Source organism: Myotis daubentonii, chromosome 11, assembly GCF_963259705.1.
Source record: "Myotis daubentonii chromosome 11, mMyoDau2.1, whole genome shotgun sequence".
NCBI classification, from domain to species: Eukaryota; Metazoa; Chordata; class Mammalia; order Chiroptera; family Vespertilionidae; genus Myotis; species Myotis daubentonii.
In genome coordinates, this window is record NC_081850.1 from 53,267,805 (window position 1) to 53,411,983 (window position 144,179).

Genomic DNA, 144,179 nt, shown 5'->3' on the forward strand with positions numbered 1-144,179 from the left:
CGCCTTTCTCGAGCCCACGGGGCTGATAGCTTTCACGCCCCACTCCCCTCCCCGGAGCAACTCAAGTCACGAGTTTTCCTCGGGGGCCCGCCCCTCCTTCTGCTGATTGGGTAGCTCTTGAGCGATTGCCGTCCTTTGATTGGTTGTTACCTTTTCGGCTCGCCAACCTCGTCTAGACCAACCGGATATGGGGGCAGGATTTCCGCTTCCGCCTTCTCACTCCTCCAGCTTGTCCTCCGAGCGCAGTCGCCGCCACAGAGGCTGCTGCCGGGCGCGGTGTCGGTGGGTTTGTCGGTGTGTTTCTCAGCGTCGGTGTCTGTGCCGTTGAACTGCCCGCCATGGCTGAACTTGATCCGTTCGGCGCCCCTGCCGGCACTCCCGGCGGCCCCGCTCTGGGGAACGGGGTGGCCGGCGAAGAAGACCCGGCCGCGGCCTTCTTGGCGCAGCAGGAGAGCGAGATTGCGGGCATCGAGAACGACGAGGCCTTCGCCATCCTCGACGGCGGCGCCCCTGGGCCCCAGCCGCACGGCGAGCCGCCGGGGAGTCCGGGTGAGAGTGCGGGCGCGTCTGGGGCGGGAGGACTTGTCTGGAAGCTCGGCCCTCTGGATCTGAGAGCTCCGTGTAACTTGTTCTTTGCGGAACCGGGAGGCTGAGGAGTGGCAGAGAGGAAACGAGACCCCGGCCCAGTCATGCAAGAAACCTAGGCTCGGGACGCTTACGCCGACCTGTGGGTGTGTGGGAGCGCTCCTGGGCGCGGGCTGAGGAAGAAAGCAAAGCAGAGCAAATAGGGTGACAGTCACGCCGAGGAGCCCGAAGGAGCTCGTTCCGTTCCGGGACAGTTCATTGAGCTCTTGGCTCTGCTGGGAGCCCGGCCTCGGAAGCACAGCCGCATTGGCGCAGTTTGGCCGACTTGCAGGCCAGTCCGAGCCCAGCACGGGACCAGTTATTAGGAAAGGAGGGCAGGAAAAAAAACAGTATTTGTTTCAGACACACACAGACAAAAATGGCAGTGATGCGCTTAAGCACGGACGGTGTACAGAATGTTGGGTTATGAGGAGGAAAAAGGAGTGAACAGGAAACTCAGGAAAGATGGTCTAGCCTTGGAGAAAGAAGCCAGCCAAAGAGGGGTGAGAGTTTTGCCATTTTTCGAACGTATTACGGTAGGACTGCAGGAACTCTGCTTGCGCTGGACATGGCTTTGATAGGCAGTGTTGCCTAAGCAGAACGAAAGATGAGAAGGAGGCGAATAGAGAGTGATGTGTGGCCTTTCCCCAGCCAAGCTCAAGGAAAAAAAAAAAATCAAGCAAAAATTGGTATGCCAATTTGACCTTTTAATTAATGCCTTATCTGTGTGTGGTGTTTCGGATTGTCGTGGTGGGAGGAAAGGATGAGGGGCAGAAATCTTTTCAATTATATAGGGAAGGAGGAAATTAGCTGGAAGTGAGACGTGGCTTTTCATTTACTTTTTTATTGATTGGTTTTAGAGAGAGAAACATGGATTGTTGTTCCATTTGTGCGTTCATTGGTTGATTCTTGTATGTGTCCTGAGCAGGGATCGAACCTGCAACCTTGGTATATCAGGAGGACGCTCTAACCAACTGAGCTACGTGGTCAGGGCTTGCATTTACTTTTTAAAAATTCTTATTAAAGGAGAATAAGGCACTCGTGGGGCAAATGGGTGTTACTTTAAGGGTCCAAGCAATTAACGTAAATGAGAGAAACATGCTGGTGTGAGATAATGAGTGTTGGAGACTCATTATCTGTTGGAGTCTTTGGTGCATTAGAATGGTGCTCTTCAGAAAAGCATTCAGACTCAGAAATCTCAAATTACTGTGCCAGCCAAGCAGAATCTTTTTTCGGGGGGAGAGCGCGGGGGGGGGGACGTGGGGAGACTGCTCGTTTGCAGTCTCTGGGTTTTTATACTATACCATGCTGCCTCCTACCAATCTGTCCCCCATATGTGACCATGTGTAATATACCTGAAAATGCAGTTTATAGCTAGCAGGTTAGACTGAGCTGGATTGTGGCTGGGAGATGAAGTTGGCTTTAAAGTGATACAGGTGTCTTTTGTTCTTGTGTGGTCTTTAACATTTGCCTAAGAATCATAAAACGTACTTTTTTTTAGGTCCTTAGTTTACCTCCCTCATTTAATAGAAGAGAAAATGAGTCCTACAGAGAACTTACTTGCTTAAGGGCAAGTTAATAGCTGAGCTGTTTCCCCGCTCTTCCACTGTATCATATTCCGTCGCAGTTTCATCACGGATGTACTGGGATAAGAGATTGTCATTTCTGAAAAGCAGTTGTGGCTGCCCTGGGTAGGACAGTGTTGGGAGAAGTAGGACCCATAGTCAGAAGACTGTCCTGATTCAAGGACAGTGTTACCTCTTGCTCACTGTTGTGTCCACAGTGCCTAGCAGTGGGTCTGGACATAGATACTCACAGAAAAATGGGCGAAAATGTCCATTCTTGGTGATTGGCAGTTTGAAAAGATAAAAGGGAGAAAATAGAGTTAGACTCATGGGTCTTTGGTGTATTAAGCTTTCAGCAAAGGGAAGGAAGGGATGATTGCTGACTTAGTTCCTAGGAAGGACTTTCTTAGTGAACTAAGCATTTAGTGATTTAAAGCCTGATCTCTGCCAGTGTAGTTGGAGTTGGTAATAGTGCAGCGGTCAGCACTTCCTTGGGGGATTAGAGAACTACTTAGACCTTTTTTTCCCCTTTTCTCTCACTCTTCCTCACCCTCTTTTTCCCTTTCTTTTCCTCTCTCCCCCTCCCTCTTTTCTCTCGCACTGTCTCTCAAGATAATGTGCTGTCCTAGACTGCTTGTGTCAGTATAGCTTTTCAGGCAGCTTATATAGCCGCCAGCGCCTTGCCTCAGTTTTTTCTTTTGTAAAAGGTGCAAAACATACACTACATAGGGTTGCTAGGATTACAGTAGAAAGCACCTGTAAGGTGCTTACACACAGTGTACTAACTACACACAGTCCCTTGCTACTATTATTTTTTGGAAGTAGGGAGAGAAGGGTGTTACAAGGCCTATGGGCTTTCAGGGAGAGTATTGAGGAAACAGATTTTAGGAGGGAGCTCTGTATCCTCCTAAAGGCAGGAGGCTCTAACACAGCAGTTCTCAACCTGTGGGTCGCCAACCTGTGGGTCGCGGCCCCTTTATGGGTCGAACAACCCTTTCACAAGGGTCGCCTAAGGCCATCGGAAAACACATATATAATTACATATTGTTTTTGTGATTAATCACTATGCTTTAATTATGTTCAATTTGTAACAATGAAAATACATCCTGCATATCAGATATTTACATTACGATTCATAACAGTAGCAACATTACAGTTATGAAGTAGCAACAAAAATAATTTTATGGTTGGGGGTCACCACAACATGAACTGTATTAAAGGGTCACGGCATTAGGAAGGTCGAGAACCACTGCTCTAACAGATTGAGGAGCACACATGAACTCCTCCGGCCTTGGGGGAAAGGCCCATGGAGGATGGGCAGGCAGAAACCAGAGGGATTAGGCTGAAACCCAGGGTGATTCTCTCAGTTATTAGGAGAGGTGGACAAGATGCATACATAGGTTTAAAGATGGGAGGTAACAAGCCTGGTGAAGTGGTTCCAGAGATACTGAGGAAGAACAAGTGGTCAGGAAAGAGGCAGCCTAATTCCAGAGCTGTTGAAAACCTGCATTCAGGAGGGAGGAAAATAAGAGGTGATTAAGGAGCTACTAAAGGAGTGTGGCAATGAGGCACTATTTGGTATGTTTCTGTCAGGTTCTTTCTTGGAGGAGAAGGAAATGGAGGTATATGAATTTTAAAGGAAAGCTGGAGATGGAGAATAATTTTCTTGGTAGTGGTGAAGCTGATAAGTTCAAGGAAATCTCATGCATGGTATTTAGTAGTACTACTCATTTACTTTGTGCCAGGTTCTAAGTGGTAGTGTCATTCTATTTCAGATGAGAACTTACCATCATGGAATTTAAACAATGAAACTAACATAGCATTTACGCTAATACATGGCTCTACTGTAATCAAACCCTGGTCTGCTTGACTTCAAAGGTTTGAGAGGTGGAAGGTGGGTTTGGGACAAAGAGTCTCTGGAATCATATTCTGACCCTTGTTTCTGTCTGGATGCCCTAGACCAGTGGCCGTCAACTGGTGTCGGCGGACCACTGGTGGTCCGTGAGGTCTGAAAGATTGGCGACTGCTGCCCTAGACAGTTTCCTTTTGAGCATCAGGTTGCTTAGCTTAGTTGTCCTAATAAATTAAGGTGCCCTAATGTCCTTTCTGCATGTTTCTGTAGCAACAGACGGTCCTTTGACTTGGGCCAGTTGAATGTAAGTACAGTGGTAAGGTGTCAGAGTTCAAAGCATTTGCCAATGGGTTTGGAAGAGTCTTCAGATCCAAAGGACAGATAGCATGTGACCTAGGAGGTATGGGATGAGAACTTCTCTTAGTTTTGTGATGGAATGGTGATCAAAGACTTTCCTATTGGGAATAGCCCTGGGCTGGAATATATTAACTGAGTAGTTGGTGTGTTAGCTGTAATTTATTAACCAGAATGTCCATCTGGCTTGTAGGCTCTAGGATTAAAAATCATCTCTTTTCTGTCTTACACAAAAATAAATTCTGGGTGGATTAAAGAGAGGATTTTTTTCCCCCTCAAGTACCAGTAGAAAAGTGAATATTTATCTTGGAATAGGAAAGGCCTTTAGCATAAAAACAGTTACAGAAATCATAAAGGGAAAATTGATATTGTCTACATACAAGTTAAGTTTTAGGTGTTAAATATAAACCATAAAAAGTAAATGGGGTAAACACTTGTAGTATGAGAGGACTAATTCATACAGAGAGAATACTTAGAGATAAAAAAAATGGGCAGAACAGGCAGATCAGTAAAGAAGAAAATCAAGTGTCAGATTTTTAATTACCTCATAGGAAATAAGATCAGCACAACAAAGCCACCTTAAGGTGGTTTTTTTTGCTATCAAATTAGCAAAAATTTTAAAACATTATAAAACTGTCTCAGTGAAGGTCTGAGAAACGGGGCACATGATTGGTGTTTAGAAACCTTTAAAATTTAAAATGTATATCCTGTGGCCCAGCAATTCTACGTCAATAAATTTATTACTGAGGTTCAGTTTAATATCCCCCCCCCCCAAATACTTTGATTAGTTTTTTGGTGAACTTTATATTTCCAAAAGTTTATAAAGTACTTTTATTATTTATCATTATTATTATTATTTATTGATTTCAGAGAGGAAGGGGGAGGGAGAGAGAGAGAGAGAAACATCAATGATGAGAGAGAATCAGCTGCCTCCTGCACATCCCACTCTGGAGATCGGCCTACAACCCAGGCATGTGCCCTAAATGGGAATTGAACCATGACCTCCTGGTTCAGAGGTCGATGCTCAACCACTGAGCAAGCCGTGCTGCCTGGGCTATAGAGTATTTTTAATAATTATATGGGTAGGTGGACGCACAAACAGCTTGGAGTATAAAAAGCCATGACAAAAACTATGAGAAACTGATTTTTGTACTATCATAAATAAAGCAGAGGAGTAAAAGAATTAGGTTACTGGTTTGATTCCCGGTTAGGGCGTGTACAGAGGATGGATGTTTCTCTCTCACATCAATGTCTCCCTCCTACAGATTCATAGCCAGCAGTTGAAACAGAGTAAAGCTGAAGTGTGCTGGTAAATGCTTAGATCCTGCAGTTTGTGTTCATTTATCAGATGATCTATCCTCTGACTTCCTGGCTTGCTCAGGTATTACACCACTTTTTAAAGGCTGGTTATTTCATAATACATGCATTTAATATTTTTCTTACATCTTTAAACAAAAAAATAAATTTAAGAGAAAATAGTGTCATCAATTATCTGCCCCTTCAAGAATACCTTATTTACTTCAAGGAACCCTATGCATATTCTAAGGTCATTTGTAAAGTGCTGATACATGTAAGTTTGTGTGAGGATTAAAATTTAATGTATATCAAGTGTTTAGTACTGAGTCTGGCACATTAGAAGCGATAAGTAGTAGGTGTCTTCATCCTACTAAAGTTGAGAATTTAATGATATAGAAGAATGGATTACTGAAAAAAAAGTTATGTTTTAGGAGTCCAGTTTTGCTGAAAAATTTCATCTATACACATTAGATAAACCAACAGGATAGAAACCAAGGGATTAAGTTAATGAAATTACATGGTATTTTCTTCTGTCTCCATTTTCCTTTTTTAAAAAACAGAATGTTTTGGTATCAGGAAGACATGCTGGGGAAATGATCGAGAAAAGTTTTCATTACTCTCAAAGCCAAGGGGATGGTAATTGGGAGAAGCAAGAGACTAAAAGAATGGATAAAATGTTAGTGTTGATTTGGAAAATGGGCAGTTAAAGTTGGGTTTATGGGAATTCCCTGAAGATATTGCCAGTTTGATTCCAGACCACTGCAATAAAGCAAGTATTACAGTAAAGGCAGTCGTAATCTTTTTTATTATGGTTGAGGGTCTTGCCTTCAATTTGTAAAAAACACTATATTTGTGAAGTTCAATAAAAAAGAGGTATGCTGTAATTAGTTAGGAATCAAGACCAGAGGAGTGGTTTGATGAAATCTTTGCTTGTTAAAAGAAAAGAATGAGCCCTAACTGGTTTGGCTCAGTGGATAGAGCGCTGGCCTGCGGACTGAAGGATCCCAGGTTCGATTCTAGTCAAGGGCATGTACCTTGGTTGCGGGCACATCCCCAGTAGCGGGTGTGCAGGAGGCAGCTGATCGATGTTTCCCTCTCATCGATATTTCTAACTCTATCCCTCTCTCTTCCTCTCTGTAAAAAATCAATTAAAAAAAAATATGTGTATATATATATATATATATATATATATATATATATATATATATATATTTTTTTTTTAAAAAGGAAAGAATGAGGCTGAGAGCACCTACCCCTAGAGGAAAACTGTGTGAAATATTTTCATATATTGCCCTCAGAGGGCCTTCTGATGGTGGCCCATACTAAGTGCTTGGCATTCCTTTTATTACTTGAGTTCTTAAATCATTTAGGTTCATCTCTTCTTTCATCTTTCCTCTCCTACTCCATTCAATAAAATGTCATTGCAGTTTGAAAAAAAATTGGTCAAAATAATGCAAGTTCTACATAACCTATCCTATATAATAAAGATGTAATATGTAAATGGTCGTTATGCCATGAAGCATAACAACCAACCGCGTAACGACTGGATCACGGATCAGCAGGAGGGTGGGGCAGCGAGCTACAAGCGGGTGGTGGAGAGCTACAGGAGGGGGCAGGGCAGCAAGCTATGAGGGGCGGAAGGGTGTTGGGGGGAACTATAGGATGGCAGGGCAGCAGGCGGAGAGCTACTGGAGGGTGGCAGTGAGCTACTGGTGCGCTACTAGTATATATATATGAAAGCCAAGCAACTGGAACCACCGATCGCTATGATGCGCAGTGCAGCCAGCTAACCTCCCTCGGCCCCTCCCCCTGGCCTGATCAGACCCCACCCATGCACAAATTTGAGCACCAGGCCTCCAGTTAGTTAGTAAATGTGGGTCAACCAGCAGATACAGAATACAGATTATGTAGGTGGAAGCTAAATTTTTTTGAGGCTTTTGAAGTAAATTAGAGCAGCCACTCCAGAGGAATGGTGTGCAACACTGTAGAGACTGCCTCATGGTTAGGTTAGGTTAGGTTAGGTTAGGAACACATGCTTATCAGACTAGTCAGGTAATTAAATTAGTGAAACACAGAATGGGTATGTGGGGCTTACCCTAGCCAGTGTGGCTCAGTTGGTTGGGCATCTCCCCATGCACCTGAAAGTTGCCTGTTTGATCCTGGGCTCCATCCCCGGTAGGAGGCATGCAGAAGGCAGCTGACCGATGTTTCACTATCACATCAATGTTTCTCCCTCTCCCTTCCTTTTGCTCTAAAATCAGTTTGAATATCTTTTTTTAAAAAAAACTGGGTCTAGGGAGTACTGGCAAATTGTCCAGAGCATGCTCCATATGAAGGCTACCCTCATGTCCAACAGTGTTACCAATTCAGGAATGCAGCCCCATTATTGCCATATCTTCTGTTTATCTGCCCCTTCCCCAAACATGGAAATCCTGATCTTGTGGAATTTTCTAACTTAGTACTTTACTAGGGGCCCGGTGCACGAAATTCGTGCACTGGGTGTGTGTGGGGGGGGGGCGGGGGGAGTGTCCCTCAGCCCAGCCTGCCCCCTCTCACATACTGGGAGCCCTCAGGCGTTGACCCCCATCACCCTCCAATCCCAGGATCGGCCCCTTGCCCAGGCCTGACGCCTCTGGCCTAGGCGTCTGGCCCGGGCAGCGGGGACCCGCAGTGGCAGCGGGTGGCGCCGCGATCGTGCGGGCTCCGCCCCTGCCCCTGCAGGACGCCTCTAACTGAGGCGTCCGGCCCGGGCAGCGGGGATCCACAGCTGCAGCGGCCCCGCGATCGTGGGCTTCGCTTTAGGCCCAGGCAAGGGACCCCTAGCTCCTGGGACTGCCAGCTTTGACCGTGCCCAGCTCCCATCGCTGTTCCACCCCTACTTCCTGCTACCACTGGCCAGGGCGGAAAAGGCACCTGATTCTCCGATCATGGCTGGGGGGCAGGGCAAAGGCGGCCCCAGGGCCGCCTTTGCCCTGCCCCCCAGCTCTTAGCTCCCCCCTGGGTTTCCGATCACTGTCAGTGGCAGGGGTCTTCTTCCTGCTTTCCCTTTCGCCTCCCTGCATTGTGCCTATGTATGCAAATTAACCGCCATCTTAGTTGGCAGTTAACTGTCAATCTTAGTTGGCAGTTAACTGCCAATCTTAGTTGGCAGTTAATTTGCATATAGCCCTGATTAGCCAATGAAAAGGGTAGCTCGTACGCCAATTACCATTTTTCTCTTTTATTAGTGTTGATATTTTAAAGTATGTTCAGCATGTGGGCCACCATTTTGTACTATGTGGATTGATAGTCTCTAGGTCAGGGGTGAGCAACCCCTGGCATGCGTGCCAAACACGGCACACCAGTAACTTGTGCTGGCACGCAAAACCCTCTCTTATAATCTTCCATTTACAATTTTTTTCTTAATATCGACTTTTTTATTTTTCAGGTAAATTCAGTGTAGGTGCATCTTAGATAAATAAATAATGTTACATAACAAGTTATCTTAAAGACCATAGACATGGATTGACGAGAGAGGGGAAGAGCAATTTCTATGCCTCTGCCTTAACTCTCCCTGCCTTCCTAGATCCGACCAGTGTTTTGGTTTTATCCACATATGCTTGTGAATCTCTGTTCTCAGTGAGGAATTTTGTTAAGTCTCGTAATAGGAGTAGCCTAATGGCTCAAAATAGTAGCTCGTGCATATCTCTGAAGGTCATGAAATATAAACCTGATGTAAAATCTCTGTCATCAGTGATCCAACAAATGTCCCACTGATAATATCAAACGGAGTCATAAAGTTTTCTGTCCGACTATCAGTGTACACGTATACATTAAAAAAAATGTATTTTTCATCATCATATACCGTGTTGTTGTCGCTAGAATGAATTTTATTTCTTCAAGGTTCTTCACATACATACACCTTAAGAGTTATCAAGTAGGTGTAACATGTTCTCAAAAAATTAGCGTTGGCACGCAGAAGAATTTTGAGTCAGAGATTTTGCTGGTTTTGGCATGCACTCACAAAAAGGTTGCCCACCCCGGCTCTAGGTCTTAGGCATTTTTTATATTTCTGAGGTAGACTTTCTCATTTGGTTATAAATAATTGTGTCAGGCCCTAACCAGTTTGGCTCAGTGGATAGAGCGTTGGCCTGCGGACTGAAGGGTCCCAGGTTCGATTCCGGTCAAGGGCATGTAGCTTGGTTGCGGGCACATCCCCAGTAGGGAGTGTGCAGGAGGCAGCTGATTGAGGTTTCTAACTCTCTATCCCTCTCCCTTCTTCTCTGTAAAAAATCAATAAAATATAATAAAAATAATAGTTGTGTCAGTAAGACTGGATTGTAGCCTGGCCATTGTGGCTCAGTGGTTGAGCATCATCCTATGAATCAGGAGGGCACGGTTTGATTCCCGGTCAGGGCACATGCCTTCGTTGCAGACTTGAGCCCCAGTGTGGGGAGTGCAGGAGGCAGCTGATCAGTGATTCTCATCATTGCTGTTTCTCTCTCTCTCTCTCCCTCTGAAATCAGTTACACACACACACACACACACACACACACACACACACACACGGCCCGGCGCACAAAATTCGTGCACTCGGCGTGGGGGGGAGGAGGGGTCCCTCAGCCCGGATTGGAAGTGTGCAGGCCAGAGAGAGGGACTAAGGGAGGGCTCTAGGACAGCGGTTCTCAACCTATGGGTCGCGACCCCTTTGGGGGTTGAACGACCCTTTCACAGGGGTTGCCTAAGACCATCGGAAAACACATATATAATTACATTGTTTTTGTGATTAATCACTATGCTTTAATTATGTTCAATTTGTAACAATGAAATTGGGGGTCACCACAAGATGAGGAACTGTATTAAAGGGTCGAGGCATTAGGAAGGTTGAGAACCACTGCTCTAGGGTGTGTGCAGCCCGATTTGCTCAGTCTGGATCAGCCAGACCCCAGCAGCAAGCTAACCTACCAGTAGGAGCGTCTGCCCCTTGGTGATCAGTGAGCAGTTGAGCGGCCTTAGCATATCATTAGCATATTATGCTTTGATTGGTTGGCTGATTGGACAACCGGACACTTAGCATATTAGGCTTTTATTATATACTAGCGGTCCGGTGCACAAAAATTTGTGTACTCGGGGGGTCCCTCAGCCTGGCCTGTGCCCTCTCGCAGTCTGGGACCCCTCGGGGGATGACCACCTGCTGGCTTAGGCCCGCTCCCCGGGGGGGGATTGGGTCTAAGCTGGCAGTCAGACATCCCTCTAGCAGCCTGGCAGCACTGGGGGATGTCCATTTGCCAGCAGGGAGCAGACCTAAGCTGCAGTCGGATATCCTTAGCGCTGCTGAGGAGGCAGGAGAGGCTCCCACCACCACCGCTGTACTGGGAGCCATCAGCCTGGCTTGTGGCTGAGCAGAGCTCCTCCATGTGGGAGCCCACTGACCACCAGAGGGCAGCTCCTGCATTGAGCGTCTGCCCCCTGGTGGTCAGTGTGAGTCATAGTGATCAGTCATTCCCAGTCTTTCTGCTGTTAGGGTCAGTTTGCATATTACCCTTTTACTATATAGGATAGAGGCCTGGTACATGGGTGGGGGCTGGCTGGTTTGCCCTGAAGGGTGTCCTGGATCAGGGTGGGGGTCCTGCTTGGGTGCCTGGCCAGCTTGGGTGAGGGGCTAATGGCTGTTTGCAGCTGGTCACACCCCCTTCAGGGTGGGGGTCCCCACTGGGGTGCTTGGCCAGCCTGGATGAGGGGCTGATGGCTATTTTCAGGTTGCCCGCACCCCCTTTAGGGTGGGTTTCCCCACTGGGGTGCCTGGCCAGTCTGGATGAGGGGCTGAGGGCTGTTTTCAGGCTGGCCAAGCTGGCGACTGAAGCTCCCAACCTCTCCTTTTTTTCTTTTTTATTCTGGGATTTATTTACCTTCTATAATTGAAACTTTGTTGCCACTCCAGCTCTGAGGCCACGGCCTGCTGAAAGCAGGTATCTGGGGTTTGCTTAGCATCTATAATTGCAACTTTGTTGCTTAGAGTGGAACTCAGAGCCCGGCCGCAGCAGGGAGGAAGCTTGGCTTCCTCCATCACTGGAGCAAGCAAGTCTCCTGCTCGCTTCAGCTGTGTGGCTGCCGGCCGCCATCTTGGTTGGGTTAATTTGCATATCCTGCTGATTAGCCAGTGGGAAGCGTAGTGGAGGTATGGTCAATTACTATGTTTTTCTATTATTAGATAGGAGATATATATATAGAGAGAGAGAGAGGGGGGGGGGGGAGATAGGAGTAACTTAGAATACTTACCACATACAATACTATATTTTACTCTGTAAACCTTTGGCTCAGCATTTGACCATCCCTGATTGACAAATTGCAATCTTATGTCTTGCAGATGCTGTTGATGGAGTGATGAATGGCGAATACTACCAGGTACAGAGCACTCTTGTGTTGAATTATAGTGGTCAAGAATCTTCCTTTCCTGTAATTTGAATGGACTGATTCAGGAAGGACCCCACTCCCTTGATTTTCCTGGATATATTAATAGCTGGTATGTTACCTGCCAAAGTAGAAGGATTCGAAGAGAAGTGATACTTATATAGAGCTTTTTTTAAAAAATGTTATTTACCAGGCCCTAGTGTTAACCAGCTTTATTCTCAAGAAATGAACCTTGATGATGATGATGGAGGCTGCGGTGAATTTAAACACTCTCTGTGATGGGCTATGAAGCACTGTTTATACTTATTTAATTCTCCCAACAACCCGAAGGACCTGCACTGTTGTTATTCCTGTGTTACAGATGAATAAATTGAGGCACACAGTTAAATCAGTAGTCTAAAACAGCGGTCGCCAACTGGTGGTCCGCAGACCGTTGGTGGTCCGTGAGGTCCAAAAGGTTATCGACCACTGGTCTAAAGTAACAAAGGCAATAAGTATGTGGTGGGGCCAGCATTTGAACCTTTTAAACCAAGGGTGAACTAATTTTTACTTTTTCTATAAAGGGCCACATAGTAAAGATATTAAGCTTTGTGAGTTATAAGGTCTGTCAAACTACTCTTTTGCTACAGTTTAAAGCATCCATAGACAGTACATAAACAAATGGGCTTAGCTGTGTTTTAGTAAAATTTAATTACAAAACAGGTGGCAGGCCTCCTGATTTGTAGTTTCCGATTCCAGGTTTAGAGATTGGCCTTTAAAATGAAATAGAATGGGGTTTAGATCCTGGCTTTATCCTTACTATAGGGATGGGGAAAGTCCAGCCAGCAGGCCATATAAGGCCTGAACTGGCCCTGCCAAAGCATTAGGGGTGAGTTAATTAAATGTTTGACCAAATATAGCTGGCTGATTTTTTTAAATATGTTTTTATTTTAGAGAGGAAGGGAGGGGGAGAGAGAAACGCTGATGGGCTGCCTCGTGTACTCCCCCTATTGGGGATCAGGCTCGCAATCTGGGCATGTGCCCCAACTAGGAATGGAACCTGTGATCTCTTGGTGCATGGGGCAACACTCAACCAGCTGAAACACACTGGCTAGGCAGCAGGCTAATTTTTAAGTTGATAATTCTCTGTGGCCCGTGAATGATGTTACAAATATCCAAATGGCTTTTGGCAGTAAAAATGTTCCTCACCCCTGCTTTACTAGCTATGAATTTGGACCTGTCATTTCTTTGTGCCTCAGTTTAATTCCCTAGCTGTGAAATGGGAATAAAAACTTGCTTTGCAAGGTGTTTGGGGAAGAGAGCTTTTATGTGCCTGATACATGAAAAATGCTAATAAGTTAGTTACTACTAATACTTTAAATAAATTTTTCCACCTTTGTAGATAGTCTAGTTAGAATAATTCTCTAGAGATTAAGTTCTTCTGTTTGAGTCTTTGTCAGTTTGTTTATTAGCTCCCAAATCTAACCCACTATAAAGAGCAGTCTGCGCTCGTGCATGCACGCCTCGCGATTGCCTGCCTTTTTATTTTTTTCCTTGATGTGTAACTATACATTTTCTTTTGGACTCTTCTCAAATTCACTATATTTTGATGAAGGTGGTATTAAGTGACCTATTTCCTGCATTGTGTAATAGCATGTAGGTCTTAAGGTCGAAGCCGTGCTCTACTATGTACTTACCTTTGTTACTTTGAAAATACCACCTAATCTCTGTGTCAAGTCAGGAAACCAAAACTGATAACACTGTTTCCAGTAACTCCATTACTCACCTCCCTGACTTTCCTATCTCCCACTCATGTCCCATTTATTAACAGATAGGATAACAACTACTCTGCCTCTTCCTGGGCTGTAAGGATTCAGTGTGGTAATGTTGAAAGCTCCCTATCAGGTTGTGTTATTGGTATTAAGGTCATCCTTCAACATTTTAACAATCTTTAGTGCTGTACAGAACCAGGGGTTCTAACTTGGATGAAGTGCATTTCAGGAAGGGGTTTTTGGTACTGACAGAGTACAATTATGTTTTGTGTTAAGGAGAGTAATGGTCCGACAGACAGTTACGCAGCTATTTCACAAGTGGATCGATTGCAATCAGAGCCTGAGAGTATCCGTAAATGGAGAGAAGAGCAAATGGAACGCCTGGAAGCCCTTGGTAAGGAATCCCTTTCTGTCTTTGGGATCTGTTTTCCGTGGGATAGTTGACCTCGACTCTCCTTTTATTCCTTTTTCACTTGAATTAGCCATTATGTCCTTGTCTAGTGTTTGGGATGATAATCTTTCTAAACCTGAAGGTCACAAGGCTACTCATGTGGAGATCCTTAATGACAGGCGATTGTGTAAGGATTAGGGCAGCCCCAAAGCAGCCAGTAGATCCTCTCCTCTCAAGAAGAGCAGAGTGGTGCTAGGGAAGGGAGCCGTGGACGTGGAGTGAGAAGACTGGGTTCAAGGCTCGGCCTTAGCCCTTACCAGCTGTGCACACTTTCTTGCACAAACCTTGCAGAATCTGTTTCTTCATCTGAGAGGAGGAAGATCAGTGTTACCAATCCCCTGGGAATTCTGCAATGGTATTTATGAGAGCGCTTTGTAAACTTGAAGTAGCGCTTAAGAGGAAAATGTGAGCTATGTTAGAAAACATACAATTTGTTTTTCTTACCCTCATATCCCTGAAAGGTAAGTTTTTACGCTTTTCTGGGTGAGGAAAGTGAAAGGCATAGGTAGAATAAATTTTTTAATCACACAGATAAGAAGTAGAGTCCGCATTTCAGCTTAAGTCTGCCCTGTTTCAGAGTCCATATCCATCCCTTGAGCCACATTGCATTTAGCATACACATCTCGTTAGGCAGGCCAAGCCTAAGATCAGCGCCAGCCAGCCTGGCCTAATGTGAAGGGCTCTCTGTGTACATGAAGTGTCAGCTGTTGTGCAAGATCAGGAGAGACTTGGTATCTGTATATGCGGGTTAGAGAGTTATGGCAGAGTGTGGGTATTTTTTCCCCCTCCGCTTTTTACTAAAATCTCAAACAGAATAGTTGAAAGAAGATACGTGTATTGTAAATATACAATCACATACTTTTTCTGGTCCATTTTAAGAGACAGACATCATATACTTCATGCCTAAATATTTTATTGTAAATCGAGAAATATAACATTCTTCTCTATAACCACAGTGTCAGCATTATTCCTTCCTAGACACCACTGAACTCGTAAAAACATGACTCATTTTTCAGATGGGGTAACTGACACCTAGAAATAGGAAGGGTTGTGACCCTGATAACACAGCCAATTAATGTAAAATCTGTTGCCTCTCCAGCCCAATTTATGTGACTCAAATACTGGGCACACTTATGTTTGAACCTTTACAGCACTATCCACTAGTTATTTCTGCGGTGATGGAAATACTCTGTATCTGTGCTGTTCGGTGTGGCAGCCACTAGCCACATGTAGCTATAGAGCACTTTAAATGTGGCTTGTATGACTGAGAAACTATTTAATTTTAATAAACTTAAATAGCCACATGTGGCTAATAGCTACTCTATTGGAGGGTACGGCTTTAGGTAGATGAAAATAGGTCTTCATGGTGCCAGCAGCCTCGGCCCTTGCTTATTCTTTGTGTATCTCTTCTTAGTAGGCTTAGAGGCAGGACTTAACTGGTATTGCTACTACTAGATATTTTTCATGTTACAGAACCCAACTTAATCTTTTCCCAAAGTTTAGCAAAGTTGTCTTGTTTGTGGAGAGTGTTCACTTTAGTGTCTGTGAAAATTGCATTTTCTTCTTCAATTATCAAATTGAACATTTGGGAAATATTCCAGGAAGTGTATTGTCTTCTTAACTGAAGATATCTTCCTGAGGGAAGTCAAACATTTGACCTTACATTCTAACTGAACTGAATTAAATTGATCCATGAACTAGGTGTTTCTTCATTTTCACCTTTTTTCTTTGCAAGAACTGTGAGAAGGCACAAAACGCTAAGAATAGAGAACCAAGTGTCACTGGTTTGCAGCTTAGCTACTGGCTGTTGTGAAATAATTTGCTTTTCTGTGAATAGTAATGAGGATGGCCAAAGGAGACAGCTGTCAGTGTGCCCTGCTTTCTAAGGGGACTCTTTATCCCTCCCTCTTCTCTCTTCCATACTCAGAGATTGTATTATGGCTTGGATAGTTGTCTCATCAAGCTAAACATTTAAGAATTCTAAATTCTTATTGCCAGTGTCACTTCATAAATCTGTAAAAGAAGACAATTTAAAGGAGTTTTATGCAGAACCTAGTTTGTACAGATGGTAACAGTTTTTATTTAGACAAAAATTTGAGTAAATTTCCATGATATTTTATTCCTACTATGTAATAACATTTAAAAAGTTATCAGACTACACAGAAAGAAAATACTCCTCAATCAAAGGGCAATTTTTTGGAAGTAATTTCACCAGTCTTGAAAAGGAGACCTTACATTTTGAAAATAGTATTTTCCAGTTTCTTGCCCACATGGCACTGGCAACCCTCAGCATCTCCCATTGCATCATAGCGCCCTCCATTCCGCATACACTTAGTGACGTGGACAGACATGCACCAGAAGTTTATATACTGAGTCATCAGTGGAAAATCTGAGTAAAATAATTATCCTCTGAGCAATAGGTCACCATCTGATAAGTTAGATAACAGGGTGAAAGTTCTTTTATAATGTGAAACTTGGGGTTTTTAGATGCTCTTAGGCTGTTTCTAGCAGTTACTGCTTTCTGCAGGTTGTTTCTACAAGACATTTTTTGCAAAGTCCCTAAAATGCCCTCAAATGCTTCATTTCTTCCCTTGAATGGTTGTCACCACCACTGCTTTATACTCTCCCTCTTGAGGATACTAATTACAGGGTGGGCTCTGGCTCTACACTGTCCAAACATTAGTCTGGACCAGTGGCTACCACCTTCAGTCTCATCTTAAGATTATTTCTTGGCTTGCTTCCCTTTCTGTCCCGCCCCTGGAGGCAGCATAATGAAGTAAGAATATGTGAGCTTTACAGCCAGACCTGGGTTTGAGTCTTGGTTCTGTCGCTCACTGTAACCTTTATAATGATTTCTCACTTTCTGAGCTGTAGTTTTTCTCATTGCTGACTATGAGACTACAGTTTACCTTCATGGGATTGTTGTAAAGATTAAGTGAGAAAGGATGTCCTTAAGAGCATGTTTTCAAGTGAAGTATCTGGGTAACTTTAGGTGTCAACTGCGGCAGTGGCTGTGACATAATGCCTTTTCTCCTACTATCTACTGACATGTGTCTCTTTATTTTAGTTAAATGTTAGGAAAACCCATATTTAAACCTGAAAAACTTCCTGCTGGGTGTGCATTTTCTCTAATTTCTGGAACCTTTGTGAATAATTGCTAATAATGATCCCCAACGCCCTGCAGTTCACTCCACTGGAGTTTCTCATTAGCTCTGTCACAAACTCACTGTGCAGTCTAAGCAGGGATAAATATTTTGCAGTCCTCCTAACTTGAACATCTATACTCTACTGTTCCCTGGTTCCTAAATCTTCTCTACCTCTGGTAATTTTCCTAATAGCATTCTGCTTCATAGAGGTGCTTCTACCATATTTAGTTAAGAGAGTGCCATCTTGTGTTTTATAGAACAATTTTCAACCTCAGGTGTGGAATATAAATTGTGAGATTTTGTTAAAAGATTATCTAATATGGCCTGGCTGGCATGGCTCAGTGGTTGAGCGTCAACCTGTGAACCGGGAGGGCACGGCTCAATTCCTCGTCAGGGCACATGCCTGGGTTGCAGGCTCGTTCCCCAGTGTGGGGCGTGCAGGCGGCAGCCGATCAATGGTTCTCTGTCATCATTGATGTTTCTCTCTCTCCCTCCCTCCCCTTTCTTCTCTGAAAGCAAAGATTGTATTTTTAAAAAAGGATTATCTAATATGAATAGCCAACCCTGAACTGATATTGGCAGCATTGTTAAAGAATCACCTGTAGCCCTGACCAGTGTGCCTCAGTGGTTACAGTGTCAGCCTGCACACCAGAGGATCATGGATTGGATTCCTGGCCAGGGGTTTCGATCCCCTTAGGGCATGTGTGGGAGGCAACCAATTGATGTGTCTTTCTCACAGCAATGTTTCTCTCTTTCAGTTCCCTTTCCTCCCTCTCAAAAATCATTGGAAAAAATATCATCCATGAGGATTAACCAAAAAAGAAAAAAAAACCTGTAATTGCTTTTACCCTAGTTGGTGCCCCCAAAGGCTTGTTTCTATTAAAAGTCAGTATTTCCACTCTTGTGCCCCCCTACCCCCACCCCCACCCCCACCCCCTGGCCGCCCCTCCTAAAGCCCTAAAGAAAAAAACAAAAACAAACTACCAACTAGTGATAGTGTCAGTGGACTGGGATAAAATGTGGTGAAACACCTTGGATAGAATCACTGAGGTCAAGAGCTGGATGTACAAACAGGGAAAAATAGAATTTTTTCTTCCCTCCTGACTATTCTCCCAATATACATTTGCACAGGTTTTGTTTCATTTGTGTCATTTTTCCTTTCTTTCAAAGATGCCAACTCTCGGAAGCAAGAAGCAGAGTGGAAAGAAAAAGCAATAAAGGAGCTGGAAGAGTGGTATGCGAGGCAGGATGAGCAGTTACAAAAAACAAAAGCAAACAACAGGTTAGTCCATGGTGCTTCTTGGCACAGCTTGTATTCCAAGATTGAGTCAAATCCATTTCCAAAGCCAGGATAGGTTCTCAGCTGCTAATATCTCTTTTAGTGTGAAATGTGTTTGCAGGTTTTCAAAAAATGCTTGAAATAAAGGTTGCAAGTCTCTTGGTTCATGTGAGCATAATTTAGCTGTTAGCCTTCCCAGTTATAGTGAGTTTAGCTCTTCAACCAAGAGTTTGATTCATATGTACCACCTGTAATGGTATGATACAGCAAAGGAAAAATTATTTCATGGATCAGGTCCATGTGTAAAGATGTAACTCTGAAATGAAAGGCTGTTTCATGACTATAATACCAGGATCTTAGTCCACTGGAAATGATGATAAATTTCGTCATGTTGTATCCCCTACCTATAACCCTGCCCTCTGAAAGCTGCTTCACAGAGGAGTCTGTTAGTGGGAAAATGTGATTGGTAATTAGGTAGCCAAAGAAGGTCATCCAACACTGCGACTTCAGAATTAGGGGTTCTCTGGGTATTTATTTGTGTCTAAAAAAATCTTGAGTTGACTTTTAAAAAAATGCTCTTGAGTCGTCGGAGGAAACATTCTCGTATCCCCACTGACCAGTAGCTGTGTCCTTAATGCTGCATGCCTAGCGTCCATGAGGAATTGGCTCAGAGAGGCAGAGGCAGTGCTGCTCGCCACGGTGTCCGTGGGCTTGCTTTCCCTGCTGGATTGACTTCACTCACTTCAGTATAAAGACAGGTCTTGGGGATAGTTTTAATTTTCAAGGTAAAGAGTCTTAGGCTTCTGTCCTCAGAGGCAGAAGTGGGTTTAAGTGCCCATCTCTCTGTCAGCTCTATTATATGGACATTTGCCAAAAAAGAGGGAGCTGATGGCTTTGCCAGCCAGGGCCATTGTGGAGCAACCCTGGTAGAACAGATGGGCTGTTTATGTAGCAGTCTTCAGTGATCTCCTGTTGGCCATCCTTGGTTCTGTCATTTGCCCCTCAGATGCCAGGTTTGAGCCTCTGTCCTGGCCACCTTCCTGTGGCGGATGCATTCTCTGTGCTTACTGGTTCCATTTGAAGTTCTGTGATAAGTATGGTGGGACTGCTCTCAGGTTGGGGGCTTCTGCTGAGCTTGTGATCGCTTTGAAGTGCTGACAGGCCAGGCCTCTTTATCTTTTGCTTATTCAAGATAGTTTCCCCCAGCTGTGAGTTCACAGCTCTAAAGAGAGATGAGTGGGTGCTTTGTATAAGATGCTGTTTACCCTAGTGTGTTGCCTTAGCCTATCAGTCTGCTCTGAAGTACTTGGCAAAACTGGGTCCCTGAGGCTTAAGCAAGTTGACATTCAGATTCTCAGACTTAAAATATTATGTTGGGGATAGGTTTCCCATTGCAGAAATTTTTTCAAGCCAGTTTTGCTAAACTGAATCCCTTCTGTCTGTATACAGAATCGATTGTCCTTGAAGAGACTGATTACACCTATTTTTAGGAGCTTAGTCTTAAAGGTTTAGTCCATCTGGGCATTGATTTAGGGCTTGGTGTACTTTTCTTTACGTAGAATTTGAGGATGTTGGGTTGGATAGTCTCAGAGATGAATTTCAGGTACCAGAGAGAGGAAGAGAGTTAAACTTAACCACTCATTGGAAATGTAGAACTGTTTAGAAACCAGATCACTTGCCTTGTAGAAACCTTGCAGCACAGACAGGGCTGACCCTCAGTGTGTAAAGCTAGTGCCGCACTAGCCACTGTCACCAAGGATCCAGGGATGGTTTTTACACTTCACGCCAGTTCTTCAGTGGCTGAGGTGGAAGCCATTATAGAATCACTTTGGGGACTTCTTCCAATGGCATACACCCTCCCCTGGAGATTTCGACATTGCTTATGGCTCTCCCTTCCCCATTTAAGCTTGACTCAAACATTAGAGTCCCATGGGACTAAAGAAGTCTCAATTATCTGTTTAAAGTGACTTATCTTTCTCATTGTCTGTCTACAGGTAAATAGTGACTATTTTGAGGAAAGAAAACGAGGGTGCTCAATTCAAGCATTCTCGTTCTTACTGGGTGATTCTTGCAGCAACTGGATGTTTTAAGGGGGACCACAAAGATAAGGCAGGGAAGTTTGAAAGAGGAGACTCCGGGTAGCAAGGGCCTATTTTAATGCAAGTATCTCAGGCTTTCTGCTTCCAGATGCCTCCGTTGAAGCCTTCAGAGCACATCTGTGCCAGGCACCGTGCAGGGGGCAGAACAGTCAACAGACCCTGTCACAGCATCTCTAGTCTGTCAGTCCTCAGCCTGCATCTCCCTCCTTTTATCCTGAGTTGGGGCCTAAATGTCACTGCACAGGAGCCATGAATTAAGGGACAGCACATGGAAAAGAATTCTCTTTTCATAGTAGCCAGTCAGAGGAGTTTTTTCCTGTAGAACAACCCCAGACCATGTCCCTTCCTAAACCATAACAAACATTCCCCCTTTTATAGGTAGCTTTAGTACTGACTTAGCTTCACTTTTCTCAAGGCTTATAAAAGTTTGGGGAATCCGTGATGCTCAGTGAGGCAAACATTTTTTCCATGCCCTCGTGAGTATCAGCCTCCTAAGATGCCCGAAAGCATTCCCCCCTCTTCTCCCAGGCTTCCCTGAGCCCCTTCCTGCCTTGCCTGCCTGAGGATTGCTGCTCTGAGGCCCCTCTATCTGGGGGGTGAAGAACAAGCAGGTGGAGGGCCGTCTGTGTTTGTTGTATGAGCTTTCCCATTTGTCCTGGGTCTGTAATCATGACAGCAGTGCCGTCACAGACCAGCACTTTTGGGGCTAGCTGCAAAGGAGCCAAAGCCTGATATTCAGGCTTTTGTTGTCTTAGTGATGCCCTGACAGGAGTCATTAAACCTTTATTTTCTTCCAGCAGAAGCAAAACACAGTTGAAATTGATTAGGTTTAGTCCTTGTGTAAACTAAAAGGATTATGGGTTTACAAGCTGGCCTACGTTTCCTTTCCCTCACACTTATTTTGCCCATAAACAACTCTGTTTTCCTACTGACTCACTGCGAGTTACAATCTTGCTGTTATTTTTGCTTTCTTTAAATTTCCACACAACACTTCCATATAAAAACCAAAATGGTAAAGAAGAAAGGGTATGTGAGTTTAAAAATAAAAAATCACTAGCATTTCCCTTCGAATAAATATGTGAGTTTGTTAATAACCAGGCATGATTGTCCTTTAAAAAAAATGTCCCTTCCACGCCTGTGTCCCAAACTGACCTGGCAAAGGACAGGGTAAGGCTCCTTGAGGGAGGTTCCCTGCCCACCCACAGTGGACGAGGTGGGCAGCCTGGGACAACAGAATCTAAGGCCAGCCTGTCCTCTGTGGTGTAAACTCCTCCACTCAGCATTCTGCCCTTTTTGTTTCAGAGCCCTGCCATTCTGATACATTCCTGATGTGAGTGAGAGTTAAGAAAGAATTAAGTGCTGGCTTCTGGGCCTCACCTTGTTAAAGCAGTCAAGTCTGGCATGGACTGAACAGGCAGACAGTCTGTTCAGGGACACAGTAACCCAGAGCCAGACCCTAATCTGCAGTTCTTTCCACTAAACCACTTGCCTCCAGCTGCTTTTTTCTCTAAGGTGGGAATTTTGAAGTGGCCATATGGGTTCCTAAGATACTGGAAATTGATCCCACCCAGCCAGTGTGGGGAAGCAGTAATTGGATAATCCAAGAAAAAACTGACTTTGGGACCTAGCTTGTCTGGTACACCCAGTGATAGTTACTGAGCCTGGCAGGAGGGTGACATGGCTTACACCAGCTGGGAAGTACTAATATGCAGTGAAAAGAGCCAGGCAGCTTTGGTTGGGAGTTCTGCCCGTTGCCTTACTGCTGAATAAGTTGCTTCATCTGTAGGCTTCCATTACCTCATCTGTAAAGTGAGGTGAGAACACTTAATATGTCCTAGGTTGCGGGGGTTGAGAATTGAACCAACATAGTGACTCTAAACGGGCTTAGCCCATAAGTAGGTTCTTAAGAAATGCTTGTTGTGGCTGAGGTAAGGCAAAGGGAGACTCCCCGTGGAGCAGGCCAGCAGGAAACAGTGCCTGCTGGAGTCTCCAGCGCTGGAACCCTTGCTGGGTTAGGAGAGAGCCATGGGAACAGCTTTCCCAGAGAAGTTGTGCCTCTATTGTGGATTTGAGATGTTTCTGCTTCTCAATGTTCTCTCTTTTTTCCTGCCTGCTTGCCTGCCTTTTGGATCTCTTGCTGTCTAGGGTGGCAGATGAAGCTTTCTACAAACAACCCTTCGCTGACGTGATTGGTTATGTGTATGTTGCAAAACTAATTCCTTTTCCTTTTTTTATTCTACTTTTCATTTAGAGTTAATGCACCTTTTATGCCACAAGTTGCTTTGCTTTTCAAATTATTTCAAACTGGCACTTCGGGGGCTGACTAATAGGTGATAAGCTGGGGTATGATCCAATGATTTTCTTGCAGAATCATGACTTCCTACAACTCTGATTGCCATTTTTCATATTTGGGGTTTTGGACAGAAGGAAGCTGACTCCCTTTCAAAATGTGGGTCATTTGTGATCTTGTCTGGGAAGGCTTTGGGACTGGAGGGCTCTGACCTCTTGCTGCCACCACTACGCCCCTGCCAGAGGTAGATGAGGAGAGGTAGATGTCCTGGTTAGGAACCAGTCGGGGCACATTTTCTACACGTGGTTTCTTCGAAGAATGTGGAGTTGGTTGCCTCTCCCTTGGGCAGAGGGGGTTGTCTCTGATGGGGGCCTGTAATGGTTTCTCTATGGTCTTATATGTCAGAAATGGTTTAGTTGCCAACTTGTGATGCCCTGTTCCCTCACCCTTGCGCAGAAAGGCCCCAGCTTCAAGGTCAAGGTAGCCAAAGCTGGCTGATATGAGCCACTTTGGCTTTTCTCCCCAAAGAAAATTGCATCTTTGGAAGTTGTGTTTTTTTTTTTTTTAAGGGGTTCATGTTATCTAAGCAGTCTTGTTGAAGACTTGGAAACTGTTCTTGCTGTTTCCTCTTTAAATGTTAGGACTAGATTTTGAAGAAACATGAAAGTGAAATGGAGGAAGAGAGGAATTTGTGGGGAGGGTGGACAACAGGCTGAGAGGCCTAGAGCCTTGAGATGTTCATCCTGGTAGAAGACAAAACTGGGTTCCTGGGCCCCCAGATGTATTTGCAACGAGACTTGTGAAATGCTGGACTTACAGGTGGTGTTGGATTTGATTTTTGCACATTCTCTCTGGAGTAGAAATGGAGACTAGAAAGGTTGAATCTGGGTTTGCTGGGCAGCAGGGTGGCCCAGCAAAGCCAGCTGCACGTTCCCAATCATAGAGTGGCAAGGGCATGTCTAGCTTACTGACCATCTGCATTGAGCTCATTCTCATTTTCTATATCTGACCTAAAGTTTCTCTCCTTGTTTCTTTTCTTCTCTTCACCTTTAAGCACAAACATAAGCCATCCTTGCTACAGCCTAGAACAGTTAAGTAAATCTTTCTCACTGCCCCTAACTGTGTGTGCTCTGCAGCTGCAGTCTTGTAGTGGCTCTGGCTTCAGCAGTGTTTGCCACGGCCATCCCTGTGAGTGCAACCCTTTGTCCCCACAGACCAGTCATCTCCATTGCTTTTGCTTTGCCCGTGATGCTTGTTGAAGTAGATGAATATAGTGTGTCTTCCCTCTTCTTAACCACTGTCCTTTTGAGCTATAGCTCCCACCAGCAGGTTCCCAAGTGGGGGTGGGCTGACCTTGACTGAAAGAATGTTAGAGCAGCATCCTACCAAAAAGCACCTAACATTGATGGGCTCTCCAGCCCCTGGGTGCCCACCCCTGCCACGTGTGCCCTCGGTGTGGCCCAAGGTACCTGGCTGGAGGGGAAATGGCTGAACTGGAGAATGTCCTAAAAACCCCTTCCAGAATGGCTCTAGTCTCTAATGCCTGCTAGCATGGGAGCTTGTTTTGAATTCCCTCTGATCTACCCTGTTTCTCTCCAGCCTTAGGAATAAATCCAGAAGCTGTAGCGCAATGAGTTCTGGGCTTTTTTGAAGTCTAAATTTAATTGAAACTTAGCACAGCCCAACATAAAGTACTGTTCAAGTTCTTGACAAGCCTGCTGCTTTGCTTTTGTTAAAGAAGGCATTGTGTAGCTGGCTAAGGACTTGCTTTTTTTCTGTATCAGCAGAGACAGACACAGAGAGAGGAGCCCTGAAACCAAACACCTGTATTCCAACATTTTACATAGCAGTCCAGGCACCCTGTGCCTAAGAGAGCTGGCCACATGTCTGCTCTTGACTCTGACCTGGGCCAAGGGCTGTGATTCCTTAGAAAACCAGAATGCCATTAAGTCAGGCATGAAGATGCAGTCGCTTCTAGACCAAGGCAGCCACCAGGTAGCTCACAAGGTTCTACATTAAACCAACATATTTTGTTGTTGATTCCAGGGCAGCAGAAGAAGCCTTTGTAAATGACATTGACGAGTCATCCCCAGGCACTGAGTGGGAACGGGTGGCCCGGCTGTGTGACTTTAACCCTAAGTCCAGCAAGCAGGCCAAAGACGTCTCCCGCATGCGCTCTGTCCTCATCTCCCTCAAGCAGGCCCCCCTGGTGCACTGAAGAGCCATGCTGTGAAACACTACATCTGCAATATCTTAATCCTACTCAGTGAAGCTCTTCACCTAATTGGATTAATCATGTTGAGTTCTTTTGGACCAAACCTTTTGTCTTTAGAGTTACTCATTGTTTGTGATTGCATGTTTCTTCCTTCAACTGTGTTCTCCCGGGCAGAGAGGAGGGGGAGGTGGCAGCAGGGGGAGGGAAGCCTCCCACGGTAGCCTCAACCTGTGCTTTTTGTGCATTCTGAGAATAAATTTGTTTTGAACAATAAACATGTAGCTTCATTATTGATCTCAAGATGTGCTGCAGTTTGGAGTGAGGTTCAAAGGAATGAGGAATTTACTTTTGTCATTTCTAAGTCCGAGGCAGCACAGTCATTGGGCCTCCACCCCTGCTTTCAACTAAAATAGCTCCAAGTTTCTATTGTCTTTGAAGTTTCCATTTGGAAAGGGAGTTCCCGGGCTAAAAGTTAACCCCTCACCAACCTATATATTTTCTCCCAGATGGCTCTTGTCTGTCCCTTACTTTAGGGTCTTGGATGGTATATTTCAGTGGCGGCGTCTCTGGGGGTACTACTCCTTTGGATCCAGCCAGTAAACCTGAGTCAGGGTGGCATTAGTGTGTGACTAGCCCCATTACTCTGGATCCCCATAGCACTTTGCTCATATTCATATCTCTGGTGTCAAATATTTATCTAATTGCTGGCTAATACAGTAGACACACGTGACTATTTAAATTAGAGTTAATTAAAATTAAAAGCACACTCTAGTCCTACTATATTTCATATGCTCAGGGGCACATGTGGTTAGGTATTATCCGTATGGCACAGCACAGTATTTCCAGCACAGAAAGTTCTAGACCACACTGCTCAACACAACAGATGCCTCTAGGAGGCTGTGTTCTATTCAAGCATCAACACATTTGTTATGTGCCCTCAGAATCCGTCACATTTTAGGTCAGGGGTGGGGAACGTCCAGCCTGCATGCTGTATAAGGCCCGAGAAGTCATTTGGTCTGGCCCTGCCAAGGCATTAGGGGTGAGTTAATTAAATGTTTGATCAAATATAACAAGATTTTTTTTTCAATGTATATTTTATTTTAGAGCGAGAGAAAGGGCAAGGGGAGAGATAGAAACGCTGATGGGCTGCCTCGTGCACTCCCCCTACTGGGGATCAGGCTTGCAGTCTGGGCATGTGCCCTGACTGGGAATGGAATGGAACCTGTGACCTCTTGGTGCATGGGGCAATGCTCAACTGACTGAGCCACAGCAGCCAATTCTGTATGGCCCGTGAATGTTGTTATAAATATCTAAATGACTCTTGGCAGAAAAAAGGTTCCCCACCCCTGTTTTAGGTGATGGTTCACGTAACAAAGCCACATTACCGAAATCTGCTTATTTACCTGATATTATTTTCAAGTTGGAAATTGACATAAACTCCTGTTAATACCACACTCTGGAGGGGGTAGTCTTGCCATTGCCAAGAAGGAAAGTTCACCAACACTCCTACTGTAGTTATGTCTGAAGGGGAGAGGAACCGCCATTATTTTTCTGCCTACCTGCCCCTTTCCAAGCTTCTTAGTTGGGCATTCTTGATCTTGCCCACCTGGCCTCTTTACTCATTTCTTCCCATTAGCTACCCTGGATTGCAATCGAGCAATCACTCACTGTTGTTCACCAACCATTTGTTACTTCTGGGCCTTGTTAATGCCACCCAACATGTCAAAATCCAGTTTAAGAATTAGCTTAAAGGACACCTCTACAATGCCTTCCCTTACTCCTTCCCCTGAGCTCCCATGGCCCTCTATGCTCACAGCTTACCTTTTGGTGTCATTCTGGTGGTGCCATCTGGACTGGTCTTGCCTTCCATACCAAATGGGCTTCTTAAGGTGAATGTGACAGTTGTAAAATGTCAGTAAAGTCTCTGACATCCTTCAGATCAAGAGGTGACTGGATAATATGACAAAAGTAATGCCATGTGACTTCCAAGGTTTGGTCATAACAGGCAGTGCAGCTTGCCTGCTGATCTGTTGGAACACACAAGCTCTGGTAGTCCTTGAGCATCACCCTGAGGCTGACATGCTGTGAGGAAGCCCAATCCAACCTACATGGAGAGGCCCTGAAACTACAAGCAGAGAGAGGTGCTTGGCCAGTCGCTAGTATTCCAGCCTCCTGCTATTCCAGCTCCAGGTACTAACTGGAAGTGCATCAGATACCCTGCATTAGAATTGCCAAGGAGAGCCTTATCCCAGATTCCTGACCCATAGAAAACATGTCAGAGCGATTATTGTTTAAGCTTCTTAAGTTTTGAGGTGGCTTGTGACACAGCAATCAGTAGTAAGTTGGGATTGCTTCTAAAACCTACATTACCCACATAGGGCTACATAAAAAGGAGAAAGTTGTTCCCATGGTCTCATCAAGTGCTCAACATTTAGTTTCAAACTGCTTTCTTGGGGCCACTTTGCTTTTTATGTCAAATTTTAAATGTTATTCAACATAGTACTGAAAAGTCATAGCCAGAACAATTAGGTAAGAAAAAGAAAAGGCATCATCCAAATTGGAAAGGAAAAACTAAAACTGTCACTATTTGTAAATGACATGATATATATAGAAAACCCTAAAGCAGCGGTTCTCAACCTGTGGCTCGCAACCCCTTTGGGGGTCAAATGACCCTTTCACAGGGGTTGCTTAAATACATCCTGCATATCAGATATTTACATTACAATTCATAACAGTAGCAAAATTAGTTATGAAATAGCAACAAAAATAATTTTATGGTTGGGGGTCACCACAACATGAGGAACTGTATTAAAGGGTCACGGCATTAGGAAGGTTGAGAACCACTGCCCTAAAGAGTCCACCAAAAAATTGTTAGAATAAATGAATTCAGTAAAATTGTAGAATACAAAATCAATACATAGAAAGTTGTTTCTATATACTAATAAGTTATCAGAGAAGTTAAGAAAACAATCCCATTTACAACAATATTAAAAAGAAAATACCTAGGCATTTAATCAAGGAAGTAAAAGATCTGTATGTTGAAAATTATCAGACACTGGTGAAAGAAATTAAAGAAGACACAAATAAATGGAAACTTTTTTTTGTTAGTCCTCACCAGAGGATATTTTTTCCATTGATTTCTATAGAGAGTGGAAAGGGGGAGAGAAACATTGATGGGATAGAAACACATCGGTTGATTGCCTACCACACCCGCCTGACTGGTGCCAGGAATCAAACCTGAGATCCTTCAGTCTGTAGGCTAACGTTCTAAACATTGAGCAAAACCAGCTAGGGAGGAAAGATATTCTGTGCTCATGGGTTGGAAGACTTAACATTAACATACCCATACTACCCAATGCATTCTACAGATTGAGTGCAATCCCTATCAAAATTCCACTGGCATTTTTCACAGAAATAGAACAACCCTAAAATTTACATGGAACTACAAAAGATCCTGAATAGCCAAAGCGATCTTGAGAAAGAACAAAGCTGGAGACATCAAGCTCCCTGATTTCCAACTATATTACAAAGCTATTATAATTAAAACAGTATGGTACTGGCATAAAAACAGACACATATATCAATGGAACAGAACAGAAAGCCCAGAAATAAACCCACACATGTATGGTCAATTAACTTACATTGAAGGAGCCAACAATCATATCTAATAAAGGAAATATACAAATTGACCATCACACATCACAAACATGGCAGCGCCCAGTCCCCTCAGACCCGCTGGAGTCCCCCAGTCTTTTCAGCACTGCTGGGGGGGTGGCGGCAGGCATGCGGTGTGGCCAGACCCGCCCTCAGCTGCCCAGGGTGGGCCCGAGGCACAGACAAGCCTCAGATGGCAGCTGCCCAGCCGCCCAGGGCCACCCGAGGCTCAGGTCACCACGGCCTGCCAAGGCTTGCACTGCCAGCAGAGGTGTGATGGGGGCGTTGCCTTCCCCTGATGGAAGGGTTGCCTCCCACCCTGAGGACTCCCGGACTGTGAGAGGGGGCAGGCCGGGCTGAGGGACGCACCCTCTCCAGTGCATGAGTTTTCATGCACTGGGTCTCTAGTATACAACAAAGGACAGTCTCTTTCATAAATTGTATTGACAAGGAAACTGGACCACTATCTTATACCATACACCACAATAATTAACTCTCAATGGATTAATGACTTGAATGTAAGAACTGAATCCACAGAACTCCACAGGAAACATACGCAGTTAAGCTCCTTGACATCTGTCTTGGTGAGTGGTGATTTTTTTTTTTTGTATCTGACACCAAAAGCAGAGGTCACAAAAGCAAAACTAAATATGTGGGACTACATCAAATTGAAAAGCTTCCACACAGCAAAGGAAACCATTAACAAAATAAAAAGGCATCCTACTGAGAGAAAAATATTTACAAATCATATATCATACAGTGTTAATATCCAAAACTGAGTTTAAAGAACTCATAGAACTCAATAGCAAAGAAAGGCAATCTGATTAAAAAACGAGAAAAGGGCCCTAACTGGTTTGGCTCAGTGGATAGAACATCAGCCTGTGGACTCAAGAATCCCAGGTTCGATTCCGGTCAAGGGCATGTACTTTGGTTGAGGGCACATCCCCAGTAGGGAGTGTGCAGAAGGCAGCTGATCGATGTTTCTCTCTCATCGATGTTTCTAACTCTCTATCCCTCTCCCTTCCTCTCTGTAAAAAATCAATAAAATATATTCAAAAAGAAAAAATGAGAAGAGGATCTGAATAAATATTTTTCCAAATAAGACATACAGATGGCCAACAGGTACATGAAAAGATGCTCAACATCACTAACCATCAGGGAAATACAAATCAAAACCACAATGAGATACCACCTTACACCTATTAGAATGGCAATTATCAAAAAGACAAATACTGAGTGTTGGAGAGGATGTAAAGCAAAGAACCCTTGTGCACTGTTAGTGCAGCCACTTGGAAAACAGTACAGAGATTCCTCAAAACATTAAAAATAGATCATAAAACACAGAAATTCCACTTTTGAGTGTCTAAAGAAAACTAACTCAAAAAGTTATATGTGCCCTGTGTCCATTGCATCATTATTTACAGCTAGAGGCCTGATGCACGAAAATTTGTGCAAGAGTAGGCCTTCCTTCCCCCGGCTGCCGGCACTGGCTTCCCTCCTCCGGCCGCCCTCCAGCACCCAGGCTGCTTCCCTCCTCCTGCCACCTGCGGGCACCCTGGACCCTGGCTGGCTTCACTCCCGCCCTGGCTTTGTCAGGAAGGACATCCAGAATGACGCCTCAAAGAAGTCTGGTCTAATTAGCATATTACCCTTTTATTATTATAGAAAATAACCAAAATATGGAAACAACTTAAGTTTCCATTGACAGATGAATGGATAAATTGTGCTGAATACACACACACACACACACACACACACACACACACACACTCTCTCTCTCTCTCTCTCTCTCTCTCTCTCTCTAGAGGCCTGGTGCACGAATTCGTGCACAGTTGGGGTCCCTCAGGGTGGCCTGTGGAGATCGGGCCCCAGCTCGCAGCCCTAGCTCATGCCCCTAACCTTGCAGCCCCACCTTGGCCTGGTGTCACCCCCTCACCTGCTCCACCATCCCGCCTGCAGGGCAGCTCCCTTAGCGCCGGGGAGCCAGCCCCACCCCTGCCGCTGCCACTGGTCGCTGTCTATGGGGTGATCGGTGGGGCGACTGAGCCGCCACTCGCACCCACCTTGGCCTGGCGCCGCCACTCACCTGTTCCACCATCCCACCACGGTTCCGCTCTCGTCAGGGCCCATCGGGACTGGCAGCACCTCTACTGCTGCCTGCTGCCAGCACTGCAATGCCTGCCATGTTCTGAGCCACCCCCTGGTGGTCAGCATATGTCATAGTGAGTGGTCGAACTCCCGGTCTTCTGATTGAACTCCTGGTCAAACGACCGCTCAAGGGGACAATTTGCATACTAGGCTTTTATTATATAGGATAATGGATTATTATTCAGCCATCAACACTAATAAAAGAGAAAAATGGTAATTGGCGTATGAGCTACCCTTTTCATTGGCTAATCAGGGCTATATGCAAATTAACTGCCAACTAAGATTGGCAGTTAACTGCCAACAAGATGGCGGTTAATTTGCATACATAGGCACAATGCAGGGAGGCGAAAGGGAAAGCAGGAAGAAGCCCCCTGCCACTGACAGTGATCGGAAACCCAGGGGGAAGCGCTAAGAGCTGCCCCCCCAGCCATGATCAGAGAATCAGGTGCCTTTTCCGCCCTGGCCAGTGATAGCAGGAAGTAGGGGTGGAGCCAGCGATGGGAGCTGGGCACGGTCGAAGCTGGCAGTTCCAGGAGCTAGGGGTCCCTTGCCTGGGCCTAAAGCGAAGCCTATGATCGTGGGGCCGCTGCCACTGCGGGTCCCCGCTGCCCGGGCCGGACGCCTAGGCCAGAGGCGTCAGGCCTGGGCAAGGGGCCGATCCTGCGATTGGAGGGTGATGGGGGTCAACGCCTGAGGGCTCCCAGTATGTGAGAGGGGGCAGGCTGGGCTGAGGGACACTCCCCCCCCCCCCCCCACACACACACCCAGTGCACGAATTTCGTGCACCGGGCCCCTAGTGAAAAATAAAATCTTGCCATTTGTGACAACATGGATGAACCTTGAAGATATTATGTTAAGTGAAATAAATCAGACTGAGAAAGAAAAATACTGTCTGATCTCACATGTGGAATCTAAAAAATAACAACAAACCAAGTTCATAGGTATAGAGAACAGACTGGTGGTTGCCAGGGGTGGGAGGGTAGATAGATGGTGGGTGAAATGGGTGAAGAGTCAAAAGTTACCAATTTCCAGTTACAAAATAAGTACTTAATTGGGGATGTAATATACAGCATGGCGACTGTAGTTAATAACTGTGTCGCATATTTGTTGCTGAGAGTAGATCTTAAAAGCTCTCTTCCCAAGGGTAAAAAAATGTTATAACTATATATGGTGACAGACTGATCATTTCACAATATATTTTTTAAATGTTACCTAATAATGCTTTCCATTATCAAAGTTATTTTTCTTTTGGTTAAGAAATCCATATTGGAACTGGAGAGCATTATGCTAAGTGAAATAAGCCAGTCAATAAAGGAAAAATACCACATGATCTCACTCATTCATGGACAATAGAGACCATTCTAAACTTTTGAACAATAATAGATACAGAGGCAGAGCTGCCTCAAACAGATTGTCAAACTGCAGTGGGAAGGCCGGGGAGGGTTGGGGGGCAGGAGGTAGGGGGGTAAGAGATCAACTAAAGGACTTGTATGCATGCATATAAGCATAACCAATGGACATAAGACACTGGGTGATAGGGGAGGCTAGGGGACTGTCTAGGGCGGGGGGATAAAATGGATACATATGTAATACCCTTTGTAATACTTTAAGCAATAAAAAAAAAAAAAAAAAAAGAAATCCATATTAGATGACTTCAAGAAATTACATGACCTTCAGAAAGCAATGCAAAAATGTAAATCTCTTTTGGGAAGGGAAGTGCTTTTAGCTAGTTGAGTTAATTTAAGAACAATATAATAAAAGTGCTAGGATTTCCACAAGGACGTATATTTATTTTTTCTTTAGAATTTGGCTCAGTAACAAAAACATTTACATTAAAATAAATTAAGATATGACAATTAACCATATGTAATAATTATGTTGGAATATATTAGTCTTCCCATGAATTTAATGAAAACTAAGATTTGGTTTTAGATTCAGTACCATCCTTCATATATTTAGGTAGCAATGCAATTATCTGATGTATAGAGTGGTTCCATATTTCATGAAGGAACATCTGATGCCCGTTCACCGTACACCCTCTTACCCCAGACACTGATGGCCAAGCAGACTACTTCCCTCCCAGGAATCACTGGGAATGTTTCAACAATAACCAAGACCTGGACTATTTCCGGGCTGGTAGAGTTCTAAGAATTAATCTTTTTTTTTTTTCACATTAACCCACTAGGAAGGAGAACAAATGTAATATGGATTACTTAGCTTTATTTTATATTGCTAATACTGAAACAATATTATTATAGAAACCTTGCAGTTCTCCTAATGTAATAAAACAGTTTGAAAAACATGTATAAGCTTTTCTAGCTCATTTAAAAGTATCCATGAAACCTATCATTAGTTCAAATACTGTGCTCCTAAAATTTACACAGCACAGAGGAATATTTGATTCAATTCACTGCTTACACATTATGCCATGAATAAATCGAGTTATTACTACTGAGATACTATTAAATAAAGCTTTTGATAGCCTGCAGTAAATTAGAATATATTCACATTTTGAAAGCTTTTTGATATGAGAGGTTATGTAGCTTAGCAGAAAAAGCACAGGGGATCTGGGATCAAACCCTGTCACTTAAGACTCACTAGCCACATAGTTTTAGGTATGTTTAAACATTAAGACAATTTGAGGTTCTTTAAAATGGGAATTAAAACACCTATGTCACAGGCTGCAACAATTTAGAATAATGTATTTGAGGCACACCTAGTTCAGAACCTGGCACACAGTAGGCACTTAATAAGTGGTGGCTAATAGTTTTTCTTCCAGGTTGTAATTGACAGCAAGAACCGTGGCCTCTGTATCATGAAAGCATGGAATCTTATTGAGCCGGAATTCAGAGTCACAGACGTGGGGTCTAGGTCTGACACAAACACTGCCATGATAGACACTCCAGGGCCATATTCAATGTTGTATGAAAGGCTACTGAAGGGAGAGGTGTCTGCTTGTCAGTAGCAACAATCCTTTTGAGACGGTTAATCTCCTTCAGAGACTGTAAGTCCTAGTGGGTTCTCAGCTGTCCTTAAGAAGACAAGGTCACTAAGGCCACTGTCATTCAGATCCCTGGTCTAAGCTGCTCAAGGTTCTGTGAGAGTAATAACAAATGATTTGGGGTGACAAATATGTCCAGTATATGATTGTGGGAATGGTTTCACAGGTGCATACATATACTGAAGCTTATCAAACTGGGCACTTTAAAAACACCTCAATAAAACTGTCTTTAAAAAGTTCACTTAAAGCTTTCATGGTGAGATTTCCTTCTGTGCCAACTAGATCCCTTTCTATCATCTAAGTTTAGGGAGGAAGGATTAATAATCCAAACTCTAGTATCAAAGTCACATTCCCAAGCAACACCTGCCGGTCTGAGTGGTACATCTAGTAAGCAGAGGTCTAAGGCTATTATAGCTCCTTTTGACACAGAAAACTGTGAGTGATATTTATAGGGTGTGAGCTGAAATGACCCCAGAAAGAGCAGCAGCTACAAAAATGGGGGTTGGGAAAGGTGACTTTGGAAGAGGAGACTAAAAACACAAACTTCCCTGCAAAGTCACCTGCCAAATACCAAATTTAAATATCAGATTTGCTTTTTAAGAAATGCACATCTAAAAGACAACCTGAGAGTCTCTGTCGGTGACCACTCCGGGGAAGCCTAGTAGATCCTGCGTGTTGTGTAGTCCAGAACCATGCTGGCGGCCCCGAGCAGGGCAGGATCCACCAAATCTGAAACCACCACGTCCACATCCTGGACCGAGGACAAGGCTTGCTGGCGGATGACGTCCTTGACAGTGTGGATATAGTGACTGGCTAGGATTCCAGAGAGGATCACCAGGGAAGGATTCACAGTGTGGAGGATGTTCACAACCCCAAGACCCAAAGCTGTTCCAGCTACAGAAAAATAAAAAAATAAGTTTCAGGAAGAGAACTAAATTAAAAGTGCCGAAGAGGAAGATGGAAAAGAGCCAGCAGCCAGGAACATCCACACTATGTAATAAAAAGTACCTGAAGCCATACTTTTAAAGCTATTCATGATTTTTTTTTTTTTCAGAGAGAGGAAGGGAGAAGTAGAGAGGGATAGAAACATCATTGATCAGCTGCCTCCTGCACACCCCCCGACACACACACACACACACACACACACACACACACACACACACACACACACACACACACACACACACACACACACACACACACACACACACACACACACACACACACACACACACACACACACACACACACACACACACACACACACACTGGTGTTCGAGCCCACACCCCAGGCATGTGCCCTGAACAGGAATTGGACCGAGACCTCCTGGTTCATGGGTTGAAGCTCAACCACTGACCCATACTGGCCAAGCTCATGATTTATTCTGACTATGAGAAAATAATCATGAGATACTTTGGAAAAAAGCTGGGTATAAAATGGTATGTACTGTACTTTATGGTCTCAACTATAAAGAAATAAAACACTGGTAGGAAATGTTAATAGTTGATATCTCTGAAACAGTAAAACTGAAAGTGACACTTTTCCTTACTCATATTTCTCTAAATTTCCTATAAAATGAACAGGTTGTTTCTTCAAAGTTGTAAAACTAAACTAAGAAACAAAAAATCCCGCTTAAAAAGACAATGCTGCCAAATACCTTGAAGGCAAGTCCCTTTTTCTCAGTAAACAGGAAAAATGCCTCTAAGTAACACCCCAGAGCACCAGTCCTGAGGGAAGTTGAACATCTGGGGGAGCCCCAGGTGGTCTCAGGGCCTGTCCCCTTTGGCAAAGCTGCCAGGAGCTGACACTCACCTGTTCTCAAGATGCTCTGGGCTTTCACGTTGCCAAGTTTCGCAGCTTGGATAAGATGAAGTGCACCCACAGCTTCGTCTTTTGGCACTGACATCCCTTCCACCAAGAGCAGGTCTTCTGTTTGAGCAGAGGTGAGGAGGAGAGACAGTCAATCTGAGCTGTGGCAGCCCTGTGGGAGGCCAAACTACAATGGTGCCAGTGGGCAGCGAGCCCCCAAGTGAGAAGACAGTATTTTCACATTTGCAAAGCTCATCACTCATAAACATCCCTATGTATTCCCCAGCGGCCTCTGCTGCCTTCTCGTTGCCTGCTTATACACTGCCCAAAACGTCCCTCACGAAAAGCCTCAGTTCTGAGCTGAACTGCCTCCTCCCCTCTAGCATTCCCACTTCTCACTTCCAGATGAAGCAGAGCCCTTGCAGTGCTTCCCCCCAGCAAATCCATCAGACTCCTCTGCACTCCGCCCCCTCCTTATCCAGCCCAGATGCAATGTGGCATCACCGGCCAGCGCCCCGCTTTCCATGGAGGAAGGCACAGCACCTAGGAAACAGCACAGACCTGGTTCAGCTGCCAGCTCTGTCATTACGAGCTGCACAACCCTGTCCACTTCATGTCACCATGTTTCTCTTCTCTGTGAGACTGGGGTAATATACTAATACCCATCCTAACAGGATTATTTTAGGGATTAAATGACATAATGGACCATGAAGTATTTTTAGTTAAATGGGGGCCAGACTAATGGTAAATAAACAGTAGGTATTTCTGTTACCTATAGTCCTTTTTTTCTGTCCCTCACTCTGCCAGTCACCAGCTCAGATCAACCTGCCTCCTTCTCTATTGTGCACGGGCTCTGGTGAGAGAAAAGCGAAACCATGCGGACGGCTCACTGAATGTCACCTGGTGGTCGCCTATCTCCTGGGGGCCCTCACAAGCTGCCTCGTCTAAGGCTTCACCTCCTCAGACCTTCTTCCCCTGCCCACCCTCACTCTCACCTGACCAAGACATTTTCATATTTCTGACCTCTCAGATAATAAAGGACAGGCAGGAATTCCTTTCCTTTTCAGCCCCCAACTATAAGCAGGGTTGTACATGCACATCTTCATTCCTTTGTTCCCTCTCTTTGGACCCTCTGCCAGGCTTTGCACTCATCTCTTCCCCCCGCTTCAAGGACCTTTCTGTAGGTCTGGACCATCCTTTCTCCCCTGCATTCCCAACCACTGCTTCCATTTCCACTGTCTCCTTTCCACCTGCACGTGCTAACAGATTCCACTTCTCCCCTCTTCCTCATTGTAGTTAGGCTTCTGCTTCCACTATTTGATTGAATTTCGTTAAGACAGGCATTTGCTCCCCCGGGGGAGAGGGGGCAGAAATTGATTCTTGGGGGCAAAAAATCTTTTTATACAGAGAGTACATAAACAAAGAACATATCTGTGGTATTAGAGTTTCATGGGGTGAGATGATTAGGAAAAAACATCTAAGCAGGTTCCTTATCAGGGGTGATAAAAACAAGGTTGGAAAAAATACTTCAGGGCTTCAAGTGATGTCCTCATGACCAAAACCAAAGAACGTTTCTGATTTTCTCTTACTCATGAGCAGCATTTGACACTACAGACTACAATCTCCCTGAAACACTTCCACTTTTGGCTTCTGTGACTTGACCCTTTCCTGGCGTTCCTGTTTTGCAGGGTTCCATTCTTGACTTAAATCATTCATTTCTCTTTCAGAGGTTTAACTGTCACCTCCATGCTGATTCCCAAATCCCTACCTCTAACCTAGTCCTCTCTCTTGAGCATCAGGCCCCTGTAGCCAGCTGCCTCCTATGCATTTCCACCTGCATATGGATGTCCCTACCTCTAACCTAGTCCTCTCTCTTGAGCATCAGGCCCCTGTAGCCAGCTGCCTCCTATGCATTTCCACCTGCATATGGATGTCCCACTGGTACCCAACTATTACCTTCCTTCAAAACCTGTTCCTCCTCTTATATCCCCAACCCCAACTTGTCCATCCAGAAAACGAAGTCACTCTATAGAACTGCCCCATTTAAAGCTATCCTCTATTCAACTACCATTTTCCTCCCAGGAAACAAAAATTTACAATTCAGTGAAGAATCTAAAATTCAGATCTGACTGTATCTTTTCCCTAAAATTTTTCAGTGGCTTCTCCATTAGCTGCTGGTTCTGGCTTACCTCTTACTACATGATACTCTGCCTTTATGCACCAACATCACTGCCTCCCAAGCTTGGAAATGTTCCCGTGCCCATTCAGACTTGCCTCACTAGTGTTATTTACCCTCTGACTCTCGACCTCTTAGGACAGCACCTAACACTCCCTTCACTCTGTGGAGAAGGTGGGAGGGAACGCTGGTGTCCTTATATACATCTACATTTCTTGGCCATCATTCTCTCTGCACCTGAGACATATGATATTAAATGACTTCCTCTTGCATTAGAATGGAAACCATCTTGACTTTTATAACATCTAGAAACAGCATTAGTTCAAATAGACCTTTTAGAATTCAAAAACTAAACTACATTCCTCCATTTAATTCTTCATTAAAATGTGTATTGATGTGTATTAAGCCCCTGTGCTAGGAGCTTAGAAAACAAAAATGAAAGACAGCCCTAGCTGGTTTGGCTCAGTGGATAGAGCGTTGGCCTGAGGACTGAAGAGTCCCAGGTTCGATCCTGGTCAGGGCACATGCTAGGGTTGCGGACTCAATCTCCAGTAGGGGGTATGCAGGAGGCAGCCAATCAATGATTCTCATCATTGATGTTTCTATTTCTCTCTCCCTCTCCCTTCCTCTCTGAAATCAATGAAAAAAAAATATTTTTTTAAAAAATGAAAGACATCTTCCCCATTCCCCTGTAGCTCAGGACCCCTGTCCCCCTCCACCCCTGCAGAGGAAGAGTGTTGACATGGGTCAGGACTAAGGAAGCTTTGGAGCTTCAGTATGAGAGAGCCCCACCCCACTCATATTCTAGGAAGGGAAAAGGTTAAGAGCTCAGGTTTCAGTGCTCAGCCCCCTTTGGAATACCTACTTTGAAGTATTTTTCTACCATTTGGCTATTTAATCCCTCAGAAGAAAGAAACTAACCATCATGTAGCTTTTTTGCTTCCTTCTGCAAGGCCATTCCAGAGGCATATGCTTCAATGCATCCATGGCTTCCACAGGAACAATCAGGCCCATCTAGAGACACAACAAGGTGGCCAAGTTCTGCAGCACAGAAGGAACTTCCATGGATCAATTCATGCTGATGGATGATTCCCCCGCCAATTCCTACAGAGAGACAGCAATCCTTGAGGTGGCTCTTCATTTGAGACAGAAAACTGATATGGCAATGCCTCATCTGTTAAGGAAAGCTTGGGAATATGAGGTTCTATACAGTGCCTACTTTCCTAGTAGCTGAAACTTACTAAGTACCAAAACTATTTGGAATCATCTTGGATGGAAAAAATTTTAGCAGATCTTCTGATACCCTGTGTTGCATCTGCTTGACTCACCTTGTGATGACAGACCACCTCAAGTGCACACTGTCCACTGTTCTCCCCGAGGCTTTCTCCAACACTAAAGAACTCGGTCAACCATGCAAGCACAGTGCCCAGAGGCAACCCTCAACTAAGGCAAGACAGGAGCCAGCAGACCCAAGTGGATAATTCTGGATGGTATTCTGCAGGCTTTTTGGGAGGTTCCAGTCGATTTCGGCCCCCACTGCCCTCAAGACAACTTTGATCATGTCTCCTCTAGTGACTCTCCTACTCTCTTCCCACTCCCTCACTCCTGCTTCCCAGGATCACTGCCAAAATAAAATACCCACACCTAAATCCTTGTCTCAGACCCTGCTCTGGGGGCAGACAATCTTTCTAAGGTATCAAATACCTCCTACTTTCTTAAACAGAATATGAATATGATTTTGCCTCCTCTTAATACCGTGTCTAAAAATTTTTGATTCAGGAATTACGAATATCAGTGACTGTCTTTGTTATGGAATCTGGGAGTTACTGAGGAGTAAAGGCCATTCTGCCTTAGCAGGCTCTGCTTTTTAGTTTTCCTGCCATCTGTTACTGCTGGGGGCACCTATTCTTCAACGCCCACCCCTCTCATTTGCAGCTTATTAACTGCTCTGTGCCAGGAAATGATAGCCCGACTTGTGACACTGTGTTCAAGACTAAGAGAAGAAGTATATGAGCTTAAAGGGGAGGTAGTATAATGTAGAGTTTAAGAGCACACAAGTGTTGAAGTTGGGCATATCTAGGATCAAATGCTGGCTAGCCCATGTATTAGCTGAGGCTTCCTCATTTAAAAAACAAATTGGGACATCAGCAAAAATGGCAGAGTAGGAAACTCCAAAAGTGCATCCCTCCACTAAAGCAATGACTAAACTGGCAACTTTTTTGGAACTCTGGAAACTAAACAAAAGTTTGCAACAACCAGGGGAATGCTTTATCTGAATATTAGTAAGAGCTTCCGGGCATTTTCTGGTCCCATTAATCCCTCGGCCTCTTCCCCTCGCCACCCCCTGCAACCCCCACCACACACACACACACACAAATTGGCAGTGGCCTTGAAAAGTAGCCCCGTTCCCAGTACAGATGGCAGCACTAGAGGGAGCTGAACAAACCTTATTCTTAAAGAGCTGTGGTGGTTTATTTTGACCAGCTCGAAGGACTTGCCTTTATCTCACCTACCTCAGAACTCTCCCAGGGCCCAGGGGGCTGCACAAGGGGCATCTGTCAAAGGCATTTAAAGGCAAAATATACTTGGTCTTTGCTGCTTAGGGAACTGGGTAACTGGGGGCAAACAATATACTAACCAAACACACTAGGAGGAAAAGCTGGGGGATGAGAAGTTTTGGGGAGTAAGGGGTTTGAATAGCTCTGACAAGCTCCTGAGATTTTAGAAGGCCACAGCCATGCTCAGAAACGACCTGAGCAGACTGCAGCTCTCCTGTGTGGCTCACTTTCAGGCCCTACTCAAGCAAGCTGCGAAGTGCTAAAGGTGTGCCCCAGCACACACTCTTGCTCCTGAAGCAACCGTCCCCTACTCTTACCTGTGCCTGTAATAAATGTCACAAAGTTTTCCAGGCCCTTTCCTTGGCCAAATTTCCTTTCCGCCATGGCAGCACAGTTGCCATCATTGTCTACCCACACGGGGAGATGCAAAGTATCAGACAGGGGAGTCCTGAGGTCCACAGAGTTCCATTCTTGGATCAGTTTGGTTGAATGCAGCACAACTCCTTCCCGAGGATTTACACGGCCACCTGTGGAAATACCTGAGCTCCACCACAAACACAAACACAGGCAAAGGAACTCTAATTAGCAATCTTAGAAAAGTGTGCCAACTTTCTGGGCTTGGAACACAAATTAATTCACCCAACATATCCTAAGACAAATATTACGAAGGATTGCAAAGAAATGACAAACAGTCCTAAGCTAAATCTATAGTTCCCAGATATACAGTACTAACAATGCTTTTCCCATAATGCTGATTGGTGGCCACAAACAGGGCCTGGAGACAGGGAGTTGATGTTCAGTCATGCAGCAGGACTCAGTAAGTTTTGTACATTAAAATGAACATTTCTTGGACATGTAATTCACAATCTTACCTATGCCCAAAATTCTGCAGTTCAGTTTTACAGCTTCTGCTGCAGCTTCTACACACATCTGTAAGATTAAATTAATCCTCTCTTCATAGGTTTTAGGATTGAACTGAGTATACTTCTTAACTATTTCACCCTAAAAGAGAAGAAACAACACCTTCTGTCTCACTGGTCTTCACTAAAGAGCACACACAGTGAATCTTTTATCCTTTTACACAATGTATCAGACACCGCCATAGGACTGTTCTACAGATTTCGATGACTGCTTTAGAAGGGAGCCATTGTCTGGCTTGGACCAGCCCTTGGATACACCAAAGTCGTTTTCTGGGAAGTCAGTCTGGGATATGACTGTTGAGGTAATGACACTCCAGAGCCAATCAGATGACCATCCCTCCCACCCCCCACCCGTCTCTCTCTTTTTTTTTTTTTAAGTTTTTCTTTATTTTGGAACTGCCTTTATGTACAGACATCATTAAAAAAAAGCACAAAAAAATATGGCACAGTTCATGAATTTGCGTGTCATCCTTGCACAAGGGCCATGCTAATCTTATCTGTATTGTTCCAATTTTAGTATATGTGCTGCCGAAGCGAGCACCCCGTCTCTTTTTTAAAACAATTTTTTAAATTGATTTCAGAGAGGAAGGGTGAGGGAGAGGGAAATAGAAACATCAATGATGACAAAGAATCATCAATAGGCTGCATCCTGCATGCCCCCTACCGAGGATCAAGCCTGAAACCCGGGCAGGTGCCCTAACTGGAAATCAAACCATGACCTCCTAGATCATGGGTCGACACTCAACCACTGAGCCACACCAGCCAGGATGGGCCCTTCTCTTAAGCATAAAGTCAATGTTGGTTAATCTTAATTTTCATTAAAAGGTCATATTTTACTTTTTCAGGTTGATAAATTTTCCTTGCTTAAATACCGAGGCAACTAAGTAAATTTCCTTAAGTACTTAAGCTTTAATCACCTCCCATAACTGAAGCCAGTAATGGTATGGTACCATGATGTTTACATTACTGTGTTTTTTGATATGCTTTAATACCATCAGAGATAGTCCCTCCTTATTATTCTTGTTTTTAAATTGTCTTTGTTCTCACTTGGGCATTATTTTAAGGAAATTTCAGAATAATGATGTTAAACTTTTAAAAATTTCATTTAGCCCTAGCCAGTTTGGCTCAGCAGATAGAGCACTGGCCTGTGGACTGAAGGGTCCCAGGTTCAATTCCGGTCAAGGGCATATGCCTGGGTTTTGGGCTCAATCCCTGGTGGGGGGTGTGCAGGAGACAGCCAATTAATGATTCTCTCTCAGCATTAATGTTTCAATCTCTCTCTCTCCCTCTCCCTTCCTCTCTGAGATCAATGAAAATATACTTAAAACTAAATAAAATAAATAATATATTTAAAACTAAAAAATATATAATGGAAAATGCTTTTTTAAATTTTCATTTAAATGTGGACTACGATTATGTTAAACTCATAAGTCAATTTGGAAAGTGCTGACATTTAAAAAATACTCAGCATTCCCAACCAGGATATTTCTTAAGTCTTTACATTTTACAGTAAAGTTTTATAATTTTCTTTATATAGATCACACAGTTGTCTGGTTTTGATTATTAATAGATGATTCTGTTGTGATATTCTGAATAAGATCTCTTTTTCCACACTTCTGTTGTTAATGGATTTTTATACATTTACAAAGGTTAGAGTGGTCACTCATATATAAAAGACTAATATGCTAAGTGTCTGACCATCCGGGTAATGACATCATGTAGCAATGCCTGGCTTCCCCTCCCTAGCGACTAGCATCCTTAGAGTTTCTTCAGCCCAGGAACATGACTTGCTTTAAAGCCAAGTGGAAACATTTCACACTGTAACCAAATGTCTGTGAAGCATTTTCCTGTGTCTCATCTCATTTGATCCTCACAAAAGTCCTGGATTAGGTAGATAGGAGACTTGCTGGAATCCTATTTTCATTAGCCAGAAAACAGAGATTTAGAAAGCTTAGAAACTTGACCCGACTGAAAAGAAGAAATGGTGGACCTTGAAAATGACTTCAGGTTTTCTCACTGCGCAGAATACAGTCAAACACTGCTGCAGTTAAATATTTTACCCTTTGTTCTCCCTGCATGATCTGCAATAATAATCTGCTTCATATTGATATTTGCTGCTGTGTTGCTGACAATTACCTGAAAGAGAAGTTGGGGTGCTTCACTGGGCTGGTAAAAGGTTAGCTAAATCAGAAAGCAGGTCTAATTAAGCAAGTTTATTCTATATCTATAAAAGGATAAGTTGACTCATGCATGCGTGATACATATAAAGCTCTCGCTGGTGCCAATTGAACGTGTGTTTCCATCTGTCCTTGTCAACTGTGAATTTGGTTGACACTTCTATTATAGAGAAAGGGCGAATAGCAATATTAAAATATTTCTTCTAATTAATTTCCTTTCAGTGTGCACGAATTCGTGCACCAGGCCACTAGTGAGTGCCATAAAACCTAAAGTTGTGATTCTCAACCTTCACTGTGCATCAGAATCACCTGGGCAGCTTTGAATAAATATTGATGCCTGGCCTCCACCTCCAGGGATTCCAATTTAATTATTCTGGGGGTGGGGGCAGGGGGCCGGGTATTTCTATATTTGTTAAAGGTTCCAGATAATGTTATTGTGCAATCAGGGTTGAGAAACACTCACTTACCTAAAGGAGAACTAAAATCTTTGCCTTCAATTTCATGTAAGTAGAAAGTTATTGATATTTATATATTTATCATATCTAGCTATTTTACTCAATTGGCTTATTATTTATGTAAGGTTGTTTAGTCACATTGCCTATAAATAACATTTTTGTTTTATCCTGTCCACATTCTCCATTTTTGCAGTTTATTCCATGTTTTATTCCCATCATAATTTCCAGAATTATGTTCAATAATGTTACAGAAACATCCTTCTTTTCCTCTTGATTGCAGTAATAATGCCTCTAGAATTTCACCATGACAAAGGGTGTTGGCCACTGATGTAGAATATATTATCCTCATGTTAAGAAAATATTTTCTTACTGGAACTTTGTAAAGAGTATTAATAAAGGAGGCCTTCGGCTTCTCTTGAGAAAATCATATTTTGTTTTTCTTTATTGACCTAAACAACTTTGTGTTTAAAATCTTTGCTATTTCCAAATAAAAAAAGAAAAAAAATCTTTGCTATTTCCAATAAACTCCTGAAACTTTATATATCAACAATATTTCAAATAAATATTTTTCTAGTAGGTTTATTCTTTCTTGTTAAATCATCACAGATCATTTTAACACAGACAATTTGGTATTTTTATGAAGGCTCTCTCAACCTCTGTCAGCACTGTGGTGATGGTTTGGTTAAGGGAGTGAAGGTATGCTGTACTCAACCAAAATCATATTCTAGAGGAGATACCATTCCCGTCACATTTGCAGACACCGTCCCTAGGTAAGGAATCAGCATACTCCATAATCCAAGCTATTAACCAAATACAGAATTTCAGGTGTCCTGGGTGGCAAAAGCCCTGTCTGGGGCAGAAGTGGTCTCCCATTGTCAACTTAAGTCTCCTAACTTGGCTTCCCCAAGAATTTTACTTCTTTGAATGTTAATGATTAGTAAAATAATGACAAATACTGTAATGGATCCAAAAAGTCAATACTGCCCTAGCTGATTTGGCTCAGTGGATAGAGCATCGGCCTGGGAACTGAAGCGTCCCAGGTTCTATTCCAGTCAAGGGCACATGCCTGGGTTGTGGGCTTGGTCCCCAGTGGGGGGAGTGCAGGAGGCAGCCAATCAATGATTCTCTCTCATCATTGATGTTTCTATCTTTCTCCCCCCCCCTTCCTCTCTGAAATTAATATAAAAATTTAAAAACACACACATAAAAAAAACCCCACAAAAAGTCAATACTGTGGGCAAATGATTACAAGCTATCATGTGTGCTTCTAGTCTTACCTTCCAACCATACTTTTTAAAAATCAATTACTCATGAGATATGAAGTTAAGATCTTAGGAGTACTTTTACCTTCATGCTGACTATTGCAACTCGGAGGTTTGTCCCGCCAAGATCAACAGCCAAGGCACTCAGAGTTTCAAGAATATGGTCAATGTCTTGAGAGATATTATCCTTCACAGGAGGAAAGCAGAATTTCTTTTGTAGTGGCTCTTGAAGATCAATAGATTTGAGAAACTTCAAAATCCTTGGAACAGCATTTCCATCCCCATATATCTTTGAGCTGCAATATCCAAAAAGTCCAATTAAATGCTTCTCTCATACATGCTAAATAATATTGAAGACATATTAATGGAATCTCAGACTTGAGGTAATAAAATTTGTACTTTTTCTTTTGAAAATAACAACATATGGATCTCTTTAGCAAACACAGTAAGTAAGCACATGTCACCAATGCATTGTTTAATTCCACTGTTGATTGAAATACAACTATTTCCAGCCTGAGGTACCATTAAAAAATACCTATATTATCAAAGAAAAATTAGTTTTGGTAGGCCAATATCAGAATATAACAGTTTGTGACAATGAATTTTTTTAGTTTTTATCTTTACCTTCGTGGGGAAAAGTTATTTTCAGGAAAAAACATTCGAATACATGGGACAACTCATTAATTTGAACTAGAAAGGAGGGTTATCTAAATTAAAATGCCGAACCACACTTTTTTATTTTTACTTGTACCTTCAGGGTGAACTAGATTATTATTTTATTTTTTATTTTTTTTTAAAAAATATATTCTTATTGATTTCAGAGAGGAAGGGAGAGGGAGAGAGAAACATCAATGAGAGAGAATCATTGACTGGCTGCCTCCTGCACGCCCCCTACTGGGAATCGAGCCCGCAACCCAGGCATGTGCCCTTGATCAGAATCGAACCCAGGACCCTTCAGTCCACAGGCTGATGCTCTATCCACTGAGCCAAACCAGTCAGGGCAGAATTAGATTATTTTTATTTTAAATGTTTTTATTGATTTTTAGAAAGAGAGGAAGGGAAAGAGATAGATAGAAACATCTATGAGAGAGGAACATCATTGATTGGCTGCCTCCTGCATGCCCCATACTGGGAATCAAAACCCAGCAGGTGTCCTGACCTGAAATCGAATCGAACTGAATCGAACCGCGACCTCTTGATTGACGCTCAACTGCTGAGCCACACCAGCCAGGCTAAACTACGCTATTTTAAAAGAAAATCAGTTATATTGCTTTATAATACTTACGGAAATTCAAAGTAAGCTAAAGAAGTATTTCCTAGCTATGTTAACTAACTGAGACAAATAAAATTATTCTCCATCAGAATCCTTGGTACAGTAATAGGGGGTATATTAGCAAGCTCTGTCTCACTACCAGCTAGGGATCTTAGGGATGGAGAATGAGAGCTGTTTGGATGATTAAACAGTGACCACAGCTGGAAATGGTGCTCAAGGCATCTCTTTTAAATCACTTTTAAAAAAGAGAGTATGTACTCACCAAGGGTACTGTTTACCAAACTGAAGGTGCAGCGCTTGCAATATTTTGTCTTGGGTATCAGCATCCCGAACATGAAGAACATTCTCCCCTAGGAAAATCCAGGGACACAGTATGATGATTCAGAAGCAGGAATATCCAAAGCATAAAGAAATTAGCAGTATGTTATCCTCATAATTATCCCTGAAACCCAGAGGTCTCAAATAAGTCTTCATCTTTTAGAAAGACATAAACTTTTCTACTGTTTATCTTTTAAAGCTCTCTCAGCAAAAGTATACATATATCAAATACTTAAGGGCACTAGGGTCCTTCATTCCCAAATAAAATCAATCAAATTTTTGTATGTTTCTTGAAATAAGTAAGGTGGATTAATCTAGAATCCACAAGTCATTTATCTAGTCATCTAGCATGTCCACTCTTTCAGTCTGCCCTCCATCCCATCTACTTAGCCAGTTGTTCAATCAGCTGGTCAGGCCAAGTTGGTCAGTTAGTCAATTAGCCATCAGCTGTTCACGCAATCACCTTCTCTCCACGTAGTTTCTGACCAACATGAAGGAGTAAATATAGTGAAATGCCATGTTTTTCAATAAACTTGGCTAAGAAGAGAAGAGCAGAAGGGTGGTGGCTGGAAAGAGGTATGTCAAGGAAGGGGTATTTTTATTGTTTTGTTTTAAGATATTTGAGGCTTAGGCATGTTTAGATGATAAGGAAGCTAAAGATAACATGAAAGAGAAAAGAATAACTGATAAGTCCCTGAGAAGGCAGGAGGGGTGGCTTAGAACACACAAGGCTAGCAGTGGACAGGCAAGAGAAACCCCACACCCCACACCATCCAGTATAAAGAAGGGAAAGACAGATGGGTCTGTGGTTTTTGTTGTTGTTATTAATCCTCACCCGAGGATATTTTTCCATTGATTTTTAGGGAGAGTGGAGGAGAGAGGGTAAGACAGAGAGAAACATTGCTGTGAAAGAAACACATCGATTGGTTGCCTCCTGCACGAGCTCGAACAGGGCCTAGGCCAGGGAGGAGCCTGCAACCAAGGTACATGCCCTTGACCAGAATCGAACCCTGGACCCCTTTAGTCCACAGGCCGATGCTCTATCCACTGAGCCAAAATGGCTAGGGCTGGGCCTGTATTTATAAAGTGTGGTGGCAGAAAGTACAAAGACTGCTTCTGACATAAGACTATGTTGCTCAAACCAATATTAAATTTTCTGTTCACATCTTATTTGAACTGTCAGCAGCATTCAACACCATTTTCTGGAAACACTTTTTTCTGGGCTTTAATGATACCCCCCCCCCCCCCCCCTTGGTTGCCTTGACCTCACCGGCAATTCCTTTTCAGTCTTCCTTGACGGGCTTTCCCTTCCTCACCAGAACACTAAATGCTGAAGAGCTCTAGAGCAGCGGTTCTCAACCTGTGGGTCGCGAACCCTTTGGGGGTCGAATGACCCTTTCACAGGACCATCGGAAAACACATATATCCTATCTAATAAAAGAGAAACATGGTAATTGGCGTACGACCGATACCCTTTTCATTGGCTAATCAGCGAGATATGCAAATTAACTGTCAGCCAAGATGGCGGCCGGCAGCCAGGCAGCTTGAAACTAACATGAGGCTTGGTTGCCTCAGTGACGGAGGAAACCAACGTTCCCCGCCTGCGGCTGCAGGCCTCTGAGCGGGCAGTTTAAGAAACATTGTAACAAATACGCCCAACTTCAGCCAGCAGATTCGCAACATTGTAAGCAAAGGCCAGAAACCTACTTTCAGCCAGAGGCCTAAGAGCTGGAGCCAAGCCTCAAGCTAAAGCTGGCCCAGAATTTAAAAAGAAAAAAAGGAAAAAAGGAGCGTTTGGGAGTTCAGTCACCCCCAGCCTGAAAACAGCCCTCAGCCCCTCACCCAGGCTGGCCAGGCACCCCAGTGGGGACCCCCACCCTGATCCAGGACACCCTTTAGGGCAAACCAGCCAGCACCCACCCGTGCACCAGGCCTCAATCCTATATAGTAAAAGGGTAATATGCCTCCCAGAACCGGGATCAGCATGACAGGGGGCAGCGCCCAAACCCCCTGATCGCCCTGCGGCTCTGTGTGTGACAGGGGGTGGGGCCACAACCTCCCTATCCACCCTGCTCTGTGCCTGATAGGGGGGAGCTCCCCCCCCCCACGGGCCCTGCTCTGTGTGTGACGGGGTAGAGCCATAACCTCCCCATCAGCCCTGCCCTGAGTGTGAGAGTGGCGGCGCCCCAACCCCCTGATCCGCCCTGCTCTGTGGGTGATAGAGGGCAGCACCCCAACCCCCTGATGGGCCCTGCTCTGTGCGTGACAGGGTACAGAGCCCCAACCCCCCTGATGGGCCCTGCTCTGTGTGTGACAGGGGGTTGCTCCACAACCTCCCCATCGACCCTGCCTTGAGTGTGACAGGGGGCGGCGCCCCAACTCCCCAATCGGCCCTGCTCTGAGCCCGACCAGGGGCTGCACCTAGGGATTGGGCCTGCCCTCTGCCACCCGGGAGCAGGCCTAAGCCAGCAGGTCGTTATCTCCCGAGGGGTCCTAGACTGCGAGAGGGCACAGGCCAGGCTGAGGGACCCCCCCTCCCCCCCCGAGTGCACAAATTTTTGTGCACCGGGCCTCTAGTAATTACATATTGTTTTTGTGATTAATCACTATGCTTTAATTGTGTTCAATTTGTAACAATAAAAATACATCCTGCATATCAGATATTTACATTACGATTCATAACAGTAGCAAAATTACAGTTACGAAGTAACAACAAAAATAATTTTATGTTTGGGAGTCACCACAACATGAGGAACTGTATTAAAAGGGTTGCGGCATTAGGAAGGTTGAGAACCACTGCTCTAGAGGTTGATCCTGGGCTCCACTCTCCTCCCTATTTATATGTTCTCCCCAGGTAATCCCATTGGTTTTAAATACTCTCTCAAGTACAGTGTGCCATTACCCTCTATATCCTTTCCCTGTACTAGCAATACAGTTTTTATCTGGGCATCTAATCATCCAGCTAAAGAGTATATTCTTCAGCCTCCCTTGCAAATAGATATGGCCATGTGACTACATTCTGATAGGATGAGTGAAAAAATATTTGCAACTTCCAGGATGTGCTTTTAAAGGTAAAGACATCTTCCCCTTCCTCCTTTCCTGTGGACTTGATAGCAAGATAGGTGGTGGCTAAGTCTCTGCCATACCAGTAAGAAATAAACAAAAATCTAACTTATTTAAGGCACTATTATTTTGGGTCTCTCTGATTCAGCAGCTGACCTGATATCCTAACTAAATACCATCCCACATGCCAGTCACTCTCAAGTTTTTATCTTCAACTCTAACTCTCCCTGGAACTATCTAGCTGCTTACAGGCCATGTCGTCTTCGGCTTCTCAAACTTAACATGGCCATTAGAGAAGTCTCAATTCCACCCCTCCCAAATCTGCTCCTCCCTCAGTGTCCCCCGTATCAGGAAAGAGTACCCTCATCCAAAACCTAAGAGTTATTGTTGATTCCTTTCTTCCTTTCACTGCTCATATCCAAGCATCAGCAAGTACTATAGTAAACCCCAAATCTAGCTTTTCTCCATCACTAATACTACCACATTGTCTAAGCCACTGTCATCTCTCACATAAACCGAAAACCTCCTAACTGGTCTCCCTGCTTCCACTCCTGCCCCATCCACCACATTCCACTCTCCATATAGCAGCCAGATGACCTTTCCAAAATGAAAGAAATATTGTGTCATCTTCTCTCTTAAATGGATTCCCATCATACTTAGAAAAAAATCCGAATTGTTTACCCTGACTTAGGTCTGCCTCCTTCTGTAACATCATCTTGTATCCACTCGTCTTGCCCAGTACTCTACAGCTACCCTGGCCCATCTTTCACAGGTACATTAAGCTTATTCCTATCTTAGGGTCTTCATAGTAGGGTTTTCCTCTTCTCCCTGATACTCACATAGCTAATTCCGTGTCATTAATATCTCAGCTTAAGTGTCATTTCCTAAACAAGGCCTTTCCTTATCTAATCTAATGTAGCCCACACATTACCTCTTGTTATAGTCTGGACAGCACACAGCTGAATTTATCTATTTATTTTTTGGTCTATCTTTCCTCCCACTAGAATGGAAGTTTCATGAGACCTCAACCCATTTCAGACTAGTTTACTACTGAATCCCAATGCCTAACACATAGTAGGTGCTTATTAAATGTTTTTTTACTGAATGAATTAATGAAGTAGAAAGAATTTTCATCTGGTGGCTTCAATTTTCTCTGTGAAGTAGGGAGCAAAATAATACTTTGGGAATGAAAAGGAAGAAGGTCAACAAATAATACAGAATAATGCTTTAAACAATAAAGTATTTAAATAAAAATAAAATTTTAAAAATTAAAAAAAACTACTACTCAGTATAGGTCAAGAATGCTTTACAAATGAACACACACAAAAGGCCAAAAAATAAAAGATAATACAGAGTTAGGATGGCAATTATGAAGAATGGGAAAAAGAGTTGGGACTAATGTCTTTGATTCTAGTCCAGCTGTGGACAAACTACGGCCCGTGGGCCAGATCCGGCCCATTTGAAATGAATAAAACTATTGAAATAAAAGACCGTACCCTTTTATGTAATGATGTTTACTTTGAATTTATATTAGTTCACACAAACACTCCATCCATGCTTTTGTTCCGGCCCTCCGGTCCAGTTTAAGAACCCACTGTGGCCCTCAAGTCAAAAAGTTTGCCCACCCTGTAGTCCAATTATTTTTCTTTTTTCTTTTTTTAATTGTTTTATTGCTTAAAGTATTACAAAGAGTATTACATCTGTCTCCTTTTTTTCCCCGCCCTTGACAATCCCCTGACCTCCCCTACCGCCCAGTGTCTTATGTCCATTGGTTATGCTTATAGCATGCATACAAGTCCTTCGGTTGATCTCTTACCACCCTGCTCCTGCCCCCCATCCCACCTGGCCTTCCTGCTGTAGTTTGACACTCTGTTCGAGGCAGCTCTGCCTCTGTATCTATTTTTGTTCATAAGTTTATAATGGTCTTTATTATCCATAAATGAGTGAGATCATGTGGTATTTTTCCTTCATTGACTGGCTTACTTCACTTAGCATAATGCTCTCCAGTTCCATCCATGCTGTTGCAAATGGTAAGAATTCCTTCTTTTTTACAGCAGCATAGTATTCCATTGTGTAGATGTACCACAGTTTTCTAACCCATTCATCTGCTGATGGGCACTTAGGCTGTTTCCACATCTTCACTATGGTAAATTGTGCTGCTATGAACATAGGGATGCATATATCCTTTTTGATTGGTGTTTCTGGTTTCTTGGGATAAATTCCTAGAAGTGGGATCACTGGGTCAAATGGGAGTTCCATTTCTAGTTTTTTGAGGAAACTCCATACTGTCTTCCAGAGTGGCTGCACCAGTCTGCATTCCCACCAGCAGTGCATGAGTGTTCCTTTTTCTCTGCATCCTCTCCAGCACTTGTCGTTTGTTGATTTGTTGATGATAGCCATTCTGACAGGTGTGAGATGATACCTCATTGTTGTTTTGATTTGCATCTCTCGGATGATTAGTGACTTTAAGCATGTTTTCATGTGTCTCTTGGCTTTCTGAATGTCCTCTTTTGAAAAGTGTCTATTTAGGTCCTTTGCCCATTTTTTGATTGGATTGTTTATCTTCCTTTTGTTAAGTTGTATGAGTTCCCTATAAATGTTGGAGATTAGGCCCTTATTGGTGCTAACATTGGCAAATATGTTTTCCCATGCAGTGGGCTTTCTTATTGTTTTGTTGATGGTTTCTTTTCTGTGCAGAAGCTTTTTATTTTGATGTAGTCCCATTTGTTTATTTTCTCTTTAGTTTCCAATGCCCTAGGAGCTGTATTGGTGAAGAAATTGCTTCGGCATATGTCTGAGATTTTGTTGCCTTTGGATTCTTCTAGTATTTTTATGGTTTCCGGTCGTACATTTAAGTCCTTTATCCATTTTGAGTTTATTTTTGTGTATGGTGTAAGTTGGTGGTCTAGTTTCATTTTTTTTACATGTATCTGTCCAATTTTCCCAACACCATTTATTGAAGAGACTATCTTGACTCCATTGTATGTTCTTGCCTCCTTTGTCAAATATTAATTGAGCATATTGGTTCGGGCCGATTTCTGGGCTCTCTATTCTATTCCATTGATCTATATGTCTGTTCTTGTGCCAGTACCAGGCAGTTTTGAGAACAGTGGCTTTGTAATACAGCTTGATATCTGGTATTGAGATCCCACCTCCTTTGTTCTTTCTCAGGATCACTGCAGCTTTTCAGGGTCTTTTTTTATTCCAGATGAATTTTTGGAGAGTTTGTTCTAGGTCTGTGAAATATGCCGTTGGTATTTTAATGGGAAGTGCGTTGAATTTATAGATTGCTTTGGGTAGTATGGACATTTTAATGATGTTGATTCTACCAATCCAAGAACACGGTATGTTCTTCCATCTGTTTATGTCTTCCTCTATGTCTTTTTTCAACGTCCTGTAGTTTTCTGAGTAGAGGTCTTTTACCTCTTTAGTTAAGTTTATTCCTAGGTATCTTAATTTTTTTGGTGCGATGGTAAACGAGATTGTTTTATTAGTCTCTCTTTCTGTAAGTTCACTATTGGTGTATAGAAATGCCATAGATTTCTGGGCATTAATTTTGTATCCTGCTACATTCCCAAATTCATTTATTAAGTCTAATAGTTTTTTGATGGCGTCTTTAGGGTTTTTTATGTATAATATCATGTCATCTGCAAATAAGGACAGTTTTACTTCTTCTTTTCCAATTTGGGTGCCTTTTATTTCTTCTTCTTGTCTAATTGCAATGGCTAATACTTCCAGCACTATGTCGAACACGAGTGGTGAGAGTGGGCATCCCTGTCTTGTTCCAGTTCTTAGGGGAAATGGTGTTAGTTTTTGTCCATTGAGTATGATGTTGGCTGTGGGTTTGTCATATATGGCTTTTATTATGTTGAGGTATGATCCTTCTATTCCCACCTTGCTGAGAGTTTTTATCAAAAATGGGTGTTGGATTTTGTCAAATGCTTTTTCTGCATCAATTGATATGACAATGTGGTTTTTTCTTTCAATTTATTTATGTGATGTATCACGTTTATTGATTTGTGGATATTGTACCATCCTTGCATCCCTGGGATAAATTCTACTTGGTCATGGTGTATGATCTTTCTGATGTACTGCTGGATCCGATTTGCTAAGATTTTGTTGAGGATTTTGGCATCTATGTTCATGAGGGATATTGGCCTGTAATTCTCTTTCATTGTGTTGTCTTTACCTGGTTTTGGTATTAGAGTGATGCTGGCTTCATAGAATGAGCTTGGAAGTGTTCCTTCCTCTTGAATTTTTGTAGTAGTCTGAGGAGGATAGGTTTTAGTTCTTCCTTGAATGTTTGGTAAAACTCCCCTGTGAAGCCGTCTGGTCCTGGGCTTTTGTTTGATGGAAGTGTTTTGATGACTGCTTCAATTTCTTCCATAGTTATTGGCCTGTTGAGGTTTTTGGATTCTTCCTGACTGAGTTTTGGAATGTTGTATTTTTCTAGGAATATGTCCATTTCCTCCAGGTTGTCTAGTTTGTTGGAGTAGAGCTGTCCATAGTATTTTTTAACAATCATTTGTATTTCTGTGGGGTCTGTTGTTATTTCACCTCTATCATTTCTGATTTTGTTTATTTGGGTCCTCTCTCTTTGCTTCTTGGTGAGCTTGGCTAGAGGTTCACCAATCTTGTTTATCCTTTCAAAGAACCAGCTCTTGGTTTCACTGATTTTATGTATAGTTTTTTTGGTCTCTCTCTGTCATTTATTTCTGCTCTAATCTTTATTATCTCCTTCCTTCTGCTCAATCTGGGCTTTTCTTGTTGCTCTCTTTCTAATTCTTTGAGATGTAGAGTTAGATGATTTACTACCATTTTTTCTTGTTTTTTGAGATAGGCCTGTAGAGCTATAAACTTCCCTCTCAGGACTGCTTTCATTGTGTCCCATAGGTTTAGGATTGTTGTGTTTTCATTGTCATTAGTTTCCAAGATGTTCTTAATTTCTCCTTTGATCTCATTGGTAACCCAATCAATATTTAATAAAATGCTATTCAGCTTCCAAGTGTTTGAGTATTTTGAGTTGTTTTTGTTGTAGTTTATTTCTAATATTATGCCATTGTGGTCTGAGAAGATGCTTGGTATGATTTCAATCTTCTTGAATTTGGGAAAACTTTGTTTGTGACCCAATATGTGGTCTATTTTTGAAAATGTCCCATGAGCACTTGAGAAGAACGCATATTCCATGGCTTTGGGGGGAAATATTCTGAAGATGTCAATTAAGTCCATCTGATCTAGTGAGTCATTTAGGATTGCTGTTTCTTTGCCGATTTTTTGTCTAGAGGATTTATCCAGTGATGTCAGTGGTGTATTAAAGTCCCCTACTATGATTGTATTGTTGTCGATCTGTCCCTTGATATCTTCCAGGGTTTGTTTTTTATGTATTTGGGCACTCCTGCATTGGGTGCATATATGTTAATCAGGGTTATATCCTCTTGTTGTATTGATCCCTTTAGTATTATGAAGTGGCCTCCCTTATCTCTTGTTATGGCCTTCACTTTGAGGTCTATTTTGTCTGATATAAGTATTGCTACCCCAGCTTTTTTTTCATTTCCATTTACCTAAAAGATATATTTCCATCCCTTCACTTTCAGTCTGTGTGGGTTCCTTCTTCTGAGGTGGGTCTCTTGTAGACAGCAAATGTATGGGTCATGTTTTTTTTATCCATTCAGCCACTCCATGTCTTTTGATTGGAGCACTTAGTCCATTTACGTTTAAAGTCATTATTGAAAGGTACTTGTTTGTAGCCATTTCTATTTTTTGTGGCTGTTTTCTTTCTGAGCTTTTTATTTCTTCTTTTTTACACCAGTCCCTTTAGCATTTCTTGCATTACTGGCTTGGTAGTGATAAACTCCCTTAGCCTTTTTTTGTCTGTGAAGCTTCTTATTTCCCCTTCGATTTTGAATGATAGCCTAGCTGGATACAGTATTCTTGGATTCATTCAGTCCTTTGCTTTGCATCACTTTGTAAATTTCCGTCCATTCTTTTCTGGCCTGATGTGTTTCTGTTGAGAAATCATTTGATAATCTAATGGGAGATCCCTTGTATGTAACTTTCCGTCTCTCTCTTGCAGCCTGTAAGATTCTCTCTTTGTCCTGAACATTTGCCATGGTAATTATGATGTGTCTTGGTGTGGTTCTTTTTGGGCTCACCTTGTTTGGGACTCTCTGTGCTTATGTAACTTTTTTCTTCCCCACCTCAGGGAAGTTTTCTGATATTATTTCTTCAAATAGGTTTTCTAAGTCTTGTTCCTCTTTCTGTTGTTCTGGCACCCCTATTATTCGTATGTTGTTTCGTTTCATGTTGTCCCATAGCTCCCTTAGGCTCTCCTCCTGTCTTTTATTTTTTTTCTCCAATTGCAGTTCAGTTTGGGTGTGTTTTGCTTCCCTGTCTTCTAATTCGCTAATTCGGTCCTCCGCTTCTCCTAGTCTACTGTTGAAACTTTCAGTGGTGTTTTTTATTGCAGCTATATCACTCTTCATTTCTTCTTGGTTCTTACATAATTTATTGATTTTTTTCATCCATTTCTTTTTGATTCTTACATAAGTTGTTGATTTTTTCATCTGTTTCTTCTTGATTCTTGCATAAGTTGTTGATTTTTTTCCTCCATCCGGTTGATGCATTCTAGGACCCTTAAGCTGAATTCTTTTTCTGTCATTCTGCATGCCTCTGTTTCACTTAGCTGCTTTTCTGGAGTGTCCTCCTTTTCTTTCCTTTGGGGGTTTCTTTGTCTACACATGTTTGATCTCACCGACATATCTAGATGTTGAGTCATTCAGGAGCTGCTCCTTGGGTGGCAGTGGCTTCTCGGGCTGTGGTTGCTCCATGGGCGGTTGTGGTAGCTGCTGCTCCTCAGTTGGTAACAGCTCCTCTGGTGGGTGCTGTTCACAGCTGTGGAGGCTCCTCTGGCTGGTGGGGGAGAGGGGGGGCTTCACACACAGCTGCTGTTCCTCAGACAGAGGATGTGCTGATCACGAAGCTGCTGTTCCTTGGATGGGGGCAGGCTACACACGCAGCTGCTACTCCTTGAACTGGGGCGGACTGCTCACGTGGCTGCTGATCCTTGAATGGGGGCTGGCTGCATGCTTCTGTTGTTCCACTGATGTGGTGGGCTGCTTGTGGGGCTACTGCTCCTAGGACCGGCTGCTGTTCCTCGGACCGGGGTGGGCTGCTGCTGCTCCTCAAATGGGGCCGGGCCGCTCGCAGAACTGCTGCTCCTCGAATGGGGGCAGGCTGCTCACACAGCTGCTGTTCCTTGGATTGGGCAGGCTGCTCATGCGGCTGCTGCTGCTTGGGCGAGGGCAAGATGCTTGTGCAGCTGCTGCTCCTCAGACTAGTGCAGGGTGCGGGCTGTGCGGGCTGTGCGCAGCTGCTGCTCCTCGGATGGGGGCGGGCTGCGCAGGGTTGCCGCTCCTCAGACGTAGGAAGACCGCTCGTGCGGCTGCTGCTCCTCGGACAGGTCAGACTGCTCACGTGGTTGCTGCCCTTCGGACAGAGAAGCGGGCCACTCACACAGCTGCTGCTCCTTGGACAGGGGCGGGCCACATGAGGCTGCTGCTCTTAGGCTCGAGGCAGGCTGCTCATGGGGCTGATGCTCCCTGGACAAGAGCGCACTGCTCACGTGTCTGCTGCTCACGTGGTTGAAAAAATAACGTGAAGAGAAGTAGGAAATAAAGGAACCAACAAACAACAACAAAAAAACGGAGAACAGAGAAAGAAGCAAAAAAAAAAAAAGCAAACGAAAAAAGGGAAAACAAAGAATAAAAAAGCTAACAATAATAAAAAAATAAAAATGAAAAATTGAAATGTCATTCCTTTGGCTGGCTTAAGATCCCAGTTTTCTGGAATGTCTGTGATTTTGTTGTTGTTGTTGTTGCTGGGACTCCAACATACATGTTTTCCATTAGCTATAGAAATATATTTGCATATAGACAGTATTAGGACTCAGACTAATGTTAACCAGTTAACTGCCACGATATTTTGAATTTAATTAAAAAAGGTCTGCCGCTTGCATCTAAAGATGCTTATGGCGTACAAATGGTTAATGACAGGATAAGCCCGGTTAGCAAATTCATTAATCATCCTACTTACACTTTAGTTATTAAGGAAGCATCTTATTTAGAATTGCCATTTAGTCTGAAGTATTGACTAAAGGGACTCTACTAGCCCCAGAAAATGAAAGACTAGCACTCATATACTGATAACATATTCTCCCTTCAACACAGCCATCAAAGACACAATTAACTAAGAAACTCTTAGCTCTAACTGATATTACAAAGACAATAAAGCCAAGCCAGCATGGGTCAATGGTTGAGTGTTAACCTATAAACCAGGAGATCATGCTTTGATTCCCAGTCAGGGCACATGCCTAGGTTGCAGGCTCAATCCCCAATGTGGGGTGTGCAGGAGGCATCTGATCAATGATACTCTCTCATCATTGATGTTTATGTTTCTACTAGAGGCCCGGTGCACAAATTCATGCACAGGTGGGGTCCCTCAGCCTGGCCGGCAATCAAGGCCTATCGGGGGGCTGGCTGGGGTGGGGGGAGGGGCCATGGGAAGTTGGCTCTGGGAGCGCAAAGACCACCAGGGGGCAGCTCCTGCGTTGAGCATCTGCCCTCTGGTGGTCAGTGCATGTCATAGCGACTGGTTGACTAGTCATTCGGTTGTAATGGTCACTTAGGCTTTTATATATATAGGTCCCTCTCTCACCCTTCCTCTCTGAATCAATAAGAATATATATATATATATACACACACACACACACACACACACACACACACAATTAATAAACAAAGACAATAAAAATGTAAGTAGAGCCTTAAAAAGTTTGGTAATCACAGTGTGCTTTATGTAGATTTTAAGCTACATTTGGTCATTAACTTCATTCACTCATTGATAAAAATGTATGTCATCATACATTTTGTAATAATTCATATATATCTATGAATTATTAAGCCTAGTCAGCTGAAATATAAGCAAAGGTAGATACCTGTTTCTCTTCCAATCTGCCGTGTTCCTAGATTGATCACAGGTGTTCCAAAAGCTCCAACCTCTCGTACCCCACAACTGCTGTTCCCAATCACACAACCAGCGTGGGCAACCAACTGTATAAACTGTTCAAATGGGACATGTTTAACTGCACGAAAATTGGGATGATGCTCGATGCCCTTCTTCCGCATCACTCGAACCATCTCTTTGCTCCCTGTGAAAATGAACAGAACCAACTATTACATGGTTTATGAGAGAAACAATTTTCATTGGCAAGTATAACCCCACTTAAAGAAATCTTCCCATAAATACTCATAACAGTTATTCAGGAAATAGTCATTTTAATTGCTGATCTTTTCATGAGTGATGACTAGTTGTCTGGTTAGCTCTCTGCTTCAACTCATCTAGAAACTTTAAACAGCAACAGTTTGGACTTTTCAAACAGCACCCAGCAAAGCAAATATCTTTTATAAATGCCCCAGTAAAAGTCTTTACCTTAAACAACAATTAAGAGGCTCAAGACAGGCCACTAGTTTCTATTTCTGAAGCTGGGTGTTCCTAAATGGAAAGGTCTCAGGCTCCACCCATCAAGCTGACAACAGCTCAGTGGGCTAGTTCTCCCACTTATGTGGACTAAGCTCCAAGAAAATACAGATAGATTCTGTTACTGTGGCTGATATCTTATTTTAAACTAGAGGCCCGGTGCACGAAATTCATGCACAGGAGGGGTCCCTCAGACCAGCCTGTACCCTCTCCAATCCGGGACCCTTCAGGGAAGTCCAACTGCCTCTCGCAATCCAGAACTGCTGCCTCCTAACTGCTCATCTGCCTGCCTCCCTGATCACCCCTAACTACCTCTGCCTGCCTGCCTGCCTAATCATCCCTAACTGCTCCCCTACCGGCCTGATCACCCCTAACTGCTTCCCTGCTGGCCTGATTGCCCGTAACCACCACTGCCTCACTCCACACCCAGGACCCAGGACTCTCTCCTCTGGCTGGTCGCAGGCACCCAGGACCCAAGCTTCCCTGCCTCTGGCTGGCCGCAGGCACCCAGGACCTGGGCCGGCTTTGCCCGGGCTGGCGGCAGCCACAGGCACCTGGGACTGCAGGGCAGGCGGCCGAGACTGCGGGGCGTGCAGCTTGTCCCTCTTCCAGGCTGCAGGCCTAGCGTGGGGAGGGCGGCTTGTCCTCTCCTGGGCTGCAGCCCTAGCCACTGGTGCCTGGGACCGCAGGGTGGGCGGCTTGTCCCTCTCCCAGACTGCAGCCTGGCTGGTCCCCATTCCTCTCTCGCGAGCTCATTTGTGCCTGGCTGGTCCCCATTCCTCTCTTCCCAGTGTTGAGTGTCTGAGCCGTTACGGCGTGAGGGCGTGATGACCATTTGCATATTTTCTCACTGGTGTAAACTGGAGGAAAGAGATTTAATATAAAACTAGAATAAAGATTAGAGAGATTTTTCTTTTTCTTAGTATTAAGTTTCTACTAGACTTTACAAAAACATCACAATCTCTTCAATCTGCTACAAAATTGGTGATCCCTTGAAAACTGCAACGCATTTCAGAATACAGCAGCCTTCAATATAAAATGAGCAAGACAGGAAGGGCAGTCAAAAGAAGACATAACAGAAACATACAACTGGAAAGGTAGGTGGCACCAATTACCTGCATCAATATTTGGAAACAGAACTAGGGTCCGCTTGTTAAATGAGATAAGTGCATCCAATGTTAACTCAAACATTTTAATGGAATGCTTAATGTCAGTGGTCACGGGGTGTTGTAGAGCAACAATGTAATCTTTAGGTTTTACATCATCACCTGTTCAAAGAAAAATCAAACCACATTGCTTCATTAGTTAAGAATCTCAAAGGAGGAAGAAGAAAATTCCAAAAGGCAGATCCCAGTCTGTGCTTTTACAAATGATAAGGAAAAAAGGTTGTTACATTTTAAGCCAGTCATCCAAATTGGGTTCAAATGATAAAAACTTATAGCAAAAAGTCCAAGGATTCGACAAACTTAACATTTTACAAAGGTGCTTGCTACCACAAACAAAATATATGACTTTAAATAGAAGACACTAACTAGAATTCATTCTTTCAAGTCCAAAATATTCCAAAGCATTAGAAAACTGAATCTTCCCAATTTCAAACTAGTGTCTTTAATGAATTATCAGCAATATCAATGAATAATAATATGTTGCAAATCAGGACATTCAGAGGTTGAACGAGCATTAAATATATTTCATATAATATAGAGGAGCTTCCTCTTACCATCACCCACCAGATTCAACAAATGGCTAATATTTCTAACTCTGTTCAAAGGATGAGAATGGCTTCACTTATCCCAATGCTAGGATCCCAAGGACAGTTCCTCAGCAAAGATTTAAGTGTAAATTGGTCAGATGGACAGTGCAATGCCAAAGAACACAGAACATTTATCAATAGGGCCTATATTATCCCATAAAATGAACTCCAGTCACTTATTTTTTAATGAGAGTATATTTATTTGTGATATTAATTTTAATGATCAATTTTACAATGCATTATATATTATTAATTTCAAAATTCAAACAATAGCAGTTATTTTTTATGATTTAATGGTAACAGAATTTTTACTAAGAATCTTCAGTAGTAACTGATTTAAAAACTATAGGTTCCCGCCCTAACCAGTTTGGCTCAGTGGATGGAGCATCAGCCTGTGGACTAAAGGGTCCCAGGTTCGATTCCGGTCAAGGGCATGTGCCTTGGTTGTGGGCACATCCCCAGTGGGAAGTGTGCAGGAGGCAGCTGATCGATGTTTCTCTCTCATCGATGTTTCTAGCTCTCTATCCCTCTCCCTTCCTCTCTGTAAAAAATCAATAAAATATATTAAAAAATACTATAGGTTCCCAAATTATATTAAAAAAATTACTGATCCTATATTATGTTCCAAAATAGGGCTAGGGGGATGTAATTATTAAATTTTTGTGCAAAGTAGAAATGTTTGTGTGCAAAGGCCTAAAAGAATCTATCAGAATCGAAAGTCTAGAAAGATGAGTTCAACATAAATTTAAGTAATTCACTAGATATAGATCAGGGCCTTTAGAAACTATGAGGAGAGCTGAACCAGCATGGCTCAGTGGTTGAGCGTCGACCTATGAACCAGGAGGTCATGGTTCAATTCTCAGTCAGAGCACATGCCCAAGTTGCAAGCTCGACCTCCAGTGGGGGGCATGCATGAGGCAGCCAATCAATGATTCTCTCTCATCATTGATGTTTCTACCTTTTTCTCCCTCTCCCTTCCTCTCTGAAATAAATAAAAAAATAAAAAATAAATAAAAAACAAACTATGGGGAGAGAAACAACAATGAAAGAGATAAAAGATAAGGTACAAGTTGGTCCCGCTATAATGCACGTTTCTATAATGTGAATTAGCTCATCTGTGGTTGGTAAATACAGGAATGATGTCAGCCTTTAATGTATAGTTTAGTTATTCATCCATGATTCCCCATGGCTACATACAAAGAACCTTAACGTAAATGTACACAATGTTGCTAATATTTTTATTAGGAGGAAGACAGCACCTGTCAGAGGGCCCCTTCACCCCACATTCTTTCTCTTGGTTCACTGAGCCCATGTACTCTGTCTTGAGAACACTTTTGGGACAAGTGTCTCTGACCATGGCTATGCGTGTGTGTAGGGGGAGAGGAGGACAGTTTTACTTTGAGAGTGAAGATGTCAGAGAGGTTCTGTGGTCCCATGCAGAGGATCATTCTATATAACTTATGGCTACAACTTATTGCTAAGGGGAAGGTGGGAGATGAAGAAAAATTCCAGCAGTTAACCCCAAGAGAACTTCCATTTCTCATTTATTTTCTCCTTTAAGTGTGATTAAGAAATATCTGCACTATATAGAAAATAACCATATAATGCGAAATTGCACTTTGTAACTCAAGACTCTATCTGGAGCTAGATTCTTTATAAAAGAAGGATAGCTACAGAGCAAAAACTAGTGAAAAAGAAAACACAGGACAATAAGCTGGAGCTACCCATCTCTGGCAATAATACATTTTGTGCAAAGCTTCTCAACGCACAACTTCTGACATTATCACTCTGCCTTTATCCCCAGAACTCAGTCAGCAATTTCAACCCTTCCACACAACCCTTTCCATTAAGGTAGCATCATTTTGTTTTGTGTTCAAGTTCTATATTTACTGTGGCATTTCTTTCAATATTGGGAATTTAACATGTCTTTTTAACTTAGCTAATATTTTTATTAGGACTGTTATTTATTAATGTTCTGGTTACAAAGTTGCAATCCTATTTTTTCCTGTAAGTAAGGTGATAAACATCAGAAGAAGAGGGTACAGACATTGTACAATGTATCATTGCGAGGGGTAGGTGGCTTGGGCTCATTGTCTTGTTCCCACTCACCCCATCCCAAAAGACACACTGTTGTTTTTTAAATCAAGTTTTTGCTCATTTGTCATCTTTCTTTCATAAATTGCTCAAGTGGTTCCAAATAGAACTTTAAGCCCTTCAAGTACAAGCTTGCTACATTCTGCTTTATAAGGATTATTTTCTATTCATTACAGGTTTTTCAAAAATCCAAAGTTTGTCGGAATACATATAAGAGCTAACAATATAATCAGAACAGAATGAAAGAATGTTTGCTTAGAAGCATACAAAAAGAAGAGACTAAAGAGACAAGTTTCTTCCACTAGCATTATCTAGACAGAGTCCTTAATACTTACAAATCTGTCCAAGAATAAGAAATATGTAGAATGGATTAACTTCTATAATACAAAAGCCTGATCCCTTTCCTGTTTTAATGTGATCTGATTTAAAATATACACAATCACCTATTATTCATTAACTTCATTTTCCAATAGTTCTACCTCTTTAAAAAGGAGAGCCCTAAGTACCTCAACAGATAATTAATCCTGGTTTGTTCTCTAGATAGTACTCTATAATAAATTAACCAAATGAAATTCTATTTGTAACCCTATTTTCTTTGCCTCTGTTTAGCAAAGGTAATTCTAGGAGGCTAGATCAATGAACATTGAAGATTTCAGACCTTAATGCTTATTTACATATATAACAAACTCTGGTGGTACAACTATGACTTTGCTTTTAATCATCATCATCATAATCCTTTTTCATAAATACTTATGGCTTACTAACTGCTTTCAACATTCATTATCTCATATGAGTATTCCAACAATCATGTAACAAAGACATTAGAAATAAAAATAACACGTTTTTCATTGTACTAAAAACCAAAATAAAGGAAAACAAACATAAAAACACCCATAATTCTACTAACCAGAAATAAATATTATAAATGACTTGGTGTACATACTTTCTTGAACTTTCCATTATGTTACTGTTTTCATAAAAATGGCATATTATACATAAATTTTGTAGCTTGCTTCCCCCTCTTTTGCTATGTCAGGATCTATCTCTGTAACTAAATATTCACCCATCACATTATATCTAATGGATTAAAAGCATTCCACTGTATAAATATATCATAGATTCAATCCATTGAGCCTACTTTACAGAAAAGGTGAGTCTCGAGAGGTGAAGTCATACCATAGAGTAAGATCTATGAACTAAAGCCTTAGCCTTCTGATTGCTAATGGCATATTCCATCCACGATAGTTTCTGGAAGGCTAAAACATACCCAGTACTGACAAACACAACCATTAAGACTGAATAAAGTCTGATACATACCTAGCCACATGCGAATGATGCTCATGTAGTCCTTGTTCTTGGCACAGAGGAGTTTGTCATAGGAAGGACAGCCTGCCAGAAGGATGCGATCATGGTCCTCACACATGGATATCAGGTGTTGCTCTGCACTTCGGGTGCAGCACACATGATAATGAGCCAGTTTTGTTATGGCGTGTCTAATGGAATCGTCAATGGTCCCACTGACTTCCCCACCTTCAATGTGAAGGATTCGGATGTTCATCAAGGCAGCAGATGTTGCCAGTGCCAGGGCATCAAACCTGTCTCCATGGACAATCATGATATCAGGCTTCAGGCGATTAAGGACATCTGGTAGCTTCACTAGGGCCAGGCCTACTGACTCAACCATAGCTGCCTCATCTTCCCCTCTGACAATCGTGTGTAGCCTGGTGTTAATGTCGAAGTCATCTTGCTCAATCATGCGGTATGTATTTCTGAAGCAAGACAGAAATAAAGATGTGAGAGCATGTTCTTAAATACAGGACCACAAAAACATGAGAAAAGCAATCTAAAAGCAACTCTGAAGAGAGAAATATTTTATAAAATTTCCTTGTTAAATAAATTGAAGTATAACTTACAAAAAAACAAAAACAGACCATAAATGCATAGATCACTTGATTAATTTTCCTACCTGTATTACCCTGTAGCCACCACCCAGATTAGGACATAACTATCCAGCATCTTGGAAATCTCACTTGTGCCCCTCTCAGTGAGTACCTGGAGGGATAACTATCTGAGGGAGAATTTTTTTATTAGGAAAAAAGAGACCAAAATTTACATTGGTCATGACATTTTCTTTTTTTTCTATATTTATAAATTTTTAAAAATAAATATGCTACTTAATGGGGAAAAATGTTACTTATAAAAGCAAAGCCCATTTTAAAAACATAGTAGGGAACCAGGACACTAGACATATCACAACAATACCAATTTCTGAATGATGGGAATTATCACCTGAATTTCCTTCTATGGTACTATCAATGCAGCCTAGTTCTGATTGGAGCAAAATGTAAGTTTCACAGCATAAATTGGCTGTGAAATGCCGTTTCAAGCTTCAGTAACCACAGCAATACTCAATGTCTTAAGGTTTCCTGTCAGTTATGGTAAGATTCTAAAAGATATGGCTTTTTTACTAAATACATAATACATTTATTATTTAAAAATTGGAAAATACTGAAAATTATCATCCATAAACCTACACTCAGTGTTATTTTGATTTTTTCTAGCCATTTTATGCATAATATTTTATCCTGGTTGAGATTACATACAATTTTGTAATCTACTTAATTCACGTAATACTAATTTTCTCTGATCATGATGGATTCTTTACATACATCATTGTACATTATATGGATATCAGTAGTCACTTCATAGATTCCTTTGGATTTTCCTATACAAGCTATGTTCCTGTAAATAAAGACAATCTTTTTTTTTTTAATATATTTTATTGATTTTTTTACAGAGAGGAAGGGAGAGGGATCAAGAGTTAGAAACATCGATCAGCTGCCTCCTGCACACTGCCTACTGGGGATGTGCCTGCAACCCAAGGTACATGCCCTTGACCAGAATCGAACCTGGGACCCTTGAGTCTGCAGGCTGATGCTCTATCTACTGAGCCAAACCGGTTAGGGCAAGACAATCTTTATGTCTTCATATATCTTGCTTTAGTGTACTGACTTATATCTAGCACAAGTTGAAGAGAAGTGGTGAAAGTGGAAGTCCTTACCTTGTTCCCAATTTTAGGAGGAAAGCATAAATTTTATGTTAGCTATAGGCTTTTCACAGGTGTCCTTTATCCATTCTATCCAAGCTTTACTACAAGTTTTTATCATAACTAGCTGTTTAATTTCATCAAATGTTTAATATGTATTGATATGATTGTATGGGTTTTCCCCTTTATTCTGTTGAGAGGTGAATTACACTAATTGATTTTCAGATGTTAAAATTTCTGAGATAAGCCCACTTAGTGGTAATGTATTATCGGTTTGCCATTTCATCTAAATTGATTGTCAATTTTCTTAGCCTAATATTCCTTTTATTCTCTTTCTTAAATCTTTATTGGAAGTATTACATATGTCCCCTCTTTTATTCTTTTAAAGGCTGCAATATTTTGAAAGAAATAACTTTTGACTGTTAATTTTCTCTGCTGTTTAATCTATTTTTATATTTCATTGATTTCCACTCTATTACTTCCTTCTTGTTTACTACAGTGGAAACAGATCATTGACTTTAAACTTGTCTTCCTTTTAATATAGTATTTAAAGCTATAAATTTCCCTTTAAGCACTGCTTCATTTACAACCACAGATTTGGTATACTGTAATATTTATTATACAGTTAAAAATATTTTTTAATATTTATTTTTATTTTTTAATTTTTGTTAATCCTCACCCGAGGATATTTTTCCACTGATTTTTAGAAGTGAGAGGAAGGGACGGGGAGCGACAGAGAGAAAGAAACATTGATTGGTTGCTTCCCACATGCGCCCTGACCAGGGCCAGGGATCGAGCCTGCATCCAAGGTATGTGCCCTTGACCAGAATCAAACCGGGACCCTTCAGTCCCCAGGGCTGATCCACTGAGTCAAACCGGCTAGGGCCAAAATATTTTCTAATTTCCCTTAGGATTTCTTATTTGGCCCATGGCTTAAAACTCATAAATAAAACAACCAACTAAAACATGGGCTAAAGATCTTAACAGACCCTTCACCAAAGATGATATAAAGATGGCAAAGCATATGAAAAGTTGCTTCACACCTTATGTCATCAGGAAAATGCAAATGAAAACAATGAGATACCACTACACACCTATTATATTAGCCAAAATCCAAAACACTGACACCACCAAATGATGATGAGGAATTGGAGCAACAGGAACTCTTCATTCATTGGCGGGGGAAAACAAAATGATACAGCCGCTCTGGAAGACAGCTTGGTAGTTTCTTACAAAACTAAATGTACCCTAGTCATACAATCCAGCAATCGTGCTCCTCTGTTTACCCAAAGAAGCTGAAAACTTATGTCCACAATCCACCCAAAAAGCTGCAATACAGATGTTTATAGTAATATTCTTCAGCGCAAAAGAGAAATTACTATCAAGCTATTAAAATACATGAAGGAAACTTAAATGCATATTGCTAAATGAAAGAAGCCAATCTGAAAAGACTTCATACTGTATGATTCCAATTCTATGACATCTGGAAAAGGCAAAGCTATGGAGATGGTAAAGAAAAAGTCAGTGGTTTCCTGGGGTGAGGGTAAAGAAGGGAGGGTAAAGAAGGGGTAGAGCAGATTTTTAAGGCAGTGAAACAACCCTGTATGATACTGTAACAATGGCTTCATGTCATCATAGATTTGTCCAAACCCACATAATTTATAACACCACGTTGAACCCTAACGTGGGTTTTCTTAGGCAGAGTTTCACATTTTTAAAAGCTATTAAATTTTAAGCTGTCCATAAATTTCTTCACTACTCTAAGTTCTTTGAGAAAATTGCTAAATTGGTTTTTTGAGGTAGGTTTTTATTTATTTGTTTTTGCTATTGTTATTATCTTGTTTTTAAAGAACAGTCTGAAAAAAACAATTTTACTTTAACACAAGCTGTTTTCACATTTAATATTGTATTTCTGACCATCTTTGGAGATTGCATTAACATTTTCATGCCACAAGGGTGCACTAACTGTTACTTATTACATGTAACAAAATGAATGTTCATCTTTGGTTTATATATTCTGCTCCTTCAAAAATTTCCTAATTTTCATTTTTAATATTTCACCTCTGATCAACAACAAACCTAATGTCATCAAAATAAATATCAATGGTAATATAACATTTTACTTTGCCTAGTAAATAACTTAGATTTTTTAAATCTTGTTCCATATCTACTACTTTATATGCTGTTGATCTATATACCAGTTTTAATGTTGAATTACCATTAGAACTCACAAAACAGATAACATGAAATCACATTATTATATCACACAATATATAAGTGCCATTTCTCCTTAATATAACATATAATATTAATAGATATTTATCAAGTATCCATTAAGCAGCATCATTGTCATGAATTCTCTATATCACTATCTCCATTCTTCACAACAAGGTTGCATTCCATTTTATAATTGAGAAATCTGAGGCTCAGAGATGCTAAGCTACTTCTCTAAGGACACATCAAAACTAAGTGGTAGAGATTTTAAATGCCATTGGGAGTAAAGTACCTTCCTCCTTGTCTTTGCTCTGAAAGGAAATGGAATAGGAAGTAGAATGAGCGACACAATATCAAGGGACAACTGTGCTAAGTGCTGGGACCTGTGAATAGGACAGAAGAGGACCCTACTCTCATATTCTGACAGTCTGCAGGTGCCTGCTGAAGACTTACCCAGATCACTGCTACCTGGAAGTGGTTGATATATCCTGGTGCAAACCTCTGAGGAGGAACCACAGGACAGCATGGAGCAGCAACTGAACACAAGGACAGAGACACATGGACGGAAAGGCCTGGGCAGAAGGGCCCTCGGTGGGAATAAGCCAAATCCAGCCACACCAGAGCCAGCCCAGCAGGAGCCCCTCATGGTGATGAGGGCCTTGCGGGATGAAGATGGGGACCAGGAGATTAGCTATCAGGTTGGTAAAGAGGATCCCTTCTCTGTTACATAGAGTGCATCATACGAGGTGTTTTCCAAACCCATCCTGGAAGAGGACGTATTTCTTAAGTCCTTCCACTGCCTGAGAGGTGGGTCAGAGCAACAGTTTTCTCAACAGGTTTTTGATGATGCAAACTCCCTTTCTGAATGTTCCTTGCAATACATGGAAAGGGGGGGCAAAACAAGAACTTCAACAGAATGTGGGAGAGAAATCACTTGTTGAGCATTCTGAGCACATGACAGGCAAGAAGCTTCCTCCAGGAGAACACCCAACACTAGGCCTGGTAGATCCTACCCGGCTTGTAGAATTTGCTAGAAATAAGCCAAGAAAAAATGGAGAATGTGATGCTCCAGAAAAATGTGTTTGTCCTCAGAGTGAATGCGCAAGAGCGCTGAAGACGAGAAATTCCCTGAGAAAGCATCTCCACCTCATTCATGGCCCTGCAACCACATGTGTGGAATGTGGGAAAGCGTTTCCTGAGAGCTCCAAACTAAAGACGTTTTATGGCTCATCCTGGAAAGAGGCCTTTTCAGTGCACTTTTAAAGGGTGCGGGAAACGCTTTTCCCTGGCCTTCAACTTGCATACACTTGTACGCAACCACACCGGGGATAGGGCTCTTGTGTGTTCCTATGAAGGCTGTCACAGGAGCTTTGTCCAGTCAAATAACCTGAAATCTCACATCTTAAGGCATGCAAGACAAAAAATAATCAATAAAAAGAAGATGGAACAAAAATCTTTAAACGGGGAAAGCATTTTAACAAAAGAGTGATTGGGGACAAATATTGAAAGAATATTTGAATCAATGTTGCAACCCTATAAGGCATATTTTTAATGTTACTAAGATGCTCCTATTAATTGTGATACCATTCTAAGAACATTGTGTACACAATGATAGTGTGCTTCCAACAGGAAGGTCAGTAAAAAACTTAGTTCAAAAGAGTAAAACAAAACACCTAAGTGGTAGAACTAGGATTTGAAGCTAGATCCACATAGTAGTTCCTGGATCCAAGCTCTCTCCAGTACACAACGTTGCAATGAAGAGTATCATGAGAAAATGCTTTCACCTTACCCATAGTCATCGATCAGGTGAGAGCCAAGCACCACGACGTCCAGGTCAAAGAACTCAGGTTCCGTTTTAATGCCAAACATGATCGGCGCGAGTTTAGAATAATCGGCACGGTTGCAAGTAGCAACACAAACCCGAAGCTTCCGATTGTTCCCATTCTTCTCCATGACTTGATTTTTTCTTTTTGAAAAGTTCTTAAAATACAGTTTCTGAAGGTACAAAAATAAAAATGATTTATGATCAGAATTAAAGTCCTAGATATAAACAGAATTTTACGATTTTAAGTCCTTATCCACTGTTTAGCATGGTGATTTTTAACCGTTTTCCCACTGTACTTGTGAGTGACACAGCCACTGGTATATCCAGAGTTATGAAATTCCAGCTGACGATAACTCCACCCCTTTCTCTCACAATTAAGAAAATATACTGTAGGCGGGGGGAAAAAAGGAGACATATGTAATACTCTTTGTAATAATTTAAGCAATAAAAAAAAAAAAAGAAAGAAAATATACTGTAAAAAACCTGGCCGGAGTGGCTCAATTGGTTGAGCGTCATCCTGTGCACCATGCACCGAAAGATTGCCCATCGATTCCCAGTCAGGGCACATACCTGGGTTGGGAGCTCCATCAGATCCCCGTCAGGGAGAATACAGAAGGCAACCGACAATATTTCTCTTTCTTTATCTCTCTCTCTCTTTTTCCCTCCCTCTAAGCATGTCCTCAGGTGAGGATTAAAAAAAAAAAAGAAATACTGGAATGCAATTAAAAAAGAGTGACATAAATCAAATATCATTTAAAAGGCAAACAAACATCAGCTCTTTTTTTTTCTTCATCAGCTCTTTATTAGTTAAAAATCACTTGCCATACCTCACAATTGATCCCAACATACCAGACTATAGCAAACTTTGAGAATTACTTATCTCATTCAATTCTTTCACTAACAAAAAGGAAAACACAGGTTTTGAGAGGGGAAATTACTTCCTCAAGATTCAGTATCACATCCTATATGGGACTAGAGACTGGGAGCACGACATTCGTGCACTGAGGGAGGGTCCCTCAGCCCGGCCTGCGCCCTCTCGCAGTCCGGGACCCCTAGGGGGATGTCTGACTGCCAGCTTAGGTGCTCTCACCACAGGATCCTTAGCACTGCCACATCCACTGAGAGGTCCTTAGCGCTGCCACAGAGGCGGGAAAGGCTCCTGCCACCGCAGCTGCACTCGCCAGCAGCTGCACTCGCCAGCCGTTGAGCCCAGCTTCTGGCTGAGAGGCACTCACACTGTGGGAGCGCACTGACCACCAGGGGGCAGCTCCTGCATTGAGCGTCTGCCCCCTGGTGGTTAGTGTGCGTTACAGTGACCGGTCATTTCCCAGTCGATTTGCATATTAGGGTTTTATTATATAGGATGATATCTATTCTACTTCACACCATACACCCCATATATATAAAGCACTGTGATCAGTGCTGATGAATAGAAAGATGAATAAGACAAAGATTAAAACACAACAACAAAACACTACTTTTAAGGCCTCATTAGCACCTGTAGCCAGTGATTACAAACTTCACAACTCCAAATGCCACCAGAATTTCCTGTCCCACAGGCACCTTAAAGTTAGCAAACCAAACTCATTTTCTTTTCTAAACTTGTTTCTCTTTCCTTGTTCTCTAACTTAGTTGAGCCTTCCATTCATCCAAATGCTTTGACATTCTTGTCTCCTCTGTTCATCACATTGTGCCTCCTAAGGCCCAATCAATTACATCTCCTGAATATCTTTCAAATCTCTCTCTTCTCCATCCCAAACCCTCATTTTAGGTCTGAACTATGGTAACAGCTATCAAAGTAGTTTGCCTGTCTCTAGCTTTGCCCTGCCTCCCGCAAACTTTCCGAATAATCTTTCTAAAGTTCATAAATCTGATTATCATGCTAACCAGGACACATCACCTATGGACAAAGCCCAAATTTCTAATTTGGACCTAGCCCATCCTTCCATCCATTTCAAATGCCCTTACTCTGGGCCGAAGACCTGAAGTTCAACCAGTGGGTCTCCGTATCTGTGCTTTTCTAGATGCAAGTACCCCGCCCTAAAACTTCCTTTCCCTCTTGACTGAACTCTTCCTCATACCTCAAAACAGATTAAGTGTCACTTCCTCTGAAAAGCTTTCACATACACCTCATTCCTCCTCACCCAGCCCTTCTAGTTGCTGCCTGCCTCTGAGCACTGTGGCCCTACCATACAGATACACACTATTGTTCTCCTCTGCCTTCCTGTCTCCCTACCACTCTATACCCTTCATTCAAAAAGTAAAAATCAGGGACAAGGGATAAAATTTCACTTCATAGACTGATCTCAATGCTTATCTTTCAGGAAGTGTACCAATGTTTAGAATTTGCACTTAGGAATCCAGAAAAGTTGAGTAAAGATGCCATTAAAAAGAGAGCTACCTTTTAGATGCCTGGCCGGAGTAGCTCAGTGGTTGAGTGTCGACCTATGAACCAAGAGATCACGGTTCAATTCCTGGTCAGGGCACATGCCCAGGTTGCGGCCTCAATCCCCAGTGAGGGGTGTGCAGGAGGCAGCTGATCAATGATTTTCTCTCATCATTAATGTTTCTATCTCCCTCTCCCTTCCTCTCTGAAGCCAATAAAAAAAAATTTTTTTTTTAAACGGAGCTCCCTTCAGATCAGGGTAAACTCTGAAATTCAGTGGAAATCCTATCAGTAGCCCTCTGTTGTTGGTAGCTCATCTCAGGCTAGAACTTCCGTGATCACACAAATTGCCTATCACTGGGCCATTGTGAATTTACAATCTCAGTAAAAGCTAATTCCACCTAATAGAAAGCATTTATAAGATAATGAGCATTCTGTCAAGAATTGTACAGTAAGTCCTCACTTAATATTATCAATAGTTTCTGTGACTAAGTGAAACAAAACCAATTTTACCATGGGCCAGCAATTTTCAACTCACGGCACACATAAACTACTGAAATTCTGCCACACAACAAAAAAATATATTTTTTGCCAATTTGACAAAAAATTGGTGTAATTTTTATTTACTCAGATATTTCAAGTTTCAAAGATTCTTGCAACACACCCGTTGAAAATCACTGGCATCTCCTCATTCCTATGGCATCTCATCAACATTTTAAGAAAACAATGCTGCCATATTAATAAGATCTAAGCACTACCTCATAATTAAAGAGACAAACATATTTTTCTAAAACTGGTTGTCTTAGGTGTTCTTGTACATAATCCTTTTTCCACTCACTACATTTAAGCTGAGTAAATTTTTGGTGATATTTACTTTGCTGGGTGAGGCAAAGCAAATCATTCATGGTTGGTCGATTTGTATTTATTTTAAAAGAACAGTAAATATCTGGCAACACTAAAATGCTTAATATTTACCAGGTAACTCAAAGTTTATTCTACCCAAACTGAGAGTAAACTAGTTATAAAAATAAACTATGAAAAATACAGTTACTTAGGTCAATCCGATAAGGTTTCTACAAGAAATGTCTAGCATATAAAGGGAATAGATAAGACTTGCAAATCTTGTTTCTTGAATTACATTGTTTACTGTCTTTACTGAAACCCCTAGAAATTAACTTGTTTCAATAGCATTTTAATCCTTTATTACTATTTGGGGCAAAGTAATTAGGTTTCTATTGCCTGTAAGTGTATACAGTGTGTTCACTTAAGAATGATGGCTAAAGAAGAGCAATGTTCAGGTGTGCTTATATAGTATGTTGCTGTAGGAATAATTGATGACTTTTAAGCCATACTGTATTTTTAAAGTTAATTTGCACAAATGCATTCATGTGTTTTATCCAATGCAGAATTTAAAATTGGGGAATAAATAAGCTTGAAAAATTTAAAATCAAGGTGATTTCTTATATGCAGATGCTTGATTCTAGATTTTGAAATACTTAATGCACCTCCACATTTACCTTGGATTCTTTTGTGTGTTTTTTAAATTTATTGAGGTGATATTGGTCAACACGAACATATAGATTTCAGGTGTGTGTTTCTATGTTACAAAACCTGTATATTGCACTGTGTGCCCACTACCTTGGATTCTTATACTTTGGATTCAAACAAAAGCCCATGATGTTTTTGACTTGTGTGTAAATGTTATTTATTTAGCAGAGACATTAAAAATAACTTCCTGAAAGAAAAAAAAAAAGTTACTTAGGCCAAAACTTTTTTAAGGAAAGAAGTTAAATCTTAAAAAGAAAATAATAGGCCCTGGCCGGGTAGTTCAGTTGGTTAGAGCATCATCCTGATATGGCAAGGTTGCAAGTTTGATCCCCACTGAGGGCACATATAAGAATCAACAGATGAATGTATAAATAAGTGGAACGACAAATCGATGTTCCTCTCTCATTCAAATCAATCAATCAAACCCAGCATTCAGGACATTGCCCACATCCAGCGTTTGCCTTGTGTCTGTTCATTTCATAAACATCTATGAGTGAGACCTTTCTGCCAAGAGAACATGACACTGTAGGCACCCCCCACCCCGTTTCACTTTTTGCGGTTTCAGTTACCCACGGTCTGAGACTATTAAATGGAAAATTCTAGAAATAATTCTTTCTAAAATTTTACATTTCACGACGTTCTCAGTAGGGTGATGAAAACTCACCTCACCCCACTCCGCCCCAGCGTGACTCATCCCTTTGTTCAGTGTTGAATCCATGATATATATGCTCCCCGACCGTAATCACTTAGTAGCAGCCTCGGTTACCTAACTGTCACAGTATCACACTGCTCCTGTTCAAATAAACTTCATTTTACTTAATACTGGTCCCAAAGAGTAAGAGTAGTGATGCCGGCAGTTCAAATATGCCAAAGAGCAGCAGTCAGGCGCTTCCTCTACGAAAATGTGAAAGTTCTCGACTCAATAAGAAGATATATACTGCGGTTGCTAAAATCTGCAGTAAGAATGAATCTTCGTTGGGTGAAGGGGGGGGGAGGGGAATGCATGCTAGTTTTGCTGTCGCACTTCAAACTGCAAAAGTTAAAGGCACACCGTGCATAAGTGCTTAGTCACATGGTAAAGGCAGCCCTAGCCAGTTTGGCTCAGGGGATAGAGCGGCGGCCTGCGGACTGAAGGGTCCCAGGTTCAATTCCAGCCAAGGGCACATGCCTGGGTTGCAGGCTTGATCCCCAGTAGGGGGCGTGCAGGAGGCAGCTGATCATTGATTCTCATCGTTGATGTTTCTATCTCTCTATCCCTCTCTCTTCCTCTCTGAAATCAATAAAAATATTTTTTTAGAAAAATGGTAAAGGCATTAAAAACAGGGTTCCGTGCTATCTGCTGGTTTCAGGCATCCACTGGGGATCTTGCAACCTGTCCCCCATGGATAAGGGGGGACTAGGCTTTCCTCAGTGCAGAGAGGATGAGACACACAGAAATAAGAAGGACGGGGCTATCTGAAAGTGTTCTGAAATTCAGGACCCTATTCCTGAGCGATAATTCTGTTTGGCTTCGACAGTCCGGTTCATCAGCTGCCTATAATGCTAAGCTGTGCCCACCCCGCCTCTCTCCACCAGAGGAGCACAGACGACTTTCCGCGCCGCAGCAGGTGTACAGTGTGCTCAGGACGATGTGTGCGTCTGTGCGCGCCCGCGTGTGGGTGACAAACGCTTATCAAACTTCCGAGGAAGCGCAGACTCAGAACGCAGTCCGGTTCGGGCGCAGACCTTCCCAGTCATCTCTCACTTCAACCTTTATCCCCAGGGCAACCTGCCTAGCAGGTAGCTCTCCGCCCTCCGCTGCCCTGAACGGGCATTACCGTGCAGGACCGCCCGTTTTCTTCCCGGATAGCACTGCTCCGGGAGCGTCGCGCAGGCCTCCCTCCCACCGCCCCCATCCCCAACCACACAAACTTCCCTGACGCTGCCTGCGCCACCCGCCGCCAGGTGGGGCCTATAACGGGACTACAGAGGGGCCCGGGCGGGTAGGCCCGCGGGAGAGGGGGCGAGCCCGGGCCGGTGTGGGCCGGAGAGGGGGGAAAGCGGTGCGAAGCCGCGGGCTGGGGACCGGAGGAGGAGGAGGAGGAGGCCCTAGAAGCCGGGAGGATGCTCTTCCGAGCCCGCGCCCCACGTCCCCGGCGGATGCGTGGCTCTCACCAGTCGCTGGTCCGCTGCTCCCTCCCGCGCCGCCGCCGCCGCCACGCCTCGAGGCGGAGAGCCAGAGGCAGCGCCCGCCCGCAGGCTGTGCCCAGCCCGCCGTCGGCTTCCGCAACGGGGCCCACGGGTCGCTGACGCGTCGCTGGACCCCAGCCCGCACCCTGCACACCCTCCCCGGCGCGAATCGGCGAGCGCGCCCTTACGTCACCTGAGAGCTAGCCCGTGATTGGCTGGGCCCTCCTACGCCCCACCTCCTTCACTAAGGGTTTCTGGGGAGGCGGGGCGGCCGCTGCCTTCCGTGGTCGTGGCCTTGTTGGGACCCGCCAGCCCCAGCCCCCGCCCCGCGGGTCCCCCGAACGCCTGGGAGGGAACCCGAGTCCTCGCTCGGGTAGTTGTCTTGGCCTCCCACGCCCTCAGACGTTTCACAGGCCGGGACCAGAGCCATGCTGTCGTGTAGCGGGCCCGGAGCCCTGACTGCTGGGGGCTCTGATGGCGAACACTAGCGACCGCACCCCGAGCTCCGCCCGGCCCCCCGCGGCCCGGCCGAGAACAAAGCTGGGGGAGCGGAAGGGGGTGGGGGGAAGCGGTGGCAGGGCGCGCACACAGCTCCTGATGATGAATTTGTAATGGTCCTGACTCACCATTGACAAGCTTGGAGTTGGTGATAACAAAACATTTTTTAAAAATTATTTTTTTTACAACCATTACATGAGTTACCGCAAGTGAAACTCAACAGTCTTAACAAACCATTGAAAGTTCGAACTTTTGCACCTTGATTTTTCTATTCATGCCGAATCCCCTGCAGCTAGCTTGGAGCCACTGAAAGGTCACCTCAGGCACAAAAGGACGAACATTAAGGGATGTTGTGCAAGAAAGCGTCATTGGCTTTCTTTTTCAAATGTCACTTTGAAATACCACTTTGGAAGGAGGCATCACAAATATGTATGGCTGGGAGGAGTCGGACTTTTCACTAAATTCCTATTTATAATATCTTTTGTGTTTTGTAGTATATGCACATATCCGAATGAAAGATAATAAAGTTAATTGAAAAATAGTGGTGGCAGAGAAACTCAGTTGAAGTGGATGGATATGAGATTTAGTTTGGAAGCGGAATAGGTGAAACTTATGGATTAGGTGTGAGGGATGACAGAAGGAGAAAACAAGGTTGACCCCGGTGTCTGGCATTAGTACTGAGTGATTGGTGCCATTTACCAAGGTGGGAAAGCTGGGGGTGTGCCCAGGTGTGGGGCGTTAACAGCGGTTTTAATTTGGGATGTGCTATGTTGGAGAGACCTATGAGATGCCACATGAAGCTACTCGACAGGCAATAAGATACCCGAGTCTGAACACAGAGTCACCAGACTATAGATGATGAATACATTTCCTACTATTGTTGTAACAAACTTAGTGGCTTGAAACAACACAATTGCTTATCTTATGGTTCTGGGACTTAGGAGTCTGAAATGGGTTTCACGGGGGTAAAATCAAGGTAGCAGTGTAGGCATCACATACACAAAAATTGTAACTATGTGTGGTGATGGAGATGAACTAGACTCACTGTGGTGATCATTTAGCAATATGCAGGGTGGGGCAAAATAATACAATAAATAATAAATACAGGAATAAACTGTTTCGTGTACTCACACCTGTTTGTAAACCTACTTTTGCCCCATCCTGTGTACATACATTGAGTCATTATGTTGTACACCAGAAACATATAATATATGCCAAATATATCTTTTTTTCTTTTCTTTTTTTTTTAAAGAAAAAAGGAATCAGTAGGTCTGCCCTTCTAGGCTGCAGGGGAGAATCTGTTTCCTTCTCTTTTCAGTTTTTAGAGGCTGCCCACATTCCTTGACTTGTGGCCCCTCTGACCTGCTTCCCTTGCCACATCTTCTCTGACACCCTTGCTTCCCTTGTTCACACAAAAGGACCCGTATGATTACAGTGGGTCCACTCAGGTAGTTCAGAATAATCTTCCCTCAAAATCCTAATTTAATCACATCTGGAAAGTCTCTTCTACGTAAGGAAACATTCAGAGGTTCTGAGGATTAGGATGTAGACATCTTTGGGGAGGTATTATTTTGCCTACCACAAGTGGTATTAAAAGTCCCAGATGTTCAAGAGGGGAATATAAGTTTTTAAAATGTCGTATTGATTTTAGAGATAGGAAGGGTGAGGGAGGGAGAGAAACAGGGATCTGCTGTCTCCCGCATGCCCCCTACCAGGGTGGAGCCTGAAACCCGGGCATGTGACTTGACCAGAAATGGGTCTGGTGACCTCTCTGTTCATGGGACAATGCTCAGTCAACTGAGTCACAACGGTCAGGGCCGGGCATATCACTTCTAAAGTTACATGCCATCCCAGCAAATACCCAGAACAGAACATCACTTTTTTTCTCTGGAAGTTAAGAAAAATTAATTTCAAAAACAGTGTTGATGTTCAGTTTTTTAAAAATCTGGATGTTTATTAAATGAGTGTGTGTAGTTTATAAAATTTTTAATTGTACATTTAAGATGTGCATGTTTTTGTATGCATATTATAAGTACAACATGTTTTTTAAACATTGTTTCAGTTTATAACTAGGAATATAAATACTTTTAATAATAGGTAATACAACCCTGGCTAGGTGGCTCAGTTTGTTGGAGTGTCATCCATATACCAAAAGGTTGCAGGTTCGATTCCCAGTCAGGGCACATATCCAGGTTTCCGGTTCCATCCTCAGTAGGGGCTTGCAGAGAAGGCAACAATGAATGTTTCTCATTCACAGCAATGTTTCTTTCTCTCCCCCTCCTCTCTCTCTAACAAACAATAAAAACTGCCCTGGCCGGTTTCCTCAATGGTTAGAGCAGGGGGGTCCTCAAACTTTTTAAACAGAGGGCCAGTTCACTGTCCCTCAGACCGTTGGAGGGCCGGACTATAGTTTTAAAAAAATTACTATGAACAAATTCCTATGCACACTGCACATATCTTATTTTGAAGTAAAAAAACAAAACGGGAACAAATACAATATTTGTATTTGCATGTGGCTCCTGGGTTAGGGCATCGGCCAGTGAACCAAAGGGTCTCAAGTTCAAACCCCAGCCCCCATCAGGGTGTGTGCAGGAGGCAGCTGGTGGATCTCTCTCTCTCTCTCTCTCTCTCTCTCTCCCTCCCTCCCTCCCTCCCTCCCTCCTCCTCCTCTTCTTCCTCTCCTCCTTCCTTTCTACTCTCTCTAAAGATCAGTGAGGAAAATATTCTCAGGTGACGATAAATAAATAAATAGATACTCATAACAAGAAGAGAAGAGTTTTTTGAAATTTGTATTTCAGGACCATTAATCACTGTTCATATCCCCAGTCACTAATCAGTTTTTCACATCAGCCAATCAGCTTTTTAGAGCACCTGTGGTGGTGAGCTGTCCCTGTGCTAGCTTTCCCAATTATAGAACAAAAGTACAAATAAATACAATGACTGTGTAAAATACTGCCCTTTATTGGGATTTTTAAATGTATTGTATGGGTTATGCAAGTATTATTTATTACTTATCTACCTGCCAAGGAAATGAGGTAAGCCAGAGAGTGTCTAGTCACCCCTGACTAATAGGAGTTCAGAAAGTTTAATTGGCCCAGCAATTCCAGCAAAACAGGAAAAGTGTTAAAAACGAGTTTGCCTTTAACTTTGGCTGTTATAAAATGTTGGATCAACTACATTATGTTCTAAAATAACTGCTCGTTAAAGAGTTCCGTGGGGAGGAAAGAACAGGGGGGCGGGAGGCAGAGTTAGTAGGAAGTATGCTCTTTTGGACTTCAAAGGATCCGGCTGAGATCAACAGCATTCAGACCAGCAATAAGCCTTTGGGAAAGTTCACGCTTTCTCACACAGGCTGGGGAGCCAGCCAAGGCACTGGTCCAGGAGCTGATGAACAGCCAATTAGTACTGAGCGTGCAGCTGACAGTGAAGATGGGGTCCCACATGCCATCCCGTTGGAGGACTGAAGTGGGCCCTTGATACCTCTGTGGATGCTTAAGACACATCCAAAGATACGTAATTAATATCTGTAAGTCCAAAGCATGAACAAAAGGCCTCCACCTCTCTCTGCTCATGTCTTTCATTCCTCTCCTCTGGAATGAATCTAATTCAACCTTTCAAATCATTTCTGTTCTTCCTCCCTCCCCTGCTTCCTGTCTCTAAATGTGGCCAGTCCCTGACGATTACACCTCTGCCTCCGGTCCCCTACACACACCATCGTTTGGAATGTGTTTCACTCTCAAGTCTTCCATTTTGACTTCTGTGTAGATAATTCCTTGGTTGCATATACTCGTTCTAGTTCTGGGCCCATAATTTCAATTGCCGGCTAGACATTTCCTCAACTCATACTCAATGTATAAAATTTAGTTTGGTGTTTTTCCTCTTTTTATTTTTTTTTTTTTGTGTGCTATTTTCTATGCAGCTTGCTATTCCTAGTTCTATAGCTAAAGTGACCTTCAGCCCCACATTCAGAAGAGGGAAATGAAGCTTTTACAACTTTTTTTTTTTTTGACGCTGTGTTTCTGTCTAAATGTTTTTTTTTTCCTTTTTATTGCTTAAAGTATTACAAAGGGTATTACATATGTGTCCTTCCCCCCCCCCCCCCCCCGCCCTTGACAATTCCCTGGCCTCCCCTACCCCCAGTGTCTTATGTCCGTTGCTTATGCTTATATGCATGCATACAAGTCCTTCGGTTGATCTCTTACCCCCCTCCCTCCTGCCCCCCAACCCTCCCCGGCCTTCCCGCTGCAGTTTGACAATCTGTTTGAGGCAGCTCTGCCTCTATATCTATTATTGTTCATAAGTTTATAATGGTCTTTATTATCCATGAATGAGTGAGATCATGTGGTATTTTTCCTTCATTGACTGGCTTACTTCACTTAGCATAATGTTCTCCAGTTCCATCCATGCCATTGCAAATGGTAAGAGTTCCTTCTTTTTTACAGCAGCATAGTATTCCATTGTGTAGATGTACCAGAGTTTCCTAACCCATTCATCTACTGATGGGCACTTAGGCTGTTTCCAGATCTTAGCTATGGTGAATTGTGCTGCTATGAACATATGGGTGCATATATCCTTTCTGATTGGTGTTTCTGGTTTCTTGGGATATATTCCTAGAAGTGGGATCACAGGGTCAAATGGGAGTTCCATTTTTAGTTTTTTGAGGAAACTCCATACTGTCTTCCATAATGGCTGCACCAGTCTGCATTCCCACCAGCAGTGCACAAGTGTTCCTTTTTCTCCACATCCTCTCCAGCACTTGTCGTTTGTTGATTTGTTGATGATAGCCAGTCTGACAGGTGTGAGATGGTACCTCATTGTTGTTTTGATTTGCATCTCTCGGATGATTAGTGACTTTGAGCATGTTTTCATATGTCTCTTGGCTTTCTGAATGTCCTCTTTTGAAAGGTGTCTATTTAGATCCTTTGTCCATTTTTTGATTGGATTGTTTATCTTCCTTTTGTTAAGTTGTATGAGTTCCCTATAAATTTTGGAGATTAGGCCCTTATCAGATATGATGTTGGCAAATATGTTTTCCCATGCAGTGGGCTTTCTTGTTGTTTTGTTGATGGTTTCTTTTGCTGTGCAGAAGCTTTTTATTTTGATGTAGTCCCATTTGTTCATTTTCTCTTTAGTTTCAAGTGCCCTAGGAGCTGTATCGGTGAAGAAGTTGCTTCAGCATATGTCTGAGATTTTATTGCCTTTGGATTTTTCTAGAATTTTTATGGTTTCCCGTCGTACATTTAAGTCCTTTATCCATTTTGAGTTTATTTTTGTGTATGGTGTAAGTTGGTGGTCTAGTTTCATTTTCTTGCATATATCTGTCCAATTTTCCCAACACCATTTATTGAAGAGACTATCTTGACTCCATTGTATGTTCTTGCCTCCTTTGTCAAATATTAATTGAGCATATTGGTTCGGGCCGATTTCTGGGCTCTCTATTCTATTCCATTGATCTATATGTCTGTTCTTGTGCCAGTACCAGGCAGTTTTGAGAACAGTGGCTTTGTAGTACAGCTTGATACCTGGTATTGAGATCCCACCTACTTTGTTCTTTCTCAGGATTGCTGCAGCTATTCAGGGTCTTTTTTATTCCAGATGAATTTTTGGAGAGTTCGTTCTAGATCTGTGAAGTATGCCGTTGTTATTTTAATGTTTTTCCTCTTGACTTCCCCATTTCTCTTAATGGTATCCCTTGCCACTTTCATTCAGACTGAAAATCATGGAGTCATACTGTAATATTCTCTTCTCTCTCTCTCTCTCTCTCTCTCTCTCTCTCTCTCTCTCTCGGTCTCTGTTTCTCTCTCTAACTTTTAACATCCAGTCTCTCAAATTCTTCAAAATGTTTTGTGGGTGTTTTTTTTGGCATCTACTCTTCCCTCCCATTTCTAACATCACCACCTTGGTTCATTCAGATCTTCGTCTTTATATTTCCTTAATTCTGAGATGTCTATATTTTCACGATTTTACATACCTAAACTCAAGATTTATTTTTAATCATTGTACACATTTAACGTAGAGATATTTTTATTGTAATTAAAGCAAATATGGCATCTCAGACCTAGATTACTGTGCTTCTCCTTGCTCCTCCAGCCTGCATTCCCTGCTGCTCTAATCTGTCCTGCACATTACTGCCTGATTGATCTACTTAGAAGCCTGCTGCTTTCACTCAGTCATTGCTTTGCTTAAGAGAAACTTCCATGTCTCCCCATTCCCTGCTGCATAAAGTATGCCTAGGGGGTCAACTTTGGCATTGACAGTCTCCAACAATCATGCCCTGGCCTCTTCCCGGCCTTACCAACGTTACTGCCCTCCCCAGGTCCTTCTGCCCTGAACGGATCGCTGTCTGCCTCTGTTGATGTCATTCCCCACAATTAAAAGGCTGTTCCTCAGCTGCTTATACCCTACTCAGACTTCAAGTCCTTCTCTGTTGTGAAGTTAGCTCTGTTAGGCATACTTGTCTCCCTGATATATCCTTATCCTTGAATCATGACTTATTTAAGAAATACAGTCTCGAGAGAGAACCAAGATGGCGGCATAGGTTAACGCTGGAGTTTGCTGCTTTGAACAACTACTTCAAAAGTGAAACTAAAACACGGAATGGACATCACCCAGAACCACAGGAACGCTGGCTGAGTGGAAGTCCTACAACTAGGAGGAAAGAGAAACGCACACGGACACTCAGAGGAGGCGCAGTGGTGAAGTCAAATTCTGAGGCGCGGAGTGTGCGGAGCAGGCTGGCGGCGGAGGGCGCGGTTGTTGTTTTCAATCGGGAGGGAGTCGCAGACTCTGAGCACCAGATCCGGGTGAGTCTTTAGGGACCCAGACTCAAACGGGAGAAGCGGGACTGTCTGGCTTCGGTCAGAGCGAGTGCAGCTTTCTCTCCGAGGTTTGCAGCGGGTGCTGGGACTCAGAGAGGCAGAGCCCCTGGGGACAGGACTGAGAGCCGCCATAACTGCTCTCTCCGGCCCACCCTGTTGATCCTGTGTGACCCGCCCCGCCCAAGCCCTGCACAGAGGCATTTGCCGGATAGCCTCAGGCAAAGGCTAGATTAGCACCTCCCTAGAGGACAGAAGTTCTCTCACTGCTGACACAGCTGATTCTCATAGCCACTTGGCCTGGAGGTCAAACCCTCCCTGGAATTTGCTACAACAATCAAGATTTAACTATAAGACTGCGAACAAAGACCACTAGGGGGTGCACCAAGGAAGCATAACAAAATGCGGAGACAAAGAAACAGGACAAAATTGTCAATGGAAGATATAGAGTTCAGAACCACACTTTTAAGGTCTCTCAAGAACTGTTTAGAAGCTGCCGATAAACTTAATGAGATCTACACGAAAACTAATAAGACCCTCGATCTTATATTGGGGAACCAACTAGAAATTAAGCATACACGGACTGAAATAACGAATATTATACAGACGCCCAACAGCAGACCAGAGGAGCGCAAGAATCAAGTCAATGATTTGAAATGCGAGGAAGCAAAAAACATCCAACCGGAAAAGCAAAATGAAAAAAGAATCCAAAAATGCGAGGATAGTGTAAGGAGCCTCTGGGACAGCTTCAAGCGTACCAACATCAGAATTATAGGGGTGCCAGAAGATGAGAGAGAGCAAGATATTGAAAACCTATTTGAAGAAATAATGACAGAAAACTTCCCCCACCTGGTGAAAGAAATAGACTTACAGGTCCAAGAAGCTCGGAGAACCCCAAACAAAAGGAATCCAAAGAGGACCACACCAAGACACATCATAATTAAAATGCCAAGAGCAAAAGATAAAGAGAGAATCTTAAAAACAGCAAGAGAAAGAAACTCAGTTACCTACAAAGGAATACCCATACGACTGTCAGCTGATTTCTCAACAGAAACTTTGCAGGCCAGAAGGGAGTGGCAAGAAATATTCAAAGTGATGAATACCAAGAACCTACAACCAAGATTACTTTATCCAGCAAAGCTATCATTCAGAATTGAAGGTCAGATAAAGAGCTTCACAGATAAGGAAAAGCTAAAGGAGTTCATCACCACCAAACCAGGATTATATGAAATGCTGAAAGGTATCCTTTAAGAAGAGGAAGAGGAAGAAAAAGATAAAGATACAAATTATGAACAACAAATATGCATCTATCAACAAGTGAATCTAAGAATCAAGTGAATAAATAATCTGATGAACAGAATGAACTGTTGATTATAATAGAATCAGGGACATAGAAAGGGAATGAACTGACTATTCTTGGGGGGGAAAGGGGTGTGGGAGATGTGGGAAGAGACTGGACAAAAATCGTGCACCTATGGATGAGGACAGTGGGTGGGGAGTGAGGGCGGAGGGTGGGGCGGGAACTGGGAGGAGGGGAGTTATGGGGGGGAAAAAAGAGGAACAAATGTAATAATCTGAACAATAAAGATTTAATTTAAAAAAAAAAAGAAAGAAAGAAATACAGTCTCATCAGCATTGAGTCAAATGAGGAGACCACAACTCTTATCGAAGAGCCATTTCCACCCCCATTCTTTTCCCTCTGGCTAGTCCAATTCACTTGCATTCAACTTCCCCCAACTCCCCCCTTCCAGCACCGAAGCTAATGATCTTAGAAGTACAAGGTTGCTTATCTTTATAGTGAATCGAGTGTAAAAGAGCATGGTGAGTTGAGGAACAAAGAGAAATTTAGTCGTGTTATAAGATAGGTGTGTGGAGGCAGAAAGCAGCTGGACATGCAGCTAAGATGAGGGGTAAGGCCAGGTCAGTGGGGGCCCCGAGTGATGTCATGCTAAGGAGGTCAGGCTTTCTCCTCGCTAGAACTGGAAGGTTTTTTTTAATCATGAGAGTGACATGATCATATTTGCTTCATTAGAGTTGTAGAAGATGAGCAGGGAAGAGGAGGAAGGACTAGAAGAAGGGAGGCCAGTTAGGAATTAGTATTTCAGGACCTGACTTAAGGTGATGGACATGGAAATGAAGTGTGAGCGAGAGGACAGAATCAAAAGAATGTGGAGAAAGAATGGACAGAACTTGGTGGCAGAAGGAATGATGATGGAAGAGAATGGCTGATGTTTCTACTTCAAAAAACTGGGTGACTGGCAATGCTCTCATTTGAAGGAAAGGAGAAGCAGGTGTGGATGGGCTAGAGGAGCCGAGAAGCTGAGCTCTCATTAGGACATGTTGAAATTGCAGCACCTAAAGGACATTTTCATAAGATTGAGGACCTGGAGAAAGATATGTGATGAGGCATGATTCATCCCCCAAACTTTATATCTATTTTTTAAAATATATTTTTATTGATTTCAGAGAGGAAGGGAGAGGGAGAGAGAGATAGAAACATCAATGATGAGAATCATTGATTGGCTGCCTCCTGCACTGGGGATGGAGCCCGCAACCCAGGCATGTGTCCTTGATTGGAATCGAACCTGGGATCCTTCAGTCCACAGGCCGACGCTCTATCCACTGAGCCAAACCAGCTAGGGCTATATCTATTTTGAAATCCATTGTTACTTCTAGCCCAAGGCACCCAACTGCATTTCCTGTCCTACCTGTCTCACCAGCTTTTCTAAGGCCCCTGACTCCCAGTCTGTTATACATTTACTCTTGGCCAGCTCAGAGCTCTTTTTATACTACTTTACACAAAGCAGTTATCTCAATCTTAGACAGCTGGACTCTCAGACATGATTAAATTTACTTTTACAGGATCAGGTTCTGCGGAAATGCGGGGACGTCAGTTTATTGTGTTTAACTCTCAGTGGGGCTTTCCTGGCCCTGTGTCCTCTTTGCCAGCTCACTTTTTCCAACTGTCCAGTCTTCCCTATGCTCCAGCTGCTCTTCTCTTAACCCCTTCTTTACACTTTTGGTCACTGTCTCATTCTTGAAACTTCCTTTTTCCTGGGTTTCCATGACACCTCCTGATTTTCCATCTACCTCAAATCTCTCTATACTTCCTCAAATGTCTCCTTAAAAATTAATGTTTCCTAGGATTCCCTATTTAGCCTTTCTTTTATCTCATTTTAGTAAACATCTAGTGTGACCCCATCCACTTGCATGGCTTAACACAACCAGTTAAATTTGTTTCTAAATCTGAATCTCTAGCCCAGTCTTCTCTGTCCAAACGCAAACATCCAACTCCTTTGCGGGCATTGTCATGTGCCTGAGTTCCACAGGCACTTCCATCAGCTCGCTAAAATGAAGTTTTTTCTTCACCATAAACTTGGGCTTTCTCCAGAGAATGGTATTATCATCCACCTATAACCTGGGAGGAATCCTTGACCTTTCCATCTTTATCTCCCAAATCAGTCTATCATGAAATCCTATCAACCTTAGATTTTAAATGAGCATTTTCCTAGAAGAGAACATGGTGTGATTGAAGAGAACAAGAAGGGGGCAAGAATAACATGAAAAGGGGAGGACTAGCCTGACAGGAGGGAAGTTTTGCTGAGGAATATTGGAAAATATCAAGTGGGAGGGAACCTCGGAACAGAGCTTAAAGGCAATACACAGTATTTCAGAGTTGATGTATGTGGTCATAGAACCACCAGATATCAGCAGGTGGGTGAAACAGTCATTCCAAGGCACATTTTTAAAAAGTCAACCACTTGAAAAATGCAAGTCAGAGCAACTATTACCTTTGTAACTAGAAACAACCATTTCTTAGGTTTTATTGAAGACATGAGGAAAAAACTAAGAAGTTCAAACTAGAAGTTCAGAAAATCTGACCTTGAATTTAAATGTAAGTACAAATGCTACTAAAAAATAAATTTTCACTGAAGGAGGCAAATTGAAATTAGGCTTAATAGTATAGCTAGAAGTGGACTACGTTGAAAATAATTGCAAGAATGATATTTGATTGAAAAGTGCTTACAAGCCATTCCTTAACTATAGCTCATCTTTAAATTGAATATATATAATACATATACATATATATATAATCACCAAATTGAAATGTGATGATGATTTCCTAAAACATCTGAATTTCCACATTTCAACAAAAATGTAGGTTAAATAAATGACATTATAATACAGCACACTATCTGACATGCTGATCAGCATGGTCATTTCCATTTCATTTGGACAGTTGGATACCATATAACGCAGAGCAAGTGCACTCCCCTCCCTCACGTGGCTAGTTAGTAGTTGAATAACTGGGAGAAAAAAGCACAGACCAGGCAGCTCCGCGTACCATGCTTCAAAAGCAAAGGGACAAATAAAAAGAGTTGCAGCAAACTTTCACTTTGGGAAATAAGCTACATTTATGAAGCAGAAGGTTCCAGAAACAGGAGCAGATCCACTTCCCTGGATGACAGAATGAGGACTGTAAAGGAGAGTTCGTGTTCAGCTTTCAGTTTAGAAATGCTGGGAGGCCGTGCGTTTCAGCGCAGCAGCCAGGAGCCGAATGGGAACCAGAAAATGATGGGCATGAGTTGGCAGTGATGATGGAGGTGACCGGTTTAGAACCAAAGCTTTCCTCTTCTCCCTTTGCTTCCGATTGCAGTTTCCATGATAAAGCTCCCCAGCTGCTCAGTTACTTACGTGAGGTCCTGGAAAGCACAGCTCCTGGTAAGAACACACACTGGTTTCCATCCCGCAGCACCAGCTCTGGACCCAGCGTTGTTGAGTCGAGGAGCAGAGCAGCTGTTTCTCCTGTTGGTTTAGCTGCAACAGAGCAGTCATTAATAAGCGTCTGATTCCCCGACTAAATCCTGGGCCCCGCCTCTCTGAAAAGGAAGGAAAAAATATGTGGCTCTAAATTCTTCCTGTCTTCCTGGACAGTAGCTTGCAAGGAGGAGAACCTTGAGTGTCTGAGTGGTACTTCCCTGTTTTTGATATTTCTACCTGATGATTTTATTTTCCACTAGAAAAATTAGTTTCTTCTGAGTTTCATGAAGCAGAAACAAAAAACTACATTCAAAGTCTCAATAGTCTTTTCACATTGTTTTCACACATGACCCATTCAAAATATTTATTAAGATACCACCTTGAGCTGAAAAGTAAAATAAAGACATTAAACTAGGGATTCAAGTTTTCTTAATAGTCACAGGCCTCGACATATTGAATACCCTTAGTTTCATGAGATTGAAGGAAAAAAAATTAATATTGTTGCATTTTATCTAAGCTACATTAAAAGAAAACTGTTTCTACATTTTATAAAGGGTGTACTTTGCACTTTGGTGCTCAGGGACTTCCCATGACCAGATTGGTGGCAAGGGGTACAGACTAATGATCTGCTATTTCTGTATGTTTGTTCGAACACATCTCCAGCTTAGCCTTATATACCATGCAACTTTACATTCTACCTAAGGAAAGAAAGTCAGCCCAGCCGGCGTGGCTCAGTAGTTGAGTGTAGAGCCAGGAGATCATGGTTCAATTTCCTGTCAGGGCATACGCCCGGATTGCAGGCTCGATCCCCAGTGGGGTCGTGCAGAAGGCAGCTGATCAATGATTCTCTCTCATCACTGATGTTTCTATCTCTCTCTCCCTCTCCCTTCCTCTCTGAAATCAATTTTTAAATATAGTTTTTTAAATACAGTTTTTAAAGTAATCAATTTTTAAGAAGAGAACACTTTCTACTGCTGTTTTTAAGAACTGATGAGTAGGGCTTCTGGTCAGAATGGCAGAGTAGATAAACGCTGGACTCACCTCCTCTCACCACATGAAAATTGCAACTAAACTACAGAACAACCAGCATGGAGAAGTGCCAGAAGTCCAGCTAACCTAAGAAGTCCTATAACGAAGGGTGTACCATATGGAAGAAGCCACGTCAAGACTGGTGGGAGGGGTGGAGACACAACCAGCTGGCCCCACACCTACCTGTGGCAGTTAGAAACTGGGAAGGCTATCTCAGCGGCATGGAGGTTCCCCCGTGAGGAGCAAGGGGTCCCAGCCCCATCCTGGATCCCCAGCCAAGGGTTCCAGGACCTGGAAGAGAAGTCCCCTAACTTCTGGCTGTTAAAACCAGCGGGGTTGGTGGCTGAGAGAGAAGGAGAGCTGCTGGAGTTCCAGGGGTTCCTCCTAAAGGGCCGGCACATGGACTTACTGATGGATTCAGTCGCTCTGAGCTTCAGCGCTGGGGCAGCAGCTCAGAAGGTGCCGGGGACATATGGAAGGAACGGAATTGCCTGGCTTTAGGGCAAGGGCTGGAGGGGCAGCTTTCTCCCAGACAAAAGTGCTAACAGAAGCCACTATTCCTTTGCCAAGCCCTCCAGCTGCAGGCACAGGCCAGTGCCATATATGAGTTTCTATTAACCTGGCCAACATTGTTTGATTCTCCCTGGTGATTCCCTGAGACCCTGCTCCACCCAACTTTTGGACCCACCCAAGCCACTTCCCATTGCTTTTCTATACTAATGGCCTGTCTTGGCTCATCCTGTGGACTTTCCTAAAATCTCTCAAGGTTCACAAATTCCAAACAAGCAGAATCCGGCCTCAGCATGCCCCATACCTCATGCTAAGCAGCCCCACGCCTGGCACTAGTGGCAGCTGGCCTGTTTGCAGCTTAGCCTCTCCCAGGCACCTCCAAGCCCTGCACAAGTTGCAACCACCTGCAGATCACTTTGTAGCTCATACCAGGTGGCCCTGGGCAAGGCACAGGCAACAGCTGACCTTGGCCTGCACCTCCCATGAAGCCCCAGAATCAATACATTCAGACCACACTAGAGCACCACCCAACCACTTTCACAAACCATGATTCTCTCTCAGCACTGGGGTTTCTGTCTCTCTCCCTCTCCCTTCCTCGCAGGGAAATAAATAAAAGCAGATTAAAAAAAAAAAGAAGAAGAAGAACCTATAGTATTCAGCCCTGGCTAATGTGGCTCATTGGTTGGGTGTTGTCCTGTGTACCGAAAGGTCTCCAGTTGATTCCTAGTGAGGGGTGTGTAGGAGGCAGCCGATAGATGTTTTGCTCTGACATCCATATTTCTCTCTCTCCCCCTTTCCCTTCCCCTCTTTCTGAAAATCAATGAAAAATCTTACAAGGGGGGGCGGGGAGAACTTACAGAATTCAGATATATGGTCTTTACTATTTAACTATTCTACTATTATGATGCTCTTTACTATTCTTTTTCCCTTGATTCTTTGCTTTTCCATATAAATTTTAGAATCAACTTGCCAAGTTCTATGAGAAACTTTAATTTGAATTTTTATTGGTTTAATTAATTTTTACACTTTCTCTGTCCCTATAGAATGAAACCTCCTTGATGACAAGAGTTCATGTCTGGCCGAAACCGGTTTGGCTCAGTGGATGGAGCCATCAGCCTGTGGACTGAAGGGTCCCAGGTTCGATTCCGGTCAAGGGCATGTGCCTGGGTTGCGGGCACATCCCCAGTGGGAGATGTGCAGGAGGCAGCCGATCGATGTTTCTCTCTCATCAATGTATCTAGCTCTCTATCTCTCTCCCTTCCTCTCTGTAAAAAATCAATAAAATATATTTTTTTAAAAAAGAGTTCATGTCTGTTATGTTCTTTTTAAAAAATATTTTTAAATTGATTTTTTTAGAGAGAGGAAGAGAAATGGATAGAGAGATAGAAACACTGCTAAGAGAGAAACATCAATCAGTTGCCTCCTGCATGCCCCCTACTGCGGATCAAGCCCACAACCTGGGCATGTGCCCTGACTGGGAGTTGAACCCTGACCTCCTTGTTCATGAGCCGACCCTTCGTTCATGAGCCACACCGGCCGGGCATGTCTGTTTTGTTCTTACTGTGTTCCAGGCACACAGCTCAGTGCCTGGAGTATGGTGAGTGCTCAACAAATATTTGCAGAATGGTTGGATGAATGAACAGATGAATAGCATAATGACTCAACATAAAATGTTTTGTAGGCATGTAAATTTTTATTTTCAAAGTATAGTTAATTATGGGAAAATTTTCACAAGATATTAAGTGAAAAAATTAGGCTTCAAAATTTAAAATGACCCTACTATTGCAAGCTGTATATGTATATATATACATATATATATATATATATATATATATATATATATATATATATATATATAGAACACTAAGAAAGAAATAAAAAATAACAGTAGTTGTCTGGGTAGTAAAATTGCAGATTGTTAGTTTCTCATTTATGCTTTTCTAAATTTTCTACAGCTTGCATATAGCTTTATAATAAAATAATAGACATTGTTTAAAATAATAAAAGAAAATATCACAATATTTAGAGTTTGGGAGGCGGTGCTGTGTAAGTCCATTAGGTTGAGACACGAACTTCTAGTTAAGGTTGGAGTTTTGTCAACATACAGAAGGAAATTTTAAAGTTTACTTTTACTTAAGAATAACATACATACAAGAAAAGGGCACAAATCTTAAGGTGATGAATGAGTTATTACAAGGCAAACACCCTGTGTAACCATTGCCCAGAGCAGAAAAACGGATAGTGCCAGCACCCCAGGAGCCGCCCGGGACCCTGACTACTTCCTCCCTCCCCCAGGAGCACTCCCTGGGTCCTGCAGGAGCCCCAGGCTCAGGCCGGCAGGCAGGCCCGGAAGCCACTGGAGAAGCAAGCAGAGACACCTCTAGGGGAGGGGAGGACCTACTGCCACCCCCACCTACCTCCCAAACTGGAGCACCCGGCCAGTGCCAACGTGTGGTACCGACTTCCCAAAGGAGGAATGCAAGGACACATACAACCACACTCAGAAACACCGCCAGACTCACTTTCCCTTCCCTCCCCTCACTGCGTCCCCCTGTGACCCCAGAGAAGGGACAAGGTCAAACGCCACCACAGCAAGGAGCCGAAGCAAGAAAAATTCTTGCAAAGGGAGAGTAAATCCACTTCTTCCAGCCCCGCAGAGGGTGGGAGGAAGGTGGGCGCGGCGCGGGGGAGCTGAGAGAGGGAGCGGGTGAGCAGGACTGTGTTTCGCCCTCCCAGGCTGGAATCTGGAGCGTAGGTGTGGGTGCTGATGGGTTAAAAGGGGATTTTACCTGCCTCGCCATTTGGGACTCCTGGCTTCGCCTGTGTGGGCTGTGTCACCACCACACCGCACAGTGGTTTGTAAACAACAGAAACTTACTGCTCACAGTTCTGGAGACTGAAAGTCCGAGATCAGGGTGCAGGTCTGCTGAGAGCCCTCTTTCAAGTTGCAGACTGTGAACACCTCGTCGTCTTGCCTCCTCCTGTGCTGGAGCAGAGGGAAAGCCGATGCTGGCCTCTCTCACAGGAGCACCAATCCCATCCCCCACGAGGGCTGCCCTCTCCCGACCTCATCTACTCCCATTACCTCCCCAAGGTCCCCCCTCCTAACACCCTCACATTGGAGGGGGAGAGGAGGCTAGGGGTTTAACATATGAATTTGGGTCAGGGGACACAAACATAAATTCAGAACAATGTCTCCCAGGTGGGCCCCTCCCCCCTGCCCTATCGACGTGGGGTGGCTGCAGTAATGAAACGGATGCTTATGACATGGTCAGGCAGACGGAGGAGGCTTGCGCTCAATTTCCTCGCTTTGACTAGCAAGGGGCTAGCGATCCCTGTGGGAGGGGGAATTGTGAAAACTTGAGACGTCCCTGGAGTATGGGGATGCGTGTGAAAATATTTTGCAATGACTAATCCATAATTTTAGTTCCCGATATGAGGCGCCATGGGTGGCGGCAGACTTGCTCTCTGCAGGTCTTCCTTTCCCAAGGCTGTCATTTCTTTCCGTTTTCTATCAGATTAGGATGAAAGCTGCAGACAAGGGATTTCTTCTTCTTCTTTTAAAATACATTTTTATTGATTTCAGAGAGGAAGGGAGAGGGGGAGAGATAGGAACATCAGTGGTGAGAGAGAATCATTGATTGGCTGCCATCTGCACACCCCATACTGGGGATCAAGCCCACAACCCAGGCATGTGCCCTGCCTGGGAATCGAACTGTGATCTCCTGGTTCATAGGTCAACGCTCAACCACTGAGGACGCCGGCCGGCCGGGAGAGGGTGATTTCTTATCAAACCCCCACAGTAGCTCAGCAGATGGGCTCACCCCAGCTTCCTCAAGACAGAGAGCTTCCCAAGGAAACGCCTTGTGTCTCCGCCCCTGGGGGGAACATTTCCTGCACATGGGCTCGCTCTCCTTGCAGACAGCGGAAGGGGCAAGGCTGTGAAGTCAGCCGGAGCTGAGTTTGAATTCAGGCTCTGCCACTGACAGCTGCTTGGTCTTGGATGCGTTCTTGCATTTTGTAAGGTCGATGATCCTTCTACAGAGATAATAGTGAGAGGGCTGCAGCCAGGTTGGAGACACCTATGAAAAATGTACACCCAGCACCCGACACTCAGTGAGTTCCCTTCTCCCGTGGGCGACGCGGGCACAGGGGACTCAGTCTGATGGCTGGCCTGTCTGCTTGTAATGTTACGTCACTTACATTTTTCCTGAAATCAACATTAATCCTTTTTTTTTAGCCTTGTCCTAACCAATAATGTTTGTGAAATCACAGGCTTAATTTTCTAATTATGTATTTTTCCAATGCACACTAAATGCATTTAGTCAGTCACTTTAAGAGATATTCAGAGTGACTTTTTTGCTCCCAATAGGATTAACATGCTGGTTAGAGATCTTTTTTATTTTATTTGAGAGAGTCAGAGACAGAGAGAACAACAGCAATTTGTTGTTCAATTTACCGCTATTTTTTCCTAAAATTGTTAGACTGAAAATGGAGGGGTGTCCTATACACAGAAGTCAGCCGAGGAGGGAGGGGGTGTGCGTAGCTGCCCAGACCTTGTCAAACAGGCTTCCTTTAATCACCAGCCTTATTGGTACTGACATCAGCTGACGCTGTAATTGGAGGGGGAGGTGGAGAGTGTGCAGGTGCTACAGGGACCAGAGCATTCTGAGCCCGTAAAGATATCAAAAAATAAAAAGATAAGTATCAGGCCCTAACCGGTTTGGCTCAGTGGATAGAGCGTCGGCCTGCGGACTGAAGGGTCGCAGGTTTGATTCCGGTCAAGGGCAGGTACCTTGGTTGCGGGCACATCCCCATTGGGGGGTGTGCAGGAGGCAGCTGATTGATGTTTCTCTCTCATCAATGTTTCTGACTCTCTATCCCTCTCCCTTCCTCTCTGTAGAAAATCAATAAAATATATTTAAAAAATAAAAAGATAAATACCGGTAAGCGATTGTCTTACTCTACAAAATTCAAACTGAATGTAATCAGCTATGCAAAGGAGCCTGGAAACAGAGCTGCCACCTTCAGCCTCTGCAAGAGAGCGAGGCCGCATAGCTTGATTCCCGCTCGCTCGCTCCCTTCTGGAGCCTAAGACTAAACATAGAAATGTCGAAGGCCGTGTGACAAGGCCTCCGGGAAGGTCAGTGGGAACAACTGGGGTTTCAGAAAGGAAGCGTGATCCCTGCGAGTCAGGCGGTTCAGAATAAGGAGATTCATACAATGAGACACAGACCAACGGCCTTGCTTTCTGCTGGCAGGAAGCGGGCTAGTCAGCTGTCAGGGCAACTGCAGACAGGGACTTGGGTTCAGAGAGATGTCACTCAAAGCTCAGCATCCCAGACCTACAGAAAACCGGGAGACTTGGGGGCCAGGTGAGAGCGAAGTGAAACCACTGACGCAGAGGGCTTCAGGAGAAAGAAGGGCCCTTGAGTGCTCTCTCTCTCTCTCTCTCTCTCTCTCTCTCTCTCTCTCTCACACACCCCTTTCCCTTCCCATCCCCGCCCCCTTACCTAAGCCTTTCCCTCTCCGAAGCTCCAAGCGCCCTCTTTTGCTTCTGTAACGTGTTTCCCAGCTGCTCACTTACTAACTACCTCTGAAACTTTCTAAACTTTCTTTTATGATTTGAAAAATAAAAAAGGAGAAGAAGAAGGGCTCTGGAGGCACAGCCTCTTGGGGTGACCGGAAGCTCCTCAGACAATGTCGAGGGGAAATAAAGGCCCTGGAAATGCTCCAGGGCAGAGCTGGAGGGCCCTCGGAGGGTCCTCCTGGTCCCGCAATAACAAAACCAGTTGTAACACCGGTGGGTTCTGACTGATGCAGCCGCAGGAAGCTCTCTCTTATTCGGAAAACAGGGGTGCTTTCCTAGCGCTGCCCCAAGTGCTGCGGGCCTGTGAAGCCCCCCCCCCCCCATGACTCAGCAGACCTGGCAGCAGGTGAAGAGCAGCAGCAGGTGGGCCACCCGCCTGGTTGTCAATCACAGCCGGGCTCTCAGGGGCGGAGCGGTGCGTCTGCACCCCCAGAGCTAGGCAGGAAGCCCGGCTTCTGTCTTACTACCAATGGATATTGGTTAACAAGCTGCAGAACCCTAACATGCGGGTCTGGGCCGTGCGTGCATGTGTGTGTTCCATGGGGAATAGGTTTATGAGTCAATAAAATAAAATAAATAAAATAAAATAATAAAATAAAGCGTGCACACTGAGGGGAGGCGGCGAAGACGGGAGGGCAGGGTAGGGTGAGCACTGAGGTCAGGACCCGAGAGCCAGAGGGGGAGTCAGGCCCACAGAGACCTCCGTGGCTGGGCCAGCAGAGCCGAGATGTGCAGGGTCGGCATGAGCTGTTCTGCATCTTCCAAGACATGGCGTCCAAGCGGAGGTGTGGAGCAAGCGGAAGGCGAAGAGGCCCAGGGAGGCCAGACTGACGGGAAGAGCCTGGGTGTGGGAGCGCGGGGCTGGCTGTGAACCGACCTGAGGCGGGTGGCGAACACCGGGCACCGCCTTGGTCGCCTTCTCGCTCTGCTGTTAGAGGGCAGGACATGTAAACCTTTCCCCTCCAGATTGCATTTCCTGTTTCTTAGCAATAAACTCATTCTTAGGGAAGACAGTGGAAGCATCGAGGAGAATACAACCCAGCTTTTAACTTTGGGCATCATGCCCTTTCGCATCAGTAAACATCACAGATGCGGTGGAGGGCTCCCCGCTTTCTGTTCCTGAGGCGGGGCTGCCTTCCAGCCTGGAGCATGCGTCCCTCTGAGAGCCGCAGAACTGGGGCCTGGATGTAGGAAGCAGGCAGCGACGTGGACTGAATTTCATACTGAATTCCCGCTGTCTTGCCCAGGAAGGGTGGGGGTGTTGGCAGGCTGGCTGTGAACTGAGGCCTAAATAAACGGGGGATCTAAGGAAGCCTCCTCGCTGTACTTATGTAACTAAGAGCACCTGCCCAAGCATTGGCCCAGTTTTTCTTGTTTAAGACTTTAATCGCGCCGGCTGTCATTTCACCAATATCTTTATTGAATTGTACACCCGTACTTACGGTGTGACCTTTCAATCGCTGTGGCTCATGAATCATTACTGTAACTTTCCACTTACATGACTTGATCTACAGATGGGTGTAGCCATACTTACTCAAATAGTACCTCTATTCACCGGCAAAATTAGGACAAGGCGTAACACCCATGTCCAAGATTCCCTGAGGATTGAGATAATACATGTAAGTCACCCAGCACAGTAAATGACAGTATACATAGTAAATGGTTTTCCCCCTCCTTTCTAAATTCTCATAAAGCATCCGTTTAAAACTCCATTTAGAATTTTCAAAGTGTTACCAACAGGATCTATGGTTAGAACTTCTGGAAACTACTTCTGGTCACTAATGAAAACTGTGGCATTTCCCTTCTTCCAATTAACCAAGATGCTGGAAAACCTGTAGGAATTAGCAGTGTTCAGGTATGGTTCAATTCCCCGTCAGGCACATGTCTAGGTTGCGGTCTCAATCCCGAGTAGGGGGCACGCAGGAGGCAGCCAATCAATGATTCTCTTTTATCACTGATATTTCTCTCTCTCTCTTCCTTTCCCTTCCTCTCTAAAATCAAAAAAAAATTTTTTTTAAGAAGGACTGTGTTGAAGGAGAACTTGAGGAACAAAGAGGCAATGAGGAAAGAACAATGGTTTTGCTAATACATGCATAACAGGTTGATACCCAAGTGCAATAAAATGCAATGTTTGGGGTGCTGTTATAATTCCTCCCCCGCCCCCAATATTACTATTTTGTGTCATAATTTTTTTAATCACATGAGCGTTTATTCCAATACTGTCGGCACTATGAGAGAGCAGCGGGACATCCACAAAATTCTGCTCTGCAGCCCCCATAAGCCAGCTGCTTCTATAGGGTAGGACAGGGATTACATAAGGAAGTAAGAGTTACAAGCATGGTGAAGTAGGAGGCTGGGATGGGACTCCATTGTTTGGGCAACAAAGTTGTTAATCTTTCCATGATGATAGGCAGTTCTTTTTAAAAAATATATATATTTTTATTGAATTCAGAGAGGAAGGGAGAGTGAGATAGAAACATCAATGATGAGAATCATTGATTGGCTGCCTCCTGCACGCCCCCTACTGGGGATTGAGCCTGCAACCCAGGCATGTGCCCTTGACTGGAATCAAACCCAGGACCTTTCAGTCCGCAGTCCGACGCTCTATCTGCTGAGCCAAACTAGCTAAGGCTTGATAGGCAGTTCTTAATTCCCAGGTCCAAGGTTGACTCCCAGGTCCTGGGGGCATACAACTCCCATCCAGGTCAGAATGTCCTTTCTTTAACCAACACAAGGCAATCACGGTTAACAGAGCATGATTAATATTTCCCATAACCATAGCTATTCCCCAGTATTCCATTCCTGCCCCTACCGTTCCCCACTGCTATTCTATCATCTCGTATCTATGAGATTAGTTTTAGATGAAAAGTCTCATCCTGCCGGACTGTATCTGCTTCTGCCCCGAAAGCAGTTCCCAGGGATGGAACACACCAAATGCAGGATCTTGGATATGTTCTCTATCAACTGAGACTTGTCAGAAAGATGAAAAGAGCACATTCCTTTAAGTCCCTCACACCGATGGTGATGCTGCGACAGCAAATAATCTATTGCCGCCCAATTTCCTAGAACTGCCTCCCTGACCTGGCTCGGCTCTTGATTTATCCCATTTGTAGCCCTGGAGGTGGCATTCAGGGCTTTTACCAGGCCACAAGCCAGCCGGGCCACCTCTACATTAAGGGAGCCTACCATTGCCAGCATAACAAACATGGTCAAAGCAATAGAGTCGGCAGGCTCCACAGGTGGAGGTCGTCACTGCAGGCCTTGACAAACCCCCTTTGGGTTCAGACCCTGTGATGCTTCTGAGGCGTAAAGACAGTCAGCCGTCCTGAGGACTAGCCCCCCCCCCCCACACCCCCGGGTGCTGTCAGCAGGATAAACAGTTACCCCACATCTCAGAAACCAACCAGCCCGCCGCTTAGTGTGTCCATTACCATAAGGGAAGGTGAAATTGTCAGAACAATTCATATTGTAGTTACTAGATACTGAAAGACAGCAACCAGGACACTCAGTAACAGTCAGTGTGTCCTTCTCTCCCGGGACCTCTTCCAGTTAGTTCACGCTGTCTGACATGGATTTTACTTTTTACATTTCTGACTCCTTCCCTGAAGTAAGCTCCTTAAGGGATGTTTAGGGAACATTAGCTAAATGAATGAATAAATTAAACACTGGGTGAAATGGGTAAACCGATCCTAACAAAAAATCAGACTTCTTGCTCACTGTACGTGTGACTTTAAAAACCACCTAACTTGGTGAGCTTCTATTTTGCAATTTCAGGCATCTGTGTACTCTGGAGCAGCCGTCGCCAACCGGTGGTCCGCGGACCACTGGTGGTCTGTGAGGTCTGAAAGGTTGGCGACCACTGCTCTGGAGTGTAACGTTTGGATAGCCCTGACACCTCCTGCAGTAAAGATTATGTAAAATCTTTACTGCATAAACCACTGTGGGCATATTTGTTTTCTGGGTGTGAGTCAGAGTAGTAACTTGAGAGTCAATTTGTCTCATCTTCTAAAATCCACGTGTATAGTTAATATTTTTCTAAAATTCACACCTGCAGTTAATTTTTTCCTATAAACCACACATTTAGTTAATTTTTTTCCAAATGAAAGCTCTAGGTTGGGAAGAAGGATCATTACACCTAGCAAGTTATGTGACCTTGAACAATTCACTTCCACAACCTGGTTTTCTATTTCCTCATTTTAAAAAGGGGGTGATTTCACTACCTGTGAGGAGCAAAGAGTTTGGACCATACATCCAGCACCCCAACTTTTAAGACTGTCATGTGAAGGACAGGCCCCAAACCACCTAGTTCTGATAGCCAAGGGGGCCTGCATCCATGAGCCCCATAGCACTAGACCAAAGAAGCAGTTTCTAAATGGGTCACCCAAAGCAAATATATATATTCAATGCAATCCTTATCCACAGAAATAAATACACAGAAATAAAAACAAAATCCACAGAAATAAATACAAAATCCTAAAATTTGTATGAGACAACAAAAACCCCAAATAGCCAAGGCAATCTTGAGGAAAAACAAAGCTGGAGGCACCAGACTTTCTGATTCCAAACTATATTACAAAGCTATGGTAATCAAAACAGCATGACATTAACATAAAATCAGATATATAAACAAATGGAACAAAATAGAGTTCTCAGAAATAAACTCACACATATTGTCACCAACGTCACCTCAATAACTTAAAAAAAAAGCAAGCCCACACAGATATAATCAATTCGTTTTTGATAAAGGATCTAAGAATGCAATGGGGAAAGGACAGTCTCTTCAATAAATGGTATTGGGAAAACTGGACAGCCACATGCAAAAGAATTAAATAGGACCACTACCTTATAACATACCAAAAATCAACTCAAAGTGAATTACAGACTTGACCTGAAACAATAAAACTCGTAGAAGACAACATATGGGTTAAGTTTCTTGACATTGGTCTCAGCAAGGATTTTTTGGATTTGACACCAAAAGCAAAAGTAACAAAAGCAAAAATAAACAAGTGGGACTACATCAAGCCAAAAAGCTTCTGCACAGGAAAGGAAACCATCAACATCAACAAAATGGAAAGGCAACCAATGGAAAAGGAGGAAATATTTGTAAACCATACAGCTGGTAAGGAGTTAATACCCAAAATATACAAGGAAGTACAACTCAGTACAAAAAAATACAAATAATCCAATTTTAAAAATGGGCAAAGTAGGGGGGCAAGAGGGAGGCAAATGGTGATGGAAGGAGACTTGACTTGGGGTGGTGAACACATAATGCAATATACAGATTATGTATTATACAATTGTACCCCTGAAGCCTATATAATTTTATTAACCAGTGTCACCCCAATAAATTCAATAATAAATAAATATGTATATTTTTTAATGAGCAAAGGACCTGAATAGACATTTGTCCAAAGAAGACATACAGATGGCCAACAAGTACATGAAGAGATGTTCAGCCGGAACCGGTTTGGCTCAGTGGATAGAGCGTCGGCCTGCGGGCTGAGGGGTCCCAGGTTCGATTCCGGTCAGGGGCATGTACCTGGGTTGCGGGCACATCCACAGTGGGAGATGTGCAGGAGGCAGCCGATCGATGTTTCTCTCTCATCGATGTTTCTAACTCTCTATCTCTCTCCCTTCCTCTCTGTAAAAAATCAATAAAATATATTAAAAAAAAAAGAGATGTTCAACATCACTAATCATCAGGGAAATGCAAATCAAATCCACAATGAGATATCGCCTCATACCTGTTATAATGCTTATTCTCAAAAAGACAAGAGATAACACATGTTGGAGAGGATGTGGAGAAAGGGAACCGTTATACTCTGTTAGTGGGAATGTAAATTGGCACATCCACTATGGGAAATAGCAGGAGGTTCAAGAAAGTAAAAATAGAACTCCCATATGATCCAGCAATCTCACTTCTGGGTAGATAACCAAAGGAAATAAAATGACTGTCTCAAAGTGATATCTGTACTCCCTTGTTTATTGCAGCATTATTCACAATAGCCAAGGTATCAGAACAGCCTAAGTGTCTGTCAGTGGATGAATGGATAAAGAAAATGTGCCATATGCTATTCAGCCTTAAAAGAGAAAAAAATTCTGCCATTTGTGACATCATGAATGAGCCTGGAGGGTATTATGCTAAGTAAAATAAGCCATACAGAAAAAGTCAAATACTGAATGTTATCACTTATATGTAAAATCTAAAAAAAAAAAAAGGTCAAACTCACAGAAACAGTAGTACAAACTTTCAGTGATAAAATGAATAAGGTCTGAGAATCTAATGGTGACTATATTGAAAACACTATCTATATATAGGAAAGGCTAATATGCAAAGTGTTCTCTCGGGAGTTCGATTGCTCACTATGATGTGCACTGACTACCAGGGCACAGCGCGGAACAAAGGAAGACCCCAGCTGGCAGCCAGAAGACCTTGATTGGCCCAGATCGCTGGCCAAGCCTAGGGACCCTACCTGTGCACAACTTTCATGCACCAGGCCTCTAGTATTATATAATTAAAAGTTGCTAAAAGAGTAGAACTTAAGTGGTCTCACACACAACAAAGAGGTAGATAGATATATGACAGTGGTTCTCAACCTTCCTAATGCCGTGACCCTTTAATATAGTTCCTCATGTTGTGGTGACCCCCAACCATAAAATTATTTTCATTGCTACTTCATAACTGTAATTTTGCTACTGTTATGAATTGTCATGTAAATATCTGATATGCAGGATGCATTTTCATTGTTACAAATTGAACATAATTAAAGCATAGTGATTAATCACAAAAACAATATGTAATTATATATGTGTTTTCCGATGGTCTTAGGCAACCCCTGTGAAAGGGTCATTCGACCCCTAAAGGGGTCGCGACCCACAGGTTGGCGACCCACAGGTTGAGAACCACTGATATATGAGGTGATGAATGTGTTAACTCACTCAATGGCAGAAAGCTTTTTACAATTTGATATAGATTTCAAATCATCCCAATGTACACTTTAAATTAATCGTACAGCCGAAACCGGTTTGGCTCAGTGGATAGAGCATCGGCCTGTGGACTGAAGGGTCCCAGGTTCGATTCTGGTCAAGGGCATGTACCTGGGTTGCGAGCACATCTCCAGTGGGAGATGTGCAGGAGGCAGCTGATCTATGTTTCTCTCTCATCGATGTTTCTAACTCTCTATCTCTCTCCCTTCCTCTCTGTAAAAAAAATCAATAAAATATATTTTTTAAAAATAAATAAATTAATAAATTAATTAATTAATCATACAATTTTATTTATCAATCATATCTCAACTAGAGGCCCAGTGCACAAAATTCATGCATGGGTAGGGTCCCTAGGCCTGGCCAGCGATCAGGGCTGATCTGTGGGGCAATTGGGGGCCCCCCACTGGCACCTGCCTTGGCTGGCCTAAAGCCTGCGGGGGTTGGGGGCAGCTCTTGCATTGAGCGTGCGCCTCCTGGTTGTCAGTGTGTGTCATAGTGACTGGTTGTTCCATTGGTTGTTCCACCGTTTGATTTGCATATTAGGCTTTTATTATATAGGATAAAGCTAAAAAAAAAAGAAAGAAAGAACAAGGCCTGGCATTAAGTAGGCACTAGACACTACACACATGGTTCTATCCAGGGATGAAGTAGTGAGGGCTTGGGCCAACTGGAAAAAAGAGTTCAGATGCAAGAAATATTATGAAGCAGCGTCTTCAGAACTTGGAGAGAAGACCAAGGCAATGTTCAATGTAACAGCGATGTTAAATGCAGACAAGGCGAGGATGCCAGAGATGTAATAAAACTCACATGGCCATAACCAGGTCAGAAGCATAAACAATGGAGAGCCTATACAGGGGAGAGGGATTCACGTCACTGTGGGCAGGAAACGCACCCACGGGCCTCAAAGGTTGACAAACATTCTCAAGGCTGAAGCAGGGACACACTTCCTGCTGAGGAGTTGGTATGAGAGTAGGCAGACCAGGCTCCTGGAGCCAAGGGTTTCCCTAGGATGGTCCCACTTGCTGAGCAGAGGGCCCTGACCACCGGGAGAGGAGGGCAGGTTTCCACCCTTCAGTTCTTCAGGCCAGAACTAAAGCTCTGGCTATTTTGTATTTATAACAACCAACCCAAACCCACATCAATAAATTTCTTTCTGGTACAAGCTACCTTCTTTTGAGAAGCATTTCTAGAAAAAACAAAAAGCATCACATGATCATGGCTTTAAGACCATTTAAAAAGAGAACCCGTTTCCTCTTCCTGCAAGCAGCCTGAGGTGAGCTCTGAAAACGGTTCGCTAGATCCAGAAAACCTCACAAAGTCATGCAAATCATGCAAACTGTTTTTTAAAATATCTACACTAATAAAAGAGAAAAATGGTAATTGGCGTACGACACTACCCTTTTCATTGGCTAATCAGGGCTATATGCAAATTAACTGCCAACTAAGATGGCAGTTAACTGCCAACAAAGATGGCGGTTAATTTGCATATGTAGGCACAATGCAGGGAGGCGAAAGGGAAAGCAGGAAGAAGCCCCCTGCCACTGACAGTGATCGGAAACCCAGAGGGGAGCTAAGAGCTGGGGGGCAGGGCCAAGGCGGCCCTGGGGCTGCCTTGGCCCTGCCCCCCAGCCATGATTGGAGAATCAGGCGCCTTTGCCGCCCTGGCCAGTGATAGCAGGAAGTAGGGGTGGAGCTAGCGATGGGAGCTGGGCATGGTAGAAGCTGGCAGTCCCGGGAGCTAGGGGTCCCTTGCCTGGGCCTAAAGCGGAGCCCACGATCGCGGGGCTGCTGCAGCTGCAGGTCCCTGCTGCTGGGGCCAGACGACTAGGCCAGAGGCGTTAGGCCTGGGCAGGGGCGGAGCCTGCAACCGCGGGCAGCTGGGGGTCCCCTGCCCAGGCCTAATGCTTTGGCCAGAGGTGTTAGGCCTGGGCAGGGGCAGAGCGGGAGATCGCAGGGAGCTGGGGGTCCCCTGCCCAGGACTAATGCCTTGGCCAGAGGTGTTAGGCTTGGGCAGGGGCAGAGCGGGAGATCGCGGGGAGCTGGGAGTCCCCTGTCCAGGCCTAATGTCTCGGCCAGAGGCGTTAGGCCTGGGCAGGGGCGGAGCCTGCAACCGCGGGGAGCTGGGGATCCCCTGCCCAGGCCTGACACCTCTGCTGGAGGCCTCAGGCCTGGTCAAGGGGCCGATCCGGTGATTGGTGATCGGAGGGTGATGAGGGTCAACTCCTCTGGCCGAGGCATCAGGCCTCGGTGGGGGGCGGAGCCGGGGATTGGGGGGATATTATGGTCCCCTTGCCCAGGCCTGAAGCCTGGGTCAGAGGTGTCAGGCTTGGGCAGGGGGCGGAGCAAGCGATCAGAGGGAGATGGGGGTCCCCTGCCCAGGCATGATTCCTGGGCCAGAGGCCTCAGGCCTGGGTCGGGGTCAGAGCCAGTGATCGGGAGGAGATGGAGGTCCCCTGTCCACGCCTGACACCTCTGTCAGAGGCGTCAGGCCTGGGCAAGGGGCCGATCCTGCAATTGGAGGGTGATGGGGGTCAATGCCTGAGGGCTCCCAGTATGTGAGAGGGGGCAGGCTGGGCTGAGGGACACTCCCCCCCCCCCCCACACACACACCCAGTGCACGAATTTCATGCACCGGGCCCCTAGTATATATATATATATTTTATTGATTTTTACAGAGGGGAAGGGAGAAGGGTAGAGAGCTAGAAACATCAATGAGAGAGACGCATCAATCTTCTGCCTCCTGCAGGACCCCCACTGGGGATCGAGCCCACAACCCAGGCATAGGCCCTCAGCTGGAATTGAACCTGGGACCCTTCAGTCCACAGGCCAACGCTCTGCCAAACCGGTTAGGGCCATGCAAACTCTTTGTGTTCACTTTAAGAACACTAGTGAAACTCCTCAGGCCATCAAGGGTATGCATGTCCGAAAAGCCATCTAGTATCTAAGGATATCATTTTATAGACAATGTGTGCCATTCCATTGTTACAACGTGGAGCTGATAAGTGTTCCCAGGCCAAACAGTGGGGCTGGACACAGGGTCAGTGACGTTATTAGTGCTGAATTTTTGCTGCACATGCTTAAAAACGCAGAAAGTAATGCTGAACTTAACCGTTTCTTTTTCCTTTTTTAACTTAAGGGTTTAGATGCAGATTCTCTGGCCATTGAGCGCATCCAAAGATGTGGCAAAGCTCCCAAGGTGTGGCAAAGAACTTCCTGAGCTCATGGGTGCACTAACCCATGCACGAGCTCTCCCACATACTGAGGTGACCCTTACTGAAAAAGAGCAGATTGTTCCTAAACCAGAGAGGAGGTTACACAGAAGGAAAAAGAAATCCCAGAAGAAACAAAAAACTTACGGCATAAAATAAATACTAACAAAAGTTAAAAAAAAAAAAAAAGGGAATACAGTGATTGTGAGCTGAGATTGGTTTCATCCACATACACAGTGTCAGGTCAAACACATACTTATGAATTCAACAAGCATTTGGTGAATGGGTGAAGAATGAATGAATGAATGAATGAATGAGTGAGTGAATGAATGAAATACCTGAGGCTGCCTTGATTCCTTCAGAGGTCTGGTGCAGGGTGACCAGGATGTGGGCTGGGGGCGAGATGAGCCATCCAGAAAGAGGTCTGTCTTATGGTCAGGTTTTTAAATTCGTTGCAAAAAAGCAGAAGCAGATACCTGCCTTTTGTGGGTCAGCGTTTGCTCTGCCTCAGAGGTCTGTGCACAGGAGATAGCGTGACCTTTATTTCCCCTGTATCTAATCAAAGAGGCTTTCTGGTGAATGTTCAAAGGACACAGAGACAATAAACATATGCCAGCGTCTGGCCTCAGCAGGGAGGGGTTTCGGGTTGGATCCTTTTCTCCAGTGTTAGTAGCGCCTGTGATGGGGAAGGCACCATTACACCTTTGCCAAATGACGTTTGAAGCCCCTCATGTCCGGCAGAGCCCTTGAGCAACAGACAGGAAGGCCAGGGACGCGCTCCGCTGCCTCCTCCCTCCCCCACACTGGCCGCTTTGGGAAGTTCCCGGGCTACAGGCCCAAGTGGCTGCTCTTTGTGTGCATGAACCCTTTCGAGAGCTGAGGGCGGCAGGGGCCGTCATTACTATTCTGAGAGAGGCCCCGGCCTGGTGGATGCCCATGGGCCTGGGTTTGGAGTCTGACACTGCTTGTCTCCCAGCTGGGTCACGGTAGGGGAGGGGGTAGGAGGGAGTTATGGACAACCCCTACCTCTTGCCAAGTCAATCTTACTCTAAAAATGTCAGCCCTCAGTGCTGTGGCAATAGCACCTAGGAGAGGACAAAGGACTGGGGAGAGGGAGCGCGGGAGGGGAGAACCAGGGGCCCCTGGCTGTGGGGGCCAGGCCAGCACTACCCGGCAGAGGGCGTGTTGCAGGCAGAGGGTGTGTTGCAGGCAGAGGGCGTGTTGCAGGCAGAGGGTGTGTTGCAGGCAGAGGGTGTGTTGCAGGCAGGAGCCTTGACTTGGGGGCTCACAGATAGAACTGAGAGTGTCTGTAAACGTAGTAAGGAAAAAATTACACCCTGATTTTGACTAACCTCTACCTTCCATTTAGATATTCCTTCCATTGAGAACATAGGCCACAAACCATCGTGTACTAGAGAACCTGTCACTGTGTCACAGCTAGAGTCACAGATACTTTCACATTATGTTACAGTTGTTGCAGAGGTCTTGAAATTTCACTTACATTCATCACTTTTTCAACATTACAGCCGTGATGGGCCAGTGTGACGCAGTGATTAAGCATCTACCTATGAACCAGGAGGTCACGGTCCAATTCCAGGTCAGGGCACATGCCTGGGTTCAGGCTCATTCCCCAGGAGGGGGCGTGCAGGAGGCAGCCGATCAATGATTCTCTCATCATTGATGTTTCTCTCTCTCCCTCTCCCTTCCTCTCTGAAATAAAAAAATATTTTTAAAAATCACAGCCATTATTAGGCCTACTGCTAGATCTTGGCATTTAATGCATGAATAAAGTAGCATTTATTTCCCATATCATAAACATGTTTATATTTTGATAACTGTATTTCCACATGACTGGTTCCCTCTAAGGTCTGTGTGCTTGTTTTATGCATTAGAAGCATCATTCTGAGAAGCACCCACTGTCCGTCGCTTCACCGTCCTGCCTGAGGAGTGAGTTTATGGCCCACCGAAAGGCTAAGAACACAGAACCCCAGCCAAACCCAGCCAGCAAAGGGCCGGTTCTGAAAACACCAGATTTGTGGAGTTAGTTCCATTTCAACATCAGTTTCAGAAGACACAAAGCCCTTTGTTGCTGTGTGTTGCCCTGGGCCAACTTAGAACAGGATGGAGCCAGGGAGGATGGGAGGAGGGCCTTGGAGACCTAGAGAACAGGCCAGGGCTGACCTCCCCACCCCCACCGCCAACACACTGTACACCGATCTCAGCACAGAGATCTCAGCACGGAGACCTCAGCACGTATGTCAGAGCTGAACCAGCAGCGGCCTGGAGACACCAGGTCCTTCCTTAGGTGTCTCTCACTCCGCCATATGCTGGCTCCTTCCTGCCTGTTCCTCACCCCTAACACCTGCCGGGAGCTGCCCCGCCTATTGACAAACTCCCCCAGGAAGGTCTGTTGCTATTTGATCACTGAGTGTCTGAGCCAAAGCTCAGTTCCAAACATCCACTTGAACTTTGCGGTTTCCCTGTTTCATTAAGAAGACTGGCCATGTGTCAAGGACATGTTGACTCTGGAGCCACCCCATTTCTGTAAGTCGGTCCTGGGGGTTGGAAGGGTGTGGGCAGGAGTGAAGGGGAAGGGGTGTGGGCCAGAGGGGAGAGGCTGTGCTGGCAGCTGTCTGCCCAGGGACCGCCCTGGACGGCCCCCTCTGGGGACTGCCAAGCTGTGGGCCTAGGGCTCCAGCACCGTGTCTGCTGTACCAGGAAGACCTCCCTCGTTCCCCGGCTGATGTGTAGATAAGCAGACGTGGGCTGTGTGGGAAGGTCACTGCATGTGGCAGAGCCTCCAGGCTCTGAGCGGAGGTTGGCACAGGGCCAGAGGAGGGAAGCGTGCTCTCATTCTTCTTAGGAACCCAGTGCTTTAAACAAAACAGAGCCTAGCCCGGCTGGCTGGCGTGGCTCAGGGGTTGAGTGTCGAACTACTAGTATGAGCCAGATCCTGGTTCAATTCCCGGTCAGGGCACATGCCCGGATTGCGGACTCTATCCCCAGTGTGGGGTATGCAGAGGCAGTGGATCAATGATTCTCTCTCCTCATTGACGTTTCCCTCTCTCTCTTCCTCTCCCCTCCTCTCTAAAATCAATTATATATATAATATATATATTAAAAAGCCCAAAACAAACAAAACAGCCCTGTTCCTGCGCGCCCCCCCCCCCCCCCCCGGCATTTACTTGCTGAAGTGCAAGTAGGTGCATTGCTGGTTGGGGGAGGGTAAAGGAAGAAAAGGTCCCCTTGCATGAACCACTCATGGAAAGAACATGGTACCAACTACTAGGAATCTGGGTCCCAGCCCTGGTTTTGCCTCTAGCCCCTGGTTGACCTTGGGTAAATGCCCTTGTCCTAGTGTGCCTCAGCTTCCCCATTGGAAAGTGAACCAACCACTGAAGATCAGTGGATGGGGGATGAAGGAGGAGGCATAGGAAGCTTGAGGAAGGAAGCAAGTAGGTGAGGGTTTGGGAGCTGCGCTCAGATAGGGAGAACTGAGGGAGCAGTGAGGTCTGAGCACGCCTCACCAGGGTCAGACAGGACTCTCAAGGTGCCCATGTCCCACTAATGGAGGTCCTAACCACAGTCCTGCTCCCAGTCCTCCTCCCACTCCTGGGCATGGCAGCCAGAGAGAGGAAGCATCTGGTGCTGGCAGTTCTCCTGCAGCAGAGGAATGAATTGCTAGCTGCAGTCCCACCCAACCAGTCAGAGTCCTGTGTTTAAATGAAAGAGAAGAGGGAGGTAAAGCTTGTTTTTTGGTAGCTTCCATTCATTCATTCATTCATTCATTCAGTGCCGTCTTTGATAGTTTCCTGCTTCTAAAAATAAAACATGCTTATTATAAAAAATTAAAACATAATGAAAATCGAAAATACATGAAAATAATGTTTTCCTAAGATGCAAATTAAAACAATGAGGTACCTTCTCACACCTGTCAGAATGTCTACCATCAACGAATCAATAAACAAGTGCTGGTGAGGATGTGGAGGAAAGGGAACCGTAGTACATTGTTGGTGGGAATGCAGACCGGTGCAGCCAGTATGGCAAACAGTAAGGAGTTTCCTCAAAATATTAAGAATGGAACTGCCATTTGATCCAATGATTCCACTTGTAGGAGTATATCCTAACACACTGCGTACCGCATAGAAATCTCTAAGACATACGCCAGGGACCGCACGTTTTGGGGCAAACTGCATGTTATTTATTTATTTGTTTATTTTTAAATATATTTTATTGATTTTTTTACAGAGAGGAAGGGAGAGGGACAGAGAGTTAGAAACATCCATGAGAGAGAAACATCGATCAGCTGCCTCCTGCATACCCCCAAACTGCACATTATTTAAATCATCATAACAAGAGATCATAATGCACTTTAGGTGTTGTTTTTCAATAATTATAACATTTTTATTTACAAAAACAATTAAACAATTAAAGTTCCTAGTACTTTTTTAACGTATGGTACTGCGTAAAACATTTTCCTCTATGAAGAGGGACCAAACAAAATTTACATAAGTATCTAGATTCGCTCCTTTTTCCATGGGCGGCACAAACTCTGCAGGCTCTTGTAGGACATTTTTTCTTTCCACTCGCTGGAATACACATAGGTTCATGCTGCTTCATATCACCTGGCAACCTTTTGGGTGGATCTTTACGAGGTGCTCTCCTTGCACCCCCAGGGGAAGGGCTGGACAGATTTGTCTCTGGTTCTGGAGAGCCTTCATTATTGTCATCCGTTATCCAGTCTCTCGCCACCGATAGCAGAAACTGTTTATACTTCACTTTTGCTTGTGGATTGAGGACGTTGTACACTCTAAATGAATTGAAAAGTCCACAGTTTATAAGGTACAGCACTACTTTTTTTTTGTCCATTTCATCGTTTTCCTTAGAATGGAACAACACGAAAGGAATTGATCCGCACGGTCAACGCCTTTCATGTGGGGATTGTATTCCTTGATGCAGGTAGGTTTTACAATATTCTCTCCCGTTTTTCTATTTTTTTTTTCCTGTTGTCGAGACAGAAGTGTCATGGATCGTTGATATCATTCGGACAACCCGCTTGTCTTTCCATGCTAGGAGAAGAATATCACCTTTTCTGGAAAATATTATGTCACCTTTCTTCATTCTTGATTATTTTCATTTTCAAATTTGGCGGCAAACCTCTACTCCTCCTAACAGTCCCACAGACTCTAGTTTTGTTCTGTAGCAGCAATTCAGCAGTAGATGTAGCATTGTAATAATTATCCTGGTAAATATGGTGCCATATGCCAAGATAGGGTCCAAGGACTGAAAGAACAGCTTCTTGCAATTTCCTTCCTTCAGCAGTGTATATCTCCATATTGCAGATATAGCCGGTGTCACTCTCGCAAACCATCCGAACAAGTAAACCGTATTTTGTTATTTTCGCTGGGTTGTACGTGCGAAATTTGAAACGTCCTCTCCATGGAATCATTCCCTCGTCCAAAGACAACTGTTGCTTTGGTTTGTATATTGTTTGAAATTTATGCAGGAAATAATCCAGCACAGGTTGGATCTTGAAAAGTCTCCCCGAGCAACTGTCCATTTTGGCGTTATCATTGAAATGCCAGAATGTCCATATTTGCTCAAATCTATGGCGACTCACTGTCTGTGGAAATATAGGGGTACATATCAAAGGACCTGTTGACTAATAGTCTTTCAAGCTATCTTTTCTTGTTTGACCCATCAGAATAATTACACCAAGGAATTTCTTGAAGTCCTTCTGTGTAACCGGATACCACTTTAGTGTTCTAGATGGCGTTTTGCGTTTCATTGCGGTTTGATCGTGATAGTTGGACAGCTCTTTGCACAACAATTCATCACCAAAAAAGAGATTGGTCACAGAGGGTACAGGGTCACACTGAGACGGAAATGTAGTGACCCCAGCATGACCTTCAAACATTTGTAAGCGTGGTCGTGTGTCAATTTCAGACCAACAATTATCAGTAGCTTCGTCAGTGTTGGAATCACTTGAAAGCACCGCCACCTTGCACTTCCTTACAGGTCTAATAATTTCACTGTCAGTAGAATCAGTAGAATCGTCTCCGGAATCGTCAAAACAGTCATCCGCATCTTCGATCTCACTAGGAATATCTGATAAATTACTGTTAAATACTTCCGAAGGTGTGTCAGTTTCGTTGGTTTCCTTCCTTTTTCTGAGAGAGGGCATTTCTAAAAGCGCCAGGAACTTGAAGATGAAGACTATTCGAATGACCAAAATACAGTGTAACTGCAGTGCTTTATGGGTTCGTGCAATTATATAGTTTTTCGTAGATTGACCTGCATGGTTTCCACCGAGATCGCTTCATTCGATGTGGACTGTGCCGCGCCAGCACGGCCAAGGGTGTCTCTGAGTGGGAGGGTGAAAGGATTAAGGAAAGACAGACAAGAGAATAATAGCTGGGTCTTGGTGGGACGCTGCTCCCTGAAGAGGAGACAACGCCAGCGCCCACAAGCCGTGTCTTTATTTTATAGCAGATGCCACGAGGCAAAGTAGGGGCGTGATCACGTTGTTTACAGCATTTTCATGAGTCTCAACCCTACTCAACTACATGCACCTAAACTCTATAACAAGGCACGTGGGGCTACGTGTTCGGACCATAGGTTCAAGCTTACAACCACAGCGGTTGGCTATGATTGTGCTGGGACGGCCCTGCCCTCCAGCTGGGACTTGCACGTGGCAGTGAGAGGACCCTGTCCTTTCATTAGTCCGAGGCTTGATCCTGGCCAAAACACTGTAACCGCGCCCCACAGTGGACAAGACAGTGTGTTGACATCTAAGGTCCTTAACAGATGGTGCGGGAAACACGAGAAAACGTGTGAGCGGTTCGCAATGTGCTAAGAAACCTGAAACACCAATCAGAAAGAATATATGCACCCCTATGTTCATAGCAGCACAATTTACAGTAGCTAAGATTTGGAAATAGCCCAAGTGCCCATCAGTAGATGAGTGGATAAAAGAACTGGTACATTTACACAATGGAATACTAGCAGCTATAAAAAAGAAGGATCTCTTAACCTTTGAAATAGCGTGGAGGGACCTAGAGAGTATTATGCTAAGCAAAATAAGTCAGTCTGAGAAAGACAAGTATCACATGACCTCATTCATATGTGGAATCTAATGAACAAAACAAACTGATGAACAAAATAGATCCAGAGACATAGAAGCACCGAACAGACTGTGAAATCTCAGAGGGAAGGTGGGGTGGGGGGATAGGGAGAGATTAACCAAAGAACATACATGCATATATGCATAACCCAGGGACACAGACAGGTAAACGCCTGGGGGCAGGGTTAATGGGGGAAATAAAGGGGACATCTGTAATACTTTCAACAATAAAGATATATTTTTTAAAAAACAACTTATCATCAGTGATGGAGAAAATACATAATCTGAGGTAGTAACATTGTTATTATGTAGAAAGTACTATATTAGAGATGGGAATGGAGGGCTTCCTGGGAGGAGAGAACTTGGAGCATGCAGCACCATGGAGTGTGTGTAAGGGAATCATAGTTTCCATTTGTAGGATGTAAAGTGCAAACTTGAGAGTAGTAAGAAATAAGGCTTGAAATGCAGGGAGTCCAAGAGGGTCCTGGAGACCATGCTAAGGACCCTGGACTCTACCGAGGTGATGGGGAGGCACAGGGAGCTCCAGCAAAGGAATGACATGTCAAGGTTTGCCATATGGAGGGGGTTCAAAGGGAAAACTAATGGGATCATCAAGGATTCTCATAGACCAGATGGAGCAATCTGAATGGTCAATAGTAGAGAAACATTTAAGTTAATTTTGATAAGCCACACAATGGATTATTATCCTGTTATTAAAAATCACGTTTGCAAAGACTATTTACCCCTCCTTTTTATCTAACATGCTGGGTATCCAGCAAGACCTCAATTTTCTGTTTAAAAAAATTATCAGAAAAAGCAGTAAGTGCCCAGCTTGCGTGGCTCAGTAGTTGAGTGTCAACCTATGAACTAGGAGGTCACGGTTCCATTTCTGATCAGAGCACATGCCCAGGTTGTGGGCTTGATCCTCAATGGGTGGTGTGCAGGAGGCAGTCGATCAATGATTCTCTCTCATCATTGATGTTTCTATCTCTCTCTCCCGCTCCCTTCCTCTCTAAAATCAATAAAAAATATATTTTTTAAAAAAGAACAAACAATACGTATGATTCAATAGATTAGTAATTAAGAGAGAAAGGCAGAGAGCCTAAACCAGGGTAATGAGAAAAAAAAATAAATTAATTTAAAAAAGGATTAACAACAAAAACAACAACAGAAACTTGATTTTAAAGCTAAATGAAGTTGCATTTTATTTATTTTTAAAGTTTTCATTGGTTTTTAGAGAGAGGGAGTGGGAGGGAGAGAAACACTGATCTGTTGCCTCCTGTATGCACAGGGGATTGAACCCACAACCTGGGTACGTGCCTTGATTGGGAATTGAACCACGCATGGAACGATGCTCAACCAGCTGAGCCACACCAGCCAGGGCACGCGGTTGCATTTTAGAACAGGCACGAAAGGAGGAGAAGCAGGGAGGGAGAAGGGGAGGAGGGGAGGGAGGGAGTGAGGGAGGGAAGAAGGAGAAAACAGTTTAAACATTCAAAAACCACTTAAACTGTTAGAAGTCCTACTCAGTAAGGAATAAGTACAACATTGCACAGGGAGGAATGAGTCTCTGAGCTGTAGTGATCCTGAACTGTCTGAGAAGCAGGCTTCCTTATGTCCGCTTTCTGCAAGTAAAACCATTAAAGCACATTGGACGTTTATAAGCCCCATCAATCCGCCTGTATGTCAAAGGCTTTTATTTGAAACTTGGTTTTGTACAACAGTGCCCCCTGGTGCGGATGGCATGCACAAATACTTACCTGTTAGCAGCATGAAGGCAATTTTCGAGAAATATTATTGCTGCTCTCACTCTAACTTAAAGAACAAGTTTAAAATATTTTTTCGGATGAGGGATGTGTTAGATTTAGGGAGCTTGTTTAGGTTTTATGCAATGCACCATTGGGGATATCGATGTACCTGGCATGGCTCACTTAAGATGACAAAGATTCATTTGCCCGTATATTTTGAATAGCTGTAGTTCTTTCAAATGGGTCGTGGAGTGTAAGTATAGAGTGCAGTACACTTCTCAAACAGAACCACTTGTATAATCAAGCATATAGGTCAACAGAAAACGACTGACAGCTGAGATGCCCCTTTGTCCCTCTGCTCCTTTCAGTCACTACAGTTCCTGCCACGGGTAACCACTACCATGCCATCGCATAACATAGACCCATTTTACTTTTTGAACTTTCTGTAATTGGAATAATCAGTATGTACTCTTTTGTGTCTTATTCAATATCTTTGTTGAGACTTGCCCATGTTGCTCTGGGAGTTTAGTTCCTTCTCTTTGCTGTATAAAATATCACTGTAAAATGTAACTGTAATTTATCAATTTAATAGTTGATAAAACTTTGGGTTGGTTCCAGTTGGGGCTATAATAGTGTGCTATGACTCTTCTTGTACATGCCTCTAGGTGCATATGATTCCGTTGGGTATGAACTTAGGAATTACTGGGTTACAGGGATGCTTAGCTTTAGTAGATAATGTCTAGCTGGTTTCTAAGTTGGTGGCTCCAAATCATATTCCCATGAAGGGTCTGAGAACTCCAGTTGCTTCATATCTTCACCAACACATGGTATTATTAATCGTTTTTTTAAATTTATTTTTTATTGATTTCAGATAGGAAGGGAGGAGAGAAACATCAATGAGTGAGAACCATTGGTTGGCTGCCTCCTGCACACCCCCCACTGGGGATTCAGCCTGCAACCGGGGCATGTGCCCTGACTAGAATCAAACCATGATCTCCTGGTTCCGAGGGCAATGCTCAACCACTAAGCCATGCCCATTGGGCCATTTTTTTTTTTAAAGAAACTTTATTTTTCGACAATCTTATTTCCATTCTGTTTAAGAACAGCTTAGGACCACTCAGTGGTTGTTCCCACCCATGCAGTGGCCTGAGCAGTGGGGGCTGCAGACCAGTCTTCCGTGGCAGCTGAGCACTCCAGGCTTCAGCAGGAACCTGGACAGCCAGAGGGCACCTACGCCTCCCGACCAGCCAAGACCTCGGCTGAGCAGCAGTGAGCTCGGGAGCAGTCCATTCACCAAGATGCCTCCTTGGTCACAGCCTTCTCAGCAGCGGCCTGTTCTCCCTTTTCAATCTCTTCCAGGTCCCCGTCGAAGCAGACATCAGGCATGACCTCCCATGGCTGCTCAGGGGAGATGGTGCCACACGTGCACAGAACTTTCCGGGCCACCTCAGACGTCTGGGTGAGCCCCCTTATTGCTGCAAGGGATGGCGATGTCCACAGAGTGCAGAGGAGAGTCTGTGATACACAGAGCAGGGGTAGGTGGGTTAGTTGAGCACCAGGAGTCTCGGCTCCCGGAGGGCTGCCTGGATCTGGCTGATGAAGGTCTGGGAGTGAAGTGTCCAGCAACAGCAGTGGCTCCAGTAAACTTCAGCACAGCTCGCTGGACAGTATGGCATGGGCATCAGCTGGGTTTTCAGTGGCAACAATGGCAGAAGCTGCCAGCAGAAGCTTCTCCCAGATTCTCTTCTTCCTTTTGTAGATGGACTGTTTCATTTGGAGGTCAAGGTTTGCTGCCACCCGAGCGGGTTCCTGCTGCAAGAATTTGAGGACATCCTCATCCTTCCTTTGCAGGATGTCAGGGACTCCAGACATTGTGGAAGTTTCCCTCTAAGTCATGTGGGAACCAAGAACAAGGCTGCCTGGGTCCTGCTCAGGGTAGCATGGAAAGGTGTTAATCTTTGTAATTATGATATTCTGGTGGGTATATGCCGTGGGTTTTTGGTTTTTTTTTTTAAATAGCTTTAAAAGGTAATTCACATGCCATACAACTCACCCACTATATTCAAAGCTCTCAGTAAGCTCACAGAATTGTGGTCCTATCACCACCATCTCAGAATGTTATCATTGTCCTCCAAAGAAACCCCCACTCCTGAGCTGTCACCCCAAACCTCCTACCCCTCAGCCCCAGTCAACCACTAATTTACTTTGTGTTTATGGATTTGCTTTTGACATTTTACATAAATAGAAGCATACAGTATGTGGCCTTTTGCCTGGTTTCTTTCACTATCCATGTTTTTCTCAAGACTCATCACATTTGATTCAACAAAGGAACCATCATGAATCAGATTGTACATCTGAAACACAGGTTGCAGGTTTGTTCCCATTTACTCATCCCCCTGTAAAAAAGAACAGTGCTAATTGCTTCCTTATCTGATGGCACATTTTCTAGTTATCTTTCACAGTTATTTTCAAAAGTGTATTAGGAAGCTGTGCTACTCTGCATCAATTTGCGAGAACACAGCTAAGGTTTATCTTTGGCTGAAGAATGAGCTGAAGATAAAGCAATGAGTCCCTTTAACATTTTTCAGGTAAAAATTATTTTGGCCATGCTTTATGGTAAGAAATTCTGGAGTGTTAAGTTCATTTGTTGGAACAGACTCAAATGATTTGCTGATAGGACAATTCTGTTTTTTTCTAAGGTAACCCTACAGCTGACCTCTATGTAGGTCACTCAGTTGAAGACGACAGACACAGAGGAAATGTGAAGGCCCACGTGTAGACAGAAGAAGAGATCAGAGTTATGTGTCTACAAGCTAATCATCTTCCATGAGAGACATGGGACAGATCCTCAGAGCCTCCAGCGAAAACCAACCCCTTGGTTTTGCACTTATTTTGTGGGGAACAGAAATGGACTTTGAACTCATTGTGGTTAATTATACTTTTACTAGAGGCCCAGCACACTTATCATGTGGGTAGGGTCCCTAGGCCTAGCCTGCGATCAGGGCCGTTGGCCAGACCCAAGGCCTAACGCCGCCTCTGCCTTAGGGCTGGTTAGGTTTCGGGCGCGCCCCACAGCTTCTGTCAGCGCCACAAGCCCCCGCAGCAGTGGCAGCAGCAGCGGAGCCCCCCCCCGCGTGAGCAGCCCCAAGTGGGCAGCGCGTTCCATCAGCAGCCAGACCAGCGTATGCGCATGGAGGTGAAGTCACTGGTGGCCGCTTTCCCGCCAGCCTGAGCCCAGAGTAGCCGGGGATGAGCAGGGGATCCCAACGGCCTGACAGCCAGCCTGGTCCTCCCGCCACCCACCCTAGTTCCTGTTCCCCATTGCTGATCTATTGGAGCCTACAGGCGCGGGGCAGGGGTGGGGGTGGGGGGTGGGGAGGGACCAAGAGGTCAGCTGTCTGCCCTGCCACCACCCGCTTCCCCGTTTGCCTGCAGGCAGGAGCAGGGGGAAGTGGGGGAGGGGAGGGACCAAGAGGTGGTCAATGCACCTCATGGTGACTGGTCGAGCCATCATTCTGCTTATGGTCCCTGGCCTTTTATTATATAGGATGGGGCAGCATCGTCTATAAGGTTCATTAGTCTCAAGTACAAGAGCTCTGAAACACTTGGTAGTGAGCGGACCACAAACATTTACAAGAATTTTATTCTCTGATGCAAATCAGATCTTGTGAGCTATTAAGAAATAATTGTAGCCAGCGATGTTGGCACATTTGATATGTTTAAGGTTTAGTACAATCAAACCACAGTAAGGTGGAAAACTTATAAAAGGGGCCAATAAATTGGCAAAGCTAAGTCCTAAGAGCTCACCTTTCACATCTTAAATAAGGACCTCTATCAGAGAAAACCCCCTCAGAGTCCAGTGCCTTTCTAGAACAGCTCCTTTACAGGTAAGTGACTTGGGACCCAGGGCTGCCATCACCACGGCAAGGAAAAGAGCGTGGCTTTTCCATGCTCCCACATGGCCTGTGCTTCCGGGCCTGTTGTCAGAGCCAGCTACATGGGCTCCCTGCCTTACTGTGGGTAAGGGATGTGGCAGCGTGCATGGGTATTTAACTGAGCAGTAAATACCACTGCCATAAGAGCACAAGTTTTGGGTTTCTTGACATTCTGGGTCCAACACAAACACTCTCAAATATGCTGGAAAAATGAGGGAAACAGGACTTTTCTGAATGCTTCTGTCAACTGAGTACTGGGACCAATCAGAGGGGGCATCCTTTCCCTTATGCCAAAGAATGACCGTTTCCTGAAAGACAAAATTATGTTGAAATCTATTATTTGGCCTCAATTTTTTTTGTATTTTGTTTCTAATTTCTTTTTTTATTGTTTTATTGCTTAAAGTATTACAAAGAATATTACATCTGTCTCCTTTTTTTTCCTCGCCCTTGACAATTCCCTGGCCTCCCCTACCCCCAGTGTCTTATGTCCGTTGCTTATGCTTATATGCATGCATACAAGTCCTTCGGTTGATCTCTTACCCTCCCCGTTCCTGCCCCCCAACCCTCCCCGGCCTTCCCGCTGTAGTTTGACAGTCTGTTTGAGGCGGTTCTGCCTCTGTATCTATTTTTGTTCATAAGTTTATAATGGTCTTTATTATCCATAAATGAGTGAGATCATGTGGTATTTTTCCTTCACTGACTGGCTTATTTCATTTAGAATAATGCTCTCCAGTTCCATCCATGCTGTTGCAAATGGTAAGAATTCCTTCTTTTTTACAGCAGCACAGTATTCCATCATGTAGATGTACCAGAGTTTCCTAACCCATTCATCTACTGATGGGCACTTAGGCTGTTTTCAGATCTTAGCTATGGTGAATTATGCTGCTATGAACATAGGGGTGCATATATCCTTTCTGATTGGTGTTTCTGTTTTCTTGGGATATATTCCTAGAAGTGGGATCATGGGGTCAAATGGGAGTTCCACTTTTAGTTTTTTGACATACTGTCTTCCAGAGTGGCACCAGTCTGCATTCCCACCAGCAGTGGACGAGTATTCCTTTTTCTCCACATCCTCTCCAGCACTTGTTTGATGATGATAGCCATTCTGAAAGGTGTGACATGGTACCTCATTGTTGTTTTGATTTGCATTTCTCGGATGATTAGTGACTTTGAGCATGTTTTCATGTGTCTCTTGGCTTTCTGAATGTCCTCTTTTGAAAAGTGTCTATTTAGGTCCTTTGCCCATTTTTTGATTGGATTGTTTATCTTCCTTTCGTTAAGTTGTATGAGTTCCCTATAAATGTTGGAGATTAAACCCTTATCGGTGATAACATTGGCAAATATGTTTTCCCATGCAGTGGGCTTTCTTGTTGTCTTGTTGATGGTTTCTTGTGTTGTGCAGAAGCTTTTTATTTTGATGTAGTCCCATTTGTTTATTTTCTCTTTAGTTTCCAATGCCCTAGGAGCTGTATCAGTCTAGAAATTGCTTCGGCATATGTCTGAGATTTTATTGCCTTTGGATTCTTCTAGTATTTTTATGGTTTCCCATCGTACATTTAAGTCCTTTATCCATTTTGAGTTTTTGTGTATGGTGTAAGTTGGTGGTCTAGTTTCATTTTTTTGCATGTATCTGTCCAATTTTCCCAACACCATTTATTGAAGAGACTGTCTTGACTCCATTGTATGTTCTTGCCTCCTTTGTCAAATATTAATTGAGCATATTGGTTCAGGCCGATTTCTGGGCTCTCTATTCTATTCCATTGACCTATATGTCTGTTCTTGTGCCAGTTCCAGGCAGTTTTGAGAACAGTGGCTTTGTAATACAGCTTGATATCTGGTATTGAGATCCCACCTACTTTGTTCTTTCTCAGGATCGCTGCAGCTATTCGGGTTTTTTTTTTATTCCAGATGAATTTTTGGAGAGTGCATTCTAGGTCTGTGAAATATGCCATTGGTATTTTAATGGGAAGTGCATTGAATTTATAGATTGCTTTGGGTAGTAAAGACATTTTAATGATGTTGATTCTACCAATCCATGAACATGGTATGTTCTTCCATCTGTTTATGTCTTCCTCTATCTCTTTTTTCAACGTCCTGTAGTTTTCTGAGTAGAGGTCTTTTACCTCTTTAGTTAAGTTTATTCCTAGGTATCTTAATTTTTTTGGTGTGATGGTAAATGGGATTGTTTTTTCAGTCTCTTTCTGTAAGTTCACTATTGGTGTATAGAAATGCCATAGATTTCTTGGCATTAATTTTGTATCCTGCTACATTGCCAAATTCATTTATTAAGTCTAATAGTTTTTTGATGGAGTCTTTAGGGTTTTTTATGTATAATATCATGTCATCTGCAAATAAGGACAGTTTTACTTCTTCTTTTCCAATTTGGGTGCCTTTTATTTCTTCTTCTTGTCTAATTGCAATGGCTAACACTTCCAGTACTATGTCGAACAGGAGTGGTGAGAGTGGGCATCCCTGTCTTGTTCCTGTTCTTAGGGGAAATGGTGTTAGTTTTTGTCCATTGAGTATGATGTTGGCTGTGGGTTTGTCATATATGGCTTTTATTATGTTGAGGTATGATCCTTCTATTCCCACCTTGCTGAGAGTTTTTATCAAAAATGGGTGTTGGATTTTGTCAAATGCTTTTTCTGCATCAATTGATATGACTATGTGTTTTCTTTCAATTTATTTATGTGATGTATCACGTTTATTGATTTGCAGACATTGTACCATCCTTGCATCCCTGGGATAAATCCTACTTGGTCATGGTGTATGATCTTTCTGATGTACTGCTGGATCCGATTTGCTAAGATTTTGTTGAGGATTTTGGCATCTATGTTCATGAGGGATATTGGCCTGTAATTCTCTTGCATTGTGTTGTCTTTACCTGGTTTTGGTATTAGAGTGATGCTGGCTTCATAGAATGAGCTGGGAAGTGTTCCTTCCTCTTGAATTTTTTGTAGTAGTCTGAGGATAGGTTTTAGTTCTTCCTTGAATGTTTGGTAAAACTCCCCTGTGAAGCCGTCCGGTCCTGGGCTTTTGTTTGCTGGAAGCTTTTTGATGACTGCTTCAATTTCTTCCATAGTTATTGGTCTATTGAGAGTTTTAGATTCTTCGTGATTGAGTTAGGAATGTTGTATTTTTCTAGGAATATGTCCATTTCCTCCAGGTTGTCTAGTTTGTTGGAGTAGAGTTGTCCATAGTATCTTTTAACGATCATTTGTATTTCTGTGGGGTCTGTTGTTATTTCACCTCTATCATTTCTGATTTTATTTGGATCCTCTCTCTTTGCTCCTTGGTGAGCTTGGCTAGAGGTTCATCAATCTTGTTTATCCTTTCAAAGAACCAGCTCTTGGTTTCATTGATTTTATGTATTGTTTTTTTGGTCTCTATGTCATTTATTTCTGCTCTAATCTCTATTATCTCCTTCCTTCTGCTCACTCTGGGCTTTACTTGTTGCTTTTTAATTCTTTGAGATGTAGAGTTAGATGACTTACAGCCATTTTTTCTTGTTTTTTTGAGATAGGCCTGTAGAGCTATAAACTTCCCTCTCAGGACTGCTTTCATTATGTCCCATAGGTTTAGGATTGTTGTGTTTTCATTGTCATTAGTTTGCAGGATGTTTTTAATTTCTTCTTTGATCTCATTGGTAATCCAATCATTATTTAATAACATGCTATTCAGCTTCAAAGTGTTTGAGTATTTTGGGTTGTCTTTATTGTAGTTTATTTCTTTTTTTTTAAAATTAAATCTTTATTGTTCAGATTATTACATGTGTTCCTCTTTTTCCCCCCCATAACTCCCCTCCTCCCAGTTCCTGCCCCACCCTCCGCCCTCACCCCCCACCATCCTCATCCATAGGTGCACGATATTTGTCCAGTCTCTTCCCGCATCTCCCACACCCCTTTCCCCCCCAAGAATAGTCAGTCCATTCCCTTTCTATGTCCCTGATTCTATTATGATCACCAGATTATTTATTCTCTTGATTCTTAGATTCACTTGTTGATAGATGCATGTTTGTTTTTCATAATTTGTATCTTTACCTTTTTCTTCTTCTTCCTCTTCTTAAAGGATACCTTTCAGCATTTCATATAATACTGGTTTGGTGGTGATGAACTCCTTTAGCTTTTCCTTATCTGTGAAGCTCTTTATCTGACCTTCAATTCTGAATGATAGCTTTGCTGGATAAAGTAATCTTGGTTGTAGGTTCTTGGTATTCATCACTTTGAATATTTCTTGCCACTCCCTTCTGGCCTGCAAAGTTTCTGTTGAGAAATCAGCTCACAGTCGTATGGGTACTCCCTTGTAGGTAACTGACTATCTTTCTCTTGCTGCTTTTAGGATTCTCTCTTTGTCTTTTGCTCTTGGCATTTTAATTATGATGTGTCTTGGTGTGGTCCTCTTTGGATTCCTTTTGTTCGGGGTTCTCTGCACTTCCTGGACCTGTAAGTCTATTTCTTTCACCAGGTGGGGTAAGTTTTCTGTCATTATTTCTTCAAATAGGTTTTCAATATCTTGCTCTCATCTTCTGGCACCCCTATAATTCTGATGTTGGTACGTTTGAAGCTGTCCCAGAGTCGCCTTACACTATCTTCGTATTTTCGGATTCTTTTTCATTTTGCTTTTCTGGTTGGGTGTTTTTTGCTTCTTCGCATTTCAAATCTTTGCCTTGATTCTTGCGCTCCTCTGGTCTGCTGCTGGGAGTCTGTATAGTATTCGTTATTTCAGTCCGTGTATGCTCAATTTCTAGTTGGTTCTTTATCATAACATCGAGGGTCTCATTAGATTTCTTGAGGATCTCACTACATTTATCGGCGGCTTCTAGACAGTTCTTAAGAGACCTTAAAAGTGTGGTTCTGAACTCAATATCCTCCATTGACAGTTTTGTCCTGTTTCTTTGTCTCCGCAGTTTTTATGCTTTCTTGGTGCACCCCCTAGTGGTCTTTGTGCGCAGTCTTGTTGTAGTTAAGCCTTGATTGTTGTCGGCAATACCGGGGGTGATTTGACCTCCAGGCTAACTGGCTATGAGAGTCCGCTGTGTCTGCAGTGGGAGAGCTTCTGTGCTGGATCTCTAGGTCAGTGCTAATCTAGCCTTTGCCTGAGGCTATCCGGCAAATGGCTCTGGGCAGGGCTTGGGCGGGGCGGGTCCCCGGGGATCTACAGGGCGGGCTGGAGCGAGCAGTTATGGCTGCTCTCAGTTCTGTCCCTGGGGGCTCTGCCTCATAGAGTCCCAGCAACCACTGCAAACCTCGGAGAGAAAGCTGCTTTCGAGTTCCGACCAAAGACAGACAGTCCCGCTTCTCCCGTTTGAGTCTGGGTCCCTAGAGACTCGCCTGGATCTGGAGCTCAGAGTCTGAAACTCCCTCCCGATTGAAAACAACAACCGCGCCCTCCGCCTCCAGCCTGCTCCGCATGCACTCCGCACCTCAGTATTTCACTTCAGCACTGCGCCTCCTCTGAGTCTGGGTATGATATTCTCTTTCCTCCTAGATGTAGAATTTCCACTCAGCCAGCCTTCCTGTGGTTCTGGATGATTTCCGTTCCGTCTTTTAGTTGTTTTTTGAAGTGGTTGTTCGAGGCAGCAATCTCCAGCGTTAACCTATGCCGCCATCTTGGTTTCTCCTGTAGTTTATTTCTAATATTATGCCATTGTGGTCTGAGAAGATGCTTGGTATGATTTCAATCTTGAATTTGGGGAGACTTTGTGACCCAATATGTGGTCTATTTTTGAAAATGTCCCATGAGCACTTGAGAAGAACGCATATTCTGTGGCTTTGGGGTGAAATGTTCTGAAGATGTCGATTAAGTCCATCTGATCTAGTGAGTCATTTAGGATTGCTGTTACTTTGCCGATTTTTTGTCTAGAGGCTTTATCCAGTGATGCCAGTGGTGTATTAAGGTCCCCTACTATGGTTGTATTGTTGTCGATCTGTCCCTAATAGCAGAACGACTGGGAATGACTGGTAATTACTGGTCACTATGACACACACTGACCACCAGGGGGCAGACGCTCAATGCAGGAGCTGCCCCCTGGTGGTCAGTGCACTTCCACAGGGGGAGCTCTGCTCAGCCACAAGCCAGGCTGAAGGCTGCCAGTACAGCAGTGGTGGTGGGAGCCTCTCCCGTCTCCTCAGCAGGGCTAAGGATGTCCGACTGCAGCTTAGGCCTGCTCTCCGCTGCCAAGTTGACATCCCCCGAGGGCTCCCAGGCTGCCAGAGGGATGTCTGATTGCCAGCTTAGGCCCAATCCCCCCCCGGGGAGTGGGACCCCCCATCCCCCCCAGAGTGCACAAATGTTTGTGCACCGGAACTCTAGTAAAGAAAGAAATCATTACTGACTTAGGCTTCTCTACTGTTCAATAAGCTTATGCCACAAATGTGGCTAACTTGGCTATCTTTTAGGCCTTTTTACATAATCACTAGAGGCCCGGTGCACAGATTCATGGTGTCTGGTCAGCACACCCCAATGGGGACCGATCGGGCTCGGCCGGCCAGGAGCAGGGGCCAGCCGACCCTGCCCCTGGTCGAAATCCTGGTTGAACTTCCAGTCAAGGGGACAATTTGCATATTAGGCTTTTATTATATAGGATGTACCACATGTTAAAATACTAGTTGCTTTGTGTTTCAAAGATGTTTACACAAATGCAGAAACAAAATTGGAATTATAGTCTAAAAATTAAATCTAGCTGCTAGTAGCTCAACAGCTCTATCTTCTTGCTGGAATCTCCAACCCCCTCCCTCAAGCACACACAACCCCTACCCTTCCCACACAGTAACATAACACAACAAAATATGTTAAGTGTACATCATACATTTATTACCAACAACCCTCTCAACTCCAAAATTGGGCACAGGGATTAAAAATAAAAATTCATTGCACTACTTAGTAAAGCATTACTAGTAACTTTCATAAAAAATGTACAAACTTTGTTAAAAATTTATCAAGCCTTCAAATGATTTGGTTACAGATATTTATAATACATACATTTAAAACTATGTTAACTGATACAACGGAATATGATTTGAGGAAATGACTCAGCAAATGATTCCAAAAAACACCCCTGTAAGCTTTCATAATCTGAAACAAACAGCAAAATGAGGTAACCCAATGTACAACAGGGGGAAAATAGGTTCCTAATGAAGGCCTAAAGATATAATATGAAAAATATCCGCACAAGTGAATTATAGATCTCATTCAAAATATTTAAGAGGCCCAAATTTAAGAATCTTAACAAATCACATTTGAGAGAGTGTATAAAATCTAAATATGCTTCCACATTTTTAAAATTTTGCTTAAAAAAGAAGAAAAATCAGGACAGAAAATCCTAATGAGATCTCGATACCTGGAGGCCTTGACTTACTTTTTGTTTTGTTCTATTTTGGGGGATAGGGTGGGGGTGGCTGGCGGGGAAAAAAATTATCAAAGATGATAATTCATGTCAAAAACAAAAAACCCCAAAACAAAATCCCATAGCAGAGTTAAGATGGTAAAGCCAGTATTATTTTAGGAGGAAAGAGGAAGAAGGCAACAAACCAACATTTGCCTGCTATCTGGTGCATCACCCAAGGTGACAACAGCTGGAACAAATCAATTGCTCTTTCTCTTTTGCTAGCCACAAAGCTGCTCATTTTGGTGAGTCTGAGCTGGTTCAGAGCACATGCATGTATACTCTTAATATGTACTAACCACTTAATAAGCAAGTCTGCACACATTTCTAAGAGGCCATGCAAAGAAAAGACATTCCCAAAGAGATCAGTCACAAGAGCCAACAATTCAGAATTTTACCAATAGACCCTGCTGCCTCCTAAATTGCCAACTGCCTCTCAAAAATTTACTGGGAAAGGGATATAATGACAAGAATTCATCGTCAGAGGGAAGGAAGGAAGAGCTACTTTTCCTAGTCATTAGTACAATGTGCCTTGTTAATTAGGTATCTATATAAATTAGAAAAAGTGCTTTACTTGCATGCTTCAATAAAATGAATACTGAGTGTAGTAGTGTTATGTTAGATCTGTACAGATAAAAAATTTTTTGCAGCTATACAAAAGAGTATGTATAAGATGGGCTTTTGCCATTTTAAACATGATTTTTTTAATTAAAAAAAATAAAGAGTAAACTCTACGTGATTTGTAATGTAGCTGATTATTATGCCAATAATTTTGGTCTTGAACAAACTTTTTATTCATCAGGAATAGGTGGGGGATATCCTAATGATTTATAAGTAACATGTGCGTTTTATCACTGTTTAGATGTATTTATGATGCATTGACAAATTTAAGGGCAAACAGAAAGTATGCAAAATTCTATTTGTATGACTAGAGGCAACAGTGTCTGGAAAAGGGCAAAATTGTGCTTCCATGTCAATTGACTTTACTGAACTCTAAGCTGTGATGAGCTTATAGAGATTTCAAGGGAAGGCAAGTAGCATGGCAGTAATAAGTAGTTAACACTGTCTGAGTAGAAGACCAACACAGAGCCAACTGAAAACTGAGTGAGGCTGGCAGCAAATCATCACAATCCTGACTGGAACTACACAGCTTGTGCTACTGCAAAGCAATGACATCAACCGCGGGGAAGAGGCAGGCAATGCTGAGCACACAAAGAATGAGAGAGGAATCTAAACACTGCTGGAAAACTGAATTTAAACAATCTGCATTATGCTCAATAAATCTATTAAAAAACCCCACAAAGCTATGTATTGAAATATTTCAGATCAACTAAACGAAGGTCAATTCCTGTTTTACAGCATTATTTTTTATACAAAAATCATATCTTCATTTATACTGCAAGTATTTTGGACACCTGTTATATAATATTTTTCTCATTCAAACAAAACAAAAAGGAAAACAATAAAACATCAAAGCACATCAGGTCTAAGGAACTAGAGCTGTCATAGCACTTGATCCATCCTGGAATCGAGGGTTTTGATGAGAAGCACATTTACTGAGAGAACTAGACAACTTTCAGAATTGGAGCTTGGCAGGTGAATTAACACAAACAGAAGTACAGTTTTCTTAAAACAACTTAGTTGCCCATGGGAGCTTGAACAAAGAACATATACCAGAAATCAAGCTGAGTTAGCTAACAGATTTTGTTCTGTTGGAAGTCAAGGAAGTGAGACTTCATGGGACCAGTGGTATTCTTAGAAATATATTACTCAAATATCTTCAGAATAGACTACAAATCTAAACATTAAAAAAAAAATCACAAGTACTTCCTGTAAGAAGCTTACTGGAAATGTAAAGGAAAAAACAAGTATCAACATTCAAATCATTGATTGAAATGCTAATATTGCTAACTGACGATGTATGATATTGCACCTTCTTTTTGGAAACAGCAAGTTGGAGATTTTAAAAGTTTTCAGTCAGAACAGAATAAAAAGATCAGTTTCATGGAGTGAGATCTGTTACACCTTTTTTTCTTAAGTGACCCACTTGGACCACCAATGAAGAAAAGGTGACAGCTGCCTGAAGCAGAGGAAGGCGGCTTTTCTCATTCCATTCATTGGGAGGGAAGGGGATGGAGTATTCAATGCTTGTAATTGATGCACCCTTAGCAATCAGTGTGCAACAGCAAACACAAGGGGGGGAAAAAAAAACCAGTGTACAGTACTAGTGCTGTTTAAATAACACACCAGATTATACATTGCAGCATAATTAAAACTAAACACACATTCTTGGTACATGCTGGTATATAGGATCTCATACACACATTAGCTACCATGCCTGCACACAAGTAGTTACACATTCTCTCTCACACACAGAGATACATTTATCAACAACAGTCATACGTTGCATTCATTTCCACTCACAGTTTCTGAAGGCTCTATATAAGGTAGATTGCTATTCATCTGGAGCTACCACTTCTTATAAAAGCACATGCTAAAAGATCACGTCCACTGTAATCTTGCAGCAACACTCGGAATGATCACACAAAAACCAGGGAATGTTAGTGCACACACAAAATTAAGCTAAAGAAAAAGTCTTTGGAGTTCCAATCACACGGTTAGTATAACAATCCCATAATTATGAAGACTAATTGTAAGCTTTTATAGTTGATTAAGTCACACAGTGCAAAGAAAGGTCCATTGACCCTTTTGGTAAAGGGAGGGCTGGAAGCCACACAGATTAAGTTCAATGGATAGTCCGTATATACATGTGATGAGGAACACCCAAACTAAATTTGTGCTCTTAGGTTGGTCATTCTGAATCCCGATGCACTTCTGAAGCATCAGCTCGACAAATTGGGCAAGTACGATTTGCCTACAACACAAAAGAGAAAACTTGTTTGAATTGTGACTCACACAATGAAACATATTAAAAGCAACGGAACTTTTTTTACTTCCCATATAGTTTCTACATTCTTAGTTCTTTGAAGAGGGTACAAAGCAATCATTTAATCTGTCTTTTTAAAAATACCCCATTAAATCTCAAAAAACTAATAACCTATGATTGACTTTTTTGGTTTTATTTTCGATTAATTTTTTTAAAGGGTATTTCTTCACCATATAGACATTATCCATAACCAGTTCAGACAAATTTAATTAACTGGTTTAAAAAACTCCATCTCAACAAATGACACCACATTTGCTGAGTTGCTAAAGCCAGCAACATAGGCATCCACCTGCTCTCTTTCTACAATCCATATTCATCAAATATTCTAATTTTTTTATTATAACAGCTTTCAAATCAGTCCTTTTCTTTTAATTGCCACTATTTGTTCTGAGTATGGCTCAGAACATCCTTATTCCATCTTCCTGACTCTCAGAAATTATTCCTTGTAGTCCATTCTCTAAACAATGGCCAGTGATCTTTCTAACACACAATCTCACTCATCTCTCTTCCACATTACTTTCAAGATATCTCACACTTTACAGTGACTTCACAATAAGCTGGTCACTGGTTACATTTCTGAACGTCTGTCTCTTCTCTTGCCACTAGCATACACTAGTTATCAGCCACATGGAACCTGTGGTTTTCTGATTATTCTCTCTTCTCACATGTCAGGGCTGAGTGTATTTAATGCTTTATTTTTCTAAAAAGTTCAGACTCCTCACCTTCAGGATTCAGTTTGGGCTAAACTGGGTAACCTTAATCTGTGCTCATCTGTCATCCTCGCCAAACTGGGAAGTTATCTAACCCAATATTATTATCTCCTAATGAGAATATTCTAAAAAATTCCCACACAACAAAAGTTAACTAATTTGTGTCCTTTGGACTTAAAAAAATTTTTAATATCTACAAAAGAAAAAAGGGTCAGAATTAAAAGCACTAGAGGTTTGTTCCCATGTAAATCTCTGACAAAGGAGCTCCAGTGAGGTCCCCTTCTAAACTCAGGGGAAAACTGGCATAATGAACCCAGGCCTTACTCCTATATACCATGAGAAAGTTAGGACATCCTTTTATAAAACCTTAATATGCAAATCGACCAAACGGCAGACCGATCGGTCACTATGATGCGTACTGACCACTAGGGGGCAGATGCTCAACACAGGAGCACCACTCAGCCAGAAGCCAGGCTCAAGGCTGGCGAGTGAGAGCAGCGGTGGGGAGAGCCTCTCCAGCCTCCGCTGCAGGCGGGCGGTAAGGAGTGAGGGGTCCCAGACTGTGAGAGCCACAGACTGCAAGGGGGGATTGGGCCTGGGCTGGCAGACATCCCCCAAGGGGTCTCTTTGTAGAAAGAGAGCAAGTGGATGCCTATGTTGCTGGCTTTAGCAACTCAGCAAATGGTGGTGTCATTTGTTGAGATGGAGTTTTTTAAAATTCCATATTCCCATTACCCAGACTCAACAATCCATGGCTAATTTTATTTCATCTATTACTGTCTACTTCTAAATACCAGATTATTTTCAAACAAAACTAAAAGCTCTAGTACTCATTATGAAAGACAGATAACCACTTTTCAGGTTTTACAAAATCACTCCCATGATGATTAGAGTTCTTTTTTAAAAAAAATATATTTTATTGGTTTTTTACAGAGAGGAAGGGAGAGGGACAGAGTTAGAAACATCGATGAGAGAGAAACATCGATCAGCTGCCTCCTGCACACCTGCCACTGGGGATATGCCCGCAACCAAGGTACATGCCTTTGACTGGAATCGAACCTGGGACCCCCTTCAGTCTGCAGGCCGACGCTCTATCCACTGAGCCAAACCGGTTAGGGCTTATAGTTCATTTTTACTGGCCTTTTCCCTTCATTTTTAGAAATCATACTGAAAGCTGTGTTTGTATTTTACCTCCTTTCCCACCCCCAACCAATGATGGACTTACTCTACATGAGACTATGCTCAATAAAAAAGAAAATTCAATGTTATTCTCTTCTCAGGTGCCATCACTTTACCTTAAGCCATTTGTCGACACACTTGGCATGGAACTCGTGGTTACAGGGTAAAACTCTAAGTAGCTGCCTTGACTCAAAATCACACATGCATACTACACACCTAAAAAAAGCAAAAAGGTCATTTAACCATAAAACCTATTGGTTCTCTGTTTTGTTATGACTACTGAAGCCCCCCCCCGCCCCCCAAAACCACTTACCATCTCACTTATCAAAATGTCATTTAAATTTTAAGACACACACACACAAAAATCATGATATTAAGACATGCAGTAAAAGTGCTTTTCTTTACTGAGAAATCATCAGGAAAATCTCTGGTTTAACATCCAAGCTAGTCTTTTTTTTTTTTTTTTTTAATTTTTATTCATTTCAGAAAGGAAAGGAGAGGGAGAGAGAGAGAGAAACATCAATGATGAGAGAGCATCATTGATCAGCTGCCTCCTGCATGCCCCACACTGGGGATTGAGCCCACAACCTGGGCATGTGCCCTTTACTGGAATCTAACCAGGATCCTCCAGTATACAGGCCAATGCTCTATCCACTGAGTCAAACCGGCTAGGGCCCAAGCTAGTCCTAACACATTGCGGACCAGTGGTTTCATTGCTAGCTTTACTCAGTGGCCATCTAAGTTTCTATTGAACGAGTACAAAAAATGTTTTCCATAAATGTTAAAGGCACGCTTTAAAATTAAATACCCATTGCATTTTGAAGTTATTTATTACATGTCCTTACAAGCTAATATCTTTTTAAAGTAGTCTCGTGATTGGCCACAAGCCTTAAAATAGAAAACACGGGAATTCTCATGATCCATCTGCAATGTGTAAATACTAAAAGTCCTATGATAGTCAATAAAGGGGTGCTAGAACTGGATAGTCTTATGCAAGTTGGACTATTACCTCACACAATACATAAAAATTAACTAAAAAATGGAGTAAAGACCTAAATGTAAAAGCTAAAAATGATCAAATCTTAGAAGAAAACACAGGAGTAAATCTTCGTGACTTCCAAGTACGCAATGGTTTGAGATACTGAAAGCACAAGAAACAAAAACAGATAGGTAAATGGCACAGGGGTGTAGATGGTGGTGACCTGCCTCCCATGATTAAGTCAAACAACAATTACATGTTAACAGATGACCTTCTTCCTTTCCTGTACCTCCTATCTCCCCTCCCTCTGATGACTCAGACAACACACCATCACTACCACCTCTCAGCCAGTTCCAATGTGCTCTCAGTTTTCCCAATGCTGATAAGTTAAACTACACTGTACATATATTATTTATACTTTGTATAGACTGTGTACTTATCATATCATTCTTGCTCTTACAGTGTGTTAGTGTTGCTTTATGTTTTATGTTTTTTGGTATAATTTGGTAGGTTAATTTTTGGAGCTATAAATGCTAAAAAAATTTCCATATAGATTAATGGTAACTGCTTCTTCACTTCATGTCATTTGGTTTATGAAACGCTCTACTTTTGGAGCAAGGAAAATCTGTACATAAATGTTCACAGCAGTTATTATTAATACTAGACAAAATGTGGAAACAACCCAAATGTTCAATTGAGGAAAGGACAAACAAGATCTAGTGTGTCCGTACAATCAAATATTACTTGGCCATAAACAGGAATGAAATACTGATACAAGCTATGACACGATGAACCTTGAACACAAGCTAAGTAAAAGAAGCCAGATTATAAATACCATCCTATCTAATAAAGAGGGAATATGCAAATTGACCATCACAAAGATGGTGGCGCCCATATCCACAAGATGGAGTGTCCAGTCCCCTCAGCTCCGCCAGAGTCCCCCAGTCCTTTCAGCACCGCCAGAGGGGTAGCAGGCGCGTGGTGTGGCTGGACCTGCCCTCAGCCCCTCAGGACCAGCCTGAAGCGCAGGTAAGCCTCGGATGTCAGCTGCCCCGCCGCCCAGGGTAGGCCTGAGGCACAGGCAAGCATTGGATGGGTGGCTGTACAGCCGCCCAGGGCCGCCCGAAGCTCAGGTAACCAGGTCCGACAAAGGTTTGCGCTGCCGGTAGTGGCAGCAGCAGAGGTGTGATGGGGGCATCGCCTCCCGCCTCTAAAAGCTCCTGGACTGTGAGAGGGCACAGGCTGGGCTGAGGAACCTTCCCCTCCAGTGCATGAATTTTCATGCACCGGGCCTCTAGTATATTATATGACCCCATTTATGTGAAATGTCCAGAATAGGTACCTCTATAGAGGTTAAAAAAAAAATTAGTTGGAGTTTGTGCCAGGGTGAAGAGGATTGGAAAGAAATGGGGAATGGCTGCTAATGAGTAACGAGTTTATTTTTGGGGTGATGAAAATGGTATAAATTTGCTTGTGAAGATGTTTGCAAAACACTGAATATACTAAGAATCACTATAAATGTGAATTATATCTCAGTAGAGTTGCTATAAAGAAGATCTATAAAAAGCAGAATCTTTAGGTAAAAACTTTGAACTTTAATTGTATGAGCCTTTAATCATATATAAAATATTGCAGTTTGAATCAGAGATCATAAAATTTACAGGCAACCTAAAAGTCCAGAACAGCACTGTCCAATAAAGTTTTCTGAAGTGACGGAAATGTTTTACATCTTTCAATACAGCATCACTAGCTAGTGTTGCTAAGAAACATAACACATTGTATGCTGGAAACGTATTTATACATTTTACATATTTATACGTTCTACCAGTGTAGTAGAGTGCGGGACACGTATTAATACGTTTTTTATAGACTAGCGGTAGAATGCGGGTAACGTATAAATACCTAAACTAAAGTTATCATAATTTTACTGAACGTTGCCATTTGCGCAAAAAATTAGCAAAAATGGCCTGCGCCACCTGTTAGTGCGCAATAAAAACTACCCGCAAACAATGTGTTAACTTTCAATTTTATTTAATTTAAGCAGCCCCATGTGACTAGCTGCTACCTAACTAGACAACATAGGCCAAGGTTATGAAATAGAGGTTACTTTATCAAGTTATCTATGGCTCTCACGCTTTTATTTCATAAAGGTAGAAAAGAAAATTAACATAGCGATATCAGAAAAATGTACTTACAAAGTCTGTTCTGACTGGTGGTTGTTAGGATTGAACCGGTATGAAGGAAGTTGTTCAATATCTGCTTTAGTCAGTCCTCGTGGCTTAGCTTCTCCTAGTCGCTCTGCCAGGTTTAAAAGGGCCTGTTGTGGAAAAGGAAATATACTTTAACTTTCTTTAAATTTTTCCATAGCAGTAATTTTTTAAAAAACTACTTTTATTGTGGAAAAATTTAAATACATACTAAAGAAGAGGTACAGTATAATGAAATTCCATATTCCCATTACCCAGGCTCAACAATCCATGGCTAATTTTATTTCACCTATTACTGTCTATTTCTAAATACCAGATTATTTTCAAACAAAACTAAAACATGGTATTTCATTAATAAAATAGTTCTGTATGTATTTTTAAAACAGCCTGTCAACTTCAGCACTTTTGACATTTTGGGCTAGATAACTTTTATTGTGGGGGGCTGTTCTGTGCACTGTAGGATGTTTAGCAGCATCTCTGCTAAAGGCCAGTAACACCCTCCCACCCAGTTGTAACAATCAAAAATGTCTTCATATGTTGCTAAATATCCTCCTGGGGATAAAACTATCCCAAGTTGAACACGACCACTCTAAAAAAGGAAAGATTTTTTAAAAGGGAATAAATCACATCATCATCATCACACCTTGTAATTCTTTGTCAAATGTCTGTTTCTATTACTTTCAAAACACTTTTAAAAATAGTTTATTCAAATCACAATCCAAATAAATCCATCTGTTCCCATTGCTTGATACTGTCTCAAGTATCTTTTTTAAATTTTGTATTTATTGAAGAAAACAGGTCAATGGCCTGTAGAAATTCTCAGTCTGAATTTTGTTGACTGAACCACCCCACCCTGACTTGAGTTTTCTTGTCCCCTGTATTTCCTATAAATTGGTGGATTTGAGTATTTCAATCATAGCTTACCACACCGAATTGTTATGTTAGCAGCCACTGATGGAACACTGCCTAGGTTCATTTATTCAGTAAAGATGGTAAAATGGTAATATTCTAATTCTATCATTCTTTCTTCATTTATTTGATGAAATACTTCTATACTGAGCAACTGCCCCATACCAAATTGCATTCAGTAGTATTAATTATATATAAAGTGCAGGATGAATAAGACCACTGAGTGTGTTTTCTTAAGCATTACTATGAATTCATGAATATTAGCATAGTTGATGTTTCAATATATCGCAGCTATTATGCTTACTGGTTTATACAAGTACCTCCTTTCTCCCAGTTTTCAATGGCTCTAATTATTCATTTGCTTTATCCTAAAATTAGGCAGCCCTTTGTGTGCTGCTTTCCCCCTTTAAAGGCTGCCACAGGGTTAAGAGAATGGGTAACAAAGAAATGATGACAGATGAGAGAACAAATAATTTCTCAAAAAAAAATCTCAGTAACTAAGGGTATATGTTTTAATATCATGACACTGCTTTTGGTACAGCTTCATTTGGAGAATTGGGTCACCTAAAATTGCTTCCCGTTTGTGAACATGAATGCCCCTAAGTTCTTCTAAATGCTAGACAAGTTGTTAAATTGGTGATTACAATTAGCATATAAAATTTATGATATAGCTTATCTATACTTATACCTCTACTATATAATAAGACACTTAGGTCAACTAACGCAAATATGACAATTATATTCAATAAAATGTTCATTAAGCCCTTATTGAAAGGAGACTGTAATGATAACCAAGCTCTCAACAAGATAACTGAAGGCACAACATGATCATTACATATGGTTTTATAAGAACAAAAAGGAGGGAGACATTTAGATCTGATAATGGACTAGAAATGGCTTTCATAGAAGTAGTTTCAAAATGTAGAGGAAGGGGTGAAAATAATTAGGCAGAAGGATCAAGGGGAGTAAAAGCACACAGGCAAGAATGTACAGGGTAGACTAAAAAAATGGTGAAAACTCTGGACTAGGGAGTGTTGTAAGTGTGCACACTATTGAAATAGAAGAAAAGCAAGCATGATTTTCTTGGTTGAATTAAAGTGTGACTTTGCAGAAGATCAAACATATTTAATCCAAAATACAGTCTAGAAAGGATTCCAATGCTAAGTACAAAATTTTTCCATTGGTATATGTATATAATTTGTTCAATGAAAAGCTGTCCTTTCAGTAGCATGAAAGAAGACTCAATTTCAGTACCTTAAAAGAATACCTAAAAGAGAACCAACTCCTTTCCTTACCGCTCTGTACAAAACTAACATAGTGTTCTAGAAACAAAATCAGGAAATTACTACAGTCCCTTTCTCAAGAATCTGAGAATGGAAGCCAAAGGACACTGCAGTGTGATTATTTATGTAGAAAGAAAGTGATATAATGGCATTCTGAAAACTACAGAAGAATATAGCATTTGGCCTGATCTCTTCCACATGCATTTAAAGAACAAATCAAAGATGCTTTAAGATTGTTTGTGTGTGAGATCTCTCCTCCCTCTCCCCAGGTTCAGTTCACCTAAAAAAAAATAAAAAGTGTTCCAGCACAGATGTCCCAATTAACGATGGTTTGGCTTACGATTTTTCCACTTCACAATGGTGCAAAAGCGGCATGCATTCATTAGAAACCAGGTAGGCTAAGCTATGATGTTCAGTAGGTTAAATGCATTTCAATTTATGATATTTTCAACTTACAATGGATTTATCAGGACGTAACCCCATCATAAGCCAAGGAGCATCTGTATTCATACTGTATAAATAGAAACTACGTGAGGCTGGGGTGAGAAAGATAGCTGGCAGTATCAAAACCAAGTCATACAAACAGTCACTCACATTCAACATACCCAAATCCGAATTTGCCTTCCAACCCCTAAACTGCACCTCCTATTCCTATCTTCAAATACTATTAACATCAACATCATCTAAATTAGATGATGTCATCTACCTGACCTATTGTCATCTTCTGCCTTCTTTGTGGGCTACTACAGTTTTTGTAGAGCATCTTCTTTTGCAACCTTCCCACTCACACCCCTAACTCTACTCCTGTTGATTCAAGTGTTAAAAATGTCTCTGAAGATGTACTTTTTTCTATTTGCAGTTCCTATAGTTCGAAGCTTGCATGGTTTTATAATTTATTGCCTGACCTATTAAATAAGTTTCCCCACCACCAACTTCTTAACCTCTCCCATCTATTCCTTCATACTACTAGCAGAGTTCTGACTCATACAAATAGAGATCCATTAGCACCAAAAAATGTAGCGGCTCCTTCATCCCATAATATTCAAAATTCTGTCCATTCTCTAGCAGGACACTCAAGGACAACCAGTTAAGCTTTCCAATCAAATCTCACGTTAGCCACAGACTATATGCAATTCCTCAAGAATATCCAGCACTTTCCTGCTTCAACCTTATGCACGAAAAAGTTTCCCCATTCTTCAAGAATCAGCTCAAACACTTCTGGCTTCCACAAAATCTTTGAGAACATCAATTTATAATTCACTGTTTTCTCATTTACATTCTCTGATAGGAGTTGAGTTGTATGTAACTCTAATAGAGTACCAAAAGTCTCTCTCTTTATCAGAGCTGTGTGGTACATGACAAAATATCCTTAAGGATGCTGAACACTTCTTTCAAACATATTTGTATGTTGAAATGTACAAAGGATTCACTTAATGTTTAATTAGATGAATGAGTTGAGTATTACAGTGCTTTTTATGCACACAATATTCCCCAACTTAATTCAAAGTTCACCTACTCACCTCGTAATTTTCTACTTCTCCATCTTCCACATCCAATTCAAAGCTGAAAGTTGGGCCTACTGCAGGTGGCACTGGAAGCATTGATCTGCAGTGAAAATAACCAACACTAGCATTGATACATTACTACATTACTTCAGTGAACAGGAAAAACAAAGTCCAGTGGTATAGGGACAAATGGCTGGGGTCAATCGGTGGCAACCCTTTAAAAAAAACTGACTTCACTAACAATAAACAAAAACTGACACTTAAAAAATATCATTTACAATAGCATAAAATCACATAAAATATTTGGAATGAATTCAACAAAACATATGTAAGACCTACACAATAAAAACTGCAAAAATACTGTAAGGATAAACTTAAAAAGAATAGAGAAATATGCTGTGTAAGTTAACTGACAAGACGACTCAATATTAAGATGTCAACTGATTTATAGATTTCATACAATCCCTACCAAAATCCTCAGCAAGCCCTTTATAAAGTAGAAACTAATTTGATTTAAAAATTTATATGGCTCACACAAAAGACTTTAGATCATTTTAGAACTAAGTTGGGAGACTTATCCTATCTGATTTAAGACTTACAATAGAGCTACAATGATCAAAATAATGTAAAATAGGCACATGACCTTAAAGACAACATTTCCTAGTTTTCCTAGCAGTTAATTACAGACATAAGACTACATTCTGGCCCATGGGATTTGGCAGGAGTAATACATGGAACTTCTAGGAAGTATTCCTGAGAGGAGGCAGGTAGGCAAAGAGATCCACTTTCGTTTTTACTGGCTGGAATGCTGACTTAATAGCTGGAACCTGAGGAGCCATTTTAGATCGAGGAAGCCATAGGATGGCAGAACCATTCCTCAGAGTTATGGGACTAAACAAATCATATCTGAATTGCCTACTTCTGGACTTCATTACATGAGAGAGAAATAAAGATATATTTAACCCACGAGTGCTTCTGCTACAAACTTAATTCTAACCGAGTATTTATTTTCCTTTTTTTAAATTAAAAAAACATCGAATTGTTGATCCATTCACTTATGCATTTATTGGTTGCTTCTTTCACATGTCCTGACTGGGGATCTAACCTGCAACCTTGGGGTATTGGGACAACGCTCTAACCAGCCAGGACCTCTAGCAGAGTATTTATAAGACATAGAAATAACTTCTCTTTCTCTCTTCCACTGAGAGAAACAGCAGTATCAAAAGCTGGATAATCAAATAAGATGGCAAGTGATGCCAGTTGTAAAAGTAGCAAAAATTTTAAACTTTCCTACCTTTAGATTTGGTAAACCTATTTTATGGCTCAAAATTTCTTTTCCCCCCCATTTCTCTCTTGTCATTGACTCTTCTCTTTCACCCTTAAATAGCCCCATACCCAACCACTAACATTAAATACAAACAAATATTTAACACTCTAAATTATACACCACATAGAAGATCCTCATAAAAGAAAATCTCAAGAATGCCAAATTTAGAACTCATTAAAATAAGAAAGAACTTACAACACATATGGTAGTAAGCTGGGATGATAAGGGGGAGGTGGTATTGGCTGCTGGGATCGGTATCTACTTCGTCCTGTGAGCCTCCGGGGCATAAATGGAGGATAAGGCTGTAGGAGAAAAATATGTTTAGACAATTTAAGATCATTTTACATTTATAAATATTTAATGTCAAAGTCTCTCAAAAAAACCTAAAACAACCAACAACCTAGAAAGTTCTTTACTATTCAAGTGGTATTTAATATTTCTTAAATGTTCACATGGATGCAATGACTAGTTTAAAACATCTGTATATTTCTAAATACACTTTTCCAACACCAATACATTCAAAATTCTAAACATGTAGAGTTACACTGAAATAACTCAAAACAAGTTACCAAAAGCAAATAATAACATTGAATGAAAACTTACTACTCCAAAGGACACCTCTTGATGCAGAGGATCATGTGCTAAGAACTGCAAAGGAGCAGATGGGGGTAATGTTGGGGGATGGGCTGAAGAAGGGTAAGTGAAACCTCCTACTGGAAGATGTTCTCCTAAGAGTTCCACTTCGTTTTCTATCCTTTGCAGAGGCTGAGGGGGGGAAAAAAAACTAATGTACTTCCAGTGTTTAAATACTGCGGTATAATAAAAATCACACCCCCCCCCCAATATTTTTAAAGTCATACATTTCTTGATGTTCACATGAACCTACATTCATACATGTGGACAGACATAGTAAAATCTTCCTGCCTTTAATTGAATTTCAATTAAGAAAGTTTTTGAAATATGTCATTAAACATTTCCATTTAATTGACTAGACATATCAATTAAAAGATACATTTATTTTACTATTTCAACTTTCTCTTAAGAGAAGGAAAGGCAAAAAGTCATGTAGTAAGCCAACTGCATGGCTAAAATTACAACACATAGGATACACTGACCTACTACTCACAGGATTTTCAGACACTTAACTCTTAACATGAAATCGAATACAGTGTATATCTATTTATAAATCAAAACCAGAGCTAAATGAGGTAAGAGACAGTAGGCATTACGCTACAGTAGAAAGTTTATGGGCTTTGGCATTAGATTCTTGGCATTGTCACTATCATTGTGACTTATGTAAATTACTTAATTGGAACTTCAATATTGTCATCTATAGAACTGACACGTCCATAGCCTATTTCAAAAGTGTGTTGTAATCACTGAGACAATGCACAAGTAACACATAGAACACATAGTGTATGGAAAGCAATAGCATGTGGGATTAAAAAAAAATAGCTTACTGAATATAATTCACATACTGTAAAATTCACCATAAGGGGGAGTACAAGTCATTTTTGTACATTCACCACTAATTCCAGAACATTCCTACCCACTCCTCCTTCCCCCAAAAAACAAACAAATCCCATGCCCATTAGTAGTCAGGTCTCCTCAATCCTCCCCAAGGTTCTGGACAACCATTAATCTACCTTCATTTCTATAGATTTGCCTATTTTGGACATTTCACATATACAGAATCATGTAATATTGTGGCCTTGGTATCTGGCTTCTTTTATTTAGCATTATGTTTTCAAGGTTTATCCATCTTATAGTTTGCGTGTCATACCTCACTCCTTTTTGTGGTTGAATAATCTACTGTATAGATACACCATACTTGGCTTATTCATTATCACTTGATAGACATTTGCACTATTTCTATTTGTTGGCTATTAGGAAGAATGCTGCAGTTCCTCTCACAGGACTGAAATCTTCCACTCGAGTCATTTCCATATGCTCTCTTTCCTAGTCATTAATGCAGGATTCAGATGTTCAACCTGGCTGTCCAAAACACAAGTGGACCTTCTTCCTGTGCTCTTCCTTCCCCTTACACAGTACGTACCTCCTCCAGACCCCTAAAATAATAAGCCTCTCGGCTATATTCCAGTCTCAGGGCAGAATTAACTATGTTAACAGACTATCTCTCTACCTTTTTGTGAGAACACAATAGAAAACAAGCCTCCAATAAAACCAATTGAGGCTCAGAGGGTTACTTTACTTGCAGAAGTGATTATTATCCTAACAAGTATAAACAATTTTATAATATTTTCACTTTCCATTTTAGAAATACATTAAAGGAAAAAAACAAGAAAACTGACTTTTTCTTCCCATTTACTTCATGAAAGATTACAGATACAAAGGAACAAATTTAAGTCAGACAAGTGACATAAAATAACTAGAAAAATTTAAGAAACCAAGGTAATTCTCGGCTCATTTATCTATATGAATTTGTATGTCTTTGAAGTCCTTAATTCGTTTAAGAACCAGAAGAATGGTAAGGGGGAGAGATCAACCAAAGGACTTGTATGCAAGCATATAAGCATAACCAATGGATACAGACACCAGGGGTTGAGGGCATGAGTGGGGAGGTGGGGAGGTAATGGGGAGGGGTAATTGGGGGGGGGGGGTCAGGACACATATGTAATACTTTAATCAATAAAGAAAAAAAGAACCAGAAAAATGCCCAAGTTATAATTTTTAAATGGTAACAATTTACATCTACTAAATTAATCTACCTTTTAGGTCTAAACATCCTGTGAATATTAAAGACATAAAAGTAGAAATACCTACCGATCGTGACTGCTGTGTTTGGAAAGGGACAAACTGGCCTGGTGGTGGCAAATGAGGATGATGATGAGGAGAAAGGTGAGGAGGATGTAAAAGAAATGGATCACTAGAAATAAGGGGTGGGAATGCAGCATATGGTACTGGTAAGTGCTGAACTGAACAGGCTTGCAGCATCTGTAAGAGAAATTGTTATTTTCTTGTTGAAGGTATCAGAATACATAATTAAAAACAAAACAAAGCTCTATACAGTGAGATAAAAAGGTTATTGCCACGTCCCCCAAAATGTTTTAATAACCTATATCAGTGGTCGGCAAACTGTGGCTCGTGAGCCACATGAGGCTGTTTGGCCCCTTGAGTGTGGCTCTTCCACAAAATACTGACTTCTGCGCATGGGCCACGAAGTTTCAATCACACTGTACATGCGCACCCGCACGTGGTGTTTTGTGGAAGAGCCACACTCAAGGGGCCAAAGAACTGCATGTGGCTCGCAAGCCACAGTTTGCCGACCACTGACCTATAGTAATAAAATACTAGTGTATGTTTATCTCTATTAGTAAAATACTGGTAACTAGTAATTATTCTGTATTTTATACAGTTCTTAGAAATCAGTCAAAACACCCAACTTTTACTTTAGTCTTATTAACAAGTATGAAATGGGAGAAAAACAGAGGAATCTCTCTCTACTTTAAGAAGCAGCAGATACTGCTTTCCAAGAAGCTCTCTTTGGAAATTTTTTATTTCTAAGATTTTTTTTATTTATAGGAGCCCAATTCATAACTAAGTGATTTAAGGTCTCTCAATATTTTAAGTCTGCTGACTTAGCACACTGGTTCCATAATCTTGATTGAGAAACCAAGCTTGGGTAAATTAATGTTAAAATGGGTTGGTATTTGTATATAGGTGTTCCTTTTAATCTCACATTCAAACAAAGGTTTAGGGTTGTATTAATATATTTAGTGAAGTACTTTACTTTGAAAACATAATTGACCCTTTGGGTCATTTAAATCCCTTGGATTTCAGCAATCTCATTTGTGAAATATGGAGGCTGGACTAGGGGTGGGGGTGGGGGTGGGGGTGGGAGATTAAAAGATAAAGTTTAAGTTTAAGAGGCAGAAAGAAGTGGGTGGAAATCTCTGTTCTCTCATACTAACTGTCTCTATTAAGCAAGTCATTTTCATTTCATCATCTAGAAAACGGGATACCATTTTTATCACAGACTTCCTATAGTGAGGAATAAAAAGACCAAGCATTCAACGTACCTGTCAAAACCCAGTAAGTGCTGAGACTATTAGTGCTGATCACTAACTAGACTTTATTACTAACTAGTTTGATATCCTATGTTAATAATCCAAGGCTAACCTAAATTAAGATTTAATTATAAACTGTGCTGATATATGAAGGAACATGCTTTGACCTTCAGGATATCCAAATATGTACAATTTAATTAATGTAAAAACATACCAAATTTTAAAGCTAATTTATTAAACTGTTACTATAACAAAGCTATTGAGATAGCCATTGCAATAAAATAGCCTTTTTCAGTTGGGAGTGAAAAGCTACAGAAGCCAGTCTCTTAAGTTTTGTTTACTTACATAACACACGTAGCCATTCTACAGAGGAGTGTACAGACTTACCGGAGGAGGCACACTACAGACAGGGAGGTGCTGTCCACTGAAAACCACAGAGCATCCTGGGACCTGTTGTGTACTGCATGCAGGGATGTGCTGGCCTGTGCAGAGCGGAATCCCATGTGGTGCCACTGTTGTTACTGTGTAAGAAACAGGGACGGTGCCCTGATGGAGCTATTAGGGGAGAAAAGCGAACTTTTAGAATTTTAACTGTCTGAATAAAACATCAACTATTAAAAGTCAAAACCTGGTCATTTATTGATTCTCCTCAGGGGCACAGTTTTCATAATGTACTTATTCAACAGTTTCAACTAAACTATTATTTGTCATTGGATAGAAAAGTTGTCTGTTTCAAAAGCAGTTTATGATGCCCACAGAACTGGGACTAAACTCTTCTCCCAAGAAGCTATCCTGAAAAGTCCAGGAAAAAAAATGAAAT

General features: G+C 42.8%; 3 protein-coding genes, 1 long non-coding RNA gene, 1 other non-coding gene and 1 pseudogene across 20 annotated transcripts in view; 1 reads left to right on the forward strand and 5 right to left on the reverse strand.

The window, feature by feature from the left end:
* The first annotated feature begins 200 nt into the window (after positions 1-200).
* On the forward strand, positions 201-44,447 carry CLTA (clathrin light chain A). Of its 6 annotated transcripts, XM_059657336.1 has the most exons (7): positions 201-549; positions 12,038-12,075; positions 14,109-14,226; positions 18,600-18,711; positions 22,953-23,006; positions 24,152-24,187; positions 25,144-25,587. In XM_059657336.1, exons 1-7 carry the CDS (start codon positions 339-341, stop codon positions 25,313-25,315), a joined length of 741 nt encoding a protein of 246 aa, XP_059513319.1. In that variant the 5' UTR covers positions 201-338; the 3' UTR covers positions 25,316-25,587. The 6 variants fall into 6 exon arrangements, with proteins under 6 accessions (XP_059513319.1, XP_059513320.1, XP_059513323.1 ...); XM_059657337.1 differs by lacking the exon at positions 24,152-24,187; XM_059657338.1 differs by lacking the exon at positions 22,953-23,006 and having other exon boundaries at positions 202-549.
* Positions 25,393-28,028, reverse strand: LOC132212145 (uncharacterized). The gene is made up of 2 exons (XR_009447663.1): positions 27,134-28,028; positions 25,393-26,833 (listed from the first exon to the last, which is right to left on the reverse strand). It is a non-coding gene; the product is annotated as an uncharacterized LOC132212145 (long non-coding RNA).
* On the reverse strand, positions 32,879-88,845 carry GNE (glucosamine (UDP-N-acetyl)-2-epimerase/N-acetylmannosamine kinase). Of its 4 annotated transcripts, XM_059657334.1 has the most exons (13): positions 88,705-88,843; positions 70,558-70,763; positions 69,222-69,304; positions 64,826-65,277; positions 60,777-60,929; positions 59,120-59,332; positions 47,009-47,096; positions 45,559-45,769; positions 41,532-41,661; positions 40,977-41,198; positions 39,023-39,205; positions 35,929-36,045; positions 32,879-35,009 (listed from the first exon to the last, which is right to left on the reverse strand). In XM_059657334.1, the coding sequence occupies exons 4-13, from the start codon at positions 65,262-65,264 to the stop codon at positions 34,774-34,776; spliced, it is 1,992 nt and encodes a 663-aa protein (XP_059513317.1). In that variant the 5' UTR covers positions 65,265-65,277; positions 69,222-69,304; positions 70,558-70,763; positions 88,705-88,843; the 3' UTR covers positions 32,879-34,773. The 4 variants fall into 4 exon arrangements, with proteins under 4 accessions (XP_059513317.1, XP_059513316.1, XP_059513315.1 ...); XM_059657333.1 differs by lacking the exon at positions 69,222-69,304 and having other exon boundaries at positions 40,977-41,186; positions 88,705-88,845; XM_059657332.1 differs by lacking the exon at positions 69,222-69,304 and having other exon boundaries at positions 88,705-88,842.
* On the reverse strand, positions 42,014-42,120 carry LOC132212959 (U6 spliceosomal RNA). Its single transcript, XR_009447871.1, has one exon. It is a non-coding gene; the product is annotated as a U6 spliceosomal RNA (small nuclear RNA).
* Positions 88,846-115,930: 27,085 nt separating the features above from the next.
* LOC132212789 (small ribosomal subunit protein uS2-like) lies at positions 115,931-117,029 on the reverse strand (annotated as a pseudogene).
* An 8,663-nt stretch (positions 117,030-125,692) lies between these two features.
* RNF38 (ring finger protein 38) overlaps positions 125,693-144,179 on the reverse strand; it is a 105,041-nt gene continuing 86,554 nt past the window's right edge. For 6 of the 8 annotated variants that reach the window (XM_059657345.1, XM_059657344.1, XM_059657346.1 and 3 more), the window contains 7 exons: positions 143,747-143,914; positions 142,116-142,286; positions 139,935-140,096; positions 139,527-139,633; positions 138,020-138,104; positions 134,296-134,417; positions 125,693-129,160 (listed from right to left, as the gene is read on the reverse strand). In XM_059657345.1, the coding sequence (XP_059513328.1) occupies positions 128,962-129,160; positions 134,296-134,417; positions 138,020-138,104; positions 139,527-139,633; positions 139,935-140,096; positions 142,116-142,286; positions 143,747-143,914 (1,014 nt within the window). In that variant the 3' untranslated portion in view covers positions 125,693-128,961. Of the gene's footprint in view, positions 129,161-131,237; positions 131,338-134,295; positions 134,418-136,955; positions 137,011-138,019; positions 138,105-139,526; positions 139,634-139,934; positions 140,097-142,115; positions 142,287-143,746; positions 143,915-144,179 lie in introns of all 8 variants that reach the window. The other 2 variants (XM_059657343.1, XR_009447664.1) reach the window with 2 other exon arrangements.

Coding starts and splice junctions, on each gene's coding strand:
- GNE (XM_059657333.1), bottom strand. CDS start 88,845: ATGACTGCTCTGTTGCAGCTAAACCAACAGGAGAAACAGCTGCTCTGC. Junction 41,187..41,531: donor CTGCAGAATTTTGGGCATAG/GTAAGATTGTGA, acceptor GTATTTCCACAG/GTGGCCGTGTAAATCCTCGG. Junction 36,046..39,022: donor AGCAAAAAAGCTACATGATG/GTTAGTTTCTTT, acceptor CTGCTCAAACAG/AAGACCTGCTCTTGGTGGAA.
- CLTA (XM_059657336.1), top strand. CDS start 339: ATGGCTGAACTTGATCCGTTCGGCGCCCCTGCCGGCACTCCCGGCGGC. Junction 550..12,037: donor CGAGCCGCCGGGGAGTCCGG/GTGAGAGTGCGG, acceptor TATGTCTTGCAG/ATGCTGTTGATGGAGTGATG. Junction 24,188..25,143: donor CCTTGCTACAGCCTAGAACA/GTTAAGTAAATC, acceptor TGTTGATTCCAG/GGCAGCAGAAGAAGCCTTTG.